Source organism: Brachycentrus maculatus, unplaced genomic scaffold, assembly GCF_059751285.1.
Source record: "Brachycentrus maculatus isolate JH-2025_06_01 unplaced genomic scaffold, ASM5975128v1 h1tg000176l, whole genome shotgun sequence".
In the NCBI taxonomy this organism is placed as follows: Eukaryota; Metazoa; Arthropoda; class Insecta; order Trichoptera; family Brachycentridae; genus Brachycentrus; species Brachycentrus maculatus.
In genome coordinates this window covers 786807-912500 of record NW_028280928.1, presented here as the reverse complement: position 1 = coordinate 912500, position 125694 = coordinate 786807, and the positions used below count along the sequence as shown (strand labels likewise).

Here is a 125694-nt window from a genome sequence, read left to right as displayed (position 1 = left end):
TCAGATCAGATTATCATTTTGATTAAAGCGATACAAAGACGGCCTACTTTACAATTTTACCGAAATGACTGTTAGAAAATTTGGCCCCAATTCCCTGATTTCCCCTCTGTCTGGTAACAGAAGGCAAATGAGGAGAGTCGGCCCATATGGCTTAAAACGTCGTCACACTTATATTATATGTATTATAATAATCATGAAAAAAACGACGTTATGTGGAAGAGTAGTAGATAACCTGAATTTTATTCAAATTTTGACATAATCCATGGAAATTTTGTTGAAGTATAATATAAGTATGATTACCTTTTTAGGGTTGTAGCTTAATTTCAATCAATCGTTTATGTAATATCATCTCTTATTTACTCACGCCATATATGTACTTTTTAGATTATTTTTCCCAAATTTCATAAAATATATTTCTAAACAATTAAAAAGACATACATTTTTTTTTAAAGACTGTTAAATGTTACTATTTACCACTAATGTTATAAACAATACATTGTGGTCGATTTATTGCATTTGGAAGAGTAAAAAATCAGTCATTAAATAATAAAAATAAATATTTAAATATTACATTTTGAGTGTGTCCAAACGCTTGTTCAAGAATTTGGGATTCTCCACTTAGGAGTTTTTTTTCACATTTTGATATCTTAACAAAGATGAAGAAGAATATAAAAGTTTGAAAACAGGTCTTATAACCTATCATGGGCTGGTGCAAACATTCATCATTGTACCCGTGATTGAAACCCTTATTTTAAATTTTTGACAGAAATCCAGATGTATGCATATGTATATGGGCACACTTAAAATGTGAATTAAATAACTGATCAAAAGTTTATGTTGCATAAATAGTCGAAAATCAGTTTTTCAGGCTTTTTTTAGTGTGTAAAATAATCTGGATTCAGATAGTCTTTGCTAAATAAAAAATTCTAAATCCAATCATAGATGGCTATTGTGTAGGTACGTCATGAGATGAATAATATATATTTGATCAAAATTTTGAGTAGTGTGGTTTTCAATAACCTGCTTATGACAGGTTGTAATCTCTATAGATGTCTTAACTTCAAGTACATTCATATGCCTTCAATAATATGTTTTGAGAATAATTATTATTTTGATAATAGTATGACAATCTTTTCATCAGTTCCACACACATACTTGCTTAGATATACCATATCAATGACAGACCAGAAGGGCCGATTATAAATATTTCCGTCAGCCTTTTCTTCCGCCGCCATTCGGATATTTCCGCTTCTGTTCGGGCACACTCGGTGGCACGAGGCCTTTTGACCGTTAGCGAAAAAAACGAACCTGGTAACATTTGGAAAACGTGATTTCAAGAATTGAAACAAAAAACATCGTTACTATACACCATCAAGGGCTTGTCTTAAATCGTCAGAAGTCATCAGTTTTTTTGTGCAACCCTTTCGCAGTTATTATTTCAGTGATGCCGATGTTTAAAACGAAAGCGCTCATTAAATTTATGGGACTTTAAATTTAAGTAATTCGTATATTTTTTATACAAATTTATATGCTTGTCATCCCTAGTATTCATCCTAAGACAAAGAAGTAGTGAGTGGGTGTATTATGTATTTATATATATATATATATATATATATATATATATATATATATATATATATATATATATATATATATATATATATATATATATATATATATATATATATATATATATATATATATATATATATATATATATATATATATATATATATATATATATATATATATATATATATATATATATATATATATATATATATATATATATATATATATACATATATGTATTTGTATATTTATATATATATATATATATATATATATATATATATATATATATATATATATATATATATATATATATATATATATATATATATATATATATATATATATATATATATATATATATATATATATATATATATCGAATACACCATTGGGTGAAGTTAGAAATAAAAAAGGGAGGTATATGAATGATAATTTCTGTATCACTTTCCGCATAAAATAAAACAATTTAAAGATTTGCAACCGGATGCATTTTTTAACCGATACTATATACCCTAAAAATCATAACAAATAATTAAATAAATTGAGCAAGTCATCAAATCATTTGAAATTTATGACGTAAAGAATAAACAAAAATAATGTACCAATGCTGTACCTACGAGTAAATTATGATCAAATTTTGTGGCACTTTTTATAAACTTTATAAACTTAAACAACTTTGTTTTAGCCACTTTTTATTATTAGTACACTTTAACCTACCGGTTTCGACAAGAACCTTGTCATCATTAGGGTTTTTTGAATTCTAAAACATTAAAAACATTAATAAGGAACATTAAAAACATTAAACAAAAAAAAGTATTTTAATGTTCTTAATGTTTTATAATTTAATAAACCCTGATGATGACAAGGTTCTTGTCGAAATCGGTAGGTTAAAGTGTACTAATAATAAAAATAAAGTGGTTAAAACAAAGTTGTTTAATTTTATAAAGTTTATGATCAAAATATTTGGTAAGCACTCAACGAGAAACAGTTCTACATACTTTCTTACAAATCTCTAATTTTCTTTTTTTTTATTTAGATAATTGCTAGTTATGAAATGCAAACTTTTAAACGTATACCTTGTTCATATTAAAGAGCGATACAAAAAATATAACTTAAAATTAAATTCTATAATTTTGGTTGCTTGCAATAAATTAGTTGTGTCATCCTAAATACACGCATTGAGTTTTTTTTCATTTCCAGTACTGTTCCTATCCGTTTAATCTAATAGACCTAAAATACCTAAAGGATGTTCCCATGCTTAGTGCAGCATTATTCATGAAACATTCCGTTTACTTATAATAAAGGCTAATATAATAATAAATAGGAGGGTGGCTAATTATTGGGGTTTGTAATTCATACACACACATATATAGCTAGTCGACTATGTTAATAATTCTCAGGGTGGTTTGGTAAAAGAAGAAATGCACAAACATATTTTATAAATTATACTTTCCGTTACTGATGTTTCTTTTGCAGACATGTGGAATATAAAAAACATATTTCAAACTCATTATGTTAATAGATTTCACACAAATTTTGAATTTTTATAGGTATCGTTAAAAAAACTTATCGTGAAATAAATAAAGGCATTTTTCTTTCAGTAGATGATTACATGGTTGAAATAATTTTACACACGAAAAAATGTTTATTCGATGCTTAACCTTCATTTACATATAATACATTTGTATTAATATATTACTATTGTATTGGAAAACCCTATTTTTGTAGGTACAAATTAAGTAAAACCAACTAACCATTACGCCACTTCTCCACAGGGGTAGGCAGAGAGAATAGAACGCCACACCACTCTGCTTATACAAACATTCTTCGCTTCTTCTACTTTCATGCATCTCCTCCGCCGATTATTTCAACTCCTAACCTGACCGGTTTTAAGTATTTGAAATACCCGAACGTCCCAAGTTTTGTTCGGTCTTCCTCCGCCCCTTTTTCCAACTACATTCATAATTACACATGATTTAGTAAAAGTGCTGATATGCTTTCTTTACATAACGATCTATTATATTAATAATACGAACCGCTAAAAATGAGAAGTTTTTCCTGATTTTTTAAAAAAAAATTTTTTAAATATAAAAAGTTAGTTTACTTCCTTTTACCTAAACACCCTCTCCATAGCTACTTAGGTCAGTTGACCTTCTGTCGTGATGGTGCTATATGACTCTGAGGGAATACCAAAAGCAACCAGCCGTGGCAGTACGATATGGCATCAGCATTCCACCCTCAAACACTTTCAACCCCGGTCACTGCTGTCATAAGGGAAGATTATCAATTTGTTCTTTATGTTTTTGTAAAATGTAAGCAATGTTTTTTTTACATAATATTTTTAATTAAAAAAAATTAACTCTGTTTAATGCCACTTATTGAGTTTATTTCATTACATTAGTTTTAAAAACTACAGTTGTTTTTACCACAGTAAAAACAACTGTAGTTTTTGTAACACTACAGTTGTTTTTACTGTGGTAAAAACAAAGTAAATGCACAAAGTAAATGCATATTAATTAATCAAAAAAGAATATTAATAAAGTTATTAAACTTTTGCCCACACTTCGTCAACCTCATTTGTGCTATTGATTTAATTATATTGTGTGTTTCGATGCATTTATCATCTTTTGATAATGATGTTGAATGCATCGCTACACGTATTTATTAAAGTGGTATCACACAATGTGAAAGATGAATGATAAGGGGAGTGTTATATTACCATACCACAAAGTTAACAATGCTTTTAATATACAAAATATCTTTATTTTGTCTCTAAGGGACACTAAATAGGTATATAATCTATATTTGAAGCACTAACTCTGTGATTTTCTATTAATATTAATGTAACTTTTTTTTTAAATCACCATAAATATTTTATTAACTCAATTATATATAAACGTAAACCTTTTTTCTTAAATTTCTTCGACTAGGTTCAAAAGTGTTGAATTATTTAGCAAACGGAATAGCTAACTGCCGAGTGACCCACCGTTAGTATGAGTATTAACATAAAGCCGGTAACTATAGAGCTATGTTCTGCAGACAGTAAGTCACACATGTTACCACTTAATAACGTATTTGCTGCTTACTGTGGGAATTATTCACGTTTCTGGACATTTTTCAACCGTTAAAATTAGCCTTGCCGTAGCCTTAAACACGCGATCCCCGTGAGGAAAAAACGGTATTAAACATGAAAATATTGCGCAGGAAAGATGATACTCGTCCTTGCTTATCCGATTCCGTAAGAAAGCTCTTCCCACGGTGAAAAAATATTGAAATATTACAAATATTTGGACGAGAAAGGTGACAGATTGATTCCGCAGTCACTTTGCAGTAAAATCTAGCCTTTTAAACTACACTTTTATATGATAAACACCACTTTTTCTTAAATTTTAATGGGACATGTGTTTCCATGCATTAACGAGAGTTTTATAGTAAAGCATACATTAAACATATCGTAGTCATACAGGAGAAAGTGACCAAGTGCATTGTTTTACAAAAACGTGATCATTGACTATTTGATATCTTACTAGCCTAATATTGCCCTTAAAAAAATCCCAAAGAATTTTAAACTTAGAAGTATAATAAATTGATTTGGTAAAAATGACTAACTGCATTGATGTTTATTTTCTAGCCAAGCAAAAGTGACTTAAATTACCTCCAGAACATTTTACGTTTTGGTAGTTGATCACTTTCTCCTGTACGACTACGATATTTAGTGGCAAATCAGATTGAATTTTAGATTTTATGTTTAAGTTTTACTTGGTAAATATCACTATTTCTTCAAATCTATTATGACACGTATTTCGATGCATTCCGCGTCGTTTACAAACACCGTAGCATCATTTTCAAAAACATACAGCGATAAAAATGATACGGAATGCATCGAAACACGTGCTATACGAAACACAGTATTATGGATTTTAATGAATTATGGTATTTACTAAGTAAAACTTAAATAAAAATGGGTAGCTATTACCGCAAAGTGACTGCTGAATGAATTAATGAATTTCAAATTCATTATTTCTTGACATCTCATCAAAAATGAAGAAGAATATGGAAGTCCGGGCATTTACAGGGCTGACGACCGTCATAGGCTGATTTAAGTGATCCTTTACACACGTGTAACATTCACCAATTCTACCCATTATTGACAACCACACTACTCAAATTCATATGAAAAATGTCAAAAATAATATGAAAAATAACTTCTGTAATTGAAGAAAATCCAGATTTGTGAACTAGTAGGTACTTGAACACACTCAAAATGTTGTCATTATTTTTTAACGTTTTATTGTTAGTTTTCCTAGGTTGACCTCGATATTGAATTTTAAGGCTTGGAAATAACTCACAAACAATAATGTACGTATGGTTCAGATATTTAACAGACCCGTCAACAAATTGTATTGAAACCTACCCCTATCGTATAACGAATGCATAAACCTTTATGTCTAATAAATTTAAATGGTTCATTAGACGCGTCATCCCCTCGTACCTACCTACACACGTATTGTAAATAATACGTATATACATACGAGCACATATACATATACACTAGAGCAGGCATGGGGAACCTGCGGCCTTAAGGCTGCATGCGGCCTTTTGGCTATTCTAGTGCTGCCTTTTGACTGATGAAAATTTTTGTAAATAGGCATTTTTTCCATATTTTTTTAAATTGCATTTTTAACAATTTATATTGTAATATAATTAAAATATTTAGTTTATAGGGGGGGTGTCAAAGTTTTCTTTACTGCGGCCTCATGTTGAATCAAATAAGTGAATGTGGCCTTTTGAAATAGAAAGGTTCCCCATGCCTGCACTAGAGCCTAAAACGGTATCACTAAAGTATTATATTTATACTATTTGTTTACGTTAATTCTGCTTTCAAACTTTCAAAAAAAATGTCTATAAATATAATGTTTAAAAAATAATATCAATCATTAAAATCTTTGTTTTAGTGGATTTTTAAAATCGATAATTAAAATTATAGTACTGATAATAGAAAAAAAACATGTAAAAAAAGTGTGTATTAGGTACAGATCGATAAATGTAAAAAAAATGTAAATGGTATATTTTGTATGTATATACAAAGCGTTGTTAACTTTGAGGTTTGATAATGTAACACTCTCATTATCATTCATCGTTCACTTGTGTAATACTACTTAAAAACACTATTTCTTGATTACCAACTTTGGAATAACCATTCCATCACCAGGTCAACTGTAGACTGTCTACACCCGCCGATTATTCCGACTCCTGGCCTAACCAATTACAAGTACTTGAAATACTTGATCATGCCAAGTTTTCCTCGGTTTTCTTGTGTTTCTATTACCAACCACATTTGCCTCATAAATTCGTTTTACTATTCTTACTTCACTAATTCGATTCACATGCCCAAACCACTTCAACACATGTTTCTTAATTTTATTGATAATGCTTATCTCAGCCTTGCATTATTTCCTTATATCACCATTCGAAAATCTATCATATATCGTTTAGCCGCTCATTCTTAACAAATTCGACGTCAATGTCTTGTCAACGCATTTCGACTGGATTCAGTCTACTTTCGTCCTTCTATAGCCAACTCCATGCTCCACTTCCAAAGAGTAAGGTTGGAACCAGGACTTCATTGTGTGTGTGTATATGTCGCTCACTCCTTTCAAGAACGTCATTAATCGAAAAGTCGTCAATTTTCAGTTGTGCGTGTTTTTGGAATGTCCAGAAAATGTACTGTATCTCAGCAAAAGCCGCGTATTTTTAACTCAATATTTACCCGCTACAGGGCAGAAAGTGTTGTTTTTGCATTTTGAAGAAATGGTATTGTTAAATTATTTTTTTAAGTATCCAAAATATTTTTCAAATGGAGAAAAAACCTTCAGGTTTTACCTAAAAAGATCTGTTGCACAGTAAAAAGTTTAATAAGTGGCTTGATATTTAATTTTAATACATTTCATTATATTTTTAAACTTTAAAAACGATCGCCTGAAAAATCGTTGTTGAAAGGAGTGAGCGATGTGTGTGAGTGGGTGTGTGTGTGGGAGGTGTTTGTGTGTGTGGGTGTGGGTGTGTGTGTGTGTGCGCATGTGTGTGGGTGTGGGTGTATGTGCGTATGTGTGTGCATGTATGTGTGTCTCGGTTGAACGATATATTTATGTAATATATGAAAAAATTACCTCATTTGTCTCTGAGCCACGAAACGCTATCATCATAGCCTGTAACTCAACAAGCAGAAGTCATAAAGTTCGTAAAGTCATTAGACTTGGGGATGATACGGGCAATGTAGTGAAACAGGGACGAGTGTGTCGCGTGAGGGTTGGCGAGGAAGGGAGGAGGGATGATGGGTGACTCCTGACCCATATGGCACGGGGCGGGGTTTCCACATGCGATGAAGCCACCCCAATTATGTGTGTACATATATCAAACATACTCGTACATGACGACTGGACACTATATTTAGGACAATGCGTAATAGAATTATATGCTTTTAACTAGGATTATAAATAGGAAATAAATTAGCAACATTTTGAGTGTGTCCATATACTAGTATGTACTTGTTCACAAATCTGGATACTTTCTATTTAGGAATAATTTTCACTTTTTTTGTTGATATCTCAACATAGATGGATATGGAAGTCTGGGTATTTACGTCTCTTATGACCTATCATATGCTGGTTTAGTGATTATTTTACATACGTGAAACATTCACCACTTAGCATCTAAGTTGTATTTGGACACACTTGAAATGTTGTGTTATTAGTTTGTTTTTTATATGAAAAATAAAATATGTTTGTATATATGTATATATATATATATATATATACATATATATATATATATATATATATATATATATATATATATATATATATATATATATATATATATATATATATATATATATATATTTATATTTATAAATATATATATATATATATAAATATAAATATATATATATATAAATATATATAAATATATATATATATATATATATATATATATATATATATATATATATATATATATATATATATATATATATATATATATATATATATATATATATATATATATATATATATATATATATATATATATATATATATATAGGTATATATATTATATTGTGTTATAGAGATTGCCAAGCATTTCCCTTCATATTCCTAGAAATACGACTAGACACACTTCACAATGTTTTAGGTTACGAAAATTAATGCGCAATGACAAAGTGCTTTCAAAATATCAATAGTCAAAATGCCGAAACCAATTTTCGTGAGCCTACGAAGTCGGTTTATAGACACAAGGAAATTGCCTAGCTGGGTAGGAGGTAGTAATTGGGAATCCTGGGCACCCAATTAGCGGGCGTTTTGGTGTTAGAAATGACCCAATAATTATAATTATTACTATTTTACGAGGGACTAGAATAGTCTGTATATTGCTGTATGTTGCATGTCATAAATGTAAACAAGCCAGAAGTGAAAAAACTGCAATTTACAAATCGATCTACTTTTTGCGATTTCAAAAGGTGACTTAAATCTTCGGGCTGCAAACGAATATATTTATTTTTAAAAATTAATGCATTTACTATTTATTATACAATTTAGAAAAAAAATTATTCATACCAATATATTCAAGGTTTTTTTACTTATTACTTAACACTTATTTTTACTTTATTGCTCTTCTCAACTTGTACATCTTATAACTGTTTATGTTTTTTATTTTTTTTTATTAGTACTTTTAATTTAGCTCCGCTTTTGAAGTGTAATGGTCAGCACACTCGGCTACCGTTCGATTCCCAGGGGCCGATCAAATAAATATAGGTGATTTTTTCACTCAAATATTTATTCAATATTACCCTGGACTGGTACCTGAAGTGGAGGGCTGATCACCTTTCCTTCATGTGTTAACGATCAAGATAACACTGCGTTTATATGATGCAGCGCCCTATGCACTATTGGGGTGCGGGTAAGGGTTACTTTAGCTCTAAATTAAGTCTGCTTATCAATCTTCTTAACTTTTGTTATATTTTATTCTTGCTGTATACTTTTAACTCATTTAACATTTGTAATTGGAATGTTACAATTACCTGTTTTATTTGTTATTCACTATTGTTAATGGATTTATGTTAATGTTCTGTTAAATTTCTAAATAAATAAAATAGAATAAAATAAAATAAATACTCACAACACTTTGAGTGCGTCCAAATACTTGTTCACAAAATCTGGATTATCTCCAATTACAGGAGTTATTTTCACATTATTTTTTGACAACTCATCAAAGATGAAGAAGAAAAAAAAACTTCTTTTCATCTCGCCAATAGATGTCTCTAGTGAAGTTCTAGTGATTCAAGAACAAAGTTCAAAATTGGTTCATATATATATATATAGAACTTCCAAGAATTTGAGTAGTGTGGTTGTCAATAATTGGTAGAATTGGTGAATGTTACACGAGTGTAAAGTGATCACTTAAACCAGCCTATGACGGTAGTCAGCCCCGTAAATGCCCAGACTTCATATTCTTCTTCATCTTTGATGAGATGTCAAAAAATAATATGAAAATAAATACTACTTACTTCGGCCTTCTTCTTGTGTCCAGTATTGAACGAAGGCCTCCCTCTTAGACTTCCACTGTTGTCTGTTGGACGCGGCTCTCTTCCAGTGCTGGCCCGCCACTTTTTCCATTTCATGAGAACATCTTGTCTCAACCTACGTTTCTGCGTCCTGTTCTAGGCCTCCAGTCAAGCACCATTCGTCCATCTATCCTCAGACATACGTGCCTCATGACCTGCCCAGTTTCACTTTTATTCCTTAGTACGTATAATAAGAATATTCACCTTTTTTACCTAGCGTCCAACTGACTCTAAAATCTAGCTATGGCTTATGCAACACCGCTTATTATGACCCTACTTAAGCTTCTACTTTATATGTTTTGTAGCCTATACCCACTTGTGAGTGGATTTACTCTTCATGTTTAATGTCACTAAAATTTAATGTAATTCATGAGTGAAACTTCTAGGCAAAAACGCTCTCTTAAAAATCTTACTCAAACTAAACAATCTCTTTTGTATGTGATGAAAATGTAAACATGTGTTTTTTTTTCTTTTTGTTTCGTTTAAATATATTTTTAATATTCAATTTTCGATGACTAAGACTATCCTCATCTTTGACGTAAAAGCTCATATTTCAGAAAGCTCTGTCTTGAAAACCTCTGTATTATTACGTGTGTATTTCCTAGTTTCCCCTAACAAGAGGTTTCGGGGCGGAACAAGGTGACCAGAAAGTGCTGAGCAAATAAACCAATTATCCGATTTGTTTACAATGTGTTGGAAGTAGGCTAAGGACTTAAACAAGCCGCATGGATAGGAAGGGGTAAAAAACTATTTGCAAAACAAACTTGATAAAATAACTTTTTTTGGCGGCAAACAAATAAGGTAAATTAAGATTTTTCAATCGGAATAGATGTTCATATCTTATATTATTCATGATTAAAGAAAACACTTGTTTTTTACCACTTGAGTTTTATTATATACTACTTGTTTCAGAAGTTAAACTTCCATCATTCAGGTCTGTATAATAAGTTATTATACAGACCTGAATGATGGAAGTTTAACTTCTGAAACATGTAGTCTATAATAAAACTCAAGTGGTAAAAAACAAGTGTTTTCTTTAATCATTGTAACATGTCGTACCACAAAGTTAATGCCGAAACAATATATAAAATATATTATTCATTATCATATTTTATAACAGTGAAAATCATATGGTTAGTTGGTGCTTTTTTCAAACGAAGATACTAAGAAATATATTTTAACATCAATATTTGAATGGAGCTAGCCAAAAAAAATTATGGAAGAAAAAATATTTATTCATGCGATGAAAATTTATTTCAAATACGTGTGAATGGCACATCAGGAATACTTTTTTTCTTTTATCGATTAGTTTGGAATATATTTTTGATATTTAATTTTCAATAACCAAGAATATCAAAATGCGGTGAACTCACAAAGTATGTCAATTATCCAAAACGTATTATGAATGTTATATTTTTTAAAAAATCGTAAGACAACAACTGCCTAAATAGGTAGGAACTAAAATTGCTTTATGCCTGTAAATACAAGCCAAAAATGTACATTTTCTTGTGGATTTATTAAAAAAATGGGGGTTTTAAATTTGTAATAGAAATTTCTAAAATATTAACAACGTTTTGTAAAGTGTTTGTTTTTACAAAACGTGAATTAGTGAAATTAAATTTTATTTATCTTAGTTTTTAAGTTATTTATAACTTATAAACGCATTCTCCTTATCATTCATCGTTTACCAAAGTAAATGGACCACAAATGTAATATCGTATTTGTATCACAAATATACATGTTTTTATACTTTGATACGTGATTAGTATAGTTTTTTAAGTGTTAAAGAAAGAAAAAGAAGAAAAAAAATATGATAACAAAAAATGAAAGGTGAAAAATGAATGATAAGGAGAGTGTTATATTACAAAAACACAAGAATCACAATATTTTTTTAAATACAAAAAATACAAATAAACGCATTTGTTATTTTATCAAAAAAGTTGAATAAATTTAAAATTTTGCATCCATTTCTAATTTTTCAATTTTAATGTTTTTTTTTCAATTTTAAATATTTTTTAATGTACAAGCTGTATAATTCCCAAACAAAATAAAATACATTTCTAAGATCCTCGTTTAATAAGAGTGAACAGGGTACATCTTAAATATTTTTTTTTTATAAATGTAAAATGTTTTGCACCCCTGACCGGGATGTGTTTCAGTCGGCTCTGCAAAGCTGCGGTATTGTTTTGTCGGTCGGTCAAGAAAGACAAAGGTGCCATCTTCCTTGTTTGTGTCCCTTGACTAATAATATCACCGACAGTGCTTCATACTCCATGCACCTCGTCCCTTAGACAGTGCTTCACCCCTATAAACCCACCCCAAAGGGTTTTTTTCTCTCTGGCGCCTGCTCAGGACCGACAGGACCTACCCTTGCGAGCATTGTTTAGCTAATGAGTCGTTATTAAACAATATCGTGACTAATATACAAGAATATTAGTATTCATGTTCGAGCTTTGCGGTTTTAAAAGAAATGATTTTGGTTTTATGGTCATTTGCCTCTTAAAGGATAACATAAACTTGTTTTACATTTTTATAGTATAAATAAATTTATTTTTATAAATATACTAGTTGACGCAGGGGACGTTGTCTCCCACTGCGGACTATTTGGTGATAATTGTTTAAATAAATTTTAATAAATGTTTTTATTGAAATATTACGTTTTAAATTATACAAGATAAAATATGGTAGTATCAGCGATTATTTTAATGCTAATTTGTGCACTATGTTCTTTCTCTTAGCCAGTTTCTGTGCAAATATATGTACTTTAATTCAATTTTGCGGTTTTCTAACAAATCCAAAGAAATTACTATATTTTTAAGATATCCTATCGGGTCCAAAATTTACATGAATAACAAAATTTAGGAGTTTATTTGTAGGTATGATATTAAGGATAGGGAAGGTAAATGTAAAAAAAATACATCACAGACGCCCAGACCAATGAAAATAAACCTTTTTTAAAATTTTATTTTGCAATTGGCGGAAATCGAATCAGCTACGACAGTTTCACAGTCGAACGTCTACCCAACTACACCACGGCGCCTGTCTTATAACTAATGAACTCTTTGTATATTTTTATACTTCTCAAAAAGTTGTCAAGAACCTCATTCCTTTCTTTATTTCCTCTTTTTCTACTTCTCCAGTTTTTAGATGTTGTTAATTTACTATTTTAATTATATAATACTTTGTATATACATAATAATTGCACCATGACTTATTATTACGAATACTAAACTATTAACATGTACCATATTTGTTGTAATCAAAAACACCTCAATTTTCAGTGGGTGATAATGATTTTAATGACTAATATTGTATGAGTATACTAGCAGATACAAAAAAAACTAACAGTTCAATTTATTATCTTGAATAAAATGCCATACCTTCGATAAAGCATTACATTCAAGCATGATAATATTTTTTTATAAAACCTCAGGGGGCGCTTTCTTTATTCAGAAGACAATACAATCTGCTCATCCCCCGAAGTAATTTCCGCTAAAGATCACCGGATGTGATTCGTGGAATAAATGTGATAAAAACTAAAGTATTTTCGGATGTGGCAACATCACAACATCGAATCTGTAGCATGCGTAAAATAAAAACTGGATCATTACAACAAAAAATACAGATAAATCTTGTTAATAAAGCAATCATGTCAACACTACCAATACGTATATATAATTTGCGAAGTGTTTTATTGCCACATTTTATATTATTTGTTTTTAAATGAAGGTCCTCATTCTAAGCTTCCTTGTTTGTAATAGTGATGGAGAGATTTCTTTTTAAGGAATCGAGTTATTTGTTGTGCTAGAGGAGACTTAAATTATAAAATTGTACGCTTATGATTTTATATGTGGTTAATTATACTGGTATTAAACAAAGGCCAAGAAAGGTTAAAAACAGAAAATCACAATATTTTATCCACCTTCTTTTCTCTTCCCTCCTTCTCTTCTTCTTTTCTCCTTAAAGTAATGGCTGCCGCGTTTAACTAGCATGCTGGAGGTCCTGGGATTGATTCCCAGGGGATTAAAAATGAAAATGAGTGATTTTTCACTCTAATTTTAAATTATTTATGTGGTGTTCACATATTTTTTTAAAAAACATTAAAACTTTACTGGCAGTACATAATGGAGTCCTGGAACCCTCATGTATGGAAGTGAAGCGTAGAGTTGGCAAAAGACGGGCGACAGTAGGTTGAATACAGTAGGATTGCGTTCTCTTAAATAAATGTGTGGCATAACGTTGTATGATAGATGTTCGAATGGTGATTTAAAGAAAGAATGCAAGGCTGAGATGAGAATTATATTTATTAAATTCCCCGCGACTGGTACCGGAAGTGCAAGGCAGAACACCTTGCCTTAGTGTAATTAACGATCAACATAACACTTCTTCGATGAGATGCAGTGCCCTATGCACCATTTAGGGTAAGAAGAAAAAATAAATAATCTTAAATCATTTAAATTCTTAAAGTTCTCATTAAATAAAATTCAACTATGAAAAATTATAGTTGGTTGTAAAAGCGAAAAGAGTTGCAATTGAATTTTAACGATATTAAAAAATTAAAATTAAAAAACAAAAAGGATTTTCCGTTTTTTTATCTGGTAGATACTGAGATGATGAGAACATTTTTTATGAATACTCGAATATTTTTATAAAATATTGGTCACATCGTTAGAGTCATTGGATCCATTTAAGTCTTCCGAATGAGACAAATAATGGCAAACAGGTAAGAATATAATAACTGCCCTTATTTCGGGGTGAGATTTTTTCATCCCTTTCGGCATTTCGAAAAACAAACAAGACGCTGATGACGGACCTATAAACTGTATGCACTGCCATAATGGCCTAGCAATCATGGGATAGGGTTGATAATAAACCAGAAACGTCGACGTTTTACATAATTTTACAATCTTCCCCGATTACCTACTAAACGAATATTAAATATTTGATGATATTTTAAGAACTTAATTTCAGTTATGAAAGGGGGGTTCTTGTTAATAGAGGTAGTATTTGACTTAAATTAAGTCCCTAAGACATTTTAAGTATAAATATAATTTTATTAAATACTTCATTTAGTATTTTTATATTTAATACCTATTCTGACATCATAAGGAGGCGTGGAGGATTTACGAACGGAGCAGTTTGGAGATATTGGACGGAATGTAGATCATTTGTATTTCAAAGTTATAAATAACGCCAAATAACTGTTTTTAAATATACAAAAAGACGTGTAGCCGTATTTAACAAAATATAAACTAATTACCAAAAAAATTCCAAATTGAAACATCATACGTAGGTACGAAATAATTGTACATATAAGTGAACACTTTTTAAGATAATTTATTTTATGAATTAATAATGAAAATACCCTTCAACGAATTTAAACATATTTTATATATATATATATATATATATATATATATATATATATATATATATATATATATATATATATATATATATATATATATATATATATATATATATATATATATATATATATAAATACATTTGCATCAGCTGTTTTTTTCCCTTCTAAGTGTATATTTTATTATGTACACTTAGAGCACTTGTGCACTACGTGGAATTTTACCGTCCAGATTCTTACAGTCCGGTGCAGCGTGAAAAAAATGGACGATTGGCTTGCGCACTTGTCCGTCTTTCTTTGGATCACGGTGCATGCGAACTTGATCACACTAAACCGTTAACCTTCGTAGTAGTTCTGCCGAGCAGTAAAATTCCGTGTAGTGCACAAGCGTCCTTAGAAGAGAAAAAACAGAAATCTCAGCACTTTTTATTTTTACTGTAATCATATTCTCATTTTCATATAATATTATAAAATTGGTTATTATATACAGTATGATAGTTGGGTTAGTAGCACGATATCAAGCCCGTGTGCGATGCGTGCCGTGGCTTGTTGGCGCTGGGTGTGTGCGGTGTGCGGTGTGCGGTGTGCGGTTCGTGTCCCGTCACAGTAGACGGACGGAGGTGTTAACAGGCCCCCCGGCGTGGGCTAATCTCTGCAGCCATTTAACTGACCAACACGGCACGCTCTATTATTCTAAATTCTAATCCACTTAATTCAATCGTGAACTCCATTATAAGCTCCGAATGATAAAACATACATACAAATCTAAAATTGAGTTAAGGCATAATATACAATAAATCACAACATAATTTTCTCGAACCCAGGCAAAATATGACGCAGGTATTTGAATTATTTCTTAAAATACCGTTTTTGTATTGAAAAAAAAAAATTCCACAAAATAAACACGCAGTTTTAAATAGAAAAAAATCTTGAAAATAAGCAGTTTAATTTTTATTTTTTTGAAAAAGATGTATTTTCCAAAAAAGTCATATTCCAAAATACATTCTAAAAAAAATGATCGTGAAGAGACGATTAGCATTATTTCAAGTTTCTAATTCAAAGTTCTAAATTTAACGATCGAGATCTCAGCCTTAAGCAAATAAAAAATAATATACTTCACATCTAAACATAGATGAAGAAGAAAATGGAAGTCTGGGTAATCATATTATACTATTCACCATTCTACCCAAGATTGACAGGATGTAAAATAAATCGTCTAGGATCTTCCATGTAAGAAGGTGCTTGACTGGAGGACTAGAACAGAACGCAGAAGCCACAGACAATATGGTCTGATGACATTAAGAAATTACAGGCCTGCATTGCAGTTGCGCCAACATTGGAAGTCCAAAAGGGAGATAAATATTTGTGTTTTTTATTGTTTGCACAAATATTTCAATTTCATACTATTTCTGTGAGCCCAAGCGGCTCATTATTTAAAATAGGTATCAAATTGTGGTAGAGTGGATTCGAACTGAGAAACTCTGACTTAAGTGTCCGCGACACTAACCACAGGGCCACAACCCGAAACAATATTCAATACTGGACGCAAGACGAAGGCTGGAGGTAAGGTATACATTTAAATAAAAGGATCTCTGCTAATTAAGAGCTTTCTCAAATCAACCGTAGATACTGCCGCGAGCTCAAACAATTATCAATTAACGAATTGTTGAAATATATCCAATTCTAAAAAAAAATTAACAAGTTAGGTTGAAAAAATTGGATATGTTTGATGTTTTATTTATTTGTTGTTAACTGATAACGAAACTCTTTGTGGCTTTGATTAAGGTTAGTTCTATCGATAATATGCAAAACGTTATCCCAAAGGCAACATTACAAAATAGTTTTCATATCTTGTTACGAGACCAACTTTATTTATTTGTAAGGGTTGATCATGGAATCATTCTAGCATTATGTTCCTGTAAATTTTAGATCGTACGCATTTTTACAGTAGTTTCTTATGAAGTAAAAAGATCGCTGTAACTCAAACATTATTTTCTACTTAATTTTATTTAATGCAATATATGATTTACATTGTATCGCCATAAAAATCGGTTATACTGTTAAATTAATATTATTAAAACAATTGTATTTCTAATCTCAAAAATTGTTTTTAAAATGTTAATTTAACAGCATTATAATTTCTAACATAATTAAGAACAACCAAAAAACATTTACTTCATATACTACACTTCTTCGATATGTCATTTACCCCACATTTTGCAAAATTGCTTGTATAGGTAAATATATATTCGAGTATATGCTTAAATATATTTTTTTACTGTTTTATACATACAAAAGTAAAGTAACTAACTAACCATCACGCCGCTTTCCGCGGGATAGGCAGAGAGAATATAACACCACACCAATCTTACACAATCATAAATACCTTTTCTACATTGAAACCAGAGATGAAATAATAAATATCAATAATATAATAAATATATGCTAAACTATTTTTCACCGTGATGGATGGGGTTGATTTCATGATGATTACTTGATGACTTTTAATCTCCCATTATTTTTGCTAAATTGATCAATTAAGTAATTTAAACCATGTTGGCATCTGTTTAAGTTTGTAGACCAGAAAAATAAAATCAAAGAAACAAAAGAGTTAAGATTTTAAGCATTATTATTCCATTTTTAATTTTGAACAATGTTGTTCTATTAAATCTTTGTTCCCTTAACAACTAAATTACTTAATAATAGCAATTTAGAATCTTAAATACTTTGCCCTGTTATTAACATAATCCTGTCCAATGGCAATGTTTTACCAGAACGGCTCGTTTTCATTCATTTTTTAAATACACTTAAATAGGAATGCGCAGTCAATTTTTTTATTTTTTATATATTATATTTTAAAATGAATTAAGGCGAATAAGGGTTTTTTTATATCCCTTCCTCGTTAACAGTCATGATTCATAAGTTCATATTTCCCGATATTAGACACAATGTCTGAAATTTTGAGTATACAAGTACCTTTAAAATACAGCATACGTTAGCGATGTTGATTTTATATAAATATTTTTTACAATTGCAAAAAAAATCATTGAAAATTATGATATATTTATCAAGGAAAATCGTTTCAATGTTTTTTTTCTAAAGGTGTGGTCTCTGAAATATTTTTTAAAGTCATATATATACTTTTTTCACAAAGTTGCGTTGGGAAATATATATTTTTTAAATTACGTGAATCTAAATACATCAATTCGATTTAATTGAAAAATAAAACTGTACGGTGAAATTAATGTTAAACTATACTTTGGTATAATAATTATATTATGTAACACTAATTGTATCATAGCGCCCTTGAGGTATTTTTTTACGAAAATGGCGCCATATAAGTTATCCAAATTTATTATTATTAATTGTATAATGGTATAATAATTATATTTTATAACACATTATGTCTTTCCGTCAGTATTATCAATATGTATCAAATGAGTTATTCATTTTCAATTCAAAAGATGTTAGCTTTTCATATTTGTAAAAGATTTTCTAGGTAGTATTTTAAATTCAAGTAAAATGTAATTACGCTACGCATTTTGGCAATAAAAAAAACAATCAATTAAAAGAGCACCAATGCTAAATAAAATTGATGTATAATTTTCAATATAAATTAATTAATTGTTATCATTTTTCATATATTTAAGTAAAAAATATGGTGCATATTTTTTTTATTTAATTTAATTAAAACACATATAGGTATATGCATACTATCAAAATAATTATGGCTATATTATAAATGTATATTATTTTTATCAAAATCTGGATTAATAAATATAATTTAAATATGTTAATATTTTTAAAGCATTTACAAAAACAAAAATTGTAAATTTTATAATACAAATATTTTATTCCTTTAAAGTCCTAAAACATTGCTCTATTTTCTAAAATTGGAATTCTCCCTTTAGCGAAAAAAAATATATAAATCCGAAAAGGGTCGAATTATATCAGAAATAAGTTATTATAAAGGTAAATACGGAAATTGGAATAATCACACGGGCGCCGTTTATTACCTAGGCTTTTTCAAAAACACTTGAGCTGTGATGTTTGACGCCGGAAATAAGCGAAGTCTAGCTATGGAAGTCGCCGATCGGCAGCTCCTTTTGCGACCAACCGATCAATCCATATAATTATTTCATTTTTTAATAAACCCCGTCATTAAAACAATCGGTTTTACAGCCATAAATAATATATTTTTTACACCGATCCTCGCCTAAGAAAACGAACGCACGCTGAACCAAATTGAACCCTTCGATCTTTAAACGAGTTATCTGGATCAATTTTGTCTATGGCCAAAGAGATGAAAAAAAAGCCATAAATAATGTTAAAAAATATCGTAATCGATGCAATGGGAGCAGAAGCGGCAGTGTGCTTAAATGGAACGTATTGTTTCTAGACATGTAGTAAAAATAATAACGTTAGGTATGTTTTAAGGTTTCCACCTAACGATTTTGTTCACTTTTTTTTTAAATACAAAGATTGTATCTTCTTATTTTATAAACAAATATATTTCTTTTATAAAGCAATTTTATAAAAATATAATTAATATGCTTGACTACTTTTATTTTGGTGCATTCATGTAATATTTTATTTCATCGATTAAAATACTTCTGGTTTACTATGACCACGTTCATTACAAAAAACCTCATCAAATGAGGTATTTCGTAGGAAAAAAAATAAAAATCATTTACGTAATAAAATAATCAATAAATCTAAGTCTGTTTTGTGTAAATTTCAATGTCAATTTCAATTTTTAACTGTTTAACCCTGATGATTGAAACCGATTGGAGAATAAAGTACCAAATAAGGGCTTAAAAACAAAGTTGTTTTATTTTATAAAATGTGCCACAAAGTATCTGCAAAAAACATTATTTTTTTAACTTTCATAACGATTTATTTTGTTTTACTAAATTATAAATTCTAATTGATAGAGAAAAACATTTAATAAAACACATTCATGAGTGCAAAAAGTTTACATATATTGTTAAAAGCTTCATATCCGAAACACCTATTTTCTCGCCGTAAGCTTACTCGTACTTTTCAAAGACCGAATGATTGAGCAAATAGTGGCGCGATTTAATCGCTCTTCGGTGTCCGCCGGTCAGGTACTGGGTACCTCCATCTAATTGGATTAAAGGCGGCAAATATAATGCAATAATGTGTTTATTTAGGAACCGCGAGACTGTAGACTGGTCGGTAAAGAAGTTTGGCGGCACGTGCGTTTGGCGGAAAAAATAAAAAAAATATCGAATTTGAAAATTAAAAAAAAAAGTTTTTAATGCATTTATAGGTAGGTATATATTTTTATACCTACAATACTTTATAAATAACGTATTTCCGAGCAGTTTTAAACTTTAAATAAATCTATAATGTCCACGGAAAAAATGGTTTTAAAGAGACAGTTTTCATTTTAAGTAATTTATTCGATGGTATAACCCTATCGAAAACCGATTAAAGTATTTTTTTCTGTTGTTACCCAGTAAAATATTTCAAGATAAAGGTTCTATTAATATCCATCTCCAAGCACAAGAGCTTAGTCTGTTTTTTTGAAGAGGGATATCGTAACTAGTATTAAGACATGTTAAAAGTAGAAATGTCTAGCAAATTAATAAAATTGTAACATTTTTTTTAACTACAAATATTAAATAAATAATAATAATTATAATACCCTTATCCCTACCCCAATGGTGCATAGGGCACTGCTTCATATAAACGCAGTGTTATCTAAATAAAATTGGTAAATAATTAAATAAATAAAATATATAGGGAAGTATAAACATTGCAAAAGCACGTACAGGTATGGGTATGGAACCCCAAGTGTCATTGCTTCTTTTTTAATTTTCCTCCCTTATACCTACTGTTTCTCGTCCATTTTCTTTCCCGTAAAGCAGTTATGTCCTTCAGCCTAAGCTCTTTACTTACGTCATTCGTATCCCTTCAAATACTCGCCTTCCTTTCATATATTGTAAGACAATTTGACACCACGTGGATCCAGTGTGGTACCCATATATCATTGGGTGCTGATGTATTTTTTTTTAAATGTAATATATGAAGATATATTGGGTGAAGTTGTGTCGGGTTGTAGTCCCGTGGTTAGTGTCCCGGCCTCTTGAGTCAGAGTTTCTCGTTTCAAACCCCTTTCCCACAATTTGATACCTTTGAGCCTTTTATTTCTTTAAATAGTATGAAATTGAAGTTTTTCTGTACAAAATAAAAACATTTTTTTTCTTAAATTAAAAATTCTTAAATATGTTTGAATAAATAAATTTCATTAAATTCAAATTCAAATTTTCAATTAAAGCTAATTCTTAAAATCTACCGTAAAAACACGTGTCACAGTAGATTTTAAGAAATAGTAGTATTTACCAAGTAAAACTTTAATTGAAAATGGATAGATTTTACCACAAAGTGACTGTCGAATACACAATTAATAAAATTAAGAATCAAAGTAATTTTTTTTCTTCAATAGGCACCTTATTCATTATCTTTTAAAACATGTAATACAAATTACTAAATATTCTCGATCGCACCTACCACACGCTGTACCAGTTAAAACGCTCATATTGATTTAAGTACGTACAATCAAATGCTATAATAACATGGAATTATTAAAGTCATTTATTAAAAATCTTCTAGTATCTATTATTGTTATTATTATTAGGTTCTAGGCGCCTGTTTTTTTTAATAATAAACTCTTAGACAATGATTTATCGGCTAGATAAGGAACATGAACACTTTCGATTTCTCGAAGATACCTATTACTTATAAATAATTAACAAAATAAATGCCTCTGAAACTAAATTGCTGTTGTTAAACAGGTAAGTCGGTACCTACCACCTACAATATCCCGTGTGCTTTTTTTTCTACATCAAATTTGGACGGGTAACCGTCGAATTAATGAAGTTAAACAAATATAGATTTTGAATTAAGATAAACGGCGATTAAACGGCTCAAAAAGCGATTGTTATTAGAAAAAAACTGCCAAAAATAAGCCCAAATTGTGTAGTAGTTCGACGGACAATATCGGACCATAACACACGGAGTTTACAAGGAATGTGACGCGCTGATTTTATTCATTATTTATTTTATTTTACGCCATATTGAAAAACAATGCCATATCGGGCGCTTGTGCTCTACATGGAATTTCACTGTCCGGCAGTCCGGTTTTTTTTTCAGATAAAAGCGACTACGACAGTTTAGCGTGATCGAGTTCACGTGCACCGTGATCGTGCACCAATTGAGGGCACCGATCCGAAGAAAGAAAGCACAAGCCAATCTAAGCCAATCATCCGTTTTATCATGCTAACCGGACTGCCGGACAGTAAAATTCCATGTAGTGCACAATCGCATATAGTCTGTCGTCTCGAGTCTAAGCCACAGTAAATCGAATCGAGTCAAAAAAGGAATAAAGTAAAAAAGAAATAAAAATTTCTTCCCAAGACTAAATAATATTGAAAACTATATATAATGAAAACAGTGAAATTATCAAAAAAGTTTTTGAAACTTTAAAATTGAAAATCACAAAATCTATGTACATATGTATATTTTTTAATAAAGCAAAAATTAAATAAACCTAATACGTAGCTCCTTTTTCTAATTATTTCCTAATTTATATGAAAACATCGTTGGTTGATACAAGAATTGAAAAAAATCTCTGAAAGCTCATATAAAATATAATTCTCTGTTTTTTAAGTACCTACTATGTAGACTACTTACTGTTATTTTTACTAGGGCCAGGTCAGGAGTCGGAATAATCGGCCGCTATGTATGAGGAGATGCATGATCGTGAAAGAGGAGAATAATGTTTGCAAACACAGAGCGGTGTGACGTACCTCTTGCCTAGCCCTGAGGGGAAAAGGCGCAATGGCTAGTTATTATTTTTACAAAAATGATCGTGAGTCACCCTGTAGGAGCGATATTGGTTTCGGCTAGACCCAAAATCCGGGCTCGGTAAGCCGATAAATAATTAAACAATATCCGGCAGTGCGGGTGGATTGAGTTATTAATGGGGAGGGTCAGTTTGTTTAACCACCCGCCATATCTCTCCCAATAGCTGTCGAAATGGACGCGAACCTCGCGAACAGCCAATATCGTTTTAATTTTATTTCGCCAAATTCCCTGATTGCAAGTAACTTATACTCGTATAAGGTATTTCTACGAACCAAATTTCACCCGCTGCTTTGAGTATGGGATACATAATTAATGTTTGCTTACCGTACTAGGCGTCTTTTCCAGGATGACGAAATTTTGCAATTTTACAACATTTTGAGTGAGTTCAAACTTCTTATCCATCTTATTTCTCATTGCTGAGGGTTGTGACCCTTGCAGAAGCAATTACTCTTCTCCAGTTATCCCTTGACTGCGCTGCACGTAGCGCTCCAACCACTGAGGTGCCTGCTGCTGCCTTAATTTGATCGGTCTTTCCCTCCAGGCTACCGATCACAACTAGTCGTTCCAGGGTATCCTCTTTGCCACGCGCAACGTGTCCAAAGAACTGGAGAATCCGTCGGGTACAGATATTGGCCAGAGTCAAGCCATCCAAGCGTAGTTCCTGGCGAATGGACTCAAATGGACTCAATGGAGTTCAAACACTTGTTCAAAAATCTGGATTTTCTGCACATAAAAATTATTTTTACATTTTGACATTTCAACATATGAAGACGAAGAAGAATATGGATGTCTGGGTATTTACAGGGCTTACCTTTGACCTGTGATAAGCTCTGTAAATAACCAGGTTTCCATATTCTTCTTCATCTATATTGAAATTTCAAAACGTACATTTGGCAAGGTCCTTTACATGATACATTTATTACATAGTTGATGTTGTCAATAAACTTTACCTTTCGATATGTTTTTCGAAAATCATTTCATTTTTAATCATTTCACGATTTAAGGAGGTTATTTAAAATGTTATTAAAAGCAACCTAATACCTTTACTAGGAAGCTGACGATTTACGTTTTTATTATTTCATAGAAATATGAGAAATACTTATGAAGTTTCAGGACTGATACAAAAAACGATTCATCGATTCACTTCGATTCACTTTTGTTTCTTCTCAACAATTAAAAAAATAGTCGAAATGGCAGACGTTAGTGGAAGAAATCTTGTACGAGTACCTATAATGTGTAGGTACTTAATATAATGTATATATTCCGAATCCTTGAAATGTTGAATCTTTGAAAAACCTACTTACATTATAATGGTTTGCATACAAAGTTGACAAATATTTGCATTAACTTAATTTATTTATTTTTTGCTCACTGAGTTTTCCCGTGCCGAGGGCACATTTTACCAAACTTGTTTACTAAATGTTTTTTTTGTTACTTGTCTATCGAGAGTCATGCAGTATGACAGGATCTATCTCCTATCTACCCACCGATAATTACCGATAGTTATGAATAGTTTCGTTAATTAATGAATTCATGGATAATGGGAGTAGTTTATAAAGCTTTATTGCGAAAATTTCAAAGTTCCTTTGAATAAACGTAGTGTGTTGCATTTTTGTTCTTGTATTCTATGTTTTAATTTTTTATGTACATTTTTGCTATTGTATTCTATATTTTAAGGTAATATGTTATAGGTGATTTGTACCATGTGAGACAATAATAAGTACCTATATTTAAACACACATATTCTGATAAACCTGGATTTTACGAACCCTTCTCTCCAAAAAAGATGTGATTATAATAGAAGGCATTGGGTGTCATAAAACAAAATAGTAAAGTAATGGCGGCAAATTCCTGATTTGACAACCCTTTGGCCGCTAACGAGATAAAAAGTACCGTTGTAAAAGAATCCTTTTCGTCGTTTGTCGGTTCGTCACCTTTCGTGTCATAATGATGTAGGACAGAAGGACGTCACAGTGCTGATTGCCAACGTCTAATGATATTGTTATGCGGAGATTTTTAAGTAGTCGGAAATTTGACCCATTTCTATGTCACTTGGGACTGAGGTATAGTATAGTCAGATGTAGAAAACATTAAGGCCCAGTACGGCTATCCAAACTTAAAACACAGTAAGGGACATTTTTTTGCAGTACGTTTTTTTTTGCATTTTGGGACTAAGTCCAAAAATGCAAAAAAACGTACTACAAAAAATGTCCCTTACTATGTTTTGAGTTTGGACAGCCGAGTATTCGTTATGTCGGAACTTTATTTTCTCTTAATTCTGGTAACATTTTACATAATTGATTTTTTTCTTAAAACACCGTTTTGTATTAAAAAAAAATTTTCTTTTAAATAATTATATGGTTTTGAAAAGAAAATAGTAATTGAAATGTAAGGAGTTAAAAATATATAAAAAAAAATTCTGTATATGTTTATTATAAAAAATATAAATAAATATATATTTTTTAAATCGGGCGCGAAGAGATATGTGACCTCTCCAGTGGTCTCCAGTGGAATGAATGTGACTTAACGAATGCTGGGCCTTAATGCAACGGGTTTTTAACAATATTTTTATATGTCCAAACCATTGGACATACTCAAATCAATGTAAATTTAAAAACGGTCAAAAACAAGTACGAAAATTTAAAATGTATGTAAATATACATATATTTACAGGTGTTTCCTATCAATGTACTCGTACTGAAACGCCGTTGAGGCAGTATTTTATTAAAATGGCGCTGCATAAATTATCCAAATTCATAATTATTTATTAATATTACTCGAAATGACGTGTTATAACGTGACACACATTGATAAAGGTCTCGTATACATATTACTTTACAGCAAATTTCGTAGATGGCACTTAGATGGAACGGTTCCTATCATATACAGATTTATAGAAGATTTAAAAATTAATTAAATATAATACATAGTTTGTTTAATCGTGAGCAGTATTCATTTTCTGCGTTCAGAATTGTGAATGTTACACGATGCATAAAGTGATCACATTAACCAGCCAATGGCAGGTCATAAGCCATAATTGTAAAAAAAAACAATAAAAAACATATGTTATAATTATAGCTTCCTTACTTTAAAAAAATCTTTACAACGACTAAATTATACCATAGAGATCATACCGAAATGAAAATCGTTATGTTTGTGCCATTAATTTAATATTTAATTTAATTCCAATGAAAATCATTGAATTGCGATGAAGTAAAATTAAATTGTAATTTATAAAATACAGGTGTATTAAAAATACACTCCGTTAATTTTCTACCCCTGCCTCATCATAGATTGTCATTTATTTTATCCTTAACCCTTTTGTTTTATATCCCTTCCAATCCTACATCATCAAAAATACTAAGATTTGTTTTATTTTATTATTTCATCCTACATAATAACACCTAACGTAATTATAAGAACATTTTTCTAAGTATCAGTAATAAATTCTATTTTCAAATGTATATTTTCAGTTATATTGTAATAAGTGTTGCCATCAAATAAATGTTCCTATTTATTAAGCAAAACCCGTATAAAAATTATGACATTATTTATTTGAAAAGGTTGTGAATCCGATTACAATTTTTTAAGTGTAGGTACCTTGTGACAGGGTTGAATAATCGATTGTTGACTGGTGCACGTATTCGAAAATGCTTTTAAAATTTGACCCTGTAAGAATGTTTATGTATAATAAAACAAATTAGTTCAATCCATATCCCCGGTATTATAGTATGGTATCCATTAAGTGAAAATCATCATATTCTTTATTAAAATAACTGGCGCTTACGATCCATGATCCGCTTAGGACCCCCAAAAAAAGCAGCCGCCTTCGTAACGAGATTTTCCATTGTAATTTATATCTGTGCAATATTTTATGTACTGTCTGTAGTGTATATGCTTTTATATTTCTATTATTAAATTTTTTATTCAAGATTTACGACGCATGCATAGACTTTTATTTTATAAGAGGAATTGTTTACTTTCAAAATGTTAGGCGATGACTATCTTAATGGTAAAAATCTTATTTTCATGGAAGTTTGATTATTTATATATTTCTATTGACTAGCCTTTTTTATTTATTAGCTTTTCGTTCCTTTTTTCAATGAAAATATATAATTATATTATCTCAATAGATCGAATTTTGACAGCTCTATAGCTGTTTTCCACGTCAGATTCTGACTATACAATTACAAGAGAAGGTTACGTTTGAAATGATATTGTCATGTTGAAAATCTATTGTTTTATTAATGAACATGTTTTAAAAATCAAGAATGTCGTACGTAAGTTGACAAATAATCATTTTTATTTAATATAGTTTAAACAAATGATATCATCCGTACATTTAATAATAATGTATTATGGTATTTTTGTATAGTATATTGACTAACTAACTAGTTAGTTAGTTATGTAGTTAGTAAAATGATATTATCTGTACATTTAATAATAATGTATAATGGTATTTTTGTATAATGAATTGAGATTATTTTGCTTCGTTTATATATTGACTAAATAACTAACTAGTTAGTTATGTAGTTAGTCAAATAATATTATCCGTACATTTAATAATAATGTATTATGGTATTTTTGTATAATGTATTGAGATTATTTTGCTAAGTTTATATATTTTTATCGATAATAATGGAACATTATTCATTTATCGATAATAAGCGATTCTTTATACAAGATTAGATGGTAGGTAGTATGGAAAATCTAAAGATATTGAGCTTGAAATTAAATCTAAAATGCTTGACTTTGCCTTCGTGTAATAAAAGGTAAATTTAGAAATATGAAGATTGTAAGTTGATGTCACTCTCAAAAGCTTATAGCCAAAGAAAAAAATTGGTTGAAAAATCAGTCATGTCATGGATATTTTTTTAGTTTACCCCTAATATATTTCCGGAATGCGCGAATCAAAGATGATTCTCGGATGGTTAAGGATCAGGTAAAAAATATTTAATCGTAAAAAATGTCTTCTTACTACCTGCGTTTTAGCAATTATGTTCTCATTAGCGAAGGTAGGAAATTTCTTCGACTTCGCCATGAAATCGGGTCTATTTTAAAAAGGGTCGGAACTGCTTCGGGCCAAGCATAATAATTTGTCACAAAATTCATTACAATGTCTTATAATTCTAAGTAAATTAAATACCTGTAATTCCTAATATACTTCAGTACTTTCCTGTGAGTTTTTTTCGATTTATTCTGAGTTTTTTTTGGAGCACCTTGATATTTTAAATTTTTTGCTTGTTTTATGAATAATAAATTTTATAAATATGTAGGTACTCGTAGATTCCAGTTTGAAAAAAAATATCGATCAATAGTTCTGCGGCTATTGAATTGAGGAAAGTGTACTTTATTTTTTTCTTAATAAAGGAATAAACAATATTTTGTGCGTCCAACCTTTTATTCATAGATACAGGATATTTTATTTAATGTATATTGATTTCTGAACATAAATGAAATGTTATTGAGATAAGTCTGATTCTGAATGGTCTATTTTCTCCGTCAGCGTTTTTTTGCTGATTATGAAGCTGTTTAAGTTTTTAGTCAAATTTCGTTGGCAAAAAGAGACGTTGTTTCTCGGGGTAATTCGTAACTCAAATAATTCACAACTAAGGGGTCGTAACCTGGGGTTTCTATCGTGTATAGGAAGCACTGACATCTATTCTGATCGAGTAAAAGTTACAGACGCCTACTTGGTCGGTAATGCAGATTTATTGATAAAGTAGGAATCATTAAAATTGGCCATCTTGTCGGCTTGTCAAATTTTGTTATCGAGTGTGCGTCGGCGGCTATTTGGAAAACGTTTTAATTTTTTTCAGCTGATTCCGGGCTGGCATATTAATTACGATGCCTGTTCTTGAAACAGCAATCAAGCAACCCGAAAATGAAAATGAAGAAGAATCGGCGCCACCTATTGGTCCAGTTATCGGCATTATCTATCCTCCTCCAGAGGTTAGGAGTATCCTTTTGACAGTTGATGATTTTATTCATAATACGCAATCAATGCATACAAATTTTCAGATTTATATATTATATTTTGTAGAAAGTATGTTTTCCTGAACATATATTTCAGATATTGTCGATAAAACCGCTAGTTTCGTAGCCCGTAATGGGCCTGAGTTCGAAGCCCGTATTCGCCAGAACGAGTTGGGGAATCCTAAATTCAACTTCTTGAGCTCCGGAGATCCATATCATGCATACTACCAGCACAAAGTCAAGGATTTTCGAGATGGAAAAGGTACTTATACTCTATAAATTTACCAAATATACCTTAAACCTGTCTCCTACTTTCAACCAGTATGCTCCTGTGAATTAAATTTTCGATTAAGAAATCAAAATTTATTACCAAAAAATAATCATTATTTTCCAAAACAATAATATCTCATGTCGCTCTTTCCTTTCAACAACGTCATATATCAAAAAACTTGATTTTTCAGGAGATCGTTTTTAAAGTTTAAAAATACAATACAATGTATTAAAAATAAATATCCAGCCACTTATTGAACTTTTTACTGTACAACAGATCTTTTTAGGTAAAGCCTGAATGTTTTTTCTCCATTTGAAAAATATTAACTTTATTAAAAAAAAAATTAAACAATACCTTTTCTTCAAAATGCAAAAACAACGCTTTCTGCCCTGTAGCGGGTAAATATTAAATTAAAAATATGCCGCTTTGTTGGGATTACATTTTCTGGGCATTCCAAAAACATGCACAACTGAAAGTTTACAATTTTTGATATATGACGTTGTTGAATGGACTGTCATACGTCGATGAGCGATATGTCAGTTTTTTTTGTTGAAAATAAAGTGTTTAATCAGAGGGGCCTCAAAACGTTGACTATTGAATTTGTAATTTCTCCAAATTTACTTATTCTGTAATATTCCGATGTGTAGCTATGGAGCCGAGTTCGGCGGCAGGGCTCGGGGGCGCCATGCAGCGGCTGGCCGTGACCCCCGCTGCAGCGCAGCGCCAGCAGGAGCTCCTGAGGGCGGCCGCTGAGCCCCCTCCGCCCACTGAAGCCCCCCCGGACTTCGAGTTTATCGCCGACCCCCCGTCCATCTCTGCCCTAGATTTGTAAGTTTGGATATATTTTTTTAAATTATTTTAAGCCATTTGATTTGTTCCATGTTGCTGCCTTTATTCCTGATAAATACTACCATTCTTTTTAGAAATCTCTTCTATCATTTACATCTTCATTTGAAAACAAACCATTTTTGTGTTTAAAATTTTTCTTTTTTAAAAGAGAAATATTTGCGTTTTTATTATTTACAAAAATACTTCAATTTCATACTTTTTCTGTGAGCCTAAGCGGCTCATTATTAGAAACAGGTATCAAATTGTGGTAGGTTGGGTTCGAATCCAGAAACTCTCAAGAGTGCACGACACTAACCACGGAACCACAACCCGACACAATTAATTATATTAACACATTGTTGTGGGTGATTTTTTCATCAACCCTGACCCTAATTAGTATACTAATCACAAGTAACCGTAAACCAAATTCCGATCCATACAATATTTTTTGGCGTCTCTCGCGCTCTACCTAAAGTATCCAAATATAACTCTATTAACAGTATCTTTATCAATGCTCTTAAGCACTAAACAGTCTTTTACATGTTTAAATGAATAATGTCCCAAAGAGAGATCATACATAATGTCATCAATGAGATCAAACATAATGGCAATGAGGACCGTACGTTTGTCTCCATAGATCTAAGCAAATATTGGTTGCAGGGACATTGTGAAGCTGACAGCCCAGTTTGTGGCTCGTAATGGGCGGCAGTTCCTCACCAATCTGATGAACCGAGAGCAGAGAAACTTTCAGTTTGACTTCCTGCGGCCCCAGCACTCCCTGTTCCACTACTTCACCAGACTCCTGGAGCAGTACACCAAGGTTACATACTATTCTGATCACTTTTTTATTGAAATATGATGACATATTCTCAAAATATCTCAATTGATATCTTCCGTTGCCACCCAAATGGCTGTTAGTGTCAATTCAATACTTTTTAGGACACTTTTTTGAATTGTTATTTTAAAATTTCATGTAGAATTAATATAAATGTATATTACCCCAATTATTAGGAAGTTCATTGATTTGTTAAAAATATGCATGTACATATACATAAAATTGTAAAAGAAAAATACTTGTTTTTTACCACTTGACTTTATTTTATTATGACGACTAGTTTCGGAAGCTATGCTTCCATCTTCAGGTCTAAATGTAAACAGTTTATATTTAGACCTGAAGATGGAAGCTTCCGAAACTAGTTGTCATAATAAAATAAAGTCAAGTGGTAAAAAACATGTGTTTTTCTTTTACAATTTGATCATGTCTTACCATAAAGTGAATGCCGAAACAATAAATAAAATATGTAAAAATACATTTATGTATATATATGTAATATAATATAATCTTTTGCAGAGACCCACCAAGCCATCTTATATATCTTATCTGAGGAGTTCTTTTTTTTAAATACTTTTTCATTCTTTTCATTGTGTTTTTTAACACAAGAAAAGAAAAAAATATATAAATCTGAAGTAATTCAATTTTTAAAATATCAATTCTTGATCGTTTATTCATTCCTTCTTTTTGCCATTGCTCCGGAGGTTTTGCTTTTGTCTTACTAGAAAATAATGCTGAAAATGCTCAAAGTTACTCGGATTTTTTTTTTTTTTTAATTCTTTTGCATTATACAAACATGACATAAATGCAAATACAAAAAAATATAAATAAAATATAAATACAAAAAAAGATCCCACAAAGGCATGGCCTGTGTGTGGGTATACAATATAATTTAGTCATAGTAAAGGGCACTGGCAAGAATACAATAGGTATTATAAGTAGAACTAGAATAATAGTGTTAATATAAAATACAAAAAATAATTGACTATCAGAAAACAAAAAAAAAACATTTTTTTTTTTTAAATAAAATTAAAAACATAAAAAAGATGAAAAAGTAAAAAGTTAGCAAGCATATACTACATGAGTGATACGTCTACAAGAAAAAGGAGCTTAAATCTGTCTATTCAATAAACCGTTTTGTCCGCCTCCGTAGTGTAATGGTCAGCACGCTCGGCTACCGTTCTGGAGGTCCCGGGTTCGATTCCCAAGGGGGGTAAAATAAATATTAGTGATTTTTTCACTGTAATATTTATTCAAAATTACCATGGACTGGTACCTGAAGAGGAGGGCTGATCACCTTTCCTTCATGTATAAACGATCAAGATAACACTGCGTTTATATGACACAGTGCCCTATGCACCATTTGGGTGCGGATAAGGGTTTTATATTATTATATATTCAATAAACAATCTAAGCAAAATTTTAAATCTTCACAAACTTAGGTAATTAACATCTAACAAATAGTCTTTGTGGAATAAGTAGAACAGTTTTGGAGCTATGAAAAGTGAGTGTCTTTGCGCGAGTCTGGATTTACAAAAAGGAATTTCTAATAAATTATTCATCCTTTGGCTAGATCTATTACTATTTTTAGGAAATAAATGTTGGCGCATTATTTGGAGAATTATCTTCCTGTCTGCAGGTTCTTTTACCGCCTAAAGAGCTGCTTCCCAAACTGAATGAAGAAGCCGGCTCTACGCAGACAGTGCTCAACCTAGCCAAGACTCGAGCTGCTTGGCTCACTCATCAGCTGGCGCAGAAGCAGAAGGAAGAACAGAAGATGGAGAGGGAAAGAAGTGAGCTTATATTTATCATATATATTTATATTTATTATATATCGCTCACTCCTTTGAAGAACATCAAAAATCAAAAATCGTAAATTTTCAGTTGTGCATGTTTTGGGAATACCCAGAAAATGTTCTATATCCCACCAAAAGTGGCATATTTTTAACTTAATATTTACCTGCGACAGGGCAGAAAGAGTTGTTTTTGCATTTTGAAGAAAAGGTATTGTTAAATTATTTTTTTAAATATACTACATATTTTTCAAATGGAGAAAAAACCTTCAGGTTTTACCTCAAAAGATCTGTTTCACAGTAAAAAGTTTAATAAGTGGCTTGATATTTATTTTTAAAACATTGTACATATAACTTTCCGTCCAGGATTTAGACTTGGGTCGTCTGATAAATTTATAACAATTTTACAACATTTTGAGTGTGTCAAATACTTGTTCACAAAATCTGGATTATCTCCAATTACAGGAGTTATTTTTATATTATTTTTTCACATCTCATTAAAGATGAAGAACAATATGGAAGTCTGGGCATTTAATCACCAATAGAGATGTCTCTAGTGAAGTTTTAGTGATTCAAGAATAATCTTTCAAAATTGGTTCATATATGTATATAGAACTTCCAAGAATTTGAATAGTGTGGTTGTCAATAATGGGTAGAATTGGAGAATGTTACACGTGTGTAAAGTGATCACTTAAACCAGCCTATGACGGTTGTCAGCCCCGTAAATTTCCCAGACTTCCGTATTCTTCTTCGTCTTTGATGAGATGTCAAAAAATAATATTAAAACAATTAATATCAGGTTTTATCCTGCTGACATGACGCTGTATTTCAATGTTCAACTTTGACTATTTCAGTTGCTTACGCCTCCATTGACTGGCACGACTTTGTAGTTGTCGAGACTGTTGACTACCAACCCATGGAGATGGGTTCGTTCCCACCGCCGACCACCCCCGATGAAGTGGGAGCCAGGGTCCTTATGCAGGTTGGACCACTACTTTTATGATTTTTTTATTTTTAACTAACTAACCATCACGCCGCTTCCCCCGCAGGGGTAGGAAGAGAGAATAGAACGCCACACCACTCTGTCTTTGCAAACGTTCTTCGCCTCTTCCACGTTCATGCATCTCCTCAAACATATCCGCCGATTGTTACGGCTCCTAACCTGACCACTTTCAAGTATTTGGCATACCTGATCGTGTCACGTTTTTCTCGGTCTTCCTCTGCTCCTTTTCCCAATTACATTCGCCACATAAATTTGTTTAACCGTTCTTTCCTCACTCATTCGTTCTACATGTCCAAACCATCTCAACACACCTTTCTTAATTTTATCGATAATGCTTATCTCAGCTTTGCATTCCTTCCTTATTTCACTATTCAAATATTTATCATACATCGTTTTGTCGCACATTCTTCTGAAAGATCGCATTTCGACTGCATTCAGTCTACTTTCATCCTTCTTTTGCCAACTCGCATCATATTTTATTTTTATAATAATGCCGCGATGTATTACCCGATGTGGGGAAGTGTGCGTTTTGCACTGATTACGTGCATTCATGTCTCCATTATCTTCTCAAAAGTTGCATTTTTATTGATGGATGAAAGAATAAATAGTTAAACTTACTTGAATGATTCACGTTTATTTTCACAAAGATTATGCTTGCAAATTTTGTCACGACGATGCACGGGCGTAGGATGTGGCGACAGTTCACTATGAAGTTGCGGTGACGGAAGAGGATGTACTTAGCCTCGCCCTCGCTTATAAAGGCGTGGTGATGTCACGCTGTTCGCGATTGCCCGAGGCACGCACCACAATGTAATCATTTCTTTTCATAAATATTAACAAATCAATAAATGACAAATTGCTAATTATGGGATGTAGGAGATGTTGTAGCTCTCTCTTAGTCATCCTGCTTATTGCTGAATATCCTTGTAGAACATTTGCTCAACCTCTGCCAACCCCTTCTCTACATAGCACATGACCTTATTGTCGTCTAAAATAAATTTTTCGACTATGCAACGGTTCCTTGAGTTTTGGAAATAGCCGATAGTCATTGCGGACTAGATCAAGTTAGCACATTGTTTGTGTACTTAAAAGCGCCTTTTTAGATACTGTTGGTAGAGAGCGGGAGACGCTTAAAAGCATTATATTTGCTTACTTTTGGTAGAACGCGAGAGACGCCAAAAAACATTGTACAGATCGGAATTGGGTTTGCGGTTACTTGTTAATTACTATACTGAGGGTCAGGTGGCAGACTGTCTGAGTATTATTAGGGCCGGGGTAGAGGAAAAAACCGCCCGACAACAATGTGTTCAAATAAATATTTTTATTCTTATGATGTATACAAACATTTTAGTTTGATAGCCTTTCCAAGCAAGCCCAATCGGCTTGTGTTTGTCAAGTGTACCAGAGTGGGGTCAAACGTAGAAACTCAGAGTCAGTAACCATGAGATCACAACCCGTCGTGTTGGTCAGGAATAATCCGGAGTGGTGATTTTACAGGAGCGTATCGAAGATGGCGGCGTGGAAGAGATAGAGATGCAGCTGGAGTCGGATGACGAGGGAGACCAGGAGGACAAGGACAGCTCCAGCGAGGAGGAGGGACTCTCCAAGATGGAGGACCGCACCCAGCACCGTCAGGACTCCAGGCCCGACAATACACAGGTATACCTGATGGACAGCAAATCCGTACACTTTATTCGGTAAAGCTTTGCAACTGTTTGCAATCCAACATTGACTATCTAAGGCAGGCATGGGGAACCTGCGGCCTAAGGCCGCATGCGGCCTTTTGGCTATTCTAGTGCGGCCTTTTGACTGATACCAATTTTGGTAAATAGGCATTTCTTCCATATTTTTTTAATTGCATTTTGAACAATTTATCTTGTGATATAATTAAAATATTTAGTTTATAGGGGGGGTGTCAAAGTTTTCTTTACTGCGGCCTCATGTTGAATGAGATAAGTGAATGTGGCCTTTTGAAATAGAAAGGTTTCCCATGCCTGATCTAAGGCAATGCCATTATATATATACACGCCTTTAGTGTCACCATTTAAACCTTTGGCTACCAAGACTTTTGGGGTAACTATGCTAGAAATCTTCTTCTTCATCTTCTTCAAACCCTTATCCGCACCCAGTGGTGCATAGGGCACTGCATGATATAAACGCAGTGTTATCTTGATCTTTAACACACAAAGGAAAGGTGATCAGCCCTCCACTTTAGGTACCAGTCCAGGGTAATATTGAATAAATATTAAAGTGAAAAAATGACTTATATTTATTAGATCCCCCTCTGGGAATCGAACCCGGGACCTCCAGAACGGTAGCCGAACGTGCTGACCATTACACTATGGAGGCGGACATGATATAATAAGGACAAATGTTTTGTGAAACCAGGTGCAAGACATGGAGGAGGAGAGTTCCTCGTCAGACTCCTCAGATTCCGATTGGGATTCTGAAGAAGAGAAGCGCAAGGGGAGGGCCATGCAACCCCCGCCCCTCCCCCCGCAGCTGGACAAGGTGGTGGTCAAGAAATATGATCCCAAGCAAGGTATGCTTCTCAAATATTAACCCTTAATTACTTTACTTAACCTTTCCTTCCCGGTGATATCTATTTACTACAATTCGACTCTAATAATGAAAATATTGATGTGCGATAAAATATAATAGGCAAAGCTTCAGAATTTTTGTATTCCTCCGTAATATTTATTTAGTCATATATTTATGTATTATTTTTTGGCATCTCATCTAAGATGAAGAAGAATATGGAAGTCTAGGCATTTACGGGGCTGACGACCGTCATAGGCTGGTTTGTACAGTGTGGTTTGTCACCGTAAAGTGATCACTTAAACCAGCCTATGACGGTCGTCAGCCCCGTAAATGCCCAGACTTCCATATTCTTCTTCATCTTAGATGAGATGTCAAAAAATTATATGAAAATAACTCCTGTAATCGGAGATAATCCAGATTTTGTGAACAAGTATTTGGACACACTCGAAATGTTGTAAATATATTTATATATTTAAACTTCATGCACAGAAAAGAAATAAGTACATTGGCGGGCTTATTGCTAAAAAGTAATATCTTCCAACCAACCAAAAATATACTTGTGATATTGGCCAATTGTATCGATAAAAAATTAAGATACATGCTAGTTATTTGTTGTCTCGGTGCTCCCCACAGATTATATGTCTGTCGTAAATTTTACAAATGTCCCGTAATCTAGGGTTTAAGATGGAAAAAATTATGATCTGTCATAGTTCTTGGTTACTTAACCCTTTCCGGTCCCCCAAAATTTAAAATAAAATCTAGGTAGACAGTTACATTCCAATTGGAAAAAATGTCCTCTGCTCCACATACTGTTGTAATAGATACGAGTGACAAAAATGTTAGCTTGTAATTTAAATATATAATACTAATGATGAAAAAAATGTTGAATAACATCCGACATGGGACCTAAGAGAAAAAAAATCGATGTCGAATTAGTTTCGACATTGGACCAGTAAGGGTTAATTAGTTATAATAAAAAGTTAACTTTGTTTTAAAATCACTATAAATATTTTATTACAACTTAATTATAATATCTACCGGTTTCGAAGCTAAACGCTTCTTTATCAAGACTGATTAATACTAAAACTCTATCTACTAAACAGTATTCAAAATATTTTGACGATTAGGGAAAGAAGCTTAGGTAGATCTCAAGTGGCTTTATTTTTTTGTTGATTGCCATTCACAGTCAAAAGGGATCAGGGATGATGAGTGATTGGAAACATATTTAATAACGAACTTTTAGCAAAATCATTTACTTGTATATATATTAGTTGTAAATTATTATTAATTGCCTTTTTAATTTCTAATACTTCCAAGTAAGTATTTAAGTCCTCTATTGCATGTGTGTAATATATTTAGACCTTTATTTTTATCAAATGAGTGATCATTTTCTATTAAGTAATAATTATAATTATTCTTATAAAGTCTTGATAAAGAAGTGGTTAACTTCGAAACCGGTAGACATTATAATTAAGTTATAACAAAATATTTATAGTGATTTTAACATGATTTTAACAAAGTTACATGTTAATTATAAAATGGAAAATCACAAAGTTAGTGCTTCAACCATAAATTATATGGTTCATTAGTTAGTTGACTTTTACTGTAGTATTTTTTATGATACTAATATTGAGTTTGTCTCGTGTCCGCAGCCAAGAGGGACTCGGGCGCCCCCGGCACCGGCGTGCCCGGCGGGGAGGAGTGGCTCATCAGCCCCATCACCGGGGAGCGCATCCCGGCGCACAAGGTGCAGGAGCACATGCGCATCGGCCTGCTCGACCCGCGCTGGCTGGAGCAGCGCGACCGCGCGCTCGGGGACAGGGGCGCGCAGGACGCCGTGCTGGCGCAAGGTACAATTTTACTCTTCATTCAGACGCCGTGCTGGCGCAAGGTAGAATTTTACTCAGACCCCGTGCTGGGTCTGGGTCACAAGGTTAAATTTTACTCATTGCTCATCACACCAGAAAGGGTATTGTGTGCTATTGGTACACACACACCAGAAAGGGTAATGTGTGCTATTGATTGTGTAAAAAAAATTAAATATTTTTTTTTTTTTTAATTATTATCTTACTTAGTAAATACCACTAAGTAAAACATTTATTAAATAAAATTGTGGTTTATCATCAGGGATAATGTGTCAGTGTTTTATAATTATATAATCCTATTTTCTAATCCTATTTTCTAATTTTATAATATTACTCCTTTAGATTTTACTTTTCTTTTAGTTAAACTCTCTATTTGCTTTCATTTTATAATTATTATTTCATATTATTTCAGTCTTACCACTTTTATATTATCATTAAAATATATATAAAGCTGTATTATAAAACGAATAAGCATACCCTGCCTACCTCAGAACAGGTATCTCCAAAACCTAGTGAGGATAGACAGTGTCCAATAAAAAAAAATAATAAATATATGTTTATATATATAAAAAAAAATATAAAAAAAAAATTAAATAAAAAAATATAAAACATCAGTTAAAAAGGCAAAAATCAATAAATGAAATTTTAAATTATCTGCTTCCGTAGTGTGATGGCCATCACGCTCGGCAGCCATACTGGAGGTCCCGGGTTCAATTTCCAAAGGGGGTGGAAATAAATATTAGTGATTTTATACTCTTAATATTTATTTAATACTACTCCTTTAATAGTATCTTAAAATTAATATCTAGTCTGCCTCTGTGGTGTAATGGTTAGCGTATTTAGCTACCGTGTTGGAGGTCCCGGGTTCGATTCCCAGAGGGGGGTGAAAGTAAATACCAGTGATTTTACGCTCTTAATATTTGTTTAATACTACCCTGGACTGGTATCTGAAGCGCAGGAGTGATCACTTTGCCTTTGTGTAAGTAACAATCAAGACAACACTGTGTCAATACGATGCAGTGCCTGAAGGGTTAGAAGAAGAAGAAAATATTTCAAAAGTCTTATATAACGGAATAAGTATTTTTTTTTAACATCAATATATGTAGATGAAGAAGAATATGGAACTCTGGGCATTTACATAGATGCAACATACATAGATGGCTGTTGTGAACTCACACATACTGCGTCATGAGATTAATCAATATGTATATCTAGGATTTCCAAAACTTGGAGTAGTGTGGTTGTCAATCATGGGTAGAATTGGTGAATGTTACACGCGTGTAAAGTGATCATTTAACCAAGCCTATGACAGGTCATAAGCCCTGTAAATCCCCAGACTTCAATATTCTTCTTCACCTATGTTGAGCTGACAAAAAAGTGTAAAAAAAAAACTCCTACGTGGAAATTATCCATAATGGATCATTATCAGACAGGACAAATATCTAAATTAACATACTCAACCTATAAAGGATTGTATTAGACTCGTTTTGTGTTTATAACAACCGATATAATCAATATTTTCATTCATCATTTTCTTGTGGAAATTTCGCCTTCGTAAATTCGGTGTTTTCGTAAGTTGATAATGAATGACGTCACAGAAACGATGGACTTATTTTAATATTTGTAACTTTGCAAAATTATTAGATGTCTATGGTCCACCCTCCCACCCCCCCTCCCCTCAAACTTGTATAGCACAAATGGTAGTGTAGTGGTAACAATCCACACTGCTACTATAACAAACAATCCACACTACTACTATTACAGCTCTATAAACCAGAGACAATACGGCTGTCCATAATCTCAAAACACAGTAAGGGAATTTTTTTTGTAGTAGGTTTTATTTGCATTTTTGGACTAAGTAGATCCTATACTTAGTCCAAAAATACAAAAGAAAAGTACTACAAAAAATGTCCCTTACTGTGTTTTAAGTTTGGACAGCCGATTAAACCATATGAGGTCATAAAACGTTCGATGACGGAAATTTGATGACTTATGCGAACACACGTTTTTCATTTTATAAAAATATTTAAAGTTTAAACCTTCATATATCCCTTATTTCTCTACAGATTTCAATAAGAATGTTATCGATAGTCTTGTGATTTTTCAAATTAATTTATTAGCCAATAAACCAACATCATGACAAAAATCTATTGTGAAGTATTTAAACATTGAAAGCTGTCCCACCGCATGCCCAGATCTGATACAGAAGCATCTAGGCTTCCTGACAGATCTGCTCTTGCTAAGCAAATTTTTTTTTTTAACTAAGTTGCGAAATTTATTGAAAATGTGAAACAATATAAAATTGTATCCCGATTTTACTGTGAATTTACATTTGAAAGTTTTCAATATACCTGTCACTGCCAATCTAAATAAATACAAGATTGTAATTCCATCACCAAATTTTCTAGAAGTAGTTTTTTTTTTTTTTTAATTACCTAACGTCCAAGTGACTCTGAAATCTAGCTACGGCTTATGCAACACCGTTTATCATGTCCCTACTCAGGCTTCAACTTTATAAGTTTCATAGCCTATGCCTACTTGTGAGTGGATTTACTCTTTATGTTTAAAGTTACTATAATTTCATGTAATTCATGAGTGAAAATTCTAGGCAAAAACACTCGCCTCTAGAAGTAATGAAGGCAGTGAACGTATTTAAACTGAAAACGTTGTAAATGGAATAAAGGAAAGATTTAATTTTTATATTTGATTGCAGGATCTGCCATCGAGGCTTCTCTCAAGCAGCTGGCGGAGAGACGTACCGATATTTTCGGTGTGGGTGATGAAGAAACTGCCATCGGTAAGAAGATTGGCGAAGAAGAAGTCCGGAAGGATGACAGGGTAAATTATTTCACTTTACTCAATTATCTTCAATGAAAATTATAATTTAAAAAATCTGTAAGACTATAGCATACAGTGGATAGTGAGCCTAGTAGCCTATATAAAATCATGAGTTTACTGAAATATCTGATTACTTGAAATTATAATGTTGCAACTAAAATGATCCAATTTAACATAATTACATATTATTTTTTGACATCTCATCAAAGATGAAGAAGAATATGGAAGTCTGGGCATTTACGGGGCTTACGACCGTCATTTACATCTCACCAATAGATGTCTCTAGTGAAGTTCTAGTGATTCATGAACAAGGTTTCTAAATTGGTTCATATATATAAAACTTCCAAGAATTGAGTAGTGTGGTTGTCAATAATGGGTAGAATTGGTGAATGTTACACGTGTGTAAAGTGATCACTTAAACCAGCCTATGACGGTCGTAAGCCCCGTAAATGCCCAGACTTCCATATTCTTCTTCATCTTTGATGAGATGTCAAAAAATAATATGAAAATAACTCCTGTAATTGGAGATAATCCAGATTTTGTGAACAAGTATTTGGACACACTCAAAATGTTGTAACATAATTACCATGTTTGGAAATGATGCGCAATGTATCGAAACACGTGACACATAGATTTTAAAAAATAATGGTATTTAGCAAGTAGAACTTAAATTAAAAACATATCGTAGTCGTACAGGAGAAAGTGACCAACTAACAAAACGTAAAATGTTCAGGAGGGCCATTTAAGTCACTTTTGCTTGGCAAGAAAATAAACATCAATGCAGTTAGTCATTTTTACCAAATCAATATATTATACTTCCAAGTTTAAAATCCTTTGGGAGGTTTTTCAGGGCAATATTAAGCCAGTAAGATATCAAATAGTCAGTTTCTCCTGTATGACTACGATATACATATTTTAGATGATTAACTGCACAGTGGAACCCCGGAAATCCGGACTAATTGAGTCTGTAGGCTGTTCGGATTGGGAAAAGTTTGGATTAGCCGAGAAATTTCTAATACAGTACATACATAGTACTTTACACTATAGTGGTTGCGTTGTATGCGCCTTTTACGTTTAACTTTTTACATTTCAATCTAATATGTATTACAGTGCTCGAGTAGCCATATAGGTACAGTACTGTATACTTTTTGATAGTTTTTAAACAAAATTAGGTTATATATAATAATTGTATGTAACAATAAAAGTGTTCTTTGGTCTATGCGTGTTTTTAAAAAAAAAATCCTACGAATGCTCTTCTTCAAAATCTTATCCGGATTTCCTGTGTTCGAATTCCTGGGGTTCTACTGCAGTAAAAAACTTTGAATCCCTCATCCAATATAGGTGCAATTTTGGACCATGTTGAAAGTTGATGATTTGAGTCGATACCCATATCAGAAGACGCTTTAAAAAACCTCAAAAATATCCATTAACGACGATGTTGTGTTGTAGGTGACCTGGGATGGGCACACTTCGTCCGTGGAGGCGGCAACGCGTGCCGCCCGTGCTAATATCACGCTGGAGGAGCAGATCCACCAGATCCACAAGGTCAAGGGGCTGCTGCCGGACGAGGAGAAGGAGAAGATCGGCCCCAAACCCGTGGCGGGGGGCGGAGGGCCTCAGTTGTCCAAGCCCCCCCAGCCGCCCCAGATGGTGAGACACCTGATGCTAACTTGTTCTTGTTTTTCTTTCCACATCCGTTCGCTAAGTAAAGCGTTATGCTTATTATCGATTTGATTAATTGTTCACTGACTAACACCTAAAGAAATATTGCTAATAGCCTTAACAACAACGACAAAAATTGAATATATAATTATAATAAAATACAGTCCTTTAATTTTGAAATGAAACAGAAGCAAACAAAAAGAACCATAATTTTATTTGTCTGTCAATAGTAAGAGATACACACTTACACATGTAGATGTCTGTGTCGCACTAATGAAATTCACCTTAGGTATTTTAGATGTGCCTGAAAATACATGTCTTTTGCCCATTATGATAATTTTTTTACATTTTGGGAATACATACTTAAACATTTTAACATGAGCAAAGCGAAACTAGACAAAAATCATGATTTTTTTGTATTTTTACCAGCTGTTAAGAAAAAAATTAGAGTTGCCAACTGATAATTTTTATAAATTAGAATTCTTCAATATTTTTTTGCCCAAAAAACGTTTTTAATTACAAAATACATGAAACTTAGATTTATTCCTGCATTTTATTATAATAACTGAATTTTTTGACATTTTGGGACAAGCATTGTCTCAATTAATAGTACTTTATGTATACATAAAATAACAAAATATGCATCTATATGTATTTGATTGATAGCAATTCCATATTTGATTACACCAATATTTGAACTCATTTGCATCATATTATGTAACTTAGAAGATAATCAGCGCCAAAAAAATTCAACATGATTCAGATAACAATGGTTAATAATATGTAGATTTTAACGTACATTGTATAATGATGAATGAAAGAAGTATATTGCAATATGAAAACTACCCACTTGGCACAATCAGGTATGTCAAATACTTGAAAGCGGCCGGGTCAGGAGTCGTAATAATCGTCGGGTATGTATGAGGAGATGCATGAATGTAGAAGAGGCAAAGAATGTTTGCAAAGACCGAGTGGTTTGGCGTTCGATTCTCTCTGCCTACCCCTGCGGGGAAGCGGCGTGATGGTTAGTTAGTTAGTTAGTGAAAACTACCCTGTCTTTCATGAATCAAATCCTGCTTTTTTGAATACCCAAAAAAAAATGTTTCTGAGGTTTAATCATTTTGTTTTTTACAGATGGCCCCACCTGTGGTGCCTTCGATGGGTGGAATGATGCCCCCAATGCCCTCGCTCATGGTTATGGCTCCCATGGGCTCCATGGCCCCCATGCCTCCCCGCCCTCCTATGATGGGTAACTTTCCTTTTCTTACATTTTTTTTTTTTTTTTTTTTTTATTCAATATATTTACATTTTTATTTTTAACATAATACATTTGAAACATTTATACATATGGAAAACTTTTATATTTTGATTCGCTGTGCCTTTCCAAAAAAGAGACTGAGCTCTTGAAAAGGGACTTACACTCGTGGTTTAATGTTATATAATAAATGGTATAATAGTCTTTTACATACAAGCAACAAACAATTTCTTAAAGCGCCAGGAAGTATTAGTAAGGCCGTTCCCAGTTGGTCGTATAGTGTGTGGTCCCACGTTTAGGGCGTAGTTATTATTTCTCGAATATTCCCAGATTATTCCGCAATTTGAACTACCAAAGACGTCTATTAATGATACAACACAATTAAATCATTTATCGGCTAGTTACACGTTTTGTCCGCCTCTGTAGTGTAATGGTCAGCACGCTCTGCTACAGTACTAGAGGTTCCGGGTTTGATTCCAAGGAGGGGGGTCAAATAAATATAAGTGATTTTTTTATTCTAATATTTATTCAATATTATCCTGGACTGGTACCTGAAACGGAGGGCTGATCACCTTTCATTAATATGTTAACGATCAAGATAGCGCTGCGTTTATATAATGCCCTATTATATACCATCGGGTGCGGATGACGGTTTGAAGAAGAAGAATTTGTTTTACCAACTGAACAAAAATGTTTTAAAATGTTATTAATATCTTACTAGTTGAGAGTTTAAAAAAAGTAAAACCCAACAACAACTAAATATGTAAAGGAAAACATACCAAATATGTGCAGTATGTGGTGTTAAATGCGTAAATGTGTTACTTTATTGGATTATTAAAATTAGTGTTTGACATAGGCTAGAAACATGTACAAAGATGAGCTCGTTTACATGCTTATTTTGTATGGCCGGCCTAGCAAGCTTAGCATTGGAGACTGCGTGATTGCGCTTAAGGCAGAGAGCCGGTCAAAAGGTCATCAATCTTATTGACATGAATGGATAGAATTATAATACATACATGATTATTTCCTTGTAAAGGTGGTGGATACCCCGGGTATTCAGCAGGCCCGACCCCGCCGCAAGTGGAGCCCCCGCCCGTGCCACCCCCGGCGTCCACCCGCGAGCCCCCCGCCCCCACGGGAGACGAGCCCCCAACCAAGAAGGCCCGCACGGAGGACCAGCTGCTGCCGGAACAGCACTTCCTGGTCATGCACCCGGTAACACATGTTTTGGCTTATAACCAGAAGACTTAACCCTTAAATGCGTGATTTTTTATTATTGGATTTAAAAAAAATTCTAACAACAATAACTAAATGTCAAGAAAGTACTCACAGCGCCATCTAGTTATAAAAGGCTGATTTAATTCTAACACCTAGGTGTGTGATGAATATGCAACAGTGTGAATTATAGCAATTCCAGGCGACTAAAGGATGTTTCAACTGATGTGAAATTGTTGTTGCAGAATTGTAACGGTATGCATTTAAGCGTTAAGAGATGTTGCACCATAGTATTTTCACAGATAAGCCGCTTGTGCACTTCACGGAGTTTTACTGTCCGGCAGTCCGGACAGTTTAGCGTGATCCAATTCACGCGCAACGTCTTCACGCACCGATCAAGAGCACCGATCTGAAGAAAGATGAACAAAAGCACAAGCCAATCGTTGTTTTAAAACGCTAACTGACGTGCCGGACAATGAAATTCTGTGTAATTTCGTGTAGTGCACAAACGCCCATACGGTGACATGTATTTATATAACTAGATTTTAAAAAAATGTGTGTTCTTCATACTGTATGTATCGAAATTTTAAAAGGAAAAATTGTAGGTGTTGAATAATTAATGAAATTTAGATCATGGTAATCTTATATTTAGTACATTTTTTATATGCAGTAAAACCTCAATATAACGGACCTCTATTTAACGAACTTCAGATATAACGGACAAAAATACTGTCAAATGTAAAAAAAATCAAACGTTCTATTAATATTATACATATTATTTATATATGAAGAACTAACTTTGTGATTTTCCATTTTATAATTGACATGTAACTTTGTTTTAAAATCACTATAAATATTTTATTATAACTTAATTATAATGTCTACCCGTTTCGAAGCTAACCGCTTCTTTATCAAGACCGACTAATACTATACATGCCTAAATCCAAGTATCGCTGCATGTAAATAATTTTTGACAGCCATGATAATCACAAATTATGTCTCGTAAAGCATCAAAAGCGCAAACAAAATTTGATTCCTTTTTCAAAGCGGGATTACCGAGAGCAAGCGCATCGATATGAAACAGCAACGTCATTTCACGAGGAGTGCCCGAAGACATTAAATAGAATTTTGTTTGTGTTTTGGATTATTTATTTAAATGAATACACTAAATATACTTTCGGCTTAATGGAACACCCCATCCCCTCAATCAGTCCGTCTTCACATTTATTTTTTAAAGTTTTTTTTAATTTAATTTATACCTATTTTTATATAATGGACTTTCGGCTTAATGGAACACCCCATCCCCTCAATTAGCCCGTTATATAGAGGTTTTACTGGAATTTTATAAATATTAATTCAGAAGTAAAGTGTGAAAAAATCCTTTTAGTGTGTGTCAAATTCAATCGAGTAATAATTCTCTACCTCCGTAGTGTAATGGTCAGCACTCTCGGCTACCGTTCTGGTTCGATTCCCAGGGGGGGTCAAATAAATGAGTGATTTTTTTCACTCTAATATTTATTCCATATTACCCTGGACTGGTACCTGAAGCGGAGGGCTGATCACCTTTCCGTCATGTGTTAACGATCAAGATAACACTGCGTTTGTATGATGCAGTGCGCTATGCACCATTTGGGTGCGGATAAGGGTTTGAATGAATGAATGAATAATTCTCTAAAAAACATAGATATTGCATACAAAATAAAAAAAAAAATTGAGTGATAATAAATTTCTATCAAATATACATTCACCCACTAATACCAAAAATTACTATGGTTCTTATTTAGCCTGAATAATAAAACAAATCAAATGTGTACTTATGCTTTTTTTCTCATATTATTTCAGGGTCAAATATCGTTCACCGTTTTGGCTCCAAACATGCCCGAAAAACCAGAATGGCGCTTGTCTGGTCAGCGGATCCCTCTGCGCTTGACGGGCAATTCCACGGTACAGGCCCTCAAGGCGCGACTTCACACCGCCCTCGGCATGCAGCCCGCTAAACAGAAACTTCACATGGATGTAAGTTGACCGCACATTCCACTACTTTTTATGTCATCCTGGTATTCCGTTTCCATCTACATGCACAACTAAGTGCAGATAAGGGCTAAAAGATTTTTTTTGTTACCAATTCATCATTTGATTTTCAATACTGCAATTTACTCAAAAATACTGTAGTCATTCATCAAAATTTAAAATTTGTAATTGAAAATCTTAACACATTGTTATCGGGTGGTTTTTTCATCAACGCCGACCCTGATTAGAATGCTAGGGTCATATGCTAATCATAAGTAACCGCAAACGCAATTCCGATCTGTACAATGTTTTTTGGCGTCTCGCACTCTACCAAAAGTAAGCAAATAGAATGCTTTTTAGCGTCTCCTGCTCTCTACCATCAGTATGTAAAAGACTCTTTTAAGCGTTTCCCGCAAACAATGTGTTAAATTGAATATGTATTTATTATTTTTAATGCAGCAAAAGTTTGACAAAGCAAAATTCACTAAATTGAAACTTGATAATTTTTTTATAATTTTGGTCCCTTAAATTTTGTATTTACTAGCTTTTACTGTAATATAAATATGTATTCATCATTCTTCAAACCCTTATCCACACCCCAATGATGCATAGGGCACTGCATCATATAAATGCAGTGTTATCTTGAACGTTACAACATGAAGAAAGCCCTCCGCTTCCGCACCAGTCCAGGGTATTATTGAATAAATAGTATGTACAGTGAAAAAAATCACTTTTATTTATTTGATCCCCCCCGAGAATTGAACCCGGGACCTCCAGAACGGCAGCCAAGCGTGCTGACCATTATTATACTATGGAGGCAGACCAATATGTATAAATTAATGTAATTTTTGTATTAAAATATTTTCGGTTACAAACATAGGGGTGAATAAAAGGTTATTTTTGTTTGTTATTCAATCAAAATTTACTAATTTGTAATTTTTCCCTTAATTTTCAGGGTCTCTTCTTTAAAGATTCCAACTCCCTCGCCTTCTACAATGTCGGGCCCGGCGCTACAATCCATCTGCAGGTCAAGGAGAGAGGTGGTAGGAAGAAATAAGAAAACAAACTTGTGCCGAGTATTAATTTCCTATTAACTACCTTCATTTCTCTACAGTTATCATTCTTCAGTTACTAGAATACATTAGGATCAAAAGTACATGAAAATTGTGTTTTATAAGAGTTTTGTAAGAAATGTTGAATCAAATAAAAAATTTGAAAAATTGCAAAACCATAACATTTTAATTTTTGTAGAAACTAATATTTTTTTGAATTGTTATTTTGTTAAGTGTTCTTATTTTTAATCAGAAGTAATTTCGTATTTTTTATTAGTATTAACTGTGTTCTTGCGATGTACACAAATGTTTCAATTCAATATTATTTGTAGGTAAGGCTTTGTGTTTGGAAATAAGAGTCAAGTTGTAGCAAATGAGGGGTTGAACCTAGAACCTCGGACTAGACTTCCAATTATTTGATTATGGTTGACAGTCGGTAAAGTATCATATGCCGCACGTAAAATAAATTACAAATTGTAAGAAAAAAATCTATGCATTAATCTACGTTGTATACAATTCAAAAAATGGCAGTGAAGATTTAATGGTGTTCTTATTTTAAAGTTAAATACATTCTAAAATTAAAAATTATTACACTATGTATATAAATATTATAGTATACATATTTATATGTGAGGCGAGTTAGGAGCAAATATGACAAAATGCAGTTATTAATGTTTTCTAGTAATTGATTGATAATTATAAATGAAAACATTTAGTGTCTGCATTGATCAAAGTTAAAGATAACATTTAAAATATTCAAAAAGGGAGTAAAAAATATTATCAGTAATGGGCAAATTTCAAATACTTTGTGATATGTGGTAAAAGAAAACAAAATTCTGTTTCTACCCTGATTTACAGAAATTACTATTTTTATGAAAATGTGTAAGCGTTACTAAATTTTCAACTTATTACAATAATAGTCGCATCTAAAATGTCATTCAAATGTGCTCCGTTATTTGGTTTAAATCAATGTTAACATTGCAATCTTTGTATCCTTCAATAGTTCCCATTTTCATATTATCTGTTTCATTTCTCCCTTTAAAGTCATCTTCATGGTCGCTGCTTTTTACAAAGAAAACCAGAATGGCTCCACCTTAAAGTAGAACAACAAAAATATTAAGTTTTATCATCTCTCCTTTTAAATTTAATTTACAGTGCAAGCCAGATACAGTGGCTGCCGAGATTATCATAGCCCAAATTTATCATTTAACCTGTCCAGTAGTATGGCCGTATGAAAGGAGCGTATGGGCGTACATAACCATAACTAAAGCCCAGTGATATTTATTCCTAAAATGGTACTTGCAGTGCCATCTGTGGCTGTAATCAAACACTAAACCACACTTGATTATTTTTCTGTTTTACCCACATTTTACTTAAAACAATGTTTGTGTGACGTCATTGTAATAACACTGTAAAAAAAACCTATGATAAAAACACATGGGTAATTTTAATATACATTAAAAAAACTCACTCCTCAGACACAGTTTTGTCAGCAGAACTTCACTCTGTGACATGTTAACTGTATGAAAGGACTTTTTCTCCATGTGTCAACAGTATGAAGAGTTCGCTACGCTTTAAGGTAATATAATTACGATCTTAATATGTTACTCTATTCTGAGAAATAGAAGATTAAGTTTTGGGTCCTGGAAAACCGAGCGCTATGCACTATAGGTACTCACAGATGTGTGTGTGCGACGTGATGATAATTTGGTTGGAGATGAATAATGTTTCTAGTATTTTAAAATTGTTGGAAAAAAATTCTATTTATTACCTATTGAGAGTGTGGCTACCAAGAAAATTGGTATTTGGCAAGAATAATCCATAAAAGATCCAAAAAACAGGTTACTGCAAATGGAGCCCATTCTACCGGCCATTGTTGCAATGCAGACTGCCATCGAACTGCAAATTTAGATATTGTTACATAGTACATTCTGCGGAGATTCGGACTGTAATACATCATATCATCTTAGTTATTTTTAAATATTTATTATTGAAGAATTGAATGGCTAGTTGACTGACTATGTTGGGATACTACTCAAGAAATCTGCCATTTAGGGACCACTAACAGTCTGTCTGAAGAATAATGCCTGCTGTTTTAGTAAATAGAAGTCAGGTTGCGACAGAGTAGGGAATCGAACCACAGACCTAAAAAAAAAACTAACTAACTAACCATCACGCCGCTTCCCCGCAGGGGTAGGCAGAGAGAATAGAGCGCCACACCACTCTGTCCTTGCAAACATTCTTCGCCTCTTCCACGTTCATGCATCTCCTCATACATACCCGCCGATTGTTACGACTCCTAACCTGACCACTTTCAAGTATTTGGCATACCTGATCGTGCCATATTTACTTTGAATTTAAAAATTATATTTATATGATAAACCTATCTATGTGCGAGATTCTATCGGTGTCTCTAAATTTCTATGAAATAATAGAGTTCAGTATTTAAACTGATCAAATAAATCAGCCAATGACAGTAGGACTAAAGTCTTGTACATATTTAGAAGATAAAGTATCTCACAAAATGTTAATAAGCTGAAATACAGTGGAACTAATTGGGGCTGTGACCTCTTCAGATTTGCAAATGTTCAGATTAGACGAGAAATTTTGTAATACAGTACATATATTTTTTTTAAAACCCTTATCTGCACCCCAATGGTGCATAGGGCACTGCTTCATATAAACGCAGTGTTATCTTGATCGTTTACACATGAAGGAAAGGTGATCAGCCCTCCGCTTCAGGTACCAGTCCAGGGTAATATTGAATAAATATTACAGTGAAAAAATCACTTATATTTATTTGACCCCCCCCCCTAGGAATCGAACCCGGGACCTCCAGAACGGTAGCCGAGCGTGCTGACCATTACACTACGAAGGCGGACACTGCGTACATAATACACTGCAGTAATTACGTTGTATGCGCCTTTTACATTTCAATCTAATGTTACAGTACTTGAGTTGCAATACTTTTAATAAAATAAGAAATTAAATTAAATTTTATATAATAATTTTATGTATTAATAAATGTGTTCTTCAGTCTTTTAAATGTTTTTCTGCAAATGTTTTTCTTCAATATCTTGTTCGGATTTCGGATTTCCGGGGTTATATTGTATTATAAATTGATATCAATAGAATTTATGTAGTAAGATTTTGAATACTGTCTAAAAATAATACCTAATGTTGGATGGAAAAGCGTCCATAACCAACCCAACTATGACGATATTCCCGGTAATCATGGCAGACTGAAACACACTGGCTGCCAGGAGGCAGAACCCTGGAGACTGCACCCAGGGGAAGGTGATGGCAGCCGCCCCAGCTATGGCGAGAGATGCTGCCGGCAGGACCTTGACACTCACCAAACCTGACACCATCACAGATAGGATATTGTACAACAAGCAAGCCATGCCAATTGCCATTGTGTCCTTGAATGCCTGAATGGAATAAATAATCCACAAATTACATTTTTATGGCCGTTCATATATGCCTAGCGAAAAAATATAAAATACAACTATAACATTTTGAGTGTGTCTAAATACGCACAAATCTAGATTATCTCCACCGGGAGTTTTGTTTACATTTTTGACATCTCAATGTAGATAAAAAAGAATATGGAAGTCCGGGTATTTATAGGACTTATAACCTGTCATAGACTGGTTAAGTGATCACTTTACACACATGCTACGTTCACTAATTCTACCCATGATTGACAACCACACTAATCAAATTTTTGTAAACGCAAACTCTCAGATGTATTGATCGATCTTGTGACACAGTTCACATGAGTTCACAACAGCCATCTATGTTGGATCGAGGAAAGCTTTTATTATTCTTTTTCATCTATGTATGTTTAAATATCAAAAATGTGAAATTATATCTGGCGAAATGCAGATAATTTTTTTTTTTTTTTTTTTTTTTATTTATCCGGGAATTGTACAGCTTACATATAAAAAATGATATAATAAAAAATAGTTACATTAACAATAAAAACATTACATTACATTAACAAAAAATAGTTACATTAAAAAAAAGCCAATTAAACAATTCCACATTTATGTTATAAAACTATTAAAAAACATTCAGAGATTAAACAGAAAAAAGGGTATTATATAAAAATAAACAATTTAGCAGGAAGGAGAAGGAAAGGAGAGGAATTAATAAGGGTAGTTAAAGGATTTTTTTTTCTAGGTAAGAAATTTAAAAATTATGTCCAATTATTATATTTATGACATCCACCAAGATTATCTCAGCTCAATTTTATCATTTAACTATAGGAAATGATTTTTTTTACTATGTATTATTTCTACAGGTGCCTCTAGTTTTAAAAATTAGCTACATTTTAAACCGAATTGCAGTATGATGTCAACACTGGGTCCAGAGAAATTGATGTTTGGATTTCAGGTCACAAACTGTGTGCCAAATGCATGGTGAGTATTATCAAAGGTGTCACAGACTACCAACCGCGCGTTAAGAGTAAACAGATTATACTTATGTCAAAATTTTCTTTCAATTTCCATTTTATTACCCTTTGCCCAATCTGCTCATACCACATGCAGGCAATTTTTTTTTAAAACGCACAATTGCAGATGTACTCAATACAGCGTCACTTTTACAAATATCAAGCAAGCTATCAAGCTGAAAATTTCACAGAATGTCAATGACAGATAGAAGTGGTAACCTAAGAAAAAAAAGAGAACTCAAATCAGGTGACTGAGAACGCCACACTGTGGTGATTCCAGGAACTTTTTGGTCATGGTGGTATATTCAAAAGAGGAAAAGCACAAATAATGTTATCTAAATAAATAATCCACCTGGTAATCCATTTTTCCTTCACATTGCATAACTTTGGGTACGTCTACAGATTTGTCATAATAATCAAAATCCATGAAACTGGTGTCGTTATAACTATAATGTGCATCTGTCACATTCAGTCTTAATGCTGTTTCATAGTTGGTCAGTTCGCATACTGTTATATCAGAATTCACGTTCATGTCACTGTGTTTGTGGAATCGGGACAATAATTCGGGAATCCATAATCCAAAGCCATAGCACCTGCAATAAAAAAATATATAATTAACCAGCTATACCCTGGCATTGCTGTGGCTTAGTCTGGTTAGATGGGAAAGAAAGCACCACATTTCTGATATGCTTAATTTTGTAATGCTTATGGGTATAAAATATTTAATCGGCTGTCAAGAAGCATGCTGTCTGCCATGAGCAATGTTTAGTATTGGGTGTGTTGCTGTTACGTTCAACAGATGGTGCTAACATTGCGGTCGAAAAAGTTGTTTTTCCAAAAAAGCTTGTTTTTATCTTTCACAGGTAAAAATAACTGGTATGGGCGCTTGTCCAATACCCGGAATTTCACCGTCCGGCAGTCCGGTTTTGAAAAATGAAAGCGACTACGACAGTTTAGCGTGATCAAATTGACGCGTAACGTGTTCACGCACCGATCAAGAGCTCCGATCCGAAGAAAGATGGACAAAAGCACAAGCCAATCCAAGCCAATCATCATTTTAAAGCGCTAACTGACGTGCCGGAAGGTAAAATTCCGTGTAGTGGAAAAACGCCCTTAAGGTGTTAAACATGTGCATATTTAAATATAACGTTATGTCAAAATTTCAAGTCCTTCGGTGAATAGCCTTAGAACATTTAAGAACAAAGTAATATTTACATTTTTATTTATATAGATTAAGTATATTGATTACAGTAATACATAATAGTACACCAATGTTATCCACAATTTCTTTCAAAAGAATATTAAAATTGTGAGTTGTATGAATACCAAATAATAAAAGTTGTATTAGCATAAAATCATATTCAAATTTTTTATATATTTATTTCCATAGACAACAGTAGTAGTACATTCCTGGAGACCACTACTCTCAGCATTGAGCAAGACGATGAAGAAGAAAACCAATTTTCCACTAAGCTTTGTGCGACAGACCCCTTGCTCCGTTAGTACATTTACCCAAATACTGATCATACGCACTTTAAATTTTCATTTTAAAAGGTTGCACAAAAAAATGCAAGATATTAAATTAAGTTTTTTTGTTACGTACCCAAACATATTAGCAAAAAATATGAACATCAGCATCAAAGCCTTAAATGTGTACGGCTTCCTGAATATTGCTAATATTTGTAGTAGTAAGTTTTTTACCAGTCGGCTCGCTCTTCCCCCATTCACACGGATACCCGTTTTTTTAATAGGTGCTTCGTTGTTGATTCCCGGACAGTTAAGTGCGTGTATGACCTGTAAAAATAATCACATGACTTATTATTTAATATTCCTAATAATGTACAAAAACAATCAACTGCTGAGGGTGATATTTTTTTTAAAAATGAATTTAAAAGTTCACTTCAATTAATTATATCAGCCTTACATATGTCGATCTTATTCTACTCGCATCACATCTGGCTATAAGTTTTTGATTTTAAATGTGAAAAAGGTAGCAAAATCGATAACACACCATTGCAGAGAGTGTAAAAACACTTAAACTCATTTATTTGTTGATTTGGCGTTTGTCAAAAATCTGTGGTTGATTTAAAAATTAATACATAAATTAAAATATACTTAAACTCTTTACCCTATGGGTACATTTCTGAAACACCTCAATATTTAAATTTATATATATTTATTTGTTATGGAACGATAATATTATGGATGAATTTATTAAGAGTAATTGTAAATTGTACTATGAATAAATAGTGAAATTTAAATGAAAATGGCAAATTAATATTTTTTCTTACCAAATATTCTTTGTCTGATCTTCCAGTGTTAATACTAAACATGGATTTCAAGACATCCAACGCTTCTTGCTTTTGTTTATTGGCTAGCAGTAGTCTAGGACTCTCGGGCAGTTTGGAAAATAGAAATACTGATACGACACTGGGAATAGCAGACAGCAGCAGGTATAATCTCCAGGAATTGAACTTAACATTGCCAGGAATGTGGATACGGAATCTCAGTGGCATTATTAGAAATGCCAGTGCTAGAAATTGTAAATAATTGCGTGAACAGTGTAACTATAAATCTACATGTTAATAATCATTGCACATCACTATTCAACAGTCATAACTTAGCTAAAAATAGCTAACAATTCAAAAATCTGAACCCGAGCCATTTGTTCAATCATATACCATATATTTGAGCTGCAAAGCTAAAGAAAACTGCTGCACCCAGTGGTGAATAGGGCACTGAATCAAATCGACACAATGTTAAATTGATTGTAAATTATACGAAGCCAAAATGATTAATCCTGCACTTCAGGTACTAGTCCAGGGTAGTATTAAATCAATATAAGAGTTTTTTTAAATTTTCATTGTTTGTGAATGATGAGCTCCTGGGTGAAATTGTCTAAAACGGTCCAATTAACAAAATTTAAAAGAAGATTTAAAATATGTATTTCTTACCGGGTAAAAAAATCCACGACAGTATAAAACAAAACCCAATATAACAGATGTACTTGGTTCTTTTTTTTATCGGTATCATGTCTCCAAGGTAAGTAAATATGAGACAGCCAGGTCCACCGATAAAAAATCCGTTGAAGAAGCGCATTATTAATAGCATGCTGTAATCCTGAGATAATGCTGACGCAACTGTTACTAACGAGTCCGCAATAAATGTTATTAAGAGTATCTTTTGTCTTCCCAACATGTCTGCCGCCAAACCCCATATACAGGCACTAGATATTCCGCCTAAAATTAAAGGCAATTATTTTTTTTTAATGAAATTAATATATTGTTATTGATGAAAAAATCACTTTTATTAATTAGACCCCCCATGGGAATTACACTCGGGACCTCCAGTACGGTAGCCGAGCATGCTGACCATTACACTACGGAGGCAGACAGTGGTACATAGTAGTATAAATTTTTACCTATCATAAATGCAACATTAATAAATCCGATTTGATTGGTTGTGATTTCCAAATCACATTTAGCTGATGGAAGCAGATATGCAGTAACGCCATTTTGAAATCCCACAGCCAAGAGTCCAAAGGCACACGCCGATAAAACCATGTGACTGAATGTTCCATCTCCTATAACAGTTGAATTTTTTTAAACTATATATGATTTTCACTTTTTTTGTAATAAATACCTGCAGGTATTGCATTACATTTGTAATCTGTTCTCATATTTCTACTGTCTTACAGCTCTTAACTCTTTAACCGCCACAACCGTATTTATATCACCAACATATCATATTTCTGGTAGTTCAAAATTTCCATGTTTAAATGTACAACTTTCCTATTAATTTTTCTAGCCAAGCCAAGTGTTTTTGACAGTGTTAATATTACAACTTGATGAACATTCCTTAGGATAATCATGACATACCAAAATATGCTTTTGTTTTATTATTTAGCAATCATTTTATTTATATTATTTATTAATTACCTGGCAGATAAAAAGTCAAGAAAAAGATAAAACTCTAAATTATGTTTCATGAAAATTTTACAATGCATATTAAAATATAAACAATTAATAGATAATTAAAATTATTGACACACCTGTTAGATCCAACGATGCTTCATAATTACTAAAGTCAATAGTTATGTACTGTTCGTTTACGTTTATTTCTTCAAATGTATTTGATTTTACTTCTGAAAATAATAATTCATTATTTGTTAACTTGATATTAATGAATCATACACATAAAATATTTTTTAAGGATAAAATATGGGCCCAGAATAGAATAGCCACTCTTTGGAATTATTAATAGATATGTACAAAATTTCAGTTAGAGGGGGAAAAGTTAATATTTAGATATTGTAAACTACATCTGTTTATTTTTTTATAAAAAAAGGACATGATAAAGATAAGAATGTTTTTGTTTTGTACTATCGTAAATTATAAAATTTCAAGGGACGGAAAGATGCATCATCTGTTGGAGAAACGAAATCAGCTGAACCAGCTATCCACAATAGGGTCCTGGTACTAACTCTAATGTATGGAAGGGAACATGTGGTTAATAGAAAAAAAATTAAAGCAAATTGAATGCATTTAAAATACAATCGCTTAAGCTTATGTGTGGCAAAATTTTAAATGATAGATGTCTGAACAGTGCAATACGGAAATAATGTAAGTATACAATATGAATATACAAATGTTTGGATGGTTTGGGCGTGTGGAGCATGCATGAAATACAATGTACATAGAAGTAAAAGCCAAGGAAAGCCGAAAAAGACATGGCATGATTGAATACACCAAATCCTTGCGAGTGGACAGGTTGGAAGCCAGAGCAATCGGCACGCATGTACATTCAAGGAAGACGCCAAGCATGTAAGAAATTAAAACAACATAGATTGGCGATATATTCTCTCTACCTATCCCTATGGGAAGCAGTGTGGTGATTAGTTAATTTTTAATTATAAATGAAATTCCTAATAATTACAAATATGATTTCACACTAAATAACCTAAAGCTTTCTTACCAAACTTCTTTCTCTTTGACCCCATATTAAAAATGTTTTTATAAAAATATAATGAACATAGAAAAACTAATATTTTGGTGAAAATATTTTTTGTGATCCGATCTCAATGCAAGCTACTTGTATTCTGAATTTGGGCTTCCAGTCATTATTTGAAGAAACCACTCTAAAAAGAAATATGGACATAAATTGTTTCCCTAATTGCTGAAATTAGGGTTGGTCAACATTTGACATGGAGGAGTGTAAACTTAATTAGAAGGGGGGTTGTCCAATTATCCCAGAAACACCGCCTTTATGATGGAAGAGTAAACATCTTATTGAAAGTACATAAAGGTGAATGTACAGGTATATTATTTTTAGCTCGACACTTTCTGTTTGAGTTGTATATTCGAAAACGATTTTACTAAAATATTATTACTGATTACTGACCTATTACGAATGTAGAATGTTGTATATGAAGCCCATTTTGTTATATTTTAAATATTAAAATCAAACACTGATTTTTAGGGTATACTAAGTTGCATTTTTTTTTAAACATAAAAACAATTGTTTCGCCTTCTTAGGGCATTGTCAGCAGTTAAAATGACTTTAGCATTTTTATAAAATGCGATGGTATTTTGTAATCGATTGAATTTTACTTTAAAAAAATCTAAAATATCTTATTTCAGACTAAGAGTTTTAAAAGTGCCTAAGAGTTTTAAAAGTGCCTAAGAGTTTTACCATTACCTTAGTGATAATGGAAGACCTACCAAGAATATTAGCTTGGGGGCATGTTTCAAGTTATGGAAGCATTATTGTTTAACCAGCCAAGTTCGAATTTGAAATCTTGTGCGTAATAAATATGTGCTAGATTTTTTTTTTTAAATTTTTATAACGCAAATAAAAATACAATTACCTCCTAGAGCAGCAATCAAAGTCGTAGTATGCCAACCTGGGCTACTTATTGCTGCACCAAAGCTGAAAATAAAAATAGGTACACCCCATGCAAAAATACCCACTAATCGGTTCCTACCTTCAAAAATTATATCATTGAACAGCCATATAATCAAACCACAGATCACAAAACGTCAGAAATATATTTTTACGTTTTATTTTTTGTCCGTGTAATTTGAATGACAACCGATAACTGACAGAGGGTGGACAGAGGCATGGCTCAGGAGGCCGGCGATAATATGACTTGGGTGGCCGTTCTAGGAGGTAATTGTATTTTCAATTACGTTTTAAAAATATAACTTATTTTTTAAACTATTTGTATACTTTCCAAGGCTCAGACCACTTTATATGTCCGTTTAAATCGTCGGGGATTGCGATGATTTTTCTCTGTCTGCTCGATTTAACGGATTTTTAAGCTTATTAGGATACTGTAGAGTACGTGACCTGAATAAAAAGCTGTATATATTTATTATTTATAATATATTATTATTATTGATCACTAAATTATTCTGTGTTGAATGATTGGTACTTTTACAGGATGCGGTTTCATCGGTCGGAACCTTGTAGAATACTTGATTAGTAACGAGTTGGTTGACGGTGTTCGTGTCATTGATAAGGTCCCCCCGCAAACTGCGTGGCTGAACAAGAAACATGCTCTAATATTTGAAAATGCCAAAGTGGAGTTTAGAAGTGCAAACCTCATTAACCCTGGTAAGAACACTTTTACTTTTCATGACTCATCGTCTTGTCTAATAATGCGGTAAGCCACTAATCAGAATATTGCGCAATCTACTGAACCATCTACCTATAAATTATAAAGGTACCCACACTAATTTTAAGAAATATTTTTAATTAATATAACTTTGTGCTTTTATACCACTGGTTGTAAATAATAATCATATTTATTTATTTAAACTTCATGTACAGAAAATAAATAAGTACATAGGCGCGCTAAAAAGTAATATATTCCGACCAACCAAAAACAGACTAGTGATATTGATGAAAACGTTTGATACTATGGTATCAATATATATGTATAGCTGTTTGCAATCAGAAGGTAGATAGTACTTGAACATAAAAAAACATAAATTACAAATTAACATATAAAAAAACATAACTTACAAAAGATGATAATAAGGAGGGCAAAGGAAAAAGGAAGTTTAGGGAAGGAGAGGTAGAGGGAAAAACTTAGGGAGGAGGATTGATGGACAGTTAGGATTCTAATGATAAATAGTAATGTCTCACACGTTTCTTAAAAGTTATTAGAGAAGGTGCATTTTTTACAAGGAGAGGTAATTCATTCCATAGTCTGGCCGCTTGGACAGAGAAGGAATTACTGAATAATAATTATGTTTATGGCGAGGAATGGAAAGTGTTCTTTCTTGGGAAGAACGAAGTGATAGACCATGATCTGAGAGGTATATAAAATTTTTAGCCAGATATTTTGGTTATCATAATGTTTTTGTTTCATGTGTATACCACCATTTTACATAAAATATTATATAACTAATTTAATTTTGTATTATTTATATTTGTATTTAAAAAAAATATATATTTAAACAATTTTTAGATAGTTAACGAAATTTTCATCGGTACTATTATCATGGCACTTACTTAGTTAAAAGTAAAATACGTATTGATATGTATTATTCATTACATTTGTATTATAGGTGTCTCTACTTGAGATGAAATATCTACGGTTTTTTTGTTGTTATTTCAGTGTCCGATAAAATAAATAATTACATAAATCAATTTGGCACTCACTTTATGGTAAAATCTATCCATTTTTAATTTAAGTTTTACTTAATAAATACAACTATTTCTTAAAATCAATTGTGACACGAGTTTCGATGCATTTCACATCATTTTCAAACATCGTGTAATACGGTGTTTGAAAATGATGCGCAATGCATCGAAACATGTGTCACTATAGATTTTAAGAAATAGTGGTATGTATTTACTTAGTAAAACTTCAAATAAATAATAATAAATTGTTATATTTATCTCTAAATTTAAACAATGTTTGGTCAATGGATCCTGAATAAAAGGCAAAAATTTACCCATCAGTGTTTTTTTTAACAATTTAATTTATTTTATTTCATCTAAAAACTGTTTTAGAAGCAGTGTATGTCCGTTATAACATTCCTTATCTGGCGTGATTTCCTTTCAACAATACACTCACAATAATAAATATTATCCTTTGAACTTAGTATATATTATTATTATATACTCGCATTCACAAATGAAGATTATAATGTACAGTAATAGTTTTTTTTTAGTATGATAAAAATATTGTTATTTCTTGACTTGGTTACTCAAATTGACATGGTTATTATTATATTATAGTATTATTTTAAAACAATAAAATGAAAGAATGTGGGATAGTTGTTAATTAAAATTAAATGCTGAAATGACCACAACTTTACTAACACAGTGACGGACATTATAATGAACAAAGTGGGGATTCCCAATTTATGTATAATATGATCCAGGATGTAACTCCAAATTAGGAGTTAGGAGAAAATAAAAAATTGTATTCTGATGTAAACAACGATTACTAGTAGATGATGAAAAGATAGCATTTTTGTTTCATAGTTAAATTTTTTTTCAAAGGAACAACCCGCAAAGCATTTATTTTTAAAGGTACTGAGGGTAGGGGAGGTAAATGTGAAAAATACATCACACACATAGGTCTGGATAGACCAATTGAAAATTAACCTTTCTTAAATTTATTGTACAATTGGCGGGAATCAAACCCGTGACTTCAGTTTCGCACTCTAGCACCTACCCAAATATCTTCTTCAAACCCTTATCTGCACCCGATGTTGCATAGGGCTTTGCATCATATAAACGCTGTGTAACCTTGATAGTCAACACATGAAGGAAAGCCCTCCGCTTCCTTCGAAATTTCCTTTTAGCGCAAATTTAAAAATCACCCCTGAAAGTGTATTTGATGTATTTTATATGAAAATAAACAATTTTTCCTATTTATTTTTCATTTAAATCTTTTTCTCTATTGCTAAATATATTTTTTACTTATTTTAGACGTGTTTTAACAGGAAAACATGTCAGACCAGCTGAGGAGAGGAGAAATATATATATATATATATATATATATATATATATATATATATATATATATATATATATATATATAACAGCAATTTCATAACATTTATATAAAGAAAACCCAATTTACATACAGAAAACTTCACGACGTAAAATTTATGACACACGCCTGCTCAAGAGAAATTTCTCAACGTGCCCGCTGGAAGGTTAAAAACACTTTAGTGATTTTAAAACAAAGTTATATTTTAATTATAAAATGGCTACACGATGTTATTGCTTCAAATATGAATTATAAATTTTCCCTAAATTGTGATTAATTATTTGTCGATGATTGGGGAATGTAGCGTCATGCACGGCCGCCCTAGAGCCGGGACCAAACTTCACAACATGGAAGGCCGTCATCAACTGTGCCGGGGAGACCAAGCCCGGGCAGACGGACCCCGTGTACAAGGAGGGCATCCTGACGCTGAGTCTCAACTGCGCCAAGGAGTGCGCGAGGCTCCGAGTCGGCCGGTACATTGAGGTCACCTCCGGCTGCATGTTCAGCAGCGAAAAGGTAGGTTATCAAAATCATTTATCATGAAATAAGACAAAAAAATTGAATGTCTTAAAATGCTGTATTAAGGTGGGGACTGCATTCGCATAGCGGGTACAGCGAGCCAAGCTGCTCGCCGCTTGTTCAGAATGCTCCATCCGAAGTCGGGTGCAATTTTAGGTCAGTACCATGGTTGCCTATCTGCAGGAAATTCCCAAACTGTGGGGAATCTTTTTTTTCTTTATCTGGAGTAAGCTGTAATTTATTAAAATCACAGAACCAAGAATCATGTCTTCGTCGTCCGACATTTTGATTAGGAATGCAAAGATTCATTCAGATTTTGGGTTATTGATTCTATACAAATTTAATACAGATTTGATTTTTTGTTTTGGCATATGGCAACACTGAGCACAAGGCCACAACCGAGTAGTTGTGTTCTAAACAAGCACTGATCGCGGCCTGTCAGCAATGCCGTAACATAACATGCTCACCGCAAGCGATGTTACGACGTTACGTTACGACAAAATGCTCCGGTCAGTCTTCACCATTAGAGTCAAATTCTTCTTCTTCTTACCCTTATCTGCATCCAGTGGTGTATAGAGCTGTGTATCAAATTGTTGCAATGTTAAGTTATTCATTAACACATTGTTGTTGGGCAGTTTTTTCATCAATTAGTATACTAATTAGGGTCGTACGTGTATAATAATCACAAGTAACCGCAAACCCAATTTTAATCTGTATATTCCGAGGTTTTTTTGGCATCTCTCACGTTCTACCAGAAGTAAGCAAATAGAATGCTTAAAGGCGTCTCCCGCTCTCTGCCAACAGTATGTAAAAAATGCTTTTGAGCGTATCCCAAAAACAGTGTGATAATTATATGAAGCAACTTGTTACCCGCAGACCCCGCATCGGGAGGATGGCCCCTTGGAGCCATGGACCTATATGGCAAAGTGGAAGAGTCAAGTGGAGGAGGAACTGAACAGTATGGCTCCTGAACTGAACTACACTATTGTGAGACCTGCTGTTGTGTATGGCTTGGGTGATCGAAGAAGTCTAAGTAAGTATTTCTGAATCATAACTGAATCATATAATCTGAATCATAAATGTGGTACAAAGGCAATTGAAAGAAAATTATAGTTGAATAAAATCGCAAATTGCCTTTCTGCAATTGCGATGAATACACTATGGCTATATAATACTCCTCTATGGTTCTGAGTACTGGACGATGTATATCACCTACTCTAGGCAACTAGAAACTGCTGAAATGTGAATGCTTAGATGGTCAGCTGGAGTGTCCCTTAGAGACAAGAGTTCACATATTCGTGGAAGCCTGGGTGTAACTGAGATCAATAGTAAGGTAGAGGAAAAATCACTTACCATACTTTACAGACTATAGAACTCACCTGAATTTTTAAGAATTTTTTTAAGAAAATTAAATTTTACTATTTTTATTATTAGATTGCAAAGCCAGACGAAAATTAAAAAAAAAAATTCATGCCCTCATTGAATGTTGTTGGAGTGGGGTGATGTTCGCCTTAGAAAACATCGCATTACACAATTTCAGTGTACTACAAATGCACAAAATGATTCTGTGGTGGACTAAATTTTTACTGTACGATTCCCAATAGATACAAGATAGGTATTACGCGGCATCGAATATATTGCCATTTTTAAGGCTGCTGGGGATTTTATATCAAACGCTGAACATTTTAATATTCATTTCGAGTATAAGACGCACCTGAATATTGGAGGGAAAGTATTGAAGAAAAAAAATGCATCTTATAGTCTGTAAAATACGGTATATTTATTTTGCCCCCTGTGGGAATCAAATTTGGAACCTCCAACACGATAGCCAAATGCTCTAACCACTGCACTATATTAACAGTCTACTTAACAGTCAAATTTTGGTGAGAAAATTCGTCAGTGCAGGAAATCATCACCAAACAACTCGAAACTGCACTACCCAAACACTGCTCGGGTTAGTCAATAAAAACAAATAAATAAATATATTTAGCTCGGGCAAATCAACACCACCAAGTTGGAATACGATTTGCCCGAGCAGCACTCGGACTCATCAATGCAACACAAACTCCTAGCCCGATTCACACTCGGGATAGTCTGGCAACTGGTTAAACATGGTTTATGACTTTGCCACCCTGTGACCAAATAACAGATGGGGGAATGGGTATGATCTCAAATGTGTCCACCAAAGCCACCTCTTACCATCTCTGGTGTGAGGTGGCATTTGGTGGACACATGTAATCAAGTGTGCATAGAATAGTTTTTTTTTTTAATACTGTTTTTAAAATGCAATTGTTAGCTCCTAGACTGCTGGTGGGCGCAGTTTACAAGCAACTCGGGGAGATGATGAAGCTCATGTGGACGGCCGACCTGAAGCTCAACACGGTGGCAGTGAGCGACGTGGCGCGGGCCATCTGGTTCCTCGTGGGGAGAGAAGAGGCCCGCGGCCAGACCTACAACCTGGTGGACAAGGCTGACTCCACGCAGGGCTGCATCACGAGCCTCATCTCCGACATCTTCAACATCAACTACGACTACTGGGGGACTACCATGTCCAGCTTGGCTAAGGTAGATATTTTAACATGATTTAAGAGCGCTGATTAATTACTAACCAACATTTTGAGTATGTCCACATACTCAGAAATCTGGATAATCTCCAATTATAGGAGTTATTTTTCTAATTATTTTTTGACATCTCAACATAGATAAAGAAGAATGTGGATGTCTGGGCATTTACGGGGCATTTCATCTCACCCATAGATGTCTGAAGTGAAATTCTAGTGATTCAAGTACAATGTTTCGAAAGTGGATCACATATATAGAAGTTCCAAGAATTTGAGTAGTGTGGCTGCCAAACATGGATAGAATTAGGGAATGTTACATGTGTGTAAAGTGATCACTCAGCGTGTTTAGCTACCGTGTTGGAGGTCCCTGGTTCGATTCCCAGGGGGGTGAAAAAAATTTAGAGATTTTACACTCTAATATTTGTTTGATAATAATAATAATAAAACCCTTATCTGCACCCCAATGGTGCAAAGGGCACTGCTTCATATAAACGCAGTGTTATCTTGATCGTTTACACATGAAGGAAAGGTGATCAGCCCTCCGCTTCAGGTACCAGTCTAGGGTAATATTAAATAAATATTACAGTGAAAAAATCACTTATATTTATTTGACCCCCCCTGGGAATCGAACCCGGGACCTCCAGAATGGTAGCCGAGCGTGCTGACCATTACACTAACAAAGTTTGAGTTTTATTTTGTAAAATATATGTATCATTCGAGAGATATGATAGAGAAAACAGACATAGGCTTTATACAGATGTTGAACTGGCATGTTTGGCTAGACTGACCTGGCGTCCGTGGTGGAGGAGGCGAATGACAAGCACCTAGCGTCCTGGGCGCAGGCGTGCTCCTCCTCCAGCATCCAGAACACCCCGCTGGACCCCACCATGACCCCCGAGCTGCTGCTCAACCGCCACGTGCACCTCGACGGCTCCAAGCTGCAGGCCCTCGGCTTCCACCACGACCAGCCCGCCCCCACCAAGGACAAGCTGAGGGAGGTCTGTGCCATTACTTTCACTATATAACCATCATTATTCTTGTAGATTAAACCTTTACATACTGTCTTGGATTCTCTATAGCAGTGGTTCTGAACCTTTTTAAGTCAGGAGCATTAGGAAAATTCACGGTACACCAAAACTAAAGATCCAAAAAACATACACAGATAAATTTAATTAAAAATAAAACTGATTATTTTATTACGGACAAGTTAAAAATAACATTTATTTTTAAAAAAATACATAAATACTCCAATGAAACTTTTTGCGGTGTAAATTATTTGATGCGACCCTGTAGCTTGTCGGCTTTTACAAATTTCAGCGACACATATTAGGTCTAATATTTGATAAAGCTATCTCATTTCTTCATCCAAATTGCTAAGCCAAGGTTCACAAATCAAGGGTCAAAAATCCTTTCAATGAACCTACCATTAAGGGAGCACCGTCTGTACAAATTCCTACACATAACTTCCATGATATTTTCGATTGTTTGAAGTATGAAGTATGAAGATACAGAATCAAAGATATCTTGACCACTGTTGTGAGGTGCATACAACTTCACTTTGCTAGGGTGCTGCCATCTAGATATTAAATTTGCAACTCAAATTGCACAGTTAATGATCCAATATTAAATTATAATTTTAATAATTTCCCGGAGCATTTGCAGCAAGCTCGCGCAGCACCAGTGCTCCGCGGGGCACCGGTTAAGAACCACTGCTCTATAGTGTTACACATGATCTAAAAATGTGTCATTCATACTTTCACAGATATGTAAGTAGCGTTTTGCAATGGCTCCTATACTATATTCCAGTGCTCCACAACTGGGTGCTGTGGCACACTGCTGTACCGTGAGCCAGATACAGGTGTGCCATGGTCAAATTCAATGTATTTAACATTTTACATTTTTACTTTAAAGACGGTTTTAAGCGTTTCATGCAAACAATCTGTTAATACTCAGAAAATATAATTCAAAAGGTCTCAAAAAGCATTGATTCAGCAATTACATGCCCCCAATGAAAAATAAGTATAATGTAACTACATATTTGGCTGTGGTACCCAATTACATGCCCCCAATGAAAAATAAGTAAAATGTATTTATATTATCCACTGACACTTCGTGATGGAATTGCATTTTTAATTTATTATTAGATTAAAACCAATATTTTTAGCTTTTCCACTTTTTTATTTGACCAGCGACCGGGTTTCGTCGTTACCGACATCATCAGACTGGTGATGGACCAGTCTGATGATGTCGGTAACGACGAAACCCGGTCGCTGGTCAAATAAAAAAGTGGAAAAGCTAAAAAAAATATTGGTTTTAATCTAATAATAAATTAAGTATAATGTAACTACATATTTGGCTGTGGTACCCAATTACATGCCCCCAATGAAAAATAAGTATAATGTAACTACATATTTGGCTGTGGTACCCCACATTGTGTAATAAATTTTCTATTATTTCCGCATCCTAGTGCCTTACTTAGTCCTTGTTTCACTTCCATCCATTAGGGCCTGAGTGTTATCCTTGATTCATGCTTTCAATCCTCAAACCTGATTTTTTTAAATATTATTTTTCAGGTAATTGACGACTATATTGAGATGGGCGTATTCCCCAAGTGTCTCATGCTGTGATATGTGATCCTTTTCCTAACTACATGTCGCTCACTCCTTTCAAGAACGTCATAAGTCAAAAATTGTCAATGTTCAGTTGTGCGTATTTTCGGAATGCCCAAAAAATGTACTATATCCCAGCAAAAGCCGCATATTTTTAACTTAATATTTACCGCTACAGGGCAGAAAGTGTTGTTTTTGCATTTTGAAGAAAAGGTAATGTTTAATTATTTTTTTAAATATACTAAATATTTTTCAAATGGAGAAAGAACCTTCAGGTTTTACCTAAAAGATCTGTTGCACAGTAAAAAGTTTAATATGTGGCTTGATATTTATTTTTAAAACATTGTATTATATTTTTAAACTTTAAAAACGTTCTCCTGAAAAATCAAGTTTTTTGATTTATGACGTTCTTGAAAGGAGTGAGCGATGTGTACCAATCGATCCATCATTGAATATATACACAAAATTGCACAGTCTGTAAACAAGATTTTCTTTAACCTTTCCGTGAGTACAAAAATTGATGTCCGACTTTCTCTGGGGAGTGGGTTCTTTGTACATGAAAAAAAAAATTTTTGACGTTCATTTACGTCCATATTCCCGGACAGGTTAAAAAAAACTAATTCAAGCATTATGAAGTGTCCATACAATGGGATCAGTCACCGAAATTGATATATTTCATGTTTTATGTTATTAACTGTATTTTTATTGTATTCATGGCAATATTTTTGTAGTTTGTATTGTAAGAATTTCTATTGAAATTCTTTTCCTAAATTCTCCAGGACTTGTCGAAATGTAACAGTTACTTAATCTTCATTATTGTCAATGTGGTAAACTAGTCGTTTGGCTTAGAGTAGTTTTACAAAAACTAACAATAAAATAAATATTTAAAAAAGTAACTTTTGCTAATTGCTCAATGTCGGCTAAATATCTGTACTCTAGATGCCAAAAATGTATGTATGTATAATTTTTTACATAGAAACAACTATTTTATTATTAAATAAATTTAATAGAATATTGATAATTTTAGTGGAGCTTTTGATGTAATGTACCCTGTAATACATTTGTAATAATATGTATTTACATAGACTCCTTTATCGATTTTTATAAATATGACATTTTACTTACTGTAAACGAGATTATTTAAAATATATAAAAGAGAAATTCATGAATCTTTACCACTTTGATATTGGAACTCTACAGCGAGTTTCAAGATGCAAATATCTCGACATGCATTCAAATTGAGAGACTTAAATAAGGTCAAGGTACTTAGTAAATGAGGTATATGTTACACAAAACGTCATGACGCCATAGATTCATTGGAAGCTCTAGACTTGAGAGGTTGGACTGTGTCATGGTCCAACCGGAGAATACAGACTACCCAGGTTGTCAAATCACCAGTAATGTAACCACTACACCACATTAAATTTCATTCAAACCCTTATCCACACCCCAATGGTGCATAGGGCACTGCATCATATAAACAGAGTGTTATCTTGATCATTAACACAGCCCTCCGCTTCAGGTACCAGTCCAGGGTAATATTAAATAAATATTAGAGTGAAAAAATCACTTAAATTTATTTGACCCCCCCTAGGAATGAACCTGGGACCTCCAGAACGGAAGCCGAGCGTGCTGACCATTACATTAAATTTACATTCCTGTAAACAATTTACTTGATTAATTACTTTTTTTTTTAGTAAATTAATAAATTCAAAATAACTAGTTGATTTTGATTTTTAAATATGAATGCACAATCTTTGGGGCAAACCTCTTGGTGAGATTTTGTGACCTAACAAGTGTATTTTATTAACATTACTTTGATTTTATTTTGAAATTCAAATCGTGAAGTCGGTATGCGAAGATGCCCATAATAGATGAGAATACAAGTAATTTTTTATTTGCATTAAATATGGAAAATATTTAATATTAGTTTCAACAAACCGTTTCGTCCGTATTCTTCAATTAAAATATAATTCAATTAAAATCAAATATAATTAGTAGAGATATAATTATGATGTTTATTTTGTACCAACTCAAATTAATAAAATTTATAATATACAAATATTAACTCATTGAAATAAAAAATCTCTCGCATATTAAATTAAATTCGTATACAAGAGAAATTTGTTGTCAAGTCACAAATGGATATGTTTGCATTTTGTTTTCAAACTGATATATTAATTTTAGTGCTTAAATTTTATAAAAGTTTAATTTCCATTAAAAATTGTAATTGTGCAACCATTTTTAAAGAAAATGCAAACAATAATCTAGCCCTGTTATCGACTGTTGACTGAGTTTTGTAAAACAAAATCTTTATTATTTGATTATTTTCTAGTAAATACGTACATATAATGTTATTAATGTGCAATTATTAAGATACTATGCAAATTCTAAAAGTCTTTAAGTAATCAGTTAGCGGTTACCTTACCAACAAATTATCGGAGTTTTACCTACCATTAAAACTCTTATTATGTTTCTATTGATTTCTGGAGTCCATCATGAGAGAAGCGTTCATTTTCTTTCCCGTTATCGCGGTTTCTACTGTCTATTCCTGGGTCAGTGTCCTACTCTATGGTCGCTTTGTCCGTTTCCGCTGATTTGGTATCCGGTCATCCATGGATTTGGGTTGTTCATAAAGCTCATGATGCACCAGGTAGGTCTTACCTGGACTCCAGAAATCAATAGAAACATAATAAGAGTTTTAATGGTAGGTAAAACTCCGATATTATGTGTTCTGAATTGATTTCTGGAGTCCATCATGAGAGATCTGTCTGTTATCTCCTGGTGACCGGGTGACGCCTTTATTTGATGTTAACTGGTTGAAACAGGCTTGCTAGAGAGGAGTCTTTTGAGACGGTGTGATTAAGCAACTCTCTTTGGTAATATTTCCTGAAGGTATTTTCACTTTTCCAATTTCCTCTCTCTAAGATATTATCAATTGGGTAGTTTTCTAACCAATTGAGGGATGCGACCGCTGAGCGTGTACTGCCGGGGGTAGCTTCCACTCCTGCCATTTTCAGCATGCTCTTTACCCATCCTCCTATTATGGTTCTTGTAGCCGCTTTTACGGGGCCCCTCGTACTTATAAATAGGTTATTAAGGTTATCCACTTCCGACCTTCGATCCTTGGACAATTCTACTAGTTTTCTTGTCCAAAAGACTGGGTTTATATTAAGCTCCGGTGATTCTAAAAGTTTCCAGCTGGATTGCTGGTGTAACCGGGTGTCAGTCTTTGATCCAAAAGACGGATGTAATATAATAGAAGTGCCTTCATCCTGCAGGTTTCCATCCGAGATGTTTAGTAACGTCAGGTCGTGTACTCTTCGTCCTGACGAGAGCAGCAATAGTGTTGCCACTCTACACGATATCTCGTACAAGGAGTTTAGTTTAGGGCTATTTTTACAGAGCCAATCTTTAACAATCTGTGGATTCCAGATTGGAGATTTTGGAAGAGTAGGCTTTGCCATAGCTATTGCTTTAAGGGTATGTTTTACCAAAAAATTAGAGCTGAGACTTTCCTCAGCTGTTGGGTTACAGAATGTTGCTATCGCTGACTTATGTACTAGTATAGTATTGTATGACAATTTCTCTTCGATAAACAACTGCGCCAGGTATCTGGCCACCTGGTTTGCAGACGGTTTGTTAGGATGGAAATTGTTATTTGATGCCCAGCGGCACCATCTATCCCAAGCTGGCTTGTAGGTATTTAGCGTCGAAGCTCGCCACCCTGATAGAAGCAAATTCTTTTCCTCAGGATTCCATCTACTTAAAACGCCGTCCCACCCCCAATTTTCCAAACTTCTATTTCCAGTTCTTGGATTTTGGGCGGAGGTTTGCCGGTGGATGTGTCGATTAGTACCGATTCCAGGTTTGCTATTTTGAGTGGTGGTGCTAATGATCGGCGTATTAGGTCTGGTCGCCAGAACGCCCTCGGCCACCTCGGGACTGCGAGAAGGTAAGTTCCGGTCGCCTTGTTCAGGTGTGCTAGGATTCTTGGTATTAAATTTGGCGGAGGAAATATCCAGGCCAGATTGAAGTCCCAACATTGACTGAAAGCGTTTTGAAAGATTGCGCACGAGTCCGTGCAATCTCTTGACACGTATGTCGAAGTCACGTGTGCCGTTACGGAAGCAAATAGGTCTATATCGGGTTGCCCGAAGAGATTGAAAATCGGTTGGGTTGCTGCCGGTAAAAGGTGCCACTCCGGAGGTGTTTTTCCCCGAGATAGGTGATCCGCGTCTCCGTTGTATTTTCCGGGAAGAAACTGAGCTGTCAACGAGATATCCCACTTGTCTGCAAGGATCAGGAGGTCTTGGGTCAGATTTAAAAGTGTTAAGGATCTGGTGCCCCCTTCCTTGGAGATATACGCAACCACTGATTTGTTGTCCGATTGCACTAAGACTTCTGAACCGGAGAGGTTGTGAGCTGAGTGTTGAAGGGTTGCAAGCACTGCGAACAACTCTTTTCGGTTTGAATGCCACTTTTTCTGTTGGACGGTCCACTGACCTGATAAGGTTAAATCGTCTAAAGTTGCTCCCCAAGCCAGGTCTGAGGCATCTGTTGTCAGGAAATGACTGAACATTTCCTTGTGAATGGTGCTTGACGAGTTCAAGTTCTCTAACCACCATTCCACCTCCTGCAAGCACTCCTCGGTCATTGGAACTAACCTTCTGGGTGGAAGTTGCTTCAGCGGTTTGCTCGCTATCTGCAATTATCGGCAGTGCAGCCGTCCTCTTCTCACCACGAAGTTGGCAAAGTTTAACCTTCCCAGGAGACTTTCCGCTTGCTTTCGTGACCATCGGCGAGAAGACAGTATCGCTCGAAGTGATTGGTGGAATGCCGCACACTTCCGTTCCGACAGGGACTTGCGATTGTTGCGCATGTCCCATACGACCCCCAGGTATTCGCACTTTTGTGTTGGGGAGAGCACTGACTTTTGGAAATTTACATTCCATCCCAGATATTGTAGAGTGTTTACTGCTAGCCGCGTTTGTCGGCCTAGATCTTCCTTGGATTGGCTCGCAAGGAGGAAGTCGTCGAGATACACGATTGTCCGTATACCTTTCTGACGCAGTAACTCGGCTACCCAATTTGTAAGGGTCGCGAACATTCTGGGAGCAGATGAAAGGCCAAAGGGCAGACTTGTCATCTGAAGCAAGTTTCCTCGGTAGACCAAGCGCAAGAATCTCCGATGCTTTGATGCGATCGGGAGATGGTAGTATGCTTGTGAGAGGTCTATCTTTGTCAACCAATCGTTTGGTTGCAAAAATTCCGGAACCTTGCAGTGGCTTATGAGTTTGAATGGAGCAGGGTTTAAAAACAGGTTTAGGGACTTCAAGTTGAAGATTACCCGTGAGGAGCCGTCCGATTTTGGTGTTAGGAACATTTTTGATAAGAAGCTGGGAGTGAGATCCGCAGCTTCCAGAACACCGCTCTCGGTGAGTTCCTTTATTTGGGAGTCCATCTCGGCAGAAGGGGGTGTGCTGAAGTGATTTAAAGTATTCTTGTGTGGCATTATCAAAGGAGGTTTTGACACAAATGGTATTTGTGTCCCCCTTATCATTTTTAGCATAAATGCTGGTGCTCCCAGTGTCGCCCATGCTGCCTGGAATAACTTTAAGCATCCCCCGCGAAATGGATTCCTTCTGGCGTCAATTTCGAGTGTGCCTTCCTCTAAACTTTCCTTTTGAACTACCAGAAGTAGACTTGCCTCCCCCTTTTTTCTTGGTGGAAAATTTGCTGGAGCCAGCTTCTCCTCTGGGAGGACCGTTATTTTTGTTAGCGAGAGGCCTTCGCTGTTCACGAAAAAACTGGTTATCTGGCCTTTTTCTGGTAGGAACCTGGGGTCTTGATAAAGGATGGGTTGTTGCAGGTTTTATCGTAAGCTTGTCAGAGGTACCTACCCTAGAGAGGAAGGCCGTCAGATTTCAAAGAGATATTCTGAGCAAGGAGGGATTTTGCAAAGTCCCTCTCTGACATGCTCGTCTCTGACTTCCCCGAGTATGGATTTTCTGCGGAATTGTACCGCCTCTGTGCGCCTGCCACATACCATCTGAAGAATATCTTCGGAAACCTTCTGGTATGCGGAGTCAGGAGCAAACAAAACTTTTACTTTATCGAATACGTTTCTTTTATTAAGAATTATGTTCTTATCAGCGGCCCAATTGACCAGTTCTTGGAGCCCTGATTGAAACTCCTCTTTTTGTATGAGGAGGGCATGAGATAGAGCGGCGAAAGACCTTTCCAGCGAAGCTTGGGCAGGGGAGCTGACATCGCAGCGTCTGAGCTCGTCGTTGACTTTCAATTCAACAAACGATGGCTCTGCCAGAAATTTCTTCTGGACATCAACATATCGCACGCCCGCCCAGTTTTCACTACCAAAGTGTTGCAGCTTTTCTAAGGCTCGAATCCTGATGGGATTTGCTGTTGTAGAAAACCGTCGTCGTCTTCTTGCGATCCCGAGTCTACGGGAGAAGTGTCGCCTGGCGCCGCGACCTTAGCCCCGGTTTGACTTTGGAACACGGCGTCAGTCAAAAGTCCTATCTGCTGAACTAGATAGTCTATCCGTGGGTCCATTAACACTTTAAGGCGCTTTTGCTGACGCGGTTCAGGAGACTCTGAATCTGACGATAAAACGGATGGATCGCGGGATCTTTTCCGAGATTCACTGCGCTGAGAAGGCCCAGCTACCGGCGATAATGGCGAAACATTTTCTGTATCACTCATTTTCTATAAAGATCGGTGTTTTCGGACAGATGTGAAAATTTATATGAAATTAGGCACAAAGCATAAAGTTCTATAAAAATTTAATTAACTATCCGTCGCCCTTGAAAATCTTGACTCGCACGATGTTTGTAAACAACAAACACGTGTTTCAAGATGGCGTCGTTTAGTTTATAAAATATTCGAAATGAAAAGTTTTTTCGGTAAATGCGCGACAATGCCGTTTGGATTGAAGCGAAAGTTTATAATACGAGCAATTTTTTAGTTTTGTTTTTATAGAAGACGAGACACTTAATAATAATAAGATTCACACCCTTATCACGGTGTTTGTAAACAATTACCGCGCACTCAAAATGGCGGCGGCGTCTCGCAATCAAAATAAACACGATAATTATCCGTTATACACAAGAACTTGACGTTTTAATGACGTAAATTAAAAGAACTAAATATGTTTTCAAAGTTTATAACACTATCTACGATATACTGCCCAGGAATGAATACGATTTTTTCGAATTGATCGGACAAAATCAACGAACGTCGTTACACGATGGGAAAATGACGCTTTATGAACAACCCAAATCCATGGATGACCGGATACCAAATCAGCGGAAACGGACAAAGCGACCATAGAGTAGGACACTGACCCAGGAATAGACAGTAGAAACCGCGATAACGGGAAAGAAAATGAACGCTTCTCTCATGATGGACTCCAGAAATCAATTCAGAACACATAATAATGTGTATGTATTTCTATTATTCAGATATTTTCTCTACATAATTTTATATTTTGGAGTTGTAGAATCTTAGCTTTTCGAAGTATAAATTTTATAATGATATTGATAACAATTATTTTGTACACAAATATATAATACGTAGTACATATTTCTAAGAATGCGTGTGCGCTTATGATACATGAAATTGTTCCTTAGTCGTAAGTAAAATGTGCTTTTAATTTGTAAGTTTTTATAAAATGCTTTGTTATTCAAAATTTTTCTTTTTATTTGTTGTTTATGCGACGTATATAAATTATATTCATGGTTGAATAAACGTGGTTTGTATAAATTATTTTCATTATACAATTTGATACTCGTGCCCGGTTCGAACATAAAATTGTGATATATATTTTTAAAATACTTAACTTAACCATAAATGGTCAGTAAATGTGACCTTTCGTCATATATCTTTCAAAGAGACATACCTCGATTTGTCAAATTTCTTCTCTTCTTCTAACCCTTATCCACACCCAGTGCATAGGGCACTGCATCGTATTGACGCAGTGTTATCTTGATTGTTACTTACATGTGAAGGCTAGGTAATCACTCCTGCGCTTCAGGGTTAAATAAATATTTATGTGAAAATCTCTAATATTTATTATCACCCTCCCTAGGAATCGAACCCGGGACCTCCAGCGTCAATTTTATGATGAGATAAACCAAGTTGTATCTACATGATTTTAAGAAGTATATACATATTACACATGCTTCTAAAAAGTATTTAGAAGCAAAATGATTTCTTCCTTCTTTTTATATATGTATAGGACTAAACATATGTCAATGTAATGATGAAAAATTTAAATATGTCTCTTTGAAAGGCGGAGAATGGTTTCATAATAATTAATCTATTTAATTCAATTTAATAATCATTTTGTGAACAAAACACGTCGTACTACATACTTATTTAAATTTATATATATTATTTTCATTATAGATTTGAATGTTAACCTTTTAGGAGTGACTGCTTAGAAATATTGAATTTGTAAAACTCTTTAATACACAGTAATACCCTGTTTATGTCATTTAAATAGCTTATAATGCAGAAAAAATGCATTTATTTTTTTAAATTGTTTAATTTACCAACCTCTTCATCCATGCAGAAGACTTCACTGATGGAGGATATCTCGCATTTTACTAACTATGTATGGAATTTAGATTCTGATATGACATAACTTGGTATCACTGATGTATATTTAATAAGATATTTGTGTACTGCTCTAAATAGTGTATTACGTATGTTGTAACTTTACCCAGAATGTATGCTTTCATCCCGACTGTATCCCTGTAAGTCTCCAGTGCCTGTACTTATAATAAAACATTCAATATAACTAACCTTGTATAATTTTAATATCCAGACAAGTTACCAGTTCCACTCTTGGTATAATCATCCACCATTCAGCAAATAGGTTTAATAGTACAAATATTTAATGATAATAATGAAAATGGAACTCGTACACATTCTTTTCTTCTTCAAACCCTTATCCACACCTCAATGGTGCATAAAGCACTGCATCATATTAACGCAGTGTTATCTTGATCGTTAAAACATGAAGGAAAGGTGATCAGCCTTCCCCGCTTCAGGTACCAGTCTAGGGTAATATTGAGTAAATATTAGAGTGAAAAAATCACTTATGTTTATTTGATCCCCCACTGGGAATCGAACCCAGGACCTCCAGAACGGTAGCCGAGCGAGCTGACCCTTACACTTCAGAGGCAGACACATTAGCAGTGGACAACTTACACCAGTTAGTACGGCTTTGCAACCGGGAGTGTTCTGGTTATTACTACTATATATTTTATTATTCCATAGTACCTACTATGTAATCGTCCTCCATTTGTCTTGTAATTTTGGGTGAATCAGTGTGAATATAAAGGGATGATATAAATAAAAAGTACATTTTTTAATATACATATATATTTTATTGTTTTGCAACACTTGCAGAATGAGACACCTCTCCATTTCAACCACATTATTTAGAATGTTTGTATTAAAAGTGTTTAAACTGAGAAAATGGCAGTTTTAGGTATTTATGCATTACTTTATAAAAATTACGATAAAATAGACTCAAGAATATAAAATTAAAGATACTAACTATCTTTATTTTCTGTGAGCCTAACATTATAAAACAATATTCCGTTTTTGTTGCATAAATATTAACACTTAAAAAAACAATTTGGAAAATTATTCTTTAATTTAAAAATCATCCATAACTTGCGTAGTTGGGTAGATTGGCACATTACATTTCTATAATTATTAGTTTAAAAAACCTACTAAAAGTACAATATTATATGGTATAATATTATATATTAAATAACACATTTTCATGAGCAGAGTCATCTGATTTATTTATAATATAAAAGTATTATGTATTTGCGACAAGTAAAGGTGAAGGGAAAAGGCTGCTGTGTATTTTTTATGTATAAACTATTTTGAAGAGATTCAACAATTTTCTATTGTGACTCTGCTCAATTATAAATAAGATTAAATCACATGACAATAATACAAGGCAACTGTATTATTTAATTAGTTAAAAGCTAGGGCTGCCATACTTCCAGATTTTACTCCATAATCCAGTAAAAACCCTACAAGAGTCCAAGTAAAGTCGACAATTTTGAACATAGTACTATGTAATGTACACATTGTACATTAGCAACTAAAATGGCAGTGAGTAAAATACAGTAGTACCTCGTCAAACAAATTTTATTTGTTTAACATGATGATTTGTAGTACGGATTACTTGTTAGTCCAAATAAAGATTTTTACGCAAAATCTTTACTGTCCAGTACTTCAAACAGGTCATTTTTGCTCGAGGTAAAGAGACATCTTTATGTGTCCCATCTTATATAATTAATACAATTTTTTTAAATCATTACTTAATGGATTTGAAGTAAAGTCAGTATCGCAGGAGCCTATTATTAGCAGTCTTGTTCGTACTAATAATGGGATGCTTTCCGGTCTGGAATAAGTAATCTCCCCTCCGGGGAGAGGTTCACTTTGGTGATATCACATTTGGGATGCTGCTATCATTTGAAGCCAAATTCGGAGGCGGCAGTACAACTCACGTTACTCAGCGGTATGATAACTACTTGTATCTGAGAATAGAATTATAAATCAATTACAAATAAATAAAAAGCCCTTAGCTGTGCTCTATATGTAATGTTAACAGACTATCCCCAGCGACTCGCACAGCCAACATGGTCATATACAATGTCTGGTGCCATGGGCAATCAGCATTATTGGTCACACAGGAATCGTGAAAGAAATTCGTTACATAAGCTTTGATTGAAAACATCAATGTATCACATTTATTTCTACTAACCTCAAATTGAAATCTAGCAATTACATGTGTATTTCACTTTATTATATTTAATAATTTTATGTATATAATAAACTACAGAATAAACAACTTATATTGCGGTTAGGATTTCATTCAATAAACTAAAGAAAATTCTAATATTCTAAAAATATGTTATAGAAGTCTATTATCATAAATATATGTGATACATTAATTCATATATTAAAATTGGGATTTTCACAACTTAAAATAATGTAAAGATTCTCAAAATTGATTAAATGTCGAATATAGGATACATTTTGTCTTATTTTAAGAAGACATCTGTAGCTTTTATCTGACTGACAAGGAAGTCAATAAGAAAGTACAAGAAACCATAAGGGATGCGGAATAGTTAGAAATGAGAATTTATTCACCTTAAGCTGGTCCCTGTTGGGCCCCACGAGGTTGGCTGGGGGCTCCGAGGCAGCGCAGGTGCATATGGCCCCTCCAGCCGGACACTTGCTGCACTCCATACTAGCCTTACTGCACTGACAACACTTACGAGCCCTGAATTTAATTTAAACATAATTAAAATTGAAGACTCCGATGAGAAAACTGGCAAATGTTCCAACAGGATTATATAGAGAAAAAAATATATATCCACTTGACAAAACTTTTCTGAAGGAATCCTGGGGAGCCTAGTGTCATATTCTCCATACAAAACTGAATTTGAAGATGCTAAATTTTACAATAATATATGATATTCTTTTATTTCTGATAATAAATATTTTACAGATCAGTAAAACCAACTTTTAACTTACTTTGGTTGAATGATATGACACGTTCTTCAGAAGGAATTCAGATCACAATAAAAAAATAATAGTTTCACGCAGCTTAAAATTGTTTTCCTTTTATCTGACACAACTTAAATTATCTGTGGTAACATCAACAGCAGTTGATTTTACTATGTATGTGCACTTGAGGGTTAAAAAAAAGTGATGACCATTCCTTTCTCTTAGAAGTTAGAATTCATTCTAACCCTTATCCCCAGTACGCAGATTTTGTATGCAGGATAACAAAACGCCAATCCACATTCTCTACAATTGTGACGCACTCGCTCGCAAACGAAGTCACATCCTTGGAGGACCTCTAATGGACTCCGAGAAGGTGTAGCTCCTACCTCCAAGACAGGTCGTGAGTTACATGACTCATGTAGGTCTTGGCAGTGAGCTGTAATACAAAGGGAGGTCACAATAGACCTTATTTGGTCGCGGCGACATAAGGGATGCAAGATACCTTGACCTCAAAAAAAAAACCCTTATCCGCACCCTATGGTGCATAGGGCACTGCATCATATAAACGCAGTATTATCTGATCGTTAACATGAAGTATAGGTGATCAGCCCTCCACTTAAGGTACCAGCCAGTCCAAGGTAATATTGAATAAATATTATAGTAAATAATCAATGTATAGTAAATATCATGGTGAATATCAAAATACTATAGTAAATAATCATAGTAAATATCATTGTGAATATCAAAATATAGTAAATATCATGGAAAAAGAAAAAGAAGCAGAGGAAAACCTGGCACAATCTGGTATGTCAAATACTTGAAAGCGGCCGGGTCAGGAGTTGTAATAATCGTCGGGTATGTTCATACATACTCCTCATGGACATGCATGAATATAGAAGAGGCGAAGAATGTTTGCAAAGACAGGTGGTGTGGCGTTCTATTCTCTCTGCCTACCCCTACGGGAGAAGGGGCCTGATGGTTAGTTAGTTAGTTAATATGAATCACCCCGAGACGCTGTATCTGGACGAGCAGGAGGTGGAGTTCTGCTGCTGCTGGTTGGTGCTGGAGGGAGGGCAGAAGACGGGAGTGTTAAGCTCGTCGAAGTCCAGCACGTCGTCGATGTTCAGGACTCGCTGGGAATCCGAGAAGTGGAAGATGCGCTCCTTCACCGTCATTATGTGCTCTATTCCCCACTGCACGCCCGTAATAAGAATACCAATCTGGAACAGAATATAACATAATGTCCATAACTTAATTATAACTTAATTTTATACTACCTTATTGACCTTTTTTATTTTATTTTGTACTTAACCTGTTAACCGGGCAGTCCGCTGTCCAATTAAGCAACTTGCTGATTCACTCCGTGTCTTAAATTCATGTCAAGACATGTATGGATGACTAATACCTTTGTTGTTCGAAAAATATATGTCCCGCCTGTTCCAGCGCGCAACATATATTTCAAGGACGTATTCATATGTCCCACCCGTACCCGATATTGTTTGCGTTTGACATATTTATGCGTCCCGCCCGGTTAACAGGTTGAGTTAATTTTCTCTTTCAGCATTCATATTTTTTTGGCACTTTTATGGTATAATATAATAAATACATGTGTTTTTCTCCTTTATTGCTTTATTTTTGTAAACATCTGCAGTTGATAATTATAGATGTTTACAAAAATAATAATCATAAATATATGCTATTTTTGTACATATGCAGTATTTATTTGGTACTGTATAATATTTTTACGGTAAAAAATAAATAATGCATATGCACAAATCTATTCCAATTTTTTATTGCTATTTATGGGCTTTGTTAAAAAAAATTATAAGTTTGAAATTCTACTTCAGATTTGTTTATTTTTGTTTATTTACATATCACCAAAGCTTTGATAAAAGGTAGGAAAAAACTGCACTAATGAATAATATTATGGTTTACCTTAACTCTCATAAATGGTTCCGCGGCACATGCGTCAACCTGTTCCCAAGGTGTGGTTTGTTGGTACTGCGGAGGGTCTCTACAAGTCACAGCCAATCTTACAGTCCTTAATACAACTTCAGGTACCTACAACATGAACAAATTCAACAGTTTTCTACGCACACTTGATTATATGTGTCCACCAAATGCCACCTCACACCAGAGATGGTAAGAGGTGGCTTTGGTGGACACATTTGAGATCATACCCATTCCCCCATCTGTTATTTGGTCACAGGGTGGCAAAGTCATCAAAAATTACGTTTAACCAGTTGCCAGTTTATCCCGAGCGTAACTCGGGCAAGGAGTTTGTGTTGCACTGATGAGTCCGAGTGCTGCTCGGGCAAATCGTATTTCAACTTGGTGGTATTGATTTGCCCGAGCCAAATATATTTATGTATTTGTTTTTATTGACTAACTCGAGCAGTGTTCGGGTAGTCCTGTTTCGAGTTGTTTGGTGATGATTTCCTGCACCGATGAATTTTCTCGACAAAATTTGTCTGTTAAGTGGTTAAAGTGGTTTGCATAATGTAAATTATGAGAATAACTTGAAGATTTATTGCTATTTTATATTTAATAGAAAGTTTCTAATATTTTCTCTCCTTTATCCTTATCTATTAATGCATAGACCACTAAGTTGGATTGTCTGACACTGTTATTTATAAGTAAAATGATAGAAGAAGGCACTAAGTCGATCAATTTGTCATAAATAATAATAATAAATGTACAAATGCAATGTTATATTGTTCTGCCAAAAAATTGGACAACAAACAAAGATAACAATAGTCGGGGCTTTTTTAAACAACAAAGTTCCCGAAACTCACTTCATGACAAGCTTTTTACTAAAAAAAGATATATTCAAATATCATTTAAATATTCATTACAATACCATATTTGATCATTTTGATGAAATATAGTATGTAATTATGTCAACGTTGTTTTGTAATTATGTAAACAATGTAAACATTTTGTAATTATGTAAACATTGTTTTGTCTGATTGATTTTGAAAAAAAAAAAGGGTTACATGAAAAAAAAGCCCTGACAATAGTTATGCTCAAATTAATGAAAAAGATGATGAATCTTACTACAAATTATTTCAAAGCGGAAATATAAGTGTTTTTAGACTAGTGATAATCAGAAACATTTAATAAAACCACAGAAATTTATTCCAACTGTTTGATATTGATAACAATCATAGACAAGATATAAAAAATGTTTACCTCGTGGGACTCTTGCCAAAAAATTAAAAGAGATTTTTTGAACCAGACTCCTTTTGGATACAAGTCTATTACCCACTCACATGTCTTTTCCCCTGAAAAATATTAATTGCATTAAACTTTTTTTAAATATGATCCTATACAAATTAGCTAACCTTAATTTTTGATGATTATTTGATATTATTTGTATAAGTAATAATCATTGGATGACCATAGAAGAATATCAGATATGAAATATATAATATTTATTTCTAATCATCCTCCGGCTTCACATCTCATAGGACAAATTTGGTTTACAGTAAAATAAACAATGACATCTTTTGTTTGTTATGTTGACATATATTCATAAAACATTGTTTGCTCAATGGCTGCTGAGAAAAATAGGGAAATAATTTGGTATTATACGACAAAGCCTAGTTTTAAAATCAAATGACATTTTGTGCACTCAACTGAATACAACTACACATTTTACTATGGTTCCCTACCACAACTAATTTTTTCATCCTGGGAAATTTAGTAGATAGATATAATAAAATATTATTTGTATTTATTTATAGTTGGTAACTGTGTTATTGTCACATGATTTGAAAAATAAATAGGTAGGTACCTGCACATTCTGCCAAAGCAGAGTGAGACGAGAATACAAATGTCCGTGTGTGGTAACACTGCAGTGAGTGAAAGTTGTCTATGGTCAGCATAGAGCTCCATCGGTCTTCTGTATAGAGGCGCGGGGTAAAAAGAAGTTTTCCTTCCTCTGTAGCGTATATCTTGCTAATGAGTTCAGAGTGACCTGAAAAAAAGTACTATGTGGTAATATCTATCCATTTTTAATCCAAGTTTTACTAGGAATAGTGTATTTACCAAGCAATTAAAAATAAAATAGCTATGAATATAAATAAGACAAAATTGTAGGAATTTGTCCGAAAAACCTAATAGAAACAACTCAATGAAGAACGCTACGACGAAAAAATGTAATTAACTCTTTATTTAAATTAAATAAGTTCACTTAACATTTATTCATACAGCATTATCACTCCAAGAGTCCTCAACGCTGTATCTCTACCTACCTGAGTGGAAGCTCATGGCGATGGCCATCCGGTCAACGAAGAAGTCCTTGTAGCGCTGCACGAGCGGGCTGAGCAGCAGCTGGGCTAGCTTGGCAGGGCGCATCATGGGGAAGCGGATGTGTGACATGGTGGCCACCACCAGCTCCCGCATGTGCTCCTCACCCTCCGCCTCGCCCACGCCCTCCATAGCCAGCAGGCGCGTCCTCTGCTGCTCCAGCCACCGGAGGACGAACCTGCAAACGGCCAAGGATGAATTCACGGAGACAAGACCAAAAACTTACCTCTCTAGTCAATATATTTCAATATTAACACTATAAAAACCTTAACTAATCGATAAAAACATAAATTGATTCGGCAGTCACTTTGTGGTAAAATCTATCCATTTTTAATTTAAGTTTTACTTGGTAAATACCACTATACCTTAAAATCCATTGTGACACGTGTTACGATGCATTCTGCATTATTTTGTTTGAAAATTATGCAGAATGCATCGAAACACGTGTCACAATGGATTTTAAGATAAAGTGGTATTTATTAAGTAAAACTTAAATTAAAAACTTACTATAACAACCACTTATACATATAATTTTATTTTATTTTTTCAATATATCATCCACCATTATAATTATTATTCTATGTTTTTTTTTTAAATGTGATCTTCCTAATAAAAACAACATTGTATTCAAGATTGTATTCTGTAGGTTTTCAAGGAGTCATTATGTATTAAATAAATGTATACTTACTGATATAGAATGATTTCATTATGAACTACGAGATCATTTTGATTCAGTAAACTAATGAGGATCTCCGGTTCCAGATTGCCAAAGTTACTCGTGTCTGCAATGGTCTCCAGATTCCATTTAATGAAATTTTGACAGGCCTAAAATCAAAAACAACAGTTGTGATAAATAAACAAACAAATGTACGCGTTTTTTTAATTATTTTTTTTTAAGAGAAATAGTTGAGTTTTTATTATTTACTCAAATATTTCAATTTCATACTATTTCTGTGAGCCTAAGTATCAAATTGTGGTAGAGTGGGTTCGAAACCAAGAAACTCTGACTCGAGGGTCAACGACACTAAACACGGGACCACAACCCGACAAAGATTAATTACTTTTTAAGATATATTATTTTTTGACATCTCATCAAAGATGAAGAAGAATATGGAAGTCTGGGCATTTACGGGGCTTACGACCGTCATACTTTTTAAGATGGCTATATCACCTTTTTCTGATATAAAATGGCCTTATTTCATTGTGTTTACAATGTGTGGTTTATGTAAATAATTAATATGAAATTTATTTGAAAATATTATTAGTTTACCTTTGCAACCTCATTATGTCCGCAAGCCATTGTATATTGAAGCCATTCTACAAGATGGCCGAGCACTACAGCATGGGCTAGGTGACGAGACATATAACATACGCATAGTGAGACCAAATCCTATAAAAATAAAGAAAACAACAATGTTATTTTACTCATTTCTGTCATGTATGTAATTAATGTTTAATGTTATATAGTACAAGTAATTTTTTTTTCACACATCTTAAGGTGAAGACTGACCGGAGCATTTCGAAATAACATAACGTTGTAACATCGCTCGCGGCGAGCATCCGAAACTATGGATGGAGCACTCGGTTCGCTGTACTGACTATATGAATGCTCGCATCGTAACGTGTTACGTTACGACGAAATGGCTCCGGTCAGTCTCCACCCTTAGAGAAGTATCGTTATAAAATAATGTTAATGTTTTACCCCCATAAGAAAACAATCTAAAAATTTAAGTTTAGGTAGCACTGAACTTTCTCAGTTGATTTGTTTGTATCCACCTGGAGAAATTAAATTTAAAATAAACAGGTACCTGTATATGCAATTTAAATATCATTTTCTTAGTGTTTTACAATATTTTTCATTCCATTTATAGGGGGGAATTTAAAGAAATGAACCTACCTTAACATTATATTTGTCGGCTAGTGACAATACTGGCAACACAGTCTTGTGAGAAATTCGAATCTGGCCCGTGTAAAAGTAGCGAAGGAAGTGAGGGAATACTTCGGCGCACTGCTGAGTTTCCTTCAGTTCTATTGCACTCTCACACCATTCCGACCATTCTCGATTCATTAACATAACCTGGAAATAAAACTCAATACAATTTTCAGTACAACTATTTAAAAATTTTATATTCCTAATTCTATTTTTAAATGGTATTTTTTATATGATTTTGATACAATTAGGTAAATTCCTTAACAGTATAGTTATCTTTAAATTTACTTTTTTTTGCGTTGACAAGATTCATGAGCATCTAAAATACTAATTAAATTATCTGTGAAAATATCTGTTTCTATCATCACACATAAGCTAAATATCTAAATTTTATACCATTGTGTTATTCATATATTAATTACCTCAGCATACAAATATTTTTTTTAATCCAGGAGAAAAAATAAAAAGTTTTTTAAATAAACAGTATAAGGACAATAGTGTGAAGTTATCGTGTTTATGATTCACTCACCCTTGAGGTGATTTCTTATGAAAATAGCGCTGTATCGATTACTTTCCAAAAATATGATTATTTTTAAACATATAACTTTTTTAAGTAACACAAAAAAGTCTAAACATGATTCTAGCAAAATAATTGAAAAAAGCAAAAGCATTAAAAAAAATTAAAAAAACAGTAACCATCACTGTAAATAATAAGCATTTACATATCGCTCACTCCTTTCAAGAACGTCATAAATCAAAATTTGTCAATTTTCAGTTGGGCATGTTTTCGGAATGCCCAGAAAATTTACTATATCCCAGCAGAAGCGGCATATTTTTAACTTAATATTTACCCGCCACAGGGCAGAAAGTGTTGTTTTTGCATTTTGAAGAAAAGGTATTGTTTAATAATTTTTTTAAATAAACTAAATATTTTTCAAATGGAGAAAAAACCTTCAGGTTTTACCTAAAAAGATCTGTTGCATAGTAAAAAGTTCAATAAGTGGCTTGATATTTGTTTTTAATACATTGTGTTATATTTTTAAACTTTAAAAACGTTCTCCTGAAAAATCAAGTTTTTTGATTTATGACGTTCTTGAAAGGAGTGAGCGATATGTGCTTTTTTAATTTATTTTTTTTGCATGCAGGAATGTACCCACGGTGCAAAAACAGATTATAATTATATCATTCCTGTTCAGGCACGTGACACTACTGTAAAACACTCGCTTTAATCAAAAGAATTATAAATTTTTCAGTATGTTGTTAAATTTGCGATATTTTGAGTAATGATTTTTGACCCTGTGTGCTATGAACAGGGAAAAGCTATCATAGTGATTGTCAGCTCATAACTTTGCTCGAATTTAGAGGATACCATCTTGGAAAATGGTTGATTAATAAAATTAGAATGATATAATAATAGCACTAACCTGAAACACTTCACTGGTGGCACATAAGATAAGTCTGTGAGCGGGGTAACTAACACCTCCGACGACTAAATTTATATCGCTCATCAACTGTTCTGCATACAATGTTGCTATTTTAATAAGTACACTGCTTGAATTATCCACCTGTAAATGACATGACAGTCATATATTAATTTAAGGATGTATTATTGCCGAAGAATTGTTTCTGCATAATATGTCAATTGATTTAAAAAAAATAATAATAACCTCAATGGACCCTATAAAATCTGAATCATTATTCGGGTTCTTTTGGTCAGCTTTGGACACTCCAGACGGCCCTGGGATGGGATCATTTGGCCGCATTGTATGAAAATTACTGTAAATAAAGACATCAATCCATTAATGTCAAAAATACTTTTTTAACCATGTGTCGGAAGATTATGCGCTGGAAGGTAAATTTATTTTGCTTACTTCCCAGGCACATTATCGGCCATTGGAACTAATTAACTAAACAATCACTAATAAACTATCTACAAAATATATTAAAGTATAGAAATATTTTCATTTCACGGAATACGGACTATTTGTATTTCTATGATTATTTTTGACATTCCACAGATAGTGTTGTTATTGGTAAAATATAATCTTTTTTTCAGGCAGTTTGTGGTAATCTATCCATTTTTAATTTAAATTTTACTTGGTAAACACTGCTATTTCTTAAAATTTATTGTGACTCTTGTTTCAATATTTCATTTGACGTATCATCAGCAATGTATGGTTTTTATCAAGTAAAATTTAAATTAAAAATATTTTTCCCCCATCCTTTATTTTTAGTACTTACATATTTATCATATTCAGGTTTTCATATTGCAATACTAATTTTCGAGTGTTTCTGACGTTTCTTATCAAATTATTTATTTTAATGATAATTATTTGCGATTATTTTACTAGAGTTGTTGAAAGTTAGTGCATTTATATGAGAATGGCCTCAAATTGGGAAGAATTTTACTCTTCACATTTACCTCCAACAGATTTTGAAGATAATAGAACATTATTAAAAGAGTTTTGTGAAAGACATAATAAATTTGGACATAAAATAGTACTTGTCACGGTAAGTAAAGCCCTAATTTAATTGTGAAATGGTTTTGTAGGTTTTGAATATTCCTACTTGATCCTTGAACATTTTTTATTGCTTTTTTATGAATAATTCAACATTCCTATCGTGCCCGCATACCATATTATTTTTATTCAATACACAACACTTATGTTTGTGTCTTCTATGCTACTTCAGAACCAGTTTTTTTTTCTTCAATATAACAATATTCATATAATACACAATATTCATGAATAAATCATTATTACCTTTAATATCGAGGAAAGAACGGTTAAACAAATTTATGAGGCGAATGTAGTTGGAAAAAGAAGCAGAGGAAGACCGAGGAAAACTTGGCACAATCAGGTATGTCAAATACTTGAAAGCGGCCGGGTCAGGAGTTGTAATAATCGTCGGGTATGTATGAGGAGATGCATGAATGTAGAAGAGGCGAGGAATGTTTGCAAAGATAGAGTAGTGTGGCGTTCGATTCTCTCTGCCTACCCCTGGGTAAGACGCCAAAAAACATTGTACAGAGCGGGGTTGGGTTTACGGTTACTTGTGATTAGTATACAACCCTGATTAGTATACTAATTAGGGTAGAAATGATGAAAAAACCGCCCGACTTCCCGACGCCCGACACATGCAATGTGTTAAAAGATTTATTGTAACTGCAGACAGCAACGCCCGACACATACAATGTGTTAAAAGATTTATTGTAACTGCAGACAGTTGGTAGAATTCCATATTGAATTGTTGGGTAATATATCCAAAATAAAACACGGTTTTTTGGATTGAATTCTACATTTATTTATGTATATGTTAATATGTGACGCGTTTCGTCTTCTTAGGACATTATCAAACACTCTATGTGTTTGGTAATGTCTTAAGAAGACGAAACGCGTCACATATTAAAATAAAACACGGTTTTTTGGATTGAATTCTACATTTATTTATGTATATGTTAATACGTGACGCGTTTCGTCTTCTTAGGAAATTATCAAACACCCTATGTGTTTGATAATGTCCTAAGAAGACGAAGTGCGTTACATATTAACATATACATAAATCAATGTAGAATTAAATCCAAAAAAACCTGTTTTATTTTGGAAATATTACCCAACAGTGTTAAAAGATCTTTAATTTCCATAATTAAAATATTTCCGGCAGTCTGGTGGCACCACAGTCCCCCTGGAGCACAACACGGTCAGATTTGTGGATAACTTCAGCGCCGGGACTCGGGGATCAGCATCGGCGGAGTACTTCTTGGACCACGGGTATGCCGTCATCTTCATGTACCGCCAGAAGTCCTTGGAGCCTTTCGTCAGGCAATTCACGGGCCAGAAGTTCATGGATATGCTGGATATACAAGAAAGAGGACCAAACACCACAATCAATGGTAGTCATTTCCTATTTATTAACATGTTTTTATTCAGTTTGTTAGTATTGATCTAAAAATCTACTGTTACTACTACTACTTCCATCACGCCATTTCTCCGCAGGGGTAGGCAGAGGATGAAATTTCACACTCTTTTGTCCTAACATATCGTAGTCGTACAGGAGAAAGTGACCAACTACCAAAACGTAAAATGCTCAGGAGGGCCATTTAAGTCACTATTGCTTGGCAAAAAAATAAACACCAATGCAGTTAGTAATTTTTAACTAGCCAATAATTATACTTCCAAGTTTAAAATCCTTTGGGATTTTTTCAGGGCAATATGAAGCTAGTAAGATATCAAATAGTCAATGATCACGTTTTTGTAAAACAATGCTCTTGGTCACTTTCTCCTGTATGACTACGATATACTCCTTGCCTTCTTCGCATCCAAACATCTAGTCATACATGCCCTCCGATTACGCAGACTTGACACCACCAGATTTTAGGTTCTGATTGATCTGATCGTGCCAAGTCTTTTTCGGCTGTCCTCATTCTGTTCTCCCGCTCACATTCGCCACATATATTTTCTTAGTCATTCTCCATACCACCTTAAATAAGTTTCTAAAAATCTTGATAAATTCAATCTTCAGCTCATGGAAATATGATAATCAGTCACCATTTTATATTGTAAACATAAAAAGTAATTTCAAATTAGTATATGAGTAACCTCCATACTGTCCACCTCCATAGTGTAGTGGTTAGCGTGCTAGGCTAGGCTACCATGCTGGAGGTCCCGGGTTCGATTCCCAAGAGGGTCAAAATAAATATTAGTGATTTTTCAGTCTAATATTTATTTAATATGACCCTGGACTGGTACCTGAAGCGGAAGGCTGATCACCTTTCCTTCGTGTATTTAACGATCAAGATAACACTGCTTCTATACAATGCAGTGCCCTATGCACCATTGTGGTGAGGATAAGGTTAGAATATGAGTAACTAGGAGTTGATCGCCCAAGAAGCAGTCAGCAAATATATACTCAATTTAAGTGATAAAAACTGTTTTTTTTTTGATGCAGTGAAACCTGACTGTGTAGACGTAGTGGCCCCCATACTGTCCCGCTACAAGGCGGCACAGGGCGCCGGAAAGATACTGTATGTGGTATTCACTAGTGTATCAGACTATCTGTGGCTGCTCAGGGCTGCGTGTGAATGTCTCGCCAGCCTGGGGTCCCGGGCACTACTCTACCTAGCGGCAGCAGTGTCTGACTTTTACATTCCTAGCAGCCAAATGGTTAGTATATCAAATTAAGTTGTTTACAAATAGGCTTGAAATGGAACCAGTGCTAATAGCAGATGATGCAATGCTGTAGGGATTTAATACGTGTCGGGTTGTGGTCCCGAGGTTAGTGTCGCGGACTCTTAAGTCAGAGTTTCTCGGTTCAAATCCACTCTACCACAATTCGATACCTATTTCTAATAATGAACCGCTCCTAAGCTGAGCCTACTCACGGAAATAGTATGAAATTAAATATTTGTGTAAATAATAAAAACACAAATTTAAAATTTTATTTTAAATAATAAAAAAAAAAATTGTTACATGCTGAAATGCCCATTATCATTTTGTATGTGGAATCGCTTCAAGGACTTTCCAGTCATCCTTTATCTGGAGACTTTTTTGGCCTATTCCATAAAAATAAAATAAAAATATCAACAAATAACACTCCCCACTGAATTCCAGTTTCAAAGATTTGGAAAAATGCTTCAAGTAAGTGAATCTTCATCTGACCTGCAAAACCTGCAAACTGCATCAAGAAATTATTTCATAGAACACTGCATCAGATTGATATAGTGTTAATTTGATTGTTAACACTTTGTTGTCGGGCGGGTTTTTCATCAACCCCGTCCGCAATTAGTATACTAATTAGGGTCGTATACTAATCACAAGTACCGTAAAGTGGGTATACTTTGCACCATGGGTGATACTTTGCACCACCTTCTGTAAAGATATTGTAGAGCTGGTCATCTCTGATACATGTCATTTTTCATTCTACTTTCTATTGTTTCTGATAGATGGCACTTCAATCTACTTTTTAGTTTACGGAAGTAACAGTCGGTCGCTATTGCTTCAATGCGTTTTTCCTGTCCGAACGTAAAGAAAGTTTTCTGTCTGAAAATTGTGTCCGAAAAAATCCAGTGGAATCAGTATACTGAAACTAGTTACAACAAGTGAGTGGTCTCTAAATCGTAGGTAGATAGGCCCTGTTTTTCTCAAATGCTGTATTTTTTAGTTACATTGTCAAGTTTATGTAAAAATAATATTTTTTTAAGAACGGACTTGTATTGACCACATTTGGGGTAACATTGCACCAAGTGCAAAGTATCCACAAAAGGCCATAGTTAATTAATTTGATGAAAAGTCTTAAAACGGCTAATACAACTTGACATGTTTGCTAAATATCTATAGGTTTTGTGTACTTTCTTAATTTCTGATGGTTTATTTTTTTCAAAAATGTCAAGAACACACAAACAGCGGCCTTATGCCAGACGATACTGCGATTTTACACCGAAGAGAGTGGAGCAGTGTTTGGAGGCCATTCGAAATGGTACAATCAGTCAAAGAAAGGCTAAAGAAATTTTCAAAATCCCCAGAAGGACGATTAACTATAAGCTCAAAGGTCAGCACACAAAACCTGTGGGAAAACCTGCGATATGTGACAAGGGCGAAGAGCAATCCTTCGTAAACTGCATAGTAGACATGAGTGAGTACGGTTTCCCAGTGAGTGTTTTTAACATTTGCTACATTCTAATAGCCTATTTGGATAGATTTGGCAGAAGAGTACGAATATTAAAGAACAACGTACCAGGCTCTGAATGGATAAGATCATTTTTGCAAAGACATAAAACCTCGACTGTTGCTAAAACTAGTCAGTTGCTTAATCGGTTGCCATTAAAAGCATATGACGATGACGAGCGCCAGAGTTTTCAACAGTTTTTGGAAGAAAACAGATTCAACCCAAAGAATTCAGTCTTAAAACGCAGGAAAACGATACCGATAGAACCAGGTAAGAGCATAGCTCACGATCCAAATGTCGAAATGAACGTTGACGAGACACAAATGCTACCTGAACCAACTACATCAATGATCCCACCTTCCGCATCGAAACTTCCAGCATGTCTAGCATTAACTGATTATAGTTCACACGGAAGCTTTGAGGAAGAGGGAGAAGAACAAAAACGATGACTGAAACCAGTTATCGTATTTGTTCTTCCGTTTCATTAGGACCAGTAAAAAAGAATGTGGGAGAATATGTCGTATTTCATTATGAAGGAGAAAAATTTCCGGGACAGATTTTGGAAATAAAGAAAGACAGAGCTGTTAAATCCATGCAGGAGAGTCTCAAATCGTGGAAGTGGCCGATGAAGGATGACTTTCTTCAATATTCTTGGAAGGATGTAGCGGGTTCCATAAAAGAACCGAAAATGCAATCCAAAAGAGGTTTCTTTACCGTCCCGGAACTTGACCATATTTAGACCTAATTTAATTTTAATTCCTATTACCTATGTAGTACGATATGTTTTAATATCCACCTTTTATTTTATATAATTTGAAACCTTCAGTATTGAAAAAAAAACATTTTTGTTAGATTTTTCAATATTTTTTTAAAAAAATTTCTATCAAGTGTCTTATTTTTCCATAATAATACAAAATTATAATCTGCATTTAGTGAACTGTGAGCCAAAACCCTTCATAAGGTCCAACAAAACTTGTACGATAGCCTTTACTTTGCATCAATTTGGATTCTAGTACGAAAAGTGTAGAGAAAATATCATGGTGCAAAGTTGTACTTTACCCCGGGATACTTTGCACCAAAATATAAATATAAAAAAAAAATACAGGCAAAATAGATAAAAATTTAAAAACGTATCAGACATGTTACAGGTATATGTGTTATTACATTGCAATAGTTGAAACCTCAGAAACAGTAAAAAACCTGATCTGAATAGACAATTTTTTGAAAAATTGCAGCATTTTGGTGCAATGTATACCCACTTTACGGTAACTGAAAACCCAATTCCGATCTGTACAGTGGTTTTTGGCGTATCTCGCACTTTACCAAAAGTAAGCAAATAGAACGCTTACAAGTATCTATTGCTCTGTACCAACGGTATATAAAAAGACGCTTTGAAGCATTTCCCGCGAACAATGTGTTAATTACATGGAGGCAAGTTATCAATCCTGTACTTTAGGTATCACCCCAGGGTTGTAAATACTTAATTAATATTAGAGTGAAAAAAATCTCTTTGACCTCATGTTACCACGTTTCAAGAAAAAGTTTAATATTCCAGACAAGGACAATGAATGATAAATACGATGACTATCATAAAAAAAAACAACATCAGTTGTGTTATCTCTCATCCTTATGTTTTGTTCTTATCCACATGCATTGGAGTTAGCGTCTATTTGTTTTTGTGTCTGAAAGGTTTTTTTATTCCAGCCAACACATAAAATCCAGTCAGGACAAGGTGCTCCGGTAATCCAGCTACAACTGGTTCCCAAGATGCTATCCCCGTTGGTGAATGTGTGGGTCCCGAGAGCCTACGTTGTGTCCTTCAAACTGGAGACTGATGAGAACCTACTGATTGCAAAGTCCAGAGAATCTCTCAATAAGTACCAACATAAAGTAAGTCATGAAGTGTGCAATTTTATAATTAAAATTACGGTTGTGACAATTTTGCTCTCTGATTTTTCGACCCCTGTTCCTAATGATGACTCCTGCATTGTATCTTAGAATAAATTCATCAATATGTAAACAAATAAATAAAGCTATTTTATTTTAAATATCTTATTTCCATTAAAATTAGCTATCAAATAGACTAATTTATTGTTTTCAATGAGCAAAATACTGTCCCCAATTTTCCAATACAAATATGGCAATTTGTCATCCCATTGCTTTTATCGTTTAAAGTAAAACTTATGGTACAAGAATGGCGGCCATTTTATTTTATTAGTAATTTAACCTAATACAATTTTATACTAATGAACAGGATCTTATAATTTATAGTATTTTTATTTAATTACTATAAATATTGCAGCAATTTTTCCAGTCATACAATTTATTCCAGCAATATTTATTGACAAAAAAATTCTTTATATGTCCCCAATTTATTTATTTTGCATTTTGCTTTTATTTATTATTTTTAGTGTTTTTTAGCATTTGTACAATTCGTGCTAACAATATTTATTTTCAAAAAGAATTCTGTGCATTTGTTTTAAATGACATCAATTATATTTCATTAAAAGGTGTTTTTGTGACGTTCTACTATGAATGCTTTAATACTCTGTCGCAGTATGTAATATTCTTTTAAGCTGCAAACTCATAATAAGAATGTGCACTTTGATCTATTTCATCAATGTTCTTGTACATTTGTATGGCTTCACCCGAGTATTCATTATCACTTGAGTTACCCATAATACTTTAATATTCCGTATTATTTCTTATTTTGTCACCATTTAGAGAAACACAGTTGCGCAATTTGAAGAAAAAACACATGAGTTTACAATTTTGCATTAAAATAATATCCTCTCTTTGTATTATAACAAAATGAAGTCATACTTCAGAAGGTACATATCGGGATAAATGCCAGTAGAAATTGTTATTAAATCTGACATTTACTTTAATTATTTTGTCATCATTTAGAGAAACACAGTTGCGCAATTTGAAGAAAAAACATGAGTTTACAATATAGCATTAAAATAATATCCTCTCTTTGTATTTATAACAAAATGAAGTCATACTTCAGAAGGTACATATCGGGATAAACGCCAGTAGAAATTGTTATTAAATCTGACATTTACTTTAATTATTTTGTCATCATTTAGAGAAACACAGTTGCGCAATTTGAAGAAAAAACATGAGTTTACAATATAGCATTAAAATAATATCCTCTCTTTGTATTTATAACAAAATGAAGTCATACTTCAGAAGGTACATATCGGGATAAACGCCAGTAGAAATTGTTATTAAATCTGACATTTACTTTAATTATTTTGTCATCATTTAGAGAAACACAGTTGCGCAATTTGAAGAAAAAACATGAGTTTACAATATAGCATTAAAATAATATCCTCTCTTTGTATTTATAACAAAATGAAGTCATACTTCTGGTACATATCGGGATAAACGCCAGTAGAAATTGTTTTATTATTCTGCTTGGTGCCACTCTAATGACTTGAGTTGGCTGCATTCCGCTACTCTCTTATGTTGTGATGCTAGGTCTTCTTCTCTCTGCCTCTGTTTCTTTTACCCTCCACTTTCCTCATCATTATTTCCTGGAGAAGTTGCTATCAGTCATGTTTTGTCAAATGTCCCAGATACTAAACATTTCTTCGCTTGATTGATGTCAATAAATGGCAAGTTTTTTTACGATTTTACTTAGTTTCCCATACATCAGTTGTTCTGTCCATTAGCCTCTATTATTTTTTTGTTACCTACCTTGACTGGTCTTGACTTAATTAGGATCTCAATTCTCTATATATATTTCGATTATAGAGATTGATCTTGCTTTATGAAAACTATAGGTATTTGTTTCAATGTATTTTCTTATTTTAGGTTCTGATTTTCATTCTTTATCTACTCACATCTCTAAATATTTATGCTTCTGTACTTTTTCTAGTACATGTTTATTTAGTGTCAATCATCAAAATCCAATTAACAGAACTTGTTGATTGCAAATTATTTTTCCTTCAAAAACTTTGTATTGTAATCATTAAAGTAAATTTTCATAGGCAGTACAATAAGCGATAACAAGTCTTAGACAATAAAATAAGCGATAATATTATTATTCGTTCCAGTTGGTAATAGCAAATATCCTGCAAACACGGCGACACAAGGTGGTGTTTGTAACTCTAGACCAAAGCCACGACATTGTGCTTACACGGGAGGAGGTCCACGCCGGGATGGAGATCGAGGCTTCCATCGTCAGCAATGTTGTGAAGATGCACGAGGACCATGCCAAGCAGTCGGGCGGGCAGCTTCGCTGAGATCAACTGTCTTGCCTGCCGCCACCTGCGACAGGCAAGAGAATCTTTCTCATAGATAAGTAGACACAAGACCATATTGCGATGACAGACAATGCTCCTCTTTTAAAACTTGTTTTAAATTCATAGCCAGTTCTTTTTATTTAATGAAAATTCATTCATATTATCAAACATCAAAACATGATATCTGATTGATAGGATTTCCCAAGGCCGTAAACTGAAAGCGATTGTATTAAACCTTTTATTTATTTAAACTTTTTTTACATTGGCGAGCTTATTGCTATAAAGCAATGTTTTAAAACCAGCCAAAACAGATTTGTGTGACGCATCAAAGACTTTTTATTTGGAATCGTGCCAACATTAGAAAAATTATGCAGATACACGTTTTGAATGCATACATTTCTAAAAATTCCCTCACTACAAAATATTATCATGTAAATCTATTTTCTATTAAATCTAAATAGGTGTATTTGTTTTTCTTTCAACATAGTTTAACAAGGCCCAATAGATATCACTAATTAATATATATACAAATCTGCAATCTGTTTGATTTTTAATCAAACAGATTTCTGATTTGTATATATATTAATTAATTATCAGATATCTTGTTAGATTTTTAATAATAATTGTTCATTTTACAATATGTTATATCCTTATCATAATAAAAACACATCTGACAAATAAAATTGGATACGTGTAAAACATGAAAATGAGCATAAGTAACAACCATCGAGGAAAACAAAATATGACATACAATTGAAATATTGATTCGACAAATACTGTTTGAATACTGTTAAGTGGTGATTTTGGGAGTGTCGAACTGAGTGTGTTCATTATTCGTCGGGAGTGTCGAACTCATTTAAATTATTTGTTTAAATAAATTATTTTAGAGTAAAAAAAAAACAGCTTTAAAAATGTTGGGTCGTCATGTGAGTCTTCATTTTTTCTAAATATTTGTCCAATTTTTTTAACTTTTTTCTTTTAGTGTTCAATATAAGAAACTGAATAATAAATTCTCTTGTTCACTAAAAAGGGTCATAAAACAACCTCATATCATCATCCATCTTTCAATGACCCATATCTTGATTTGCTAATTTGACAGTGACTTTTTTTAATGTATGTATAATGCTGTAAAAGATGAAAATTTACATGTTAATGTATTATTTTTTATGAAAATAGATTTTTTTATTCCCTTTTAATAATAAATAGCCCCAAACGTAGGTCGTTGTAAAATCCGCAAATTAAGATATGACACATTGAAAGATGGACAACGAAATATGTATTTGTCTTATTAATAACCAGTTTATGTCCAGAAAAATATATTTAGATCATTTCCTATAATATGTATCACTATATAATATGTACATAGTGATATTTATTGAGGTATTGATATAACGAGCTTTAATATATAAAGTAAAAAATAAATCAAAATTCCAAATTTTGTCTGTTTTTATGGAAAAAAATGTTACTTTTACAATTTTGCATAATATTTATATAGGGTATTTTTACATTATTTTGCATTCCGTTAAAAAACGTTACTAATGCAGGTTAGGTTTATTTATAATATTTTATTTTATATGTTGAAGTTTATTGGCGTTTATAATATTTATTATATTTAGAAACAAACGTAATGTGTATTTTAAAAGTTAATCAAATCTTTATTTAATTTTGTATAAATATTGTTATATTTTTATATTCTTGTATGGAGTAGCAGTTTTAGTGTAGGAATTGTGTATTTTTGGAATATATTCATGGAATCTCAAAGTTTGTGAAATTCTATATTTCAAGCTTTTTATTTACCAAGAGAAAGATGGCATTAAGGCATTATTGTACTCGATGACTGCACTACATATTGAGAATTTGTTAATTGATATATTTATATTTGATATTATGGATATTGGCCCTCACAGAGTGAAGCAGTCACAAAAATTAATAATTGAATTATTAAAGTGTTTAATTTATATTAGTTATAAAATAATTTAGTAAAACCTTGGAAGAGTGCAATCCATTAAAGTTTTTGGGTTGAGTTACCTTTTTTACCCCAATTCCTTTTGATTTCAACAATTGAAGAGATAGAGATCTTGTTCCAAGTCCATAGAGATCTTGTTTCATTTATTGTAATTTTGAGATTTTGATTGCTCAAAGAAAATACTTTTCATCTCTTGAAATACTTGGGACATACTGGCAATACTGGTTGGAGCAGTAAGTCTGGTGCTTGGGACAGACGGAGCCGGAATGCATATGGCGGCTGTAAATTTTTTCTTTACTGTCTCTGGTCCATCACGTTCATTTATGAATTTTGGGATGGTGAGGACTGATTGGTTGATATTACACCGCTCTTTCACATTTATGACATGAACGTCAACATGAAATCACCCGGCGTGTTAAAATTCATACGTGAACGTGAACGTCCAGATACCAAAAATAAGCAATAATAAAAATAATCTGAGCATATTTTCATTTGTTAAGGGGAAACAAGATCTAGCTCTATCAACATTTTTCTTATTTAAATCATGCAATTTGAAATTTTATATTATTTTATACTTTTGCTATGTATTATTAAAATAAAAAATAATGACTTTGTATCTAATTAGGTAGATCTCTTTTGCTAGACATGTCTACAATTGTGGAGATCAGAGTTTAGTGTTGAAAAAAAATCATGTTTTTTATTTGAAAATTTTAATGTCTCAATTCGATTGAAACCCTTCCTATTATTGATTGTATAAGACTTTTTCAATTGAGTTTGTAGCTTTATTTTTAATGTTTACATGATTAAATTTGTTATTTTTACTGTTTTTGCTTTGGAAGTATAATTTTGAATGGTTTAGTTGAGTTGAGTATGAAGGTAACATATCCTATATTGAATGTATATTTTGGTATCAGAGTAAATATTATATTGTAATATAGTGCTTTATGTGTGATTTCCAAACATAGTGTCTGTTGGCGATTGGTTCTGTTATTTCAGCTCCAGTAAATTAACTGTACTGGAGTGCTATAAAAAACTTTATTTTACCTATTTGTATTTAAATTTCTAGTTTTAATTTGACAGGTTAACAAACTTAACTTTTTATTTTTCCTTCAAGAATATATTCACAATTTGTGTCACAATAAATATTTAAAAAATATATATATCATAAAAAAATTGCCTGGTTTTAAGAAATATTCTTTTTTATTTTTAGTTTTTTTTTAATGTAAAAAATCATATGTGGTAGAATCAATCTAACAACAGGCAATGTGTTTATGAATGATAGTATACCATTAGAAATTAATTGTTGCATAATGTGTATGTATATATAATACATATGTACAGTGGAAATCTTCAAACACAAAACCATTAGGTTCGAAATATTTATAATGTCAAAAGATGCATGCAAAATATAACTTACCAATATTTAAAAACAAACATAGTTACTATTCAAGTCTATACCCATTCGTTATATTTATCTGAGAAATTCATATTTTAAATTAACATTAATTGTACTAACTGAATGAGACTGAATAAAAATTAAATGATTCGACTGCCCGCAGATAGAAATGTTTTTTTTTTTTTATTCTGGCAATTGATAATTTTATAAATTTATGACTCTTAACGACTTTAAATGCAATATATTTGGCCGGTAACTGAACCCATTATTTATTATACTGGCGTTATGTTAAAGGAAAGAAAATGTTTAAAATTGCACGTTTGTAAGGAACAGAATATTATTTCATGTGAACTGTTTTTTTCATCCACTGTATATACATATATGAAGTATTGTTTAGTTAACAAAGTATCTCTGTGTGATTTTGAAAATATTTAGTAACACCAATAGTATTACAGTGTATTTAAGGTTAACTAACCATGGCCTTCCTAAGACCACATTATGCGAGCGCATATCTTATTAATACGACAATATTGTACCCAAACAATAAACATTAGTCATTTTTCAAAGTAAACTTAAATCCAATGCAGTGCCCTGTACACCATTGGGTGAGGATAAGAGAACATTTATATATTTCATATCTTGAATAGGGAAGTATGTTTTTCAAAGACTGTAATTTATGTTTTGAATATTGAAAGCATTAACTTTGTGGATCATCTTGATATATTATTTCGAGAAATAAAAATACTTTGTGTTCTGATCCACTCACATTTTTATTTAACCAACTAGTTTCGGCAACAACCTGTTGCCCTCTTCAGGGTTACATTTATTACTAAATGTAATAAATGTAACCCTGAAGAGGGCAACAGGTTGTTGCCGAAACTAGTTGGTCAAATAAAAATGTGAGTGGATCAGAACACAAAGTATTTTTATTTCTCGAAATAATATAACTGTAATTTATTTTTCTTGGAGGCACTGATAAAACCTATTTCTAATAATGATCCGCTTAGGCTCACAGAAATAGTATGAAATTAAAATATTTGTGTAAATCATTAAAACACAAATATTTTTCTTTAATTAAAAAAATAAAAGAAACCATATGAAAATATTTATTAGTTTAAACTGTACATTGATCACAGAACTGTGTGTGCTTTTTTCCCCATTTTTAACTGTTTTTATTGATTCAATGAGAGAGTTTGGTGCTTTTATAAATATTTTATTTTTAAAGCAGCCTTTTTTTTACTAAGACTTAATATATATATCAATATGAACAAAAAAACTTTGTTATGTACCTCTAAACTTCCTTTTCCGATTTTTTTTATTAGCTTTTTCAAAGTCCCAGTAATTCTACAAGAAAGTAATTTTTAGATAAAATTATTTCCAATAGAAGATGGTAGAATATTGTCAATAAAAATAGCATAAACTATCTAATTTTTACAAATGAATGATTTTAGATACTAAAATGATAGAAAGAATCTATGCTGCGACTCGGTAAATTGGGATAAAATATTTATAGTGTTACTAACGCATCTGTGTTATTAATAATCAAGTCAGGTTAGATGCCTACAATGACTAACCTGTTGAATAAGACTTGTATTTTATAGATTGGCTAGAAATAATATTCGCCTTTCTCAGGAATTATTCCCTCTTATAGACTGTTCCACCTTTTATAATAACTGTTACCGTAAACACAAATGAACTCTACACATTTTATATAATCCAATATGTGGACAAAACTAATGGTATTTTTAGTAATCAACTCTTAACTGCCTAGAAGGTTCATATAAACACAATTTGAGAACAGTTGTTTTATTCATTTTATTTTACTTAATTTCTCCATTATGATGTTTTTTGTTTCTATTAGGAATATCTAAATTGATGACTCTTACAAATCATATTAAAAAATGCTATAATGCTGCCCCTTTTTCAGCTAGAATGTATACAAGACCTGATGAATTCAATGAATTCAGCATATTTTCTATATATAAAAGGGACTTATTACATATATGGCTTTTTTGAGTCGAAAACAATTGGATTTAGAAAAATATATTCTTTAACCTATAAGTCACTTAAGTCTACAAATTCGTGAAGTTCGGCAATCAAATTATTTCAATCTTTTCAACATACTCAATAAAGATCATAGACAATCTTCAGTTTTGATAACTAGAATTATTACTTGATATTTGGAGTGATATTTTCCACAAAATATTGCACCTCATCCCCTCAAACACATTTTACTGAACTTTCAATGAACTAGAACTTTTTTAATATTCACTTTCTTTGTCTATGTCTTAAGTGTCTATTTTCTACACCATCGTCTTTTGCTGCTATTCTGTGGTTCCTCGTAAGTCAAGGTTCTGTATTTACGAACATTTTACAAGACATATTATCACTTCATTAATATCAAAACCATCTGAAATCATAGTTGTATTTATTAGAAAGTGTTTTTGGATTTGCATAGAAAATTTATGTGTGTTTAAAGATATTGTATAATTGTAAGGCTTATATGTATATCATAATGTTGTGTATTTATTTAAAAAATGATAGTGTTTGCCAAATAAATATGCCAATTTGTATGTTATTTATGTCATTGGTTTTTAAGGGTATTGTAATTTTGAAGTAAAATACATATTTTTGTAAATTTGGATTCATCATATCACAAGGGTAATTTTGAATAGAAAATTATGGTGGTGAAGGCATGCTTTGAACATATCGGTGTACTGTTTAAAAAAATAAAATAAAATACTATCTTAATCTAAACTTGCCTTTCTAAATATTGAGTGTATTTTCTTTGGTGAATGTTAAATATATTATCATAAAAGTATGTGTTTTATTTATTTGTAAGCTCGGGACCCTTACGAATGCCTCTAGTTACAAGAAGTTTGGGTTATAAACGGAAAATTTCCTAGAAATATGACTCGTTTTCACTTACAAGTATAACATCGCCACAGAATTATCTGTAGAGCTCTCTATTGCACACTATTACTATATTTCAGTTGCTGCAGGGCAGTGTCGTATGTCTTGGAATAGATTATTACTGTAATTTTGTTTTTACTTACTAAGTAACCTTGAAACAAATAAGAAAATGTTGATCGTAAATAATTTAAAAATGTTTTGTCGAAAATTTAATTAAATTTTTATTTTAATTCCATATTTGAAAATGATAATTATTTTGCTATATTATCTGGCATAATAAACATGGATTGAAACCTATGTTTTTTAAATTTATTTTCAACACTTTTCTCCAAAGAAAACCATCAACATATTTTAGCCCATTTATCAAGACAATGGATCTATTCAATACTAGTCCTTGAGCCGGCATTGCTCCGGCTCCGTGGTGTAATGGTTAGCATGTTTACCTACCGTGCTGGTGATCCCGAGTTCGGTTCCCAGGGAGGGGGGTGAAAATAAATATTAGTGATTTTACGCTATAATATTTATTCAATATTACCCTGGACTGGTCCCTGAAGCGCAGGAGTGATCACCTTGCCTTCATGTAAGGGACAATCAAGATAACACTGCGTTAATACGATGCAGTGCCCTATGCACCATTGGGTGTAAATAAGGGTTAGGGTGTAGGGAAGGGAGACGTGGAGTAGGGAAGAAGGATGTCATGGTTGCAGAATATCAGAAACTGAGTGTCTTCGAGTAGAGCAGCTTCTCCATGCCACAGAGGCAAGAGTTGGACCAGTACAGGACCATGGGAGACACCAATGTCTGAAAACGAATACGGCACCCAAAGAAAAATTATGTATTCATAAAAAATAGGATAATGCATTAACCACTTAACTTCCATTGCATTAATACAAAAATTGTCAGTACAGGAAATCGTCACCAACAAGTTGAAACAAGACTGCCCGAACACTGCTCGGATTAGTCAATAAAAACAAATAAATAAATATATTTGGCTCGGGCAAATCAATACTGCCAAGTTGGAATACGATTTGCCCGAGCGGCACTCGGACTCATCAACGCAATACAAACTCCTTGCCCGAGTCATGCTCGGGCTAAACTGGGAACAGGTTAAAAGAAATGAAAAACTTGTTAATTTTAAAAAGGAAAATCAATATTTTATTTACCCTAATAATATTTATAAAATTACTAAGGGACTATTGCACAGTATTAATGATATTATAGTATGAGTGATGGTTTCACCTCTCCTCACGTACGCAGAAAGTAACCTTTCCGCGCTGTTATATTTACAATGTAAGGTAAGTCCAAAAATAAAACATTCCTCTCCGATTTACAATAAAAACTGAACAAAAACAAGAAACACTATACACAATTAGAATTGAACTATTTGGAGCATTGTGCCGCTTCATTGCATCTATTCCAGTTCATTAATACTGTCGGAGAACATATTCTGTCAAATATCCATTCCAGTTCGTGACTACATATATGTGTACATGTGTACACACACACACACACACATATATATATATATATATATATATATATATATATATATATATATATATATATATATATATATATATATATATATATATATATATGTATGTATGTACACAAACATACACAGTTTATCTCTAAAATTGTCAGTCGCGCACTTTGTTAAGTTTAATTATTTCCTACGCTAACTCCATCTTGTCATATAAATAATTTTTTCCTTTTGAAATATTTACATAATATAATCCTTGAAGGTTCCTTGTTTTTCGGTCAGTAAACATAAAATTTGAGTTCATCTTTTAATGCTTTAGAACAAAAATAATTAAACTTAATATTAATTAACAAATTTATCGTTCTGTAAACCGATGTTACTAAAAGTAACGTAACTTTACAATTATACAATAACTAAATTAATGTATTCTAAATATAATATTTACATCAATTATTTGGTCTTATATAATATAAACACTTTCAATTTATTGACAAAACTACAAATGCTTTTCAACCAATACTCCACAGGTACAAATATAGTCGGGATGTATCGCTGAATAATTCTTCTGAGATCATTTAAAGTCCTTAAATGAGAAAACCCGTGTCTACAGTTTACAGAATCCAGCTTGTGATGTTTTAGTAATTGCCCTAAAAAAAGTTGCGAAAATGTAAGGCCAGAAACAAACTTGCGCTGAAGATAAACCAATTTAAAGCGCCAGAGATACTAATAATTGACCGTATTTATGTTTTGTGTATCACTATTCAATTTATAGGTATGTTTAATGATTAATACAATACTATTTCCATAGTTTATTATAAAATTTTATACAGAGCGACAAAATGCATTTACTGCATTTTATATTAGGAATAAACATTTAAAGACCCTCGATTCTTATGTTAAGTTATTACTACTTTATTTCCGAAAATTATTATTCTCGGTTTCGTACAAAAATAGTATTAAAAATGCAGAACATATAATATTACAAGAATCAGTTTAGTGACTCTAAAGTGTAACCTTTTATTACACTATTAGTTCACTTCTCTTCTAAACATAACCATAAATTTACTTTAAATTGTCAACAACCTTCTAACACGCTCGCATCCTTCCACGCCTGCCATGCAAACCTGCGTGGTCGGTAGTTGATATGTTCATGTGATGAGTTTGCCACCAAATCCCATGGCGAAGGGTCGTTTTGGGAGGAGGTTTTAAAATGGATGCCGGTATTTAAAAAAATGCATGCGGTTTTAAGTTCACTAATTATTTTTTTCCAAAATCAAACCATTATTTGTATCATCTTGTATTCGAAAATGAAAATGTGAGACAAATGTAAAACATTACATTTAAAACATTGAATGGGAAACATCCCAACAAGATAAATCCTTTCAAGAACGTCATAAATCAAAAATCATCAATTTTCAGTTATACATGTTTTCGGAATGCCCAGAAAATGTACTATATCCCAGCAAAAGAGGCATATTTTTAACTTAATATTTACCTGCTGCAGGGCAGAAAGTGTTGTTTTTGCATTTTGAAGAAAAGGTATTGTTTAATTATTTTTTAAATATACTAAATATTTTTCAAATGGGGAAAAAACCTTCAGGTTTTACCTAAAAAGATCTGTTGCACAGTTAAAAGTTCAGTATGTGGCTTGATATTTATTTTTAATACATTGCATTCTATTTTGAAACTTTAGTTTTTTGATTTATGACGTTCTTGAAAGGAGTGAGCGATTTGTGAAAAATGACCAACATATAGAAGAAACAGATATGCATATACAGGATACTGCATTTTTTTATATGTGCCTTCTAGGCGGATTTGCGTTGTAGCCATTTTTGTGTATTTAAAAATAAAAACAGATAAAAAAATTAAAATCACTTATTTAACGACTCTTACAAGGGATGTATTTCGGGGGGGTTTTTCTAAAATTTGGTGGCAGCGAACGTGTTAAATTGTTGATTAAATATACATTATTAAATACATATTTGTGGTCACGGAAATTTGCAGGTCCGCTGATGTAGCTTAAGAGACAAATTTACTTTTTATACGGCAGTGACGTTTTAAAACACTACGTTTTGCAGATAAATTAGTATCAATTATACATAAACTGAGTTTAATTTTATAAATCATTTCACACTAAATATATTCTTTTTTCGTTACCGACATACAAATAATATTTTGGTAAATTGTTGTAATAAACAAAAATGTTTTTCAAGCATTCTCATTACATGAGTTTAAAATGCATTTTTATACAGAATACAGAAGAACCTCAGTTTTTTGTAAACCCATATTTTTAATATTTTCTTTTTTTAAACTGTTTTTATATTCAAAAGAAGCTGATGGAATCTGTTCCAGACTTCCAAAAATACACTACACTACACGTCAATAGAGTAAGTGGATTTATTTAAGTACGCATGTGTACTGAGGCGAGCTCCGATATGTTTAGAAGGTGCCATGCTTCCATAAAAATAGATAAATAAATATATAATAAATAGGCAGTTGGTTATTTAAAAAATCCAACTAGTGTTCAAGAAGTAAATTGTTAAGTATGAGAAACATTCAAGAACCGAAGTTCCACTGTATTAAAAACCAAGTGATAATTCATTGATCTAAATTAACTCTGACGTTTATTCAATAAATAAAAAGTCTGTCAGTATTTTTCAATCCATAAAAATAAATTTCTGATCCTAAACATAAAAACTAAACTCGAGGCAAAAATGGAGTAATCGTGTGATGTGTAATCAGTTTTGGCACTTTCTCTTGTCCATTCATATCTGCATGCACTAAATTGATGAAATAAATATTGACATAAATGATTGAAACATACATACATATGGAAATGCATACTAAATTTACTAAAAAAATAAAACATCATTAGTACAAAAGATCATTCTGTTTCAGAAAATTCACAATCACATAGTGATCTTTCTTTGCTCATGCACACAATGACAGGTCATAAATGCACAGTTATACATATTTCAATATGGATAACTCCTTCATCTGAATTAAGATTTCAATAAAAAAAATCCTATATAAATATTGTATATTATACAGATGTTTTCGTATTTTTTGTGTCATGGGCTAAAAAACAATCACTATATTATTTGTTATGTAATGACTACTCTAATAAGACATATCATTTAAAATGCTTTATTATTTGACATCAGTGACTATATTAATGTGATGAAAACAAATTATTATTAGTAATTTAATAAAATACGCAGTAACATAAAACCCTGATCGCAATAACACACTCATAACTTATATGCGCCTTCTAGTTAGACAACTAAAGAGCTATGGCGCAAATTTTGTTTTGAGATTGGTTACTACACATTTTCAACCAAAAATTGGTAGATATATCAAACATGCTTGAAAGAGGATGAAATACCCATTCCCTTGCCTCCGCCTCATACAAATCTACTAACACATTCGCAACACTTTGCACACATCCTGCATTAACCTCACACAGTACGATTGGGCTTTTATAGGTAGGTGCATTTTTCGTCTAAGATTAATAGGGCATTAGTTTTACTAAGATTTTTTCACGATCCATCCCAGTAAATCTAGTTTAGTCCAGTTTTGATTTTAGATAAAATATCATTTGATAAAATCAATATAAAAACAAAAAAATCTTATTCACTTTTTAAACAACCTGTTTATAACACGTATGAATGACCACTAAAATATTGATTAGATTGTGCATGCTAATAAATATTGTATAAAAATATTTATAATATTTTTAATAAGTTAAAGCATTTCTTGAAAAAAATACACTTTATCTTTTTATCGTCAATAACACAATTTACTTGCTGTAACTGTGTAATAGAAAAAAGATGATATATTTATTGGTATAATAACACTCAATAATGTGAGAAAACGATTCATCCTTTGTTTTATTAATTTATACACTTAAATTATTGCTTTTCAATAGTAAATACACCTACCTACTGAGTTTTTAATATATGTATCATTGTTAAAATGTATATATAAACTGTGTAAATATGCACTTTTGCATATTTCAATAGTCATATAAACTCGCCAACTAATATAATCAGATCTACTGAATAGTTATTTCATACTTTTTATATTATTTTCGCAGAGAAATATTATTCAATCTGCTTAAAGTACATTTGATCTAGTAAAATGTAGGTCCAAAAATGGATTTACGGATAATGGCTAATGCAATGTTGCCACAACTTGTAATTGATATACAAGGCACCGCTTTGAAAAATAAAGAGTACAATATTGCCATCATACTCACAACTAAAATTAAACAACTTGCAATGTCAGAATGCGAGTGTTACATCTGAAAAAGTATACCTTTCAAAGTTCCTAAGTATTGCTCATATTCACATTCCAGGCTTAAAATAAATATGTACATATAATACATCTATCAACATTTTCATTGTTGATAAAATACAAACAAAAATTTAACAAAAAGTAGTACGGTTTCTGGTACTCATAAAATCACATTAATATTGCCATTAAAAAATAATGTAAAGGGCGAAAGTATGTCATTTTGAGGGGTTTTATGTTACAACAAATATGAAACCAATCGCAGGTGACATTTAGTCTGGGAATAAAGAAATCAATCGTAAAAAAATCGCATAAACTAAAATACATGAAAATGATTACTTAATATATTGGATATTTAGTTTTCTTTTATTTTTATTTTAATTGAAATAAAAATCAAACCAATTACTGTGCATTGATCGTGATACCTCTTATTTTCAAAACTAATTTTGAAGATGCACAATTTTTTGTTACCAGCCTATCGAGATGTCATAATATGTACTAACATCTTACAAAACACAATACGGATAAGATAAACTCAGTTCGATAGATACAATGGTTAATAATGACAAAAGATAAAATATATGTTAAATGCATTCTCTAAATAATAGTCAAATTAGTACAATTTAATTATTGTGGAGGTTATAATTCATTTTTTCAATAAAAATCTATTTTAGCATTATTGTGATTGAAAAGGGGCCTGTAAACAAGAAACATTTTTACAGCAATGTATATATACATACTGCAGCAAGTATTGCCAGGAACATTGTGACAATATGTAGCCTGGTAATATAGCAATGTTGCCAGTATGATTCTGTATTACCAAGCATTACGGCCATATCGTCTACAATAAAAAATTAGCTGGCCATAAAAAAAAATGCAACCATACTTTGGCAACATATGATTCTTATGCCCTCTCAAATACAAGTCTTTGTTGCCGAGGTGTGGGATTTTAGTGTTCAGTATCGTAAAGTCATAGATAATCTAATAACTATTGGTATTGCTTTTCATATGATGGTGATTTTTTTGTATAATTGTTTTAAAATATAATTTAAAAAATAAAAGTAAAATGTAAAATTTACAAACAGATAATCATGCAGTTCTATTTTTCAGATAATAGGAATCAACAAAACACAATTATTTAGGTAAAGACTTATTAGCACCAATCTGTTCTTAATTTGAAATCCGGGCAATAATAAAATGCTGGCAATTGTTGAGGAGCAAATTGCTGGGCCACATGTGATGCCAAAAATGACGCTTGTTTACAGGCTTCTTCAGATGTTTGAATTTTCATCACAAAGATGAAATATAATTGCGTTTTACATAAAATGAATATGTATAAAATTAGGTGGTATAAATCAACAATGTTTCAGGGTCGACGTGTGAAGTCAAACCGTGTCAGAAATGAACAAATGTCAATGTTTAATTTTAAAACAAATTACTATCCGTGTTAAAATATTTGATTTGACACATCTTTTTGTGACTTCTCAAACAACTAAAACGTAAAAATGTAAAACTATATTTTAAAATGTAAAAACTTAATAACCGCCCTCAACATCTCGCAATAGTATATGGGAAAACTGACTAGGATTTTTATTGAATTTAGCGGCGTTCTAGTATCGTTTATACTATTTTCTGACTTGTCCGACTTTACACTCCAACCAAGATGCCATCCTATAACGTCAGAAGTGTTTTAGAAAGTTTTTTGTTTAACACCAACTGAGATTACAATGTCGCTCGGACTAAAATAATCTAGTCACATAGCGGCAACAATTTAAAAAGCTAAAACACATGTTCGCAATAGAAATAAAAGTAAGAACACACGGTGGCACGTAGACAACCATTCACTCACTGTTCCTGTAATAAATTAGTATATTTATCCGTAAATTGTTACTGGCACAGATATAGCATTCGTCCCGCTGCAACTAGCCCTCGGTAGTGACGGGCTCCCGGGCGTGGTGGATCTTCACATGCTTGTTGTGGTTGGACTTGGTGCTGGAGGTCTTGCCGCAGATGTTGCAGGAGAAGGGGCGGACCCCCGAGTGCACGCTCATGTGCTCCGACAAGTAGTAGCTGCGGTGGAAGGTCTTGCCGCAGCCGAGGACCTCGCACGCGTACTTCTTGGCGTTCTCGTGCTCCTTGACGTGCCTCTGGCAGTTGTACTTCCGGATGAACTGGCACCCGCAGTAGTTACACGTGTACGGACGCACCGACTTGTGCGCGTTCATGTGCGAGACGTAGTCCGAGTGGCGCACGAACGCGCCCTTGCAGAGCGCGCACTTGTACGGCTTGCTGGAGCGGTTGGCGTGGGTCCACCGGTGGAGTTTCAGATTCCATTTGGTGGTGAAGGCTTTGTTGCATATCACGCAGGAGTAGGGCTTGCTGCCCGAGTGAGTGCGCAGGTGGGTGTCCATGGAGGACTTGAGGTACACGTGGTGACAGACGGGGCAGGCTACATTCTCGGCTTGGCGCCCGGCATCGGGGATGTAGTACCCGTTGTGGGCGCGGCGCATGTGGCGGGTGAGCGACGCGGCGTGCACAAACTTCTCGCTGCAGTGCGGACACGCTTTTGGCCGATCTTCGTGAATTTCTTTATGCCAGGCCAACTTCTTCTTGGAATGGAAAACCTCTCCGCAGTGGCACACATAGTCCCTGAGGCGCCGCTTGATGTGGAAGTGGTGCCGGTTCCTGTGCTGCACCATGTTGGAGTGTCTCCGGAAGGTCTCGTCGCACATGCTGCACTTGATGGGAGTGACGCCGGTGTGCACGTTGTAATGCTCCACTAGTTTTTGCTTCGTTACAAAGCGCTTGTCGCAGATGTCGCATCTATAAGCACAACCGACAACTAATGTTACACATACTGACCCTAATATTTAAACAAATAAGTATAAAATAAATCTAATACAATACATGAATATTATATAAAGATTAAATTTGAATAACTTAATAATTATAGTCAATTCACTCAATATTTGCCGTACTCAACTTAAATCAAGCTAATCTTTTTTAAAGGTCATTATTGTAAAATGTAGAGTTATTACAGTTTTTTTTTAAAGGAATGGGTTATTTGATAAATGAGTTGGAATCTCACCTGTAGTTCTTAATCCCGAGATGTCTCTTGACATGCAGTTGGAGGTTGGCTCTCTTGTGGAAGTACTTCCCGCAAGTGAGACACTCCAGAGGATGAATTTTCAGGTGGTAGTTAAAGGCGGGTTCCGTGGTAAACTCCAGCTTACATGTCGCACACAAGTAATCTTTCTTCTTCTTCTTGCTCTCCTCCTTCACCAATTCAAGTTTGGGTTTTTTCTCCTCCAACTCTTCCTCGGCAATCTTGACCGCCAGCAGATCAACATCGGGTTCGTCTATAGATTCCTCTACTTTGGTTCCAGTAGGCACCGGTTCGATCTTAACAAACTTCTCTTGTTTTATTTTGAGGTTTGTCTTCGGGTGTCTTCGCTTTATGGCCTTCTTGGGAGGGCCGGCTACTCCGGAAGGGACTGGCGGATGTTCCTTGGTGCGGTGGACCCTCCTCTCCTTGGGACAGTTGAAGCTCTTGCCGCAAGTAGCGCACCGGTAATTCCTGTCGGGTGGTTTAATCCCCACCACTATTGGAATGTCTTCTACCTCATTACTGAAAGAAAAACCACCATTAATTACTGAAAATACATCCCTTAATATATTTTAAGCAATTTTATTTTAAACATTTTATCTCAAACTGTATTATCCTTAAGTCGGGTTTAAGTAGGGAATACATCACATTAATTCCTTAGTTTTGAAGTTCCAGGTTTACCATTTTAATATATGTAATACGTCCGTCATACATGCGTGCAGACTGTTCCAACATATAACTTCTCCACATTCTGATATAATGACAATAATTTTCTCAGACTGGCATTCTTGTGAATATTTGGAATTTTTATATAAAACCACAAAATTTTCGGGCTACATCCATGATTTGGTGTACCATGTTATTTTGTTGAAACAGTATGGCTCTGTTGGACCCTTGGTTCAAAAACCTTCTAGCTCAACTAAGGTAAGGTTGATATAGGGAAGCCCTTCTGGTGAGCAGAAATAGGTCTGATGATTTTTTTTTGTAAAAATATAATTGGCATTTTCAACAAAAAATTAAGTTCCAAACATAAATGTATGTACATATAGACATCAGGCCCAGGGAGGCTGTTTTATTAACTACTCACCAATTAAGATGTTTCAACATGAATATGTCAAAATTTCAAGGAATTTAAATGGGTCTGGGGAAAAAGTGGTCTGTAAATATATGTCTAACTAGAAATCCACATATAATCGGTCTTTCATATGAGTAAGATGTTCCAATTTGGGGCCTCAAGCCAGACAAATATATTTGACCTATTACAAACATAGGTTATAAACATTAGATCGCTACAAAAAAATTAAATGTTTATAACAATGGAGTTTCATCAGGATTTAACAACAAATTTCTATTGAATTCAATCAAATTAGTATAATATATACTTACTAATTGTTTTTAGCAGGACTAACAGGCATATCCATGTCGGAGCCATCAGAGGGCCAGGACTCTCTTGCAAGCAGATCATAAGATGTGGAGCCGCCCACTACATCGCAGTACATCTGGAAGGAAAATATTTACCTCACTAATTAATAAATTACTCAGAAACGTGCATCATACTCTGGGAGTATAAATTTATACTAAAACAAGCAGTAAAAATCAAAAATAATGGTCTATTCAACCATAGATAATGTAATATTTAATATTTATATTTTAGTTATTATACAGACCTAAATGATGGAAGTTTAACTTCTGAAACATGTAGTCTATAATAAAACTCAAGTGGTAAAAAACGAAGTGTTTTCTTTAATCATTGTAATATTTAAACAGCAGCAAAAATGCTAACATTACCAACGTTACATTTTGCATAGGTACCATCTTACAAATTTGCCTGCAGTATAGTAAAAATTAATGTAATGAGTTTAATGACACAATTTTGAATATGACAATCTTCCGCTCCACAGTTTCGTGTTGCCATGATCTTACTATGATTTTTAAAATATGTAAATTCTAAAATAAATGCTAATTTGCAACACGAAAATATTTTTAATTTTAGTTTTACTTAGTGTAAATACCACTATTTCGTAAAATCTACTGTGACACGTGTTTCGATGCGTTCCGCATCTTTTTCTATTATTTGTTATTAGACATAATACGTACTAGAATTCTATCGAAATCGAAAATATTTGTGAATAGACACAACATGTACTAGAATTCTATGTTTCGCAGCTTTACCTAATTACAAAAACAAAAAAAAGTTGAAGAAAAAGAAGAATTTAGGTAATTTTTATAATGATTTTCAGTCGAGGGTAACACTGTATTGACAGTGGTCCGCTTATTATTCTCTCGACTCCAGCTGACAAATATTACAAATATAAAATTGATTTTAAAAAAATCATCTGCAAATTTACAAATCAACACTGCAAATTGGGGGAAATATCCTACATTATATATTTAATTTTATGTTACTTTAAATGGCTATATAGATTAGAGTTATGATTTTAATAATTTATTATAAAAAAAATTATCTAATGTTTGAAAAGTTGATGAACATTTTTAATGCACAGACCCCTTTTCTGATTTTTTTTCAGCAGTGTTGTTTCATGCAGTATTTTCAGGGAATGTATAATGGTGTTTCAATTCTTCATATCTGTTTTTAAGTACTTCATGTGAAAAATGTATCACCTTTGATGACCTTTGAAAAACATCTGAAACAATTCTATCTATCCTTGAAACCCCAATTTTCTGTCATATCATCCCTTTCTTCAATCCTCTCCCTCTCCCCCTATTTACTCTTTACTGAACACTCTTCCTTGCTTTCATAAATATACAACTTTATAATTATTTAATCATTCATACCGCAACTCCTTCCAATTTATGTTAATCTTTCTTCTCACTTGTACGCACGAGCACTATCTGTCCGTTAACCAATGTATAATAACTGTGTAAGCTACAAACCCCGAGCACTATTATTACTAGTCTGTTTTTGGTTGGCTGGAAGACATTGTTCCGCAGCCAATGTATATATATTATGTGCAAGTAAATAAAATACTAAAAGTTATAAAAATAAGTAAAAAATATGCAAATAGTTAATTAAATGTATCGATAATCAGCAAAAAGTTTTGTTTTCCGTGTTATTAGTAGTCAAACCTCATAATTTAAGAATGAGCAATGATACAAAGGATTATTAGCAAATACAAAAAAAAACATAGATTTTATAAGATACAACTAAAAGTGATCTCTCCTAAAATTGAAATTCCAACCCAAAAAATTTAAATATACCTGCTCGGGAATTATACTCAGAACCTCATCTCTCATTCTCTGTACCTCAGCCAAATGGATAGTGAAATCAAGATAAATAGTTGATTAGGATAACAAATACAAGATTTTGAGCTTACCCCGGCCCAAGGTGTGTCGCCGCTGCTTTCCTGCTCCGACAGCTCTCCCCGCGGAGGCATTCTCTCGTCGGTGCGGATGTTCAGGGCCTCCACCTCACTGGGCAGCGCCCCCGACCCCATGGCCTCCAGAAAGGCCCCCTTGTGGTCCTGCTCCGAGTAGTTGTCCCGGGGACAGATGAGCTCCGCGTAGTCGCCGTGTTCCCTGTCCAGCTCCCTTCTGTCCTGGGCCTTCCCGTCCTCCACCTTCTGATACATGCCCTGCCCGTAACTGCACTCCATGAAGTTGCTGAACCCGTACTCTTCCTTCTGCGGCGTAGCCCAGTTGGTGTATTCCTCCTTCTTCTCGTCGTCTTCGTCGAGCCCGCACATTTCTACTTTTTGCACCGAATTGCTCTCCTGTTCTCCGCCCGCCTTGTGCGAAGAGAAGTATTCGGTGTACGCATTATCCCGCACGTAGGATTCCCGAAACAACTTGTCGACTTCCTGTTTATCTTTAGAAGATTCGGAATAATCGAGACTAGATTTCTCCACATCGATGTAGGTGCTGGTATCACTTTCCGACGGGGCGTTAGATCCCAGGATGCTGCCAAATGCAATAACGTTAACAGGTCTCATAGTTTCTAATTCGGTAAAGTTATTCTGTGTTGAATTGTCCATTGCTCCCGAAGCGCAGTCCTTGTTACCGACTTTAATACACTCATTCTTCTCGGGTATGCAGTTTCTAAAATCATTATTATAAGTTCTTCCCATACATTCTGTTTCTATATCCATAGATTGTTCTCGAGTATCTACGTCGCAACTTCGGGAATCATCGTCCGCCGTATTATCTACATGCGGAGATATGGACTTCTTGGGGGAATCGGAATCCCTACTTTCGCAACCATTTTTTTGTTTATCTAGTTCTTTAAAAAAGCCGTCCAACCGACCTACCTCTTCTGGAACGGTGGCGGATATCCTATTTCTAATTTGAGAGTCTTCATCCGCAGTTTCGGTACTTTTAGAAGCGTTGATTTGGAAACATTTGGATGATGTGGGATTATCTAAGTTTTTACAGGAAGATTTTGGCGGTTTGACCGACACGGTTTTCTTGGTTTTGTTCACGAACAGATTTTTGCGAGCCGGGACACGGGTAGATTTAGAAGACGGAGTAAACGCGCTCTGCAGCATAGGAGGCAAGTCAGTGGAAGTGCTCGCCGTATCCGACAATGCGCAGAGCCTCTCGTACACTTCCTCGCTGGAGTCGTTGGTGAGTTCGCTACACGGAGATATGGAGGGGTTCTCATTACACGTAAGATCGGGAATAATGCAAGTTTCTTCCGTTTTACATTCCTCATTATGGGAGCTCTCTTTGTATACATTGGGATTACCTATGTTTTTAATAACGGAGAACGTATTGACTATAGCCCCGGATGTCTTGGATTCGTCATCTAGAGCGGGCCTCGTTGCCATCGAAGAATTATTCAAATTACTAGTAATAGAGAAACTGGATCTTGCGCAGAATCTATTTTGAGAATAAGATTGGCACAACTCCGCATCTACGAAATCGGGTAGTATGGCTTCGTCTTCATTGAGATTGGGTTCCGCAATATCTCCGGAAGACTTCCGAGACTGATGGTCACTACTGGAGGTTAGGTCGATAATGTCGGGAAAATTAGCGATGGGTACTTCAACTTTCACATTGCTAAGAATTTTCACTCTCTCACACTTTGAAGAATTGTCATTTGTGCTGTCACCCTGATCAATAATTATTTCAGAATCACGAGCGGTTTCACTATCCGCGCAAGTATTTTCTAGTCTTTCGGTACAAATCATGTTGTCATTTTTATTTGTCAAACTGTCCCGCATGTCTTCGACATTCATTTTGCTAGATTGTGGCTGGAATACCGCTACGGAATGCGGCCGGTCACTAAACTCCGATATGGTACTGCGAAGGTCCCCGCAACTGGACTTCAGTACGGACGACTCCACAGAGGCGTCGGAGTAGCACCTGGTCAGGGTGGAAACGCCGGAACTATGAGAGGACTGGGGGTACAGGGTGCCGGCGTAGGGATTGAACACCATCAGGTTCTGGTACATGACGGGGGTGGAGAGCGGCAGCTCTTCAGGCGCCTTGGATAAAGGTGGCACGGACACGAACTTCTTCACGTTACTATCTTGCAGCATATCCTTGTAAATCACCTGCGAGGCATTGGCGGGGGAGGGAGAACTGATAGAACTGAACTGCCCCGCGAACACGGGTTGGAGAACATTGCTTTTGGGGTGAGTCTGAGAGGGCACTCCTTGCACGGCGGCCGAGATAACTATGTTCTTGTGAGCGGTCTGCACGAAGGACTGCGTGACCGGGAGCACGAAGTGCACGGGCTTGGCGCTGTTGACGTACTGCAGGGCGGGCATGTCGGAGATGGCGGGCGCCCGCGCGGCCGCCGCATCCGCAGTCTCCTTGTACGCGCAGGCGGCGGGCTCCGGCCGGTAGTAGAGCTTGTCGGCGGACGCGGCCGCCTCCGCCGGCTCCGGCTCGAGGTGGCGGGGCCGGTAGCGGCGCGCGGGCGTGCGCGAGCGGCTGCGGTAGGAGCGCTCCGACTGGCCGCAGTCGTACGGCGTGCTGCAGCGGCTGCCGAACTGCCAGGAGGGCTTGGCGAGCGAGCACAGCGCGGCGATGACCTGGTCCTTGGGGTGCGTGTCCAGGTGCGCGCCCAGCGACATGCCCTCGTGCAGGTACAGCGTGCACACGGGGCACTGGACCAGTTGCTCGGAGCTCTCCATGGTGCTGCTCCGGTCGCGTCTCACTGCCGGCGGAGAGGATTCATAGCGCGGGCGAGGACTGCGGCTGACTCTAGTCAGAAAACATTCCGAGCGCGATATATCGATACCGTTAAACTTTTCGAGGTCGCGGTAACTAATTTTCCGCCATTCTCGATATCGGATCGAACTATGAAGTTCATCTTTGTCGGGTCGTCGATCGCATGGAAAGCGGAAAAATGTCTCGTTCTAATTTTATATTCGCTCCTCGCGTCCGTAAAGTGGCTCCGATATATTTCGACACGACGAAAGCAAAAAAAGTAACGTCGCGCGACCGCAGCGAAACTCGTTCCGAATGCACGCTCTCCTTATTGATCTGTCAATGACAATATTATAATATATTAGTATAGCTTTGTGCAAACCTGATTGTAATTCTAAAACATGTCCTACCACAAAGGAAACCTCCACGACCCGCAATTTACAATAACGGAACGGGAAAGATCGATAAATAAATCCATTAACTGTCCCAGCCATGTAAGCATAACATTAACAATGAATCGGAAATTTGAGAACACTTTTTTCTTAGTTATTTTAGTTGGAACTCACCTGACTCGTTTTTTTAGTTATTTTCTTTGATATAACTATTTTATAATATCTTTCAACCAATACGCAGTTGAAAATGAGAATAATACAAAGACGATAAATATCGCTAGCTACCGTCAGACATGTTGGAGACCAAAAGTAGACGTTTCCACAGATGTAGAAATGTATAGAAATACCAAATTGTGGATTAGAACCGTCAGTATACTATATGTTTACGCTACAACTGACAACACTACTCCACAATATTTTTTTTGCTACGGGCGTAGTACTTAGTTATGTTTGCTAAGAAAATTAATTAAGATAAGATGTTTAAAAATATATTCCGTTGTAATTGTGTGCAATTTTTTAAGCGATGTTAAAGAGAAGGTATGAGAGGGTGAGACAAATTTAGAAAGTTACCTTTTATTAAAAAAGTTCTGTAGATATCTTCCCCTCGTCGCCGAGAAATTTTGGCTGGGGGGTGCTAGACGAAATAAGTTGGGAACCCGATATCGAACGTAACTCAATTTCACCTTGGGTTGCCTCGACTAGTTAATTACTTTCTTACATAATATCTTATAAGCCAGTAAATAGACATTTTATTCAGTTGTTTTATTTAAATATTTATAAATATATCAAAAATAAAAACTAAGTACCGAACGAGATTTGATTTATATATTATACTACCCATTCTACAAAGACTGCTCCCTCCTCTATCAGAATTCCTAATGCACGAAACCCATACGAAATAATATTTAAAAGAAAAGAGGTTGTTGAAATCCATAATAAATTTACGTACCAGAATCTCCTAAGTTTTTTTCGAGAGTACAATAGTCTGAATTTGGAATTTTCATGCATTAGGATACCGAAAGCGAGAAACAGTATATAATCTTTGCGAGAAACTTAATGTTTCTATAGACAATTATCAATGTTATTGTTTTTCTCAAGCAACTACAATTACACTACATAAAACATATTTGCACAGCACTACAAGTTGTACAAATCTCGTATGCGCCCACTAGTATAAATATGGTCTTTGGATGCGCCCAACTAAATATTATGCGCTCAACTATGGACTTTAGGTGTTTTTTCCAATTTTCGTGCCAAATTAAAAAAGCGTATTTTTACAGAAATGTCGAATTTAATATACTGAACACGTATTTTCAAAGATTCTTTTCATATTGAAAGCCCATCATAACGATTTTTCAGGATCGAATTGTTAACTGGGTTGATCAAATAAAAGTATTAGGCGGGTTTGTATGAGGAGATGCATGAATGTGGAAGAGGCGAATAATGTTTACAAAGACAGAGTGGTATGGGGTTTTATTTTCTCTACCTACCATTGCGGGGAAACGGCGTAATGGTTAGTAAGTGAGAAAAAATATTTCACTGAAAACCGTTATTGCTACTGAATAGTTGGAAAAAAAATGATACCACAAAAACGACAAACAACCTGTCTTTCACTACTTATTTCATTTCAGAATATGTCATTCAGAATAGGGTAATAACTATTGACATAGTAAAAAGCGAGGCGGAAAAATAGCGCTTCGAAAAACTAACGTGTGCAAGTATAAGTCGCCACAATTTGTCTATGGGCATACATCAATAAGTTTGACAAAGATGACAGATGACAGAAAACTGTATGTCAAGCTCACTGTAGTTTCATTTGATTTTAGCCCATTCATTTTCAAGAACACATAACTGTTCGTTATTAATACTTAAAAGTGATGCTTTAATAAACGCTTGGACTCTGACTAAGGTATGCTTTCATATGTCTCATACCAGCTTTTAATTTAAATATATGTATACTTATTCTTTCATGATTACAATAAATATATCAGTTAATAATATTCAATGTTTTGATATATATATATATATATATATATATATATATATATATATATATATATATATATATATATATATATATATATATATATATATATATATATATATATATATATATATATATATATATATATATATATATATATATATATATATATATATATATATATATATATATATATATATATATATATATATATATATATATATATATATATATATACACATATATATATATATATATACACACATATATATATGAATACAGAAAAAATTAAATATTTACAATATTTAATTTTTTCTGTATTCATTGATAATTTATTCACTGATAGATCTAACACTCGGATCAGCTTCAACTATCATAAGTAAAGTGATCTTACCAGCTCGCAACCAGCACATTACATTTGGCAAGCGTTCCTTTGCTGTTGTGGGATTAATGGTATGGAATGTTATTCCACCAGATGATCTTTTAAAAAAAATGTAAAAAAAACATTGTTTCCCAAATCATTTCCATTAAAAAATCCCATTTCAGTTGCAGCAAAGAACCCATATATAAATTATCCAAAATATTATTACTAATAATATTTTCAATTCATCATTCTTTACAAATATTCTTCTGTATATTTGATACACTTGTGGAAACTAAAATAATTTATTACTTCGCATTCTTTCTTTACAGGTCTTTGGAAAGTCTAGTGATTTTTTAAAAAAGTTAAAAAATATTACATACAAAAAATAAAGTTTTTTTTTATCTAATGTGAATTATTCAAACATATTAGAATGAATAAAAAACAGTATCTCTCACCACCAAAATATAAATTATTGTCAAATGATCAATCATGGGTAAGCTACTTTTTAATAAATTCCACTAGTTATTAAATATGTTAAAATAGTTGTTAAATATATGTTAAAATAATTTGGTACTAATTAGCTTGAGCTAATTTGCTCAAGCTTATTTTTAGCTGGACTGGAGTCCAGGATAAAAAACATATGAATTACGAGGTCACTCATAATAAATCCACACACAACTCTTTTTTTTCTCACCAAACTATCGATCATTTCAATTATTGTAAGCCAGTGTTTGAAGTGTATAAAAATATGAATACAATTTTTTTTATCAACATACTGTCAATTACATACATAAAATTTATTATATGTAGCCATATATTTGATACACATAAAAATTAACAAAAACACCTAAAAATAAAAAGTTCGTTAAAAATTACATATTATTCAAACCCTTTTCCACACCCCAATGGTGCATAGGGCGCTGCATCATATAAACGCAGTGTTATCTTGATCGTTAACACACGAAGGAAAGATGATCAGCCTTTCGCTTCAGGTACCAGTCCTGGGTAATATTGAATAAATATTACAGTGAAAAAATCACTTATATTTATTTAACCCCCCCCCTGGGCATCGAACTCGGGACCTCAAGAACGGTAGGCGAGCGTGCTGACCATTACACTACGGAGGCGGACAAAAATTACACATAGTTAATTTAATTTGAATTTGGTTGTCATTTTGAGGTCTTGATATATATCTAGCTAGCGATAATGAGGAATTTTATCATCATAAATTTAGTTTATTTAATGTTCCTTCGAGGCGTATCTTGAGCACTTGATGAAATTTTAATTTTTAAAATACAGAATCAAATAAAAATAAAATAGTTTTTTTTTACAAAAGTGCTTAAACCTGTTATATTTTCAGAAACCGCCATTTTGCTGTGACTATCCGCAGGTACCTTTTGGAGAAGATTCTGAAGATTCTGTTAATTCAAATTTCATGCATCCACCTGACTTTGAGGAAAATATAGAAATCAGTGTTATAAACAAGACCAAAAATAAGACTAGATCAAGAAAAGGTAGTAATGCTGAAAAATCAAACATACCAAAAGGTAGAAAGAGAAAATTTACCCAAACTAGAGAAGAGAGGAAAGTTAATAAATATATGAACATACCTTACATCACCTGCAAGAATAAACAAGTGCTCCCAAAAGAGTTTCAAGATTATGATTGCAAGTGCAAACTGAAGTGTGCAGAAAAAGTTTCACTTTTTGAGCGAATGGAAGAATTTGACAATTTTCATTCCTTAGGATCCCATAGCTCTCAAAGTTTATTTATTTTGGAAAGGGTACAAGAAATTCCTAAAAAAAGAACTTATATCAAATTCCCTTCTACCTTTCATCCACGGACCTTTTCTAGAATCTATCACATAAACAATATTCGGGTATGTAAACCGATGTTTACTAAAACGTTGAATATTTCTTCTGGCCGGGTGAATACTGTTCTTAATAAAATCAGACACGGAGATGGGCTCTCCGATATGAGAGGAGTACTTACAGGCGGTCATAACAAAATTTCCGGCGAACAATTAAAAGAAATAATAGAACATATTTCATCACACTCTATACCGACTTCAAATAAAGATGGACACAATTCAATATATACCGTACAACCTAAACGAAGTATGAAGGGCATGCACAAGTCCTATATAAATCATAAAAAATGTGAGACTTCCATTAGTTTAGCTACATATAAATCAGTTTTTTACAAGTATTTCAAGAGTAATGATTCAAGTTCGATTCCTGACAACGATGTAGTTGATGCGCCTGATGATGACTCCGATCATTCTTTTTATGAAGTTCCCATAGAGAGTCCGCAGTTTGAAGAAAAAGTCAACATAATGACTGCACCAAACCATAGTGAACTAACAGAAAGGACGGTTTCTTGTTCAAATGCTGTAACACACAAAGAGAACACCAATAATATTAATCAGTCTCCAATACTATCCTTACCGCACAATTCAACTGTACTAAATGAAACGATACAAAATGACAAACTACCATATTTTGATACTTCACCAAATAATTATTTCCCCAATCCCCAAAGTGTACCGCACTTCTTGAACCGAAGTCATACCCTTTTACCTGATGAAACACCCGTAATTTGTAATATGATTCCTTCCTACGAAGCATCTCTTAACTTATTGCCTAAAAAGCCACCGAGAAAACGGAACAGAGCCACAGGAGCCAAGAAAGGAAGGAAACGCATGTTCGGTGACAAGACGAGAGAGGAAAGAAGAGATAGCATATACAAAAATGAAACTTATATCAACTCGAGAAAGAAAGAAATTTCGCCAAAAGTCTTTGAAGATTTTGATTGCAAGTGTTCCCTCCAATGCCACGAAGAATTACCCGTTGATGTTCGACAGAAAAATTTTGAAACATTTTATAATCTAGGATCTTACAGCGCTCAAAACTTGTTTCTTCTAGAGAGATGCGAAGAGATATTAAAAAAGAGATCCTATACCAAAAATAAAACTCCAGAACATGAAAGAACATTTTCTAGAATATATACTATCAATGAAAAAAAAGTTTGCAAAATGATGTTTATCAAGACTTTGAAAATATCGACCAGCAGAATCAATACTGTTCTGAAGAAAGCGAGGGGAGGCGAAGGGCTCATTGATAAAAGAGGTTCTTCCGGAGGACACAACAAAATGCCAGACGAGAAGAGGATGGAGATCATCAATCATGTGAACAGTGTAATAAGAAAGTATGCCAACATCCAAACTCAACCTATGGAAAAGTTTCAATTTCCACCAGGTCATACTTTAAAAGCAGCATACTTATTATACACAGGCGGCAGAGATCGTAGTCGAATCGTTAGTTTTTCTTCCTATAAAAATATATTTTATAAAGCAATCTCTATGTTTAAAACCAAAAATACCAATGATGTTGTATAAAGAAAATTTAAATTAATCTTTATAAAGAAAAATGTGAAATCACTTTTTTTTACTTCATTTAAATTGCAAGAAAATGTCCTGAAAGGTTTTTTTTTAAATGAACTTCGAAAATATTCAGAAGTGATTTACGTTCTTCGTTTGAAAAGAAATAAGAACTGAACTGGGAACCTCCGATGGCTCCTAAAATATTCTATATTAAATCATGGTGTGCATGCTTCATTGGACGAAGTTGATGAATCAATCGGATCGCTGGAATTTAGATGAATGGAGAAAAAACAAAATCCACCAAAGAAAACAAAACTGAAGCGAAACACTTTCCTTTGGTTATAATTCTGTTTTACCTAATCATGATATAACTTGGCCTGGGGAATGGGTCGATGGCCTTGTATTGTCATGGGAAAGAAATTCCATATTATATTTTAAATGGTTATTACATAAGTGGAATCTATAATGACTGATATAAAACCTCTAAACTCTAAAACCCAATTGAATAAAATCTCGCATCTAAACTGGTGTTTCCATCTTCCCTCTCACCATCGACTGAACCAGTGATTATTCATTTTAGATTTAGGGAATGTTGCTAGCAAAAATAAGCTGCAGAAAAGCTTTGCTAATTTTGTGGGGTTTAAGCGAATGCCCTCTAGTTTGAAGCATTTTTCATCTAAGTCCAAATGAAGATCTAGGCCTTGAAATGCACTAACGGCTTGAACTGCTTCAAACTGTCGCAGTTGGATATTCTGCAGTCTTAGTTCAAAAAGTACATCTGTACCGCTGTTTTAAGCAGTTATCATCAGCTGCGGAATAAGATTTTTTTAAAATTGGAAGTGAAGATTACCCAACTGTGGCAGTTTGAAACAATTGACCCTAACTGTTTCAAGGTGCTAATCTGTTTTTACTCTTAAGTCAAATAGATTCTGTAATGTTTCTGTAATAGTACTGAGGTGGTTGCATTACGTCGATCAACCAAAATTCTGTTGGAATAATAATTATATCTACCATGTATTTTCTATAAGGATGAGGGATAACAAAACATGTTAGAAATATGTATTTTCATTTTAAAAACAATTTTGGTAAGTTCTCGCCTATATCGGTAGACCTACCGTTCGGCAAACTTATGTTGAATTAAAGACTAATTAATGCGTTGAATGAAACTTAATGACTGTTATACATTTGTATAAGTTTTTGCGTGGTCGAAATCAGTTCTGTACCAGAATAAGTGGTACCCAAATATTATAAACTGGACACCATGATTCTACAAATAATTTTGCTAAGGTCATTGAGCTTATGTAGGTACCTACTGGAGTGCCCAGTGCTGCCAAATGAATAGACCTGAGGAACTCAGGATACATGTGATAAAAAAGGTATTGCCAATCGTATTTTGAGTTCGATTTGGCTTCGCTTTCTCGTTTAGTATGCTCAATTTGAAAATGGAACTTGTTGAGATTGGCAATTTTTTTGGTGGAAGGAAATCCATCATAGACACCTTATAGTTTGTGCCAGACTCCTATCGGCTAAACACCCCTCCTCGCCCTATATAGTTGGGTTCCCTCATGGCGGTCTACCCAAGGTTGTAAAGTGTTTTGACCTATGTTAGGGACTCCACCTGTCTTGTGACTTCAACATATAATCAATCAGCGTATTCGTGGTAATCTTACTTAATAAAAGCGTGACCACTTCGCCTCGTTCCTGGTTCCATTTCCCACATTCAAATAGGGTGTGCTCAGGGTCATCTATCTCCGACGGGCAGTATGTACATCCTGCGGTCGGGATCTTTCGTATTTTACGAGGGAATGCTCCAAATACCCCATATCT

At 33.7% G+C, this 125694-nt stretch overlaps 7 protein-coding genes across 8 annotated transcripts; 4 read left to right on the top strand and 3 right to left on the bottom strand.

Annotated features, from left to right (window-relative positions):
• The first annotated feature begins 29205 nt into the window (after positions 1-29205).
• On the top strand, positions 29206-49192 carry Sf3a1 (splicing factor 3a subunit 1). The gene is made up of 15 exons (XM_088262250.1): positions 29206-29415; positions 29530-29694; positions 30351-30531; positions 31192-31351; positions 33003-33156; positions 34011-34138; positions 35657-35818; positions 36548-36701; positions 38353-38550; positions 41279-41403; positions 42853-43053; positions 44200-44314; positions 45357-45535; positions 47378-47551; positions 48501-49192. Exons 1-15 carry the CDS (start codon positions 29304-29306, stop codon positions 48600-48602), a joined length of 2310 nt encoding a protein of 769 aa, XP_088118376.1. The 5' UTR covers positions 29206-29303; the 3' UTR covers positions 48603-49192.
• Positions 49193-49396: 204 nt separating this feature from the next.
• LOC148308095 (synaptic vesicle glycoprotein 2A-like) lies at positions 49397-57232 on the bottom strand. Its single transcript, XM_088262251.1, has 9 exons — positions 57105-57232; positions 56475-56636; positions 56008-56292; positions 55345-55586; positions 54657-54847; positions 53406-53646; positions 51772-52028; positions 50369-50496; positions 49397-49690 (listed from the first exon to the last, which is right to left on the bottom strand). Exons 2-9 carry the CDS (start codon positions 56614-56616, stop codon positions 49536-49538), a joined length of 1641 nt encoding a protein of 546 aa, XP_088118377.1. The 5' UTR covers positions 56617-56636; positions 57105-57232; the 3' UTR covers positions 49397-49535.
• A 1895-nt stretch (positions 57233-59127) lies between these two features.
• LOC148308094 (uncharacterized) lies at positions 59128-68620 on the top strand. Of its 2 annotated transcripts, XM_088262238.1 has the most exons (8): positions 59128-59221; positions 59495-59668; positions 62371-62582; positions 63462-63618; positions 64882-65150; positions 65929-66144; positions 67720-67800; positions 68186-68317. In XM_088262238.1, exons 1-7 carry the CDS (start codon positions 59173-59175, stop codon positions 67771-67773), a joined length of 1131 nt encoding a protein of 376 aa, XP_088118364.1. In that variant the 5' UTR covers positions 59128-59172; the 3' UTR covers positions 67774-67800; positions 68186-68317. The 2 variants fall into 2 exon arrangements, with proteins under 2 accessions (XP_088118364.1, XP_088118365.1); XM_088262239.1 differs by having other exon boundaries at positions 67720-68620.
• Positions 68621-77679: 9059 nt separating this feature from the next.
• Tango10 (transport and golgi organization 10) lies at positions 77680-87577 on the bottom strand. The gene is made up of 13 exons (XM_088262237.1): positions 87433-87577; positions 87229-87337; positions 86986-87126; positions 85529-85708; positions 84902-85021; positions 84320-84456; positions 83577-83809; positions 83117-83299; positions 82513-82604; positions 81256-81381; positions 80326-80540; positions 78961-79093; positions 77680-78344 (listed from the first exon to the last, which is right to left on the bottom strand). Exons 1-13 carry the CDS (start codon positions 87453-87455, stop codon positions 78276-78278), a joined length of 1761 nt encoding a protein of 586 aa, XP_088118363.1. The 5' UTR covers positions 87456-87577; the 3' UTR covers positions 77680-78275.
• Positions 87578-87845: 268 nt separating this feature from the next.
• Positions 87846-96614, top strand: Ppcs (phosphopantothenoylcysteine synthetase). Its single transcript, XM_088262267.1, has 5 exons — positions 87846-88072; positions 89225-89453; positions 90509-90723; positions 93929-94114; positions 96286-96614. Exons 1-5 carry the CDS (start codon positions 87938-87940, stop codon positions 96472-96474), a joined length of 954 nt encoding a protein of 317 aa, XP_088118393.1. The 5' UTR covers positions 87846-87937; the 3' UTR covers positions 96475-96614.
• Positions 96615-108884: 12270 nt separating this feature from the next.
• Positions 108885-118485, bottom strand: LOC148308091 (uncharacterized). Its single transcript, XM_088262264.1, has 5 exons — positions 118312-118485; positions 114967-118081; positions 113018-113130; positions 111614-112153; positions 108885-111348 (listed from the first exon to the last, which is right to left on the bottom strand). The coding sequence occupies exons 2-5, from the start codon at positions 117727-117729 to the stop codon at positions 110448-110450; spliced, it is 4317 nt and encodes a 1438-aa protein (XP_088118390.1). The 5' UTR covers positions 117730-118081; positions 118312-118485; the 3' UTR covers positions 108885-110447.
• Positions 118486-119912: 1427 nt separating this feature from the next.
• Positions 119913-124385, top strand: LOC148308090 (uncharacterized). Its single transcript, XM_088262246.1, has 3 exons — positions 119913-120046; positions 120815-120978; positions 121846-124385. Exons 2-3 carry the CDS (start codon positions 120916-120918, stop codon positions 123880-123882), a joined length of 2100 nt encoding a protein of 699 aa, XP_088118372.1. The 5' UTR covers positions 119913-120046; positions 120815-120915; the 3' UTR covers positions 123883-124385.
• The last annotated feature ends 1309 nt before the right edge of the window (positions 124386-125694 follow it).

Coding starts and splice junctions, on each gene's coding strand:
- LOC148308095 (XM_088262251.1), bottom strand. CDS start 56,616: ATGGTTTTATCGGCGTGTGCCTTTGGACTCTTGGCTGTGGGATTTCAA. Junction 55,587..56,007: donor GTCGTGGATTTTTTTACCCG/GTAAGAAATACA, acceptor TACAATTTCTAG/CACTGGCATTTCTAATAATG. Junction 49,691..50,368: donor GGTAGCCACACTCTCAATAG/GTAATAAATAGA, acceptor TTCTACTTTAAG/GTGGAGCCATTCTGGTTTTC.
- LOC148308091 (XM_088262264.1), bottom strand. CDS start 117,729: ATGGAGAGCTCCGAGCAACTGGTCCAGTGCCCCGTGTGCACGCTGTAC. Junction 113,131..114,966: donor GCGACACACCTTGGGCCGGG/GTAAGCTCAAAA, acceptor TTTTCCTTCCAG/ATGTACTGCGATGTAGTGGG. Junction 111,349..111,613: donor CTCGGGATTAAGAACTACAG/GTGAGATTCCAA, acceptor TTGTGCTTATAG/ATGCGACATCTGCGACAAGC.
- LOC148308090 (XM_088262246.1), top strand. CDS start 120,916: ATGAATAAAAAACAGTATCTCTCACCACCAAAATATAAATTATTGTCA. Junction 120,979..121,845: donor TGTCAAATGATCAATCATGG/GTAAGCTACTTT, acceptor TTATATTTTCAG/AAACCGCCATTTTGCTGTGA.
- Tango10 (XM_088262237.1), bottom strand. CDS start 87,455: ATGGCCGATAATGTGCCTGGGAA. Junction 85,022..85,528: donor CCGACAAATATAATGTTAAG/GTAGGTTCATTT, acceptor TTATTTTTATAG/GATTTGGTCTCACTATGCGT. Junction 81,382..82,512: donor TTTGGCAAGAGTCCCACGAG/GTAAACATTTTT, acceptor TTCATGTTGTAG/GTACCTGAAGTTGTATTAAG.
- Sf3a1 (XM_088262250.1), top strand. CDS start 29,304: ATGCCTGTTCTTGAAACAGCAATCAAGCAACCCGAAAATGAAAATGAA. Junction 29,416..29,529: donor TCCTCCTCCAGAGGTTAGGA/GTATCCTTTTGA, acceptor CATATATTTCAG/ATATTGTCGATAAAACCGCT. Junction 31,352..33,002: donor TCCTGGAGCAGTACACCAAG/GTTACATACTAT, acceptor TCCTGTCTGCAG/GTTCTTTTACCGCCTAAAGA.
- LOC148308094 (XM_088262239.1), top strand. CDS start 59,173: ATGGCTCAGGAGGCCGGCGATAATATGACTTGGGTGGCCGTTCTAGGA. Junction 62,583..63,461: donor GCATGTTCAGCAGCGAAAAG/GTAGGTTATCAA, acceptor TGTTACCCGCAG/ACCCCGCATCGGGAGGATGG. Junction 63,619..64,881: donor GGGTGATCGAAGAAGTCTAA/GTAAGTATTTCT, acceptor TGCAATTGTTAG/CTCCTAGACTGCTGGTGGGC.
- Ppcs (XM_088262267.1), top strand. CDS start 87,938: ATGAGAATGGCCTCAAATTGGGAAGAATTTTACTCTTCACATTTACCT. Junction 88,073..89,224: donor ATAAAATAGTACTTGTCACG/GTAAGTAAAGCC, acceptor TATTTCCGGCAG/TCTGGTGGCACCACAGTCCC. Junction 94,115..96,285: donor TCAATAAGTACCAACATAAA/GTAAGTCATGAA, acceptor TATTCGTTCCAG/TTGGTAATAGCAAATATCCT.